General features: G+C 39.5%; 7 protein-coding genes and 1 long non-coding RNA gene across 11 annotated transcripts; 5 read left to right on the top strand and 3 right to left on the bottom strand.

Moving 5' to 3' along the window:
* Positions 1 to 1,343: 1,343 nt before the first annotated feature.
* On the bottom strand, positions 1,344 to 50,107 carry lmtk2 (lemur tyrosine kinase 2). Its single transcript, XM_041817343.1, has 14 exons — positions 49,594 to 50,107; positions 34,581 to 34,714; positions 34,264 to 34,417; positions 34,020 to 34,096; positions 31,450 to 31,568; positions 31,016 to 31,103; positions 20,130 to 20,260; positions 14,379 to 14,463; positions 12,393 to 12,514; positions 11,550 to 11,699; positions 7,726 to 10,780; positions 5,677 to 5,809; positions 5,355 to 5,600; positions 1,344 to 5,266 (listed from the first exon to the last, which is right to left on the bottom strand). Exons 1-14 carry the CDS (start codon positions 49,694 to 49,696, stop codon positions 5,238 to 5,240), a joined length of 4,626 nt encoding a protein of 1,541 aa, XP_041673277.1. The 5' UTR covers positions 49,697 to 50,107; the 3' UTR covers positions 1,344 to 5,237.
* Positions 50,108 to 52,261: 2,154 nt separating this feature from the next.
* Positions 52,262 to 59,522, top strand: pvalb5 (parvalbumin 5). Of its 2 annotated transcripts, XM_041816800.1 has the most exons (5): positions 52,262 to 52,360; positions 52,880 to 52,957; positions 58,769 to 58,901; positions 59,148 to 59,257; positions 59,447 to 59,522. In XM_041816800.1, exons 2-5 carry the CDS (start codon positions 52,897 to 52,899, stop codon positions 59,467 to 59,469), a joined length of 327 nt encoding a protein of 108 aa, XP_041672734.1. In that variant the 5' UTR covers positions 52,262 to 52,360; positions 52,880 to 52,896; the 3' UTR covers positions 59,470 to 59,522. The 2 variants fall into 2 exon arrangements, with proteins under 2 accessions (XP_041672734.1, XP_041672733.1); XM_041816799.1 differs by lacking the exons at positions 52,262 to 52,360; positions 52,880 to 52,957 and having other exon boundaries at positions 57,883 to 58,901.
* On the bottom strand, positions 59,271 to 102,674 carry LOC121529109. Of its 2 annotated transcripts, XR_005993557.1 has the most exons (7): positions 102,401 to 102,674; positions 102,195 to 102,302; positions 100,220 to 100,275; positions 85,850 to 85,976; positions 83,275 to 83,353; positions 61,526 to 61,582; positions 59,271 to 59,460 (listed from the first exon to the last, which is right to left on the bottom strand). It is a non-coding gene; the product is annotated as an uncharacterized LOC121529109 (long non-coding RNA). The 2 variants fall into 2 exon arrangements; XR_005993558.1 differs by lacking the exons at positions 59,271 to 59,460; positions 61,526 to 61,582; positions 83,275 to 83,353 and adding an exon at positions 85,222 to 85,344.
* LOC121529107 (parvalbumin beta) lies at positions 66,899 to 71,163 on the top strand. The gene is made up of 5 exons (XM_041816802.1): positions 66,899 to 66,931; positions 67,691 to 67,759; positions 68,276 to 68,408; positions 70,741 to 70,850; positions 70,942 to 71,163. The coding sequence occupies exons 2-5, from the start codon at positions 67,699 to 67,701 to the stop codon at positions 70,965 to 70,967; spliced, it is 330 nt and encodes a 109-aa protein (XP_041672736.1). The 5' UTR covers positions 66,899 to 66,931; positions 67,691 to 67,698; the 3' UTR covers positions 70,968 to 71,163.
* On the top strand, positions 72,612 to 76,251 carry LOC121529105 (parvalbumin beta-2-like). The gene is made up of 5 exons (XM_041816801.1): positions 72,612 to 72,705; positions 73,892 to 73,958; positions 74,054 to 74,186; positions 75,767 to 75,876; positions 75,962 to 76,251. Exons 2-5 carry the CDS (start codon positions 73,898 to 73,900, stop codon positions 75,985 to 75,987), a joined length of 330 nt encoding a protein of 109 aa, XP_041672735.1. The 5' UTR covers positions 72,612 to 72,705; positions 73,892 to 73,897; the 3' UTR covers positions 75,988 to 76,251.
* Positions 83,746 to 86,848, top strand: pvalb8 (parvalbumin 8). Its single transcript, XM_041816803.1, has 5 exons — positions 83,746 to 83,821; positions 84,649 to 84,716; positions 85,125 to 85,257; positions 85,857 to 85,966; positions 86,823 to 86,848. Exons 2-5 carry the CDS (start codon positions 84,656 to 84,658, stop codon positions 86,846 to 86,848), a joined length of 330 nt encoding a protein of 109 aa, XP_041672737.1. The 5' UTR covers positions 83,746 to 83,821; positions 84,649 to 84,655.
* An 859-nt stretch (positions 102,675 to 103,533) lies between the features above and the next one.
* aimp2 (aminoacyl tRNA synthetase complex interacting multifunctional protein 2) lies at positions 103,534 to 107,673 on the top strand. 2 transcript variants are annotated; one of them, XM_041816896.1, is made up of 4 exons: positions 103,534 to 103,806; positions 105,880 to 106,098; positions 106,389 to 106,623; positions 106,827 to 107,673. In XM_041816896.1, exons 1-4 carry the CDS (start codon positions 103,678 to 103,680, stop codon positions 107,213 to 107,215), a joined length of 972 nt encoding a protein of 323 aa, XP_041672830.1. In that variant the 5' UTR covers positions 103,534 to 103,677; the 3' UTR covers positions 107,216 to 107,673. The 2 variants fall into 2 exon arrangements, with proteins under 2 accessions (XP_041672830.1, XP_041672831.1); XM_041816897.1 differs by having other exon boundaries at positions 103,534 to 103,692.
* A 2,420-nt stretch (positions 107,674 to 110,093) lies between these two features.
* Positions 110,094 to 117,897, bottom strand: zgc:161969 (uncharacterized protein LOC569044 homolog). The gene is made up of 2 exons (XM_041816867.1): positions 117,606 to 117,897; positions 110,094 to 114,759 (listed from the first exon to the last, which is right to left on the bottom strand). The coding sequence occupies exons 1-2, from the start codon at positions 117,795 to 117,797 to the stop codon at positions 113,047 to 113,049; spliced, it is 1,905 nt and encodes a 634-aa protein (XP_041672801.1). The 5' UTR covers positions 117,798 to 117,897; the 3' UTR covers positions 110,094 to 113,046.
* Between the last annotated feature and the right edge of the window lie 5,088 nt (positions 117,898 to 122,985).

A 122,985-nucleotide genomic window follows, 5' to 3' on the forward strand; every position in this document is an offset into this window, starting at 1 on the left:
TTAGAGGAGTGCTTAAAGGCCACATATTTAACCCTTTTAAGACAACTTTTTATTGGTCTCAGAGGTCCCCAAGACATGTCCATGAAGTTTGTTGCTGTAAAAACACTCCAGTATAGGATTTTTATGTCTAAAAAACCCCTCTGTCTCAGCCCTTCTCAGAACAAGCTGTTTCTGTGTCTGTAGCTTTAAATGTTACTTAGCTGTCTGACTCCGCCCCTCTTAGGAAATGGATTTGGCTCAATGGATGTGGCTCTCCTGATCCTCCTCTCAGCTGCCAGCTGTGAAGAGGACCAGGGGAGGAGGGTGGAACTTTCTTCCAAGCGGGGAAGGCCAACCGAATCTGGAGGCGGGGCTAACTCCCCACATGACATCATGAGGGGAAAATCTGAGAATGGTATGTTTCAGCACACATTTTCTTGAAGGTGGAGAAAGAGAGGGGGGAGGGTATGAATTTTTCTGATTCTTGGGGGGATTGTGGACAGGCCAGGGGCACATATTTTTGTTAGAAAAGCTTTTTTTTTTTTTTTTTTAAATCAGCTCATGCAGTTGCACCTACATTTGTGAAATTTGGCAACCATGTGTTTCATACCAGGCCCTACAAAAAAGCCTCTTGGACCCATTTTATAAAACTTACAGGAAGTCCAAAATTTTGTTATAAAATAAAATGCGGAACCAGTTCAGCATGCACCCATACAGAGAGGCTCGTCTTCGATGCACTGGTCTTGGGATTAATTCCTGGTCTCGGTGCTGGTTGATGCGTCTTCCCTCACTCTCTCTCCCCATATTTCCTGTCTCTCCTCAGCTATTCTTTTTAAATAAAGGCAAAAGTCCCCCAAAAATCTAAAAGAGGGTAAAATTAAGCATTTTTAGTTCTCTTTCTTTGGGACTGACTCCTCCTACTAAGCGAATCCAAACTACTTCAAATTGTATGCAAAGCTAGAAAAGACCTTATATAAACACATTTATTCAGTTCTTGTACAGAACTCAAAGGGCGTGGCTGTGACGGTTAGCCACATTTTGACTTCTCGCCATTAAACAGGAAGTGTGCTATAAGTCAAGCATACAGCTTCCAAACTACTCAGGATTGATTTCAAATCACTTCTGATTATTTTTGATTTCAGCCCTGGATATTCATGGAAAGTAATGAGTAATGTAGCAGGCTTCTTATTTTGAATGAAATGTTTACGTCCTATTACAAGTTGAAAATTTAACATTCAAATACAGAAACTTACAGCTCCTTTTACATGCAAACTGGTTCCAATTATTTGCAGAGACTCACAAATTTCTAATCAGTCTTGGCACTGACTGCAAACCCCTTCTACACGCAGCACCCAGAGTCCTCAGAAGTTCATTTGCATTTATTTTCATATTAAACAGTGTAATTATAAACATTTCATTCAATTACACTAAGCATGATAAATATGACGTAAAAATATTTTTAAAATCTACAAGTTTGTTTAAGGACAGAATGAATTCACATCTCCTTTTGTCTTAATTTAACTGCTTTTCGCCCATGACGCTGTGATATGTTCCTCTGATCAACAATTCAGCTTAAGTTACAAAATGAAACCTCATACCTAGTTACATCATTTCCCAATTTACAGACAGAGAAAAAATTAACATTTACATACATCAGTACAGTTCAACATTAAGTTACATTTGTCAAATGTGCAAGATTAAGCAAAAATGTATACTGTAGTCAAATAAAACAAGATCTCCTTAAATAAACGTTCAAGTTTGACTGAAGCACAGGCTGCTGGTTTCAAACAGAGGTTAACATTGTCTAAGATACTGTACAGTGCTGTTTGTGTGGGGAGGGGGAGATGCATGATGGCTCAGTCCCAATACAACCTCACCCTGATCACTCAGCCCTAGCCCTATGTTTAGGGGTGGGATGTCCCAGTTCTTGTTGGAGGTTTAGAGTGAAGTGCTGGAGCTTTATGGCCCTTTAAACACTCCAATATGGGAAATCTACTGGCAAGATGGCTGTCAAAGTAAAAATTTTGTCAAATCATTGCATCAATTTACCTTAACGTTGTTGTAGAGGAAGATTGCATCTCAAAAACGAGGAGTCTGGGTAGAAGTTATAAGTGGGACTGAGCCTTTATCTACTACAGGTGAAGGATAGTTTGTTCATCAGCTTTTTAAAGTAAAGAATCATACAGTAACTGTATACTCTACAGTTTAAATGACTGTGTTTTTATAGCTGTACATGAACCCTTGTGTCTGAAGCACGTTCTGCTCCATTTCTGTTTACATTTGCTACAAAAACTGATGATACACACACGCACATCCCCGACACACCCTGTACAGCCACAGAGACGATGTTCAGCCCATAAATGAAAATATACAACGATGAAATGCTGGAAACTGCAACCAGACGAGGAGGAGAATGTCGTGTGAACAGGTTAAGTTTGACACAAGTAAAAAAACAAAACAAAAAAAACAAAGAAAAAGGCAGACAACTCTGTTCATGACGATACGTAAGCCCATTTCTGCCAGGGAAAACACATGTATGAAAGCTAAACAATAATAGAAAACGATTAAGTCTTATTATGAGAAATAAAGCCTGGGCTGCCAGAGGATTAAAATCAGATGTTTTTTCTCTCTCATATAGGTCCTAGATATATGAAACTATTGTTGTATGGCTGTAAGGTACATTACTGGTCCCCACATGCTGATTTGAGGACGTCTTTTAGGCCGGTGCTCCACTTTTATTTCAATTCTGTCTGATGAAGCATGCATAACACTTAAGACAATAAAACTGAGCAATCAAGGTGTTTTTCAAGGTGAAATAAGACATTCAAAAGCAAAATAGTGCCCTTTGTTCCATCACTCTATCAGCAGGAAGATTGCTCAACTGTAGTAAAAACTAAAGTTAGTTACTAAAGGTAATGTAAGACTTCAACACAGCTGTGGTTAGCACACTGGTAGTATGTTAGATATTATTTTAAAATCATGAAATAAAGTCATAATTTAAGGGGGGGGGGTCCAAACAAAAAGCTGAAATATAAAAGTATTTATTGTGCACTACTATTTCAATTTTATGACTCATAATCATAATTTTCTAATGTCAGGGTTGCTTTTACTTCTTGAATTTTTATTTCATTATGATGAAGTTTTGCCTAATTGTGACTTTTTTACTCATGATCAGGACGTCAGTCTCACAATTATGACATTGTTCTGTATTTTTTTTTTTCTTTTGACTCAGTATTTTGGCTTTTTTTCCTCATAATAACTTTAGTCTAGAAAGTGTGACTATTTCTTATATTAATAATTTTTTGTCTATCAATCATAACTAAAATGCCATTATTGTGACTTTTTCCCTCATAATTATGAAATTTTGTCTCATAATTATGACTTCAATCTAAAAGTTGTGACTTTTTTTCCTGATATTCAGGACTTTATTCTCAAAATGCCATATTGTCTGATAATTTTGATTTGTCTCATTATTTTGACCTTTTTTCTCATAATGATAACTTCAGTCTCCAAATTCAGACTATTTTCTCATTATGATTTCTTGCGTAAAAATCATAACTAAAGATTCATTATTGTGACTATTTTCCTTAAAATAATGACCTTTTCTCACATTATTATGTACTAAAACATTTTTCTTTAAAATTTTTGTACCCAAGTCTCATAATTGCCACTTTAGTCTTATAATTGAGTTTTAACTCATAATTTTGAAATATCTCAAAAATGTTATCTCATAATAACGACTTTTGCTGCATTTATTTGTATGTTGTGTTCTCTCTTAGTTTTGACTTTTTATCAGAACTTTGGCTTCTATCTCATACTACTGAATACTATTTTCCCCCTTATTTCTGACTTTTTGTTTTTATAACTTTAGGTTTTAGCTGACAGGTGTGACTTTTTATACCGTTATTATGCCTTGAGAATAATTTCACATTAATGCTTAGCTTTCATATCTTTTTCACAGGCAGTAATGGGCTTCCACATGACACTGATAAAAGCAGCAGTGTTTTTGTTCTAGTAGTGTGTATTTATTTACTGTGAAGCTTTAAGTCCCTGCACATTACTGAAGAAACGCTCGCCTTCCTATGACGCAAATTTCATCTAATTACTGAAATCCATTGCACATTTGTTTACAAACAGCTTATGACATTTCTTCATTCTGACATTTAAAAATAAAATCTCCCAACTCTTATTTTACACAATCGGACAAAACGTGTGATTTGTAAATTTGTAGTGATAATAAACAGAGTGCAGCTGTTTTTACAGCATCACAGGCACTGTGATTAAACCCAGTGACTAAACCTTAAGAGCAACTTCTTCCAGATTTTTAAGCATTAAGTGAAGCATTAAACCTCTTATTTTTCATTGGATCACCTCTGTAAGGATCAATAAACAATCCTTCTCTTGTAGTGTTCTTACTGAGACGTCTCAAAAATATGAAACTACGTCCTGTAGCTGTTCCCTTGATTCATAAATAAAAGGAACATACAGTGTGGCACCTCTATAGATGAGGGTTTTTTAGTTGTCCAATTATCCTCAGTGTGGATTTCTTCTCCTTATTAACAACCCTTGTTGTTCAAAAGTTGCTACAGAAGGAAACAAACATTTCTCTCCGATTAGGAGAGAGTCACTAACACCCAACAAGAAAAAGAAAATACTCTTCCAAAAAAAGGCAACCACTGAAATAATCGCACAACATGAAGGAGGAAAATGAATGATGGTAGTGAAGAAGTGTGGATCTTCAGTTTTACGTCTGTTGTAATCAAAGAGCTTATTCCTATTGGCTGTAGTGAGCCAGCCCAGTGTGATAATTCAGATCTTAGACAGTCATGTCTTTTTTTTTTTTTTTGGTGATGCAAAAGTCCTGGAAAAGGAGTGCACTTGGACACACGATGAAAAGAAGCAGCCAAACACCTGGAATGCGCTTGATGAGTCTTTAAAGCAAACATTTAGAAACGTTTTTTTTTTTTCCCCCGTCCATGTGGAATTGCACTGAACTGAGATCACGCACACTGATGTAGCAGAAGAGGTGAAGTGGTCAGACCCCGGGGCTCAGCCTGGTCTGTCTTATTTTGTCAGTTTGCAGCCATTTTTCTCATGGCTAAATCCATGAAGGTAAAGAACTGATCTGCCTGAGAGAAGCATCCGCGGTTCGCCCCACAAACCACGTCATTTGTCTTTATTCAGCTGTTTCCCAAAAAGTGCGAGTAAAAGTTCATTTTTTCATAGTGGGATGGAAAACAGTCGTTTTATTTAGCACACTAGTCCTTTTCTCCGTCTTCGCTGCTTCCTGAAGGGGTAAAAGAAGAGGAAGAGAGGTTAAACATGCAACAATTAAAATGTAGGATTTAGAAATGCAAACAGTGATTTGTTTGTACCTCCTTGTTCGATGTCAGAGTCGGTGAGATGCGTGAGTGAGAAGCTGGCGATGCTAGCTGGTGAGATGGAGAAGCGGGAGTAGTTTGACGAGCTGGTCCAGCTGGGCTCCAGGACTGTGGTGGGTGGAGAGGTGAAGCGTGAAGCCGCAGATGAGTTCATGGTCTTTGACGCGGGGTCTTTGTCTGACTTGGGCAGGAAGGCGGGTGAAGGAGAGGAGAAGTCGTCATCCCACTCGAAACCGCCACCTGCAGAGATTCAGTGAGTGAGTCTGATGTGTCATAGCAAAGAAAATGTTGAGCTGTGGTTTTTGTTCGGGTTTACCTTCTTCATCTGTGGAGCTCTCAGAGTTGGTAAAGCGGTTCAAGTAGCTGGAGGTGGACACAGGGCTGCTGAGCTCTGGAGTCTGACTGTTTGAGCCTGAGGAGTGGTCTCCCAGTTCTTTAGTGGGAGTCTCCTACATGGAAAAGTTGGATTTTAAACAGAATGCATAAAAAAAAATCTCTCTCACGCTTTAACTACAGCACACAAGAATGCAATTCTGCCAGAAAGATAATTAATAATTAGTGCAAACTCAATTAGGGATGTTCCAATACCATTTTTCCTTCTCAATATGATTCTGATACTAAGGTGTTGGGTATCGGCCAACACTGAGCACTGATCCGAGACCAGTGTGAACTTTCTGATTGACTGTGAAGACTAGCAAATCATTTTAGACCTATACTTGACTCAGAAGATGGTTTAACAAATAGAATCATAATTTACAGCATCTCTGTGACCCTGAAGTTATTTTCCTGCTGATGAATGAGTGTTGCTGCTAAGTATTAAAATAATAGTACAGTACAGTATACAGGGGTCTGCATCACTGGCTCTCTCTCTCTCTCCTTTATGCTCTATTTGGGCAGCATGATGTGATAACGGAACAGCCTGCTATTGGCTGACAGACACTAACAGAGGGTGACAATATGGCGGTTAGCATCCGAGCTAGCGGTAATAAATTATTGTAATTTGATTGAAAGGGATAAAAAAGACGTTCATTATAAAGTTTACTGTTGTGGATTTAATCATTAAAGTCATCAAAGGTCACATGAGTTTGAGGCTTGCTGAAAATGCAGCCGCACGGAATTCAAAGGCATCACTAGCGTCAATGGGGAGGCACAACAGGTAGCTTCAAGAGGAAAAAAAAGTAAGAGGCAAGGATTTATGGTTCAAAAGTGATCTAACTTTTGGTAAACCACATCACTTGTACGACAGCGCCGGTCGGGAAGGCAATTTAACGATCATATTCAGAGAAAAAACGTCATGCAGCCCCCAATTTTTGCTGCTGCCGTGGGCCGTTTGGTTCTTCATCGCTGCACTAAAAAGGGTACCCCGTTTCTGGCAGCAAAGAAGAATTGATTTCAGGTTTATAACACAAACATTTAGCATGGCTAAGCTAAGCAAAATATAAAGCTAAACGAAACGGTATCGGATTGGTGCATAAACCTGTGTACGTGTCAATACCAATACGGACATATTTCCAATACTGGTATCAGAATCGGAACAACCCTAAACTCAATAAATCCTCCATGCATTCTGCAATTTTTCCATTAAAGGAATAATGCAGACAGGAGCATTTGTTCTAACAGATGGCTGCAGTTCAAGTGCCATTTTTTCTGCTTCTTTGATATCAAGCCTAAAACTTCCCAACTCACCAACAGAATTACTCTTCATTTAAGCTAAACCACTGCACATGAAATGCTGTTAAATGCATGTTTTAATCATGGCTGGATAAGACAAACTATGAGTGAGCAGTGATATTCAGTGCAAGAGGATTACTCATATAAAGGGGTTAAAATCTCTTTTGTCTGGTGCCAGCTGTTAGGTTTAGGGGTCTGCATGACTTCCCATTAGTCTTAATGCAAAATGCATCATTAATGTCTACACAGGCATTTCTAGAAAACAAGCATTCTAATTGTTTTAAATGAGTGCTTTTGGGGTGATCTTGTTAATTCTCTTATTGCACGGCATTGCAGTGATGTCCCTTGGCATTTGCAGGGATGTTTGCTTGATATCAGTACATTTTGACTGACATCTTTCTATTTTTTAAGGATGCCTTAAGAAGAAACGGGTTAAAAACCCCTGTTCCTTGTAGATTTGAAGGCTGAAATAAATCATACATGCTTTGTTGTGCCTCTTGTTTACGAGAGCCTCTTAGGGCAAGGTAAATACAAGCACCTATTGAAGTTGCAAGTACTTCTGCAATATTCATGAGCAGAAATATCATAAAATAGCTTATAACTTTCCCATCTTACATTAAGGAATTTCACATTGCAACAAACCCAAAATAAAGCTAAACACAATGGAGGGTCAGCAAATTAAACAATTCTTTACCTGGTCAAACAAGTAGACAGTGACATCATCAAAGAAAGAGACTGCTCTCCTGGAGTTATCGGAGTTGAATCTTGCAGGAAACGGGGGCGATGAAGCGTCGATGTTCAGCGTGGTCGGCTTCAACAAGCTCTTCAGATTCTTTGTGCTGCTGTCGTCTGAGACGATGACCGGCACCGTATGAACTATGTCATCCTCGCTGTCTGAGCTGGAGCTGTGGAGCGGATACGCACGCATGTCATCATCAGAGTCATCACTGTTCTCGTCCTCTTCGTCTGCATCCACGCCGTCCTCATGCCCATCCGAAATCAAGCCATCCCGCCTGCCCAGGTAACGGCCCTCCATGTCTGGCTCTTTTATTTTGTGACCATCGCTTGCGTAGGTCCTGGTTAGTTTGGCATGGACTGCATTCAATGGGGTGGCAGAAGGAAGTGGAGACAAGTTTTCTTCCAATGGATCTTGCTCTTCAGGGGAGTCTATGTACTTAAACTCGTCTAGCTGAAGTGCGCCTTCAAAATGATTGCTGATCGACTCTGCTGTGTCATTCTCATTTTTCTCTACATCGACATCTGCATCTGGAGTAATGCCCCCAACATTAGAGTCAGATGTTTGTCCATTAGACAGCGCTCCAGCAGATTCAGGAGTTTCTTTCTGAGAAAGTAAAGACTCTTCATCTTTCTCTGTGCTAACTTCTGGTGCCGGAGCCTTGCTGACCGGGTCTGTGGAGTTCCTCGGCCACGACGCCTCAACAGAACCTCCTGCATTAGTTTCTTCTGACTTCTTCTCAGGCTCTGATTCATTGTCTGAGAAGTAGGCAGAGTCCCTGTAATTACTACCAATGAGAGGTTCCTCAGCGGGAGCTTCATGTGCTGCTTCCTGGTCTTCACTGTGATCCTCGCTCTGAGTCTCCAGCACACCCTCGACTTCTGAGATGATGATCTCAGGTGGAACCAGATTAGCCGCTGATGCCAACTCTTCTGTCTCCTCCTCTTCTTTGGCAGCACTCAAGCCGTTTTTCACAGGAGATTGTTCTTTGACATTCGGCTGAGAGTTCCACTCTGGAGACTCCAGGTTCTCCGTCTCATACCCACTGTCTGATATTTTGTACGGAGGCTGGAGTTTGTGCTGGGATATTTGAGCTGACAGATCTTCTGCTTGTTCGGCTAACCTGTGGATATCAAGAGAGTCTAAAGAGTCCGGGGTCTCTGCTGAGTTTTCTATAGTGGGTAGAGTGACGGACATGCTGTCCTCTAGTAAACTGTCCTGGCTGATCTGGTCCAAAGATGGTCCAGAGACCAACAGAGAGGACCTGACAAGAGGACGGTCATTAGTGTCCATAAAGGATTCCTCATGGTCAGAGAGAGTGGTTTCCAGTTCGATATCTGCATCCTCTATTAGTTCACTCAGCAGGTCATTACTCGTGAGGTCTTCATTGTGCCCGTTCTCTGTGGACAAATCCTGGACTTGCAAAGTTTCTGGCATTTCAGTTTCTGAGGGCTGAAGATCATCTCTTGAGGTTCCAATGTCATCTTCAAGGCTGGGGATTTTGGCATCTGTGCACAATGAGTCTGTAGTGGCACTTTGAGAGAGTGCGGGTGTGTGGAAATCAGTCTGACTGATGGTAACCTCAAACTTCTCTGAGGTAGAATCAAAACCAGAGTCTAGACCTCTGTCTGAGGACTGCAGGAGACCAAGGTCTTCAGTGGAAGAACTACTTCTAACTGGCAGCTGGATGCTTGTGTTATCCTCTGTGACCACTGTAATGGAAGGCACCAGTGTTTGAATTCCTACCGGAGACGGATATGACTCGTCCAAGCTGGGACTTGGAGAGTCTAATAGTTCCTGTCGCGAGGATGTGCTACTTGTTGCAGGTTTTAAATAAGTGTCTGGGATGGTTAAGCTGCCTAAACTCTCGAGGTTATCCCAAGAGCGCATTTTGAATGTTTCTTCTGGTTCATGGGCGATGCCGGGTAAAAGAAAGTTCTCCTGTGGACTTGAGAAACTAGATCCCTCTTTCATCAGGTTCTGTTCTTTGAGAAACAAAAAGTTTTCAGTCAGTTTTTCAGCATTCAGAAGCCTCTCCATGTCTGTGTTTTTCTCTCCCTCGGCTTCCACAGAATCCACAGGTTGAGCGGCTTCTGAACTACCCCCTAAAAAAGAATCCCCGTAGCTTTTTTCAGTGTCCACCACCTGGACTTCTAAAGATGCAGCTTCGTGGAAAGGGTTCCCATTCCGCTCTGGAAGCTCCATAAAACCCTGACCCCAGGAAGGAGAGTCATCCTGCTTGGACCCACCTTCAGTGAAAATGTTTGTGTGGTATGGACTGTCATTTTCCAGAGATGACCAGATGTGACTGTCTGGTAAGTAGGAGTCCTTTGAGTCGATACTCTGATGGAAAAAATCAGCATCAGTGCTCGACTCATCCAGACGGACGTCTTGGAGAACAACAAAGTCTTGTCGTCCTGAGCTAAAGTCCAAGTCCTGCCCTCTGTTGCCCTCGCCCCCAACAGTGCTCTCCCCTTGTTCTTCTAGCTGGATATAATATTCATTTCCATTTGAGGGCTTTTGAGCATCAAACACAGGCACAATCCCATGAATTCCTGATGGAGTATTCCCGCCCTCTGTGCGCTCTGCTCTGGCTCCAGGATCAGGGAAATGTGCCTGGATGTCTTCACTGGAAACAGGGAAGAACATGCTGTGGTAGTTCAGCGTTGTGTCCATGCCTGAGCGTCCATGGTTGCCTTCATAGTGGTCGTGTTTGGCTGCCTCCCAAACGTACTCAAAGCTGAGACCTTTGCTCGTTTCTGTGACGGTGAGGACTTCATCAGTCTCCTGTCGCAGGGCGTCGTCGGCAAACTGCTCCAAGATAGGGAAAGACGAGTGGCTGACGGTGGTCTGGCGTGCGGTGGGGTTCGGCTTGAGAGCATCCCAGCGCTGTTCGAAGTCTTCTTCTATGTCCTTCTGGCCTTGCATGCGAAGGTAGGTGAGCAGGCGGTGGACTTCCTCTGCTGTGGCTCGTTTGTCTGGAGACAGCCAGCAGAACTGCAGGACCTCATACCTGCAGATATTTCAAGACAAGATATGTTATTAAAAACTTTGATCACTTGGAACCTGATTGAAGCAACAGCATCAACATTTATTTTAGAAAATGATCTCTGTGCTCTTTGTTTTTTTCATAAATGTAAAGCCAAAACAGTCATATCTCCTGCGGACTGGGTGCAGTTTAGGTCATATCAAAGCCATCTGATGCATCGCCATCGATATTTTAACTCCGATGTATTTGCTAATGTACTGTGTTTTAGGTATCTCTGTTATTTCTTAATCTTTCCCTGTTTTTTTACAACCATATCTTTAAAAGCCTGAAAATTAGCACTTTGCTATAAACACTTAAAGCAGTGCTTCTGGGACCTGTGTATGACCAAATATCACAGCATCAATGTTACTGTTTGTCCATATCAAATAAATGTTAAATAAAATAAAAAATAAATACAAAAGAGCAGCATTCCCACATGAATTAACAAATTAGAGGAGGAAAGGGGAGGGAAAATTTAACATAAACTAACAATACAGTCATTTAACTTCCCATTAACATGCTTTAAAGTGATACAAGAGTCTGTCCTGTTGTGGACTGTACCAACTTCAGGGATAAGGAGCTTGGCATCAACACTACAGCTCCACCAGCCAGCTCCACGCTGTGCCTGTCTTGGCTCCCAGTTATGTCACTAGGGCAATATTATTACTAATATTCTGGCTTCACTTTATACAACGGAAGAAGACAGAGCTACTTACACTGTCAGTGGTTCTAATAAACTTGTTGGAAGACTCACCATCTGTCGGAGTAAGGAAGCTCCAACTGAGGCTTAAAGAGTTTCACTTGTTGATCCTTGATGACATGATTGAGGACCTCCCGGTCGGACAGATGTGGGTACGGCTGAGCAGCATTCTCAAAGAGCTCCCACAAAGTGACGCCCAAGGCCCTGGTGTCAATCAAAGAAAAAAAAGAGCTGTTGGAATTTACAGCCGGACAAAAGATACCTGACACATTACCAGTTTAGAAAATGGCCTTAAACCTTCACCAGAGATCATAAAACTTGATCAGGTGAGCTGTTATGAATAACCTAAGACATGACAACTGAAAATTCATAATACAAAGACTAAACTGGCGTACCTTAATATAGGATAAACATGATATATATCATGGTATGCATCATGAACATGGGCATATTTTGACTTTAAAAGGGTCCAGCTTGTGTAATTACAACGGCCTTATATAATCTCTGTGATTTATGTCCAGAAAGCATTTGACCAATGAGTCACCACTTAAAGGAATTTATAGTGCAGGGATGCTTAGTTGGTGCAGTGTCCATTTTGTTTACTCTCTTCTGGAAATAATCCAGTTTTTGGTGATTTACAAGTGCTGGATTTAGCAGGAAGGCCCGATTTCTCAGTAATGAGTCAGAGGTTTACTGCAGACAATTACTAACCATATTTTACTTGGTTTAATCAGAAGTACACATAAAAAAGGGTCTCTCTCTCTTTGGCTCAGAAGTATCTTATGTAGATTATATTTGGACTCTATTCCACTCCACTCTCAGGCACTATGATTTACGTGTTTTCTAAGCTGTCCTCTGGTGTCCTCTAGTGTACTGAGGTTGTAAACTGGTGCCTACCACACATTGCTGGGCTTGGTCGACTCCATAGTTATCACACCCCCATGCCGCTCTCCCACCAGCTCTGGAGCCAACCAGCGAAGGGGTGCAAAGATGTCTTCCTCTGTGATGATGTAATCCTCCTAAAATAATAGAAACCACAAAATCAGTCACACATGGTGATCAAACCTTTTACAAACCACAGCTTTCTAGGAAACACTTGCAAACACAAACTTATTGCAATAATAATGAGTGTAATAAAGTTGTTAATCAGGTTTCACTTAGGCGGTGCTCTCCTCCTCAGCTTCTCTCTTTCTTTACAGAAATAGATTCCCCGTCTGACCTTATCTTATGAGGATTAAATTCAGACAGCCAAACTGACAGGTCAGCAGTATTTGGAGAATGCAGCAGACAGAACTGCCTCGGGACATATGCAGCGTGTCGGGTAACAAAAAAAGGACGATCTGAATTGTTTGGTGAAATATAGACGCAATCAAACTCAAACACCTGCACAGCCTGTGACGCTAAAGGAGTTTATGTCCTGCCAGTTCATTTGGGGCTTTGTGTCAAAGATAGATGTTGACCTCAGATAGGTAACTTAAGTTCAGCATTGCACAATAAGGATCGTTAACCAGCTTCAGAGGGAATCACTTTCTGGATGTAGCAAAATTACCAGCTTTTTCAGACATTTAATGCCTTTGCTTGTAGAGGAGGATGGTGGATAGTAGAAATGGATGGTAGAAAGATAAACCATATCCAGGGGTTTTAAAAAATAACCAAAGCAATGATTTTTAACCATCCTGAAGACAGTCCTGTGTGATGAGCAAACATTTATAATAAGTTCCTTAAAAATACATGTCCTTTTCCCCCAGCAGTACCACTGCCTGTGTGTGAAGACTCTTTAAAAGTGATGACAGAACTCCTGCTAATGATGTCGAGCCAATTTGGCAAATGACAAACGTGTGTATATACCAGCGCGGGCCATGGCATGCCATGGCGCTGGCACACTGCTGGTGCAGCGCTCTGGCCCTCTCTAAAGCCAAACTCTTAAACGTGCACTGCAAGTTGTGCAACATGAGTTTAAAAACACTTTGATTCTTCTTTCTGGGTGGAGTTCGGTGATGACAAAACATTACATTTGAAAACCCTCTAAAACCTGCTGGATCGCCAATGATCCCAAGCAATAATATATGCATTGTTTACAGCATCTCAGGAACCATAAGACGGATTTCTATGGAGTAAATTGTGATCTGAAGGTTAATTTTTTTTTTAACAGACTACAGCCAGCCCCTGGCATTTATACTCCTTCCACAACATTTTTAATCCAGACGCAAAGCGCAATGTTTATTCAAAGCTTTGATACTACAAATTCACATTGCTAAATGTTTAATAACATCACTATTTATAACATTTTTCATGGTGAAAAACTTAGTAGTGATGCTATAAGTCCTCCATTTGACACCGGTAGTAATTGGACAACAACTTCCTGTATAACAATCGTGATGCTCCAATTTCTTCTTCTATCGCTTTCTTCGTGATCAATCAGGGCCAGCCGAAGATAAACAAGAGACAAAACGGTGATCTGCCAGTTTGAAAGGTATTTTACACACTGGAATACCATGTTTGCGAAATGTGAACTCAACACATTATTATCAATTTTTACAGAAATAAATGATATTGATAGATTCTGTTGTGTTTGTTAGTGAGTTGTTATCTCTTCTCCTGATGAACAAGGCATGTAGAGCCTAACTGCAGATGTGAAAAGGCTTGGTCATTGCTTATTTGTTTGTGATTTGTATTAAGTTCTGGAGATTCCATTTCCATTTTGTTCTTTTACTCTGTCTTTCTGGTCATATAACTCTTGAGACATTGATCTGGCATTGTTTTGGCATACATACTCTAGTCTAGGTTGTCCTAGACTTGTTAGTTTGTGAAATTAACAACAGTACATTGTTTTAATGGAAATGTATAGAAAAGAAAGCATCTTAAACTGAGGGTTGTGCTTACTTTATATCTGTAGGGTCCAATGCCATAGTCCCCCACTTTGACAGTCAGATCTGCAGTCAGGTAGCAGTTCCTCAGAGCCAAATCACTGCAAAAGTAAAGAGAGAGAGGTCAGCATAAAGCACACAGACAGATTCATAATAAAGCTAATCAAAAAGTTAGAAAGCAGAATTTTGGTCATCACTGGATTGAAAATGTCCACTTTATTAATTAATTACATGAAGATAAGGCTGGAGTGACCATAAAACCATTGTCACCATTATATAAGCAACAATCCCCCTTCTACTCTTGGAGTTAAAGGCTGAGATGGCCCCGTAAGAATAAAGGGCAAGGAAGTTGGGCAATGATCTTGAATGACTTTGGCAACTATAAGAAATTCTCCCTCTGTCATTTGCCTCTGGTCTTCACAACAAGCCTCATACAGGGGCTATTCCTGACTCGTGCATACAGCAGCAGGATAACGTTTCAGGAGGGAGACACAGGCTCTGCACAGTTACCAGAAGGGGGCATTAGAAGCTGTCCCTGCACATACAGCAGACATATGGTAGATCATTCTCTGAGAACGGAGCAGCAAGCTTTGGTTTCCCGTTAGCCCTGCGGCATTCCCTCTGCATAAGTTCCAAGTCCCCTTTACCCGCCTAACGACAAACTCTGCTGACACCAGTGTTCCTGTGTGTACACGGCCCGGCTACTGTCAGAGCCGCTGAAACCTCTGGAAGATGAATGGTGATTTATTTTAGACTCTCCTGTCCGCGCGTTTGGCTCCAGGCCTAACATACAGTAACACAGCAGTAATGAAATGGGTCCAATATCTTCACCCTACAAGGCTAATATGGGCACAGCAATGATCACTCCTACAACATGAGACGTCTGAGGGCTTAGATGTAATATCTGCTGGCACCTTGTTGATCTTATCAGTGATAGTGGCTACTGTTTCAGCTGCTGGCCAAGTTTTCTTCTACCTGTGTTCACTTTGGCAGCTATTTTAGATTTAGTCTTCATGTGACATTTGAGCACATCATGATGTCGTTACATCTACCTTTACATAGAAGTCATTTTACTGAGCTAACACTGATCACATCACAATGAAACAGTGCTGTATGTTAGTTCATTTAGTTATCTAATTAGCCAGCATCTTGCTGATTTTTACACTTATTTTACTGTTTTCACTAATGGGACTTGATGCAAAGTTAAAATGCTCTTACTACCGCTGGTTTACATAGATGAGAATGGAAGTAACAGTCAATTTGTAAGTCTGCATGTAGTTCATGGCAGTAACCGGAGTTGGCCAAGCTTGTTCCAAACTTAAACACTTTAAAGTTCTGCATTATGGTGTAATTTGATGTACAGTGCTGATGTGGTTGTTTGCAGGAGATGAGGCTGCAAATTTGATTGAAATCTAATTGCAATCACGATTTTGGCTTTCCTACAAGAGATGGAGGTGTTCATTTTTATTGATAATGACGCCTTTATCCAATCTGGAGTGATCCGAGTCCTTATCGATACCACTATTGATACTTTTCCATTGTTTGCATTATAGCTTAACGTCTGTCAGCTTCTTTAGTCAACTTATGAGCTTTGCTTCTGCTGATTTCACCACAGATTTTGACAACTTATTTATGTTTTTAATAAACAAAGTTTTGGAGCTCTTTGCAGAGCTGATCTTAAAAGACGAAAAGGAACTTGTCCTGCAGCAGCTGCAGCCAACGTTATGAGTGTATGCTACTTAGGGTCGTTCCGATTCTGATACCAGTGTCTGAAATACATCCGATACTGCTTAAAATACTACTCGTACTGCAAGCACACGAATTTTGCACCGATCCCAAACCGTTTGGTTTAGCTTTATATTTTGCTTCGTTTAGTTAGCGCTACAAACCCGAAATCGTTCTTCTTCAATGCCGGCAAGCACGTCATGCACGGGCTACCATTTTCAGAGCAGCTTAGAAGAACCAGAGGACACACTGCGGCAGAAGAGGTTAGTGGCTGCTTGACAGTTTTTCCTCTAAGTGTGATCGACAAAACACCTTCCAGACCGGCGCTGTCATACACAACAAAAAGTGACACAGTCTATCAAAAGTTAAATAACCTTTGAACCATACATCGCTGCCTCTTACTTGTTTTTCCTCCTGAAACCAGCTGTTGTGTCTTCCCATTGACACTACTGATGCCTTTAAATCCTTTGCAGCAGCATTTTCAGCAAGCCTGGAACTCATGTGACTTTTGGGGACTTTAATGATTAAATCCACATCAGTAAACCCAATACTGAACGTCTTTTTATCCACTTTAATCAAATTACGATCATTTATTAAAGCTATCCTGAATGCTAACTGCCATATTTGTTTGGGTCTGTCAGCCACACATTAATTGCATACTTCAATGTTCACACTCTGGTTGAGCTGCTGCATCTCCCTGCAGCCAGAGTGATGTAAAAGAAGTCCACCACTGCTCTTTAATAGCAAGCAGCATTTCTGTTTTAACTGTTCTCTTATTTCTCTTTCAATACGTAGCATATTCTATTTTTCTATGGTTAAGTTAGTGTCTTACTTTTTAATCTACCGGAAGTTCTGTATTTTCTTCCAAAATAAAAGCAGGTCTTTATCTAAACAGGAAGTCAATTAACGTAAGTTTAAATCCCAAATTAATCAAAATCAGTCGTAACTGAAAAACTGTGGAATTGTAAAATGAAGCAAAGAGGAGATTAATCATAACTGAAGAAATTCTGAGGATAATCAGAACTGAAATTTTCAATCACTGACAGCCCTACTTCTTACTTATTGCTTAAGTTTGGCCACTTCATAGGGGCCGATATGGGCCAAAAATGCCTGGTAAGATTTTAAGTCCCAGCCCAGACTTGGTACCATAGAAGTAGAAGAATATCTGTTTTTAAAAAAACGACACAAAAATGCCTAAAAATTATGAATGTATTTATTGAATAATAATATGAGATTACTAACTGTGATCTTAATGAACGATGTAATAAAAAAAGGCCAGAATTGTGCAGCCCCAGCTGGGAATGTTTAGCAACATACCTCAGTCATTTCTTGTTATGAAAACTCAATTTGCATTTTGCCGTATTTTTTCTTTTTTATCAAAAAATACCCATGCTAAGCTCGATATCATGTCATCTTCTTGTCTTTGCTGAAGGGAGCCTTTTTCGTCATGTTTTCCTTTAACTGTTATATATACTGTTCTATCAAAATAAAGTCAATATTTCTCAAAGCAACAGTAAATTTCCTTGCTGTCATTTTTCTTTACAGTCAGGAATTTCAATAACTTCCTTCCTACTCTATTTGGCAGCATTTTTTTTTTTATCCTCCCTTAAAACTTAATCTTAAAGTCAAGTCAGCAGTTTCAGTGCTAAAGCAAACATCCCACAGTGACTTATAAATATAGTTAAAATGAAGTTAAGGGCTAAGAGGCTTACAGAGAGGCTTGTAAGCTTAAGTTTTATCCTTAAAGGAAACCACAAAAAAGTAACTGATTATTCTCTTTGTATTTTATTACTAGAACCAAATTCAAGACCCAAAATCAGCTTAAGAGAAAGAAAGAGGCTTCCTTCTTCAGTTTCACATCACTCGCACTGTCTGAGGTTTCAGCCTTGGATATCAGCCCACGCAGCACTGGCCCTCAGGGTTTTGTGTCTCCTCGGCAGCGCACCATAACCGACCAATCAAACATCTCTTGTTCGCTTCAGGCGGCATCCTGCTACACTCACAACCATGTAGTTTGTGTCATCATTTACACATTTTTGTGGCCTTAAACTCACTGAAATATTTATAAGACTTGAAAGTTAATTAGTCCACACGGAGGAAAGCTTGTAGAACTGCCATTAAGTTGTAACAAGGATTAAAACACGACTCCCAATATTGGGCTATCCTTTTACACTCAAAGAGCAGAATCATCATATCCCTCTGGCAGCGGACAGCTGACACTGTGGCAATGCATGCAAGCTGTGTAATTGGAACCCTCTGAGCTTATTCTGAGCATGCAAAATAGAGCTGATGAGCGGAGCATCGTATGTTACCCCCAAGCCACACGTTCCCGACACCCCCTGTACCCTGCAGGCTGCTCACAGCCAGACATCCAGAGCTCCCCAGGGGTAAAAATGAAAATGAAATGCAGCCTCTCTGCTGTACAAACCTTTTTTGGAGAACACTGGCACTCCTGAGACTGGTTGGACAGTGAGCACTAAAGTTAAACTAACTGTTGACCTTACTCTTTACATCCATAGTTAATGAGGCTTGTGACCGCATATTTAACATGCCACATTACGTGCACATTAAGAACTGACAACACATCAGTTGAGGCATGAAAACTGGTGTAAAATTCTTTGATACAAACATAAAGTACAGCAATTTTGTTTTATGCATTAAATGAGGAATGCAGTATTTAAGTTCTGGAACTCGTCCTACAAGTCAATGAAAATACGGCCAAATTTAGCACAGATGTTAAGTCACATAGAAGGGCAATATGCAAAAATTAAAAGAGCGAATCTACTTCCTGCTAAAGTACACGACATTTTCTGTCAAGAAAGCAAGATACATGCTAAGGGTAAATGTACAGAGTGACCCAAAATAGTCGAACATTCAACGATTTGTTTTAAAGCACCACATTTGGCTGCCAATCTCACAGTTGGAACACCTGCTTAAGAAAGGATCATTCCATTCCAGCTATATGGGGGGCTCAGAGTCTAATTTTACAGATTTGATAATCTTCTCCAAATAACTCATTACTCATAGCCTATTTTGGAATATATTCCAAATTATCTAAACTTAATAATGCAATGCTTAAAAAAATTGCACCTTAATTAACCTCTTTGGCATCATAGCACATAAAACAAGCTTAAACTAAACTATTAAACTCATTATGTCTCCCTGCAGTTACTATTTTGTTATTTGTAAGCCAGCATTGATGTTCAAAATAGCAAACTGGCCAATACTAATGTATATCTATTGCTTTTTGGGTGCAATTTTCCCAAAAGTCAGAACATTTTCGGTCAAAAAACAGGTCAAAGTTTGTATTCCTTCACCCCCTTCTCTAATTCAAGTGTTATGTGTGACAGATAGCTGCTTTAAATTGATGCAGCACAACAGATAAACATCCACTGCTGACATCAGTTCATGATGCAATATTTGTAAATGGACCAGTGTGTTAAAAAGGAGATGTCTGCTGATACATTAAACCCATCATCAGTGCATCCTCATGCATAAGTGTGTTGGTCTATTTCTTTGCATAATCCAAAATTCTGCTGCATGTTTAATTTTACTTTGCATTGCTGATGCTCTGCACTTTGCAGCAAAGAAAAGTCAGTTTCATATCAAAATGAAGAGTTTATTCCACATTTCCTCTGATGTATAGCATGAAGAGAATGCTATAAAGTCTATTTATCTAAATGTTAATTTTGCAATAATAGTATTTGTGACTGATTGATGTCTGACTGGCAGTGGCCTCATTTCAGCTTTTTTTGTTTGTCTTGCTCAATAAATTAATCATGGTTTTGTACCAAGCATAACATGACCAATCACATTTTGTATATGCAAATCCTTAGTCAGGGACACCCCTAGAAAAATGCAAAGCATCTGTTAGAGGAAGTCGTAAATTAGATTTGTGGTCAGTGTCTGTTATTGAATTGCAAGTCAGAGAGCAAGAGATTTATCCTACACCTTTTTAGTTTGACAGATTATTCATTAAAAGTTATTTCAGTGGGTCTTGAACCTATATGTTTGCATTACGGCAGCAAGTTAAATATGCTACCTGTGCAGAAAGTTGTGTTTGTGAAGGTGAGTGACACCAGCAGCGATCTCACAGGCCATCCTCTGCAGCTGCAGCAGCTCAGCATTTCTGAACACCCAATCCTGCTGGGACAGGTAACCCCGCAAATCCCCCTGCAAACACACAAGCACACAAAGATTAGATTATAAAGCATTAAGAACCAATAAATGCAGGAAAAGATTGTGTTAGAATTTAACAAGTAGTAAAATGCATTGTGCAGAGACAACCACATGGGGGCAGCAGACTCTCCTGTTCCTGTCTCCTCAGCACTCTTCACTGCTGATGTGGGAGAGCACCAAATAAGGGTAACGCTGTTTGGTGGAGCTCAATGCTGTGTCACAGAGATTTATAAATAAAAGAGTCCAGCTCAGGTCAGTGAAATTAACTGTGTCTGCATCCGGCTGAGTCTTGGAGCTCAATGAGAGAAGAGGGAAGAAGAGAGCAAGGTCCAGAGGAGAGGAAAAGGGCATGTTAATTTAACCTATCAGAGCCCTACAAAATAACTCACATGACATGGCTATCATGCTAGAATGGCGCTCATTCTATCAGCAGTGTCGATGATATCAGACTTAAAGATGTCTCTGTGTTTAGACTGAATAGCGAGGAGTTCATGGGGTCAATAACGAGGATCTCAGCTGTGTGGAGAGTTTCTGTGGACACCTGCAGTGACACTGACCTGTCACTAAATAAACAGAGGTAAAGAGGATGATGAGACATTTTATTGTAATTAAAGTTTGTCTGATTTCCACACAAGATGTGCAACAAAATCACTGAGCAGTCTGATTCAGGGGTGGGCAATACTTTGAGTTTTCAAGCTATATCAACATGCTTTCAAACAAGTAAGAGGGTAAGACAATTTCATTTGAATAAATATAGTTTATGTTGCATTAAAATACCTTTACACCTTTCTCCTGACTTCTCCTGGCCATATCTGAGTAGAATGCTGATTGAAATTATTCAAAAAAAAACAAAAAACAAAAACATAAATACCAGGGCTCAGCTAAGAGATTGTTTACTGTAAGAACCACCAGCTTATTGACTAGAGATGGGCAATGAGCATCTAAAAAGTCATTTGAAACAACATGCTTTCCATCATATATACTGGTGCTTGGTTGTAATGAACCAATACCACCAGACGAAGGCCATAGCACTTCTGAAAACAGTCTGCTCACTCATTAAATGCTTAGTGAACTCAATGACAATACAATAACAAAACATGAAGAGTAGAGATGTGATGCTCAGCTTTGCAAATCTTCAGTGCTTGATGAATTTTGCATTATGAGAGAGAAAAGCGGTTAAAAGTAGACTTCCTGGTTTGTGCTAAAAGCAGTTCTGATAAGTAACCTGCAGTGTTGATCAGGAGGTCCTCTTTGTACTCTTTGTATGGAGTGCTGATTTAACTAACGAATTCCCTAGATTACAAAGAAGAAGGCCGCAGAGCTGCTTAGCACCTCTGGTCTCTACTCAACCTAGTGAGAATTACAGGTTTGGGGGCTGCAGTTCAACATTATGGGGGTGTGCTGGGATGATCAGAGTACACAGCAGCTAGCAGAGAACAATCATGCGCCATGACAAGTTAGAAGTACAAAACATGAATGAGAGTAGCATTTTGCCCTTATGTAGCAGTCTTAAATGTTCAATCTAGTGTTTCCACAGCAGCGATAAATATATTATATCTATCAAGGCAGCTCTTTATCCTTGCCATATACACCAGGGTGTAAACATGCATCACTGTCCACATGACAGCCCATCTTACACAGGTAGGAGGTGGCACAAGGAAGGAGTAAGGCTGCGCCTTTTTACAGGTAAAACCTATGGAGAGGTATCTTCATGTCTTTGCTTTAGTAGTTGTGATGCCAACATCCTGAAGGTTCTCTCACAAAACTTGCTTTGCTTCACTAGTAGTGCAAAACAACTAGGGATGTACAAGATTTGTAGGGTAAACAGACGCCTGCCACTAAGAGCTACTGTAGCTGTTGCTGCCAACTGCTATAGCATCTTGTAAGAACAGCAAAGTTTAGCACTATTTTGATCTAGAAAATGCAGATGAAGTTTTCCACAGGCTGAATCAGGTTATACTTATATATAGCCAAAGCATTAAGTGACGATACTCTCAGGAATGTGGACGTCCTTGCACGATCGTAAGCTTGCACTGCTAGCACTGCTAACTTTAGCCACATTCTGCTAACAAACTTGACATCTGCATGTACATCCCCATTATTGAAAGATAATCCGTTTTAACTGGCTAGGCTAAATGGGGAACTATTGTTTTGTTTCCATCATTTAAGGAGCATTTTTTCATTTGTGCAAAAAAAAAAAAACGGGTAGTTTTTTTTCGATGTAATTTCTAGTTTACATGGTGATATTGTGAAGCTACTGTTAATAATAGTGCCTTGTGACATTTGGCATGTGGATTTGACTCGTTTTCCTGTTTTGTGTTTTTTGTTGCTTCTCGACAGAAAAAACCAACATATGCATGAGGCAATGTCATGCAGCTAAAAAGATTGAGATAAGATGTTTTGGGTCCATATTGCCAGGGCTTGTTTGATGCAAACTACTACAATATGCAAAAAAAAAAAAAAAAAGCTGTAAGGGGGTCTTCTGTGATGCTGTTCAGCATTCACCACAGTGCTGCCGTGAAGGGGATCCCTGATTAGCCAGCAGAACGAGAGACTCCCCCTGGGGAATGAGCTATTAAGAACATACAGTACACAGAGCAGACTCTCATAATATATGAGCCGCTTTTGTTGAAAATGTCAACTCTAATGCGGTTACTGAGCATGCAAGTCTCTGTGTACGTCTGTGTGTTTACAAAGGGTTTATTTTCCCCAAGCTATCGCACTACAAGCAGCTTAGATCTGATGTCTTACGTAAGCAACTTGGTTTGCTTCAACTGTGTTCACCCCGGCACATGAACACAAAAAAGGGCTGCACAGAAACAGACACAGCTCTGAGAATCTGCCTTCAGAGAAGAGCTATATTCAATGTATGGTAAGTGACACCCCCTCTGCCTGTCTTTATCTGTGAAGGCTCCGCAGCAGGTGATTAGGTCTGGGTTTCTGAGGGAGGAGGGGGGACCCAGGGCTGTTAATGAAACAACATTAACTGCGAACAGCCAAAACAATTAGGCTGTGTATGTAACCCACGAATAAACAAGACTGTAGTGAGTTCCCAGTGAACTGATCCATGTCTGGACAGGCCATCAAATGATCGAGTCAAATAAAATTTCCAGACGTTTGAAGGGCTTGTCGTTCCGGTTACTACAAGTGGGTGATATCAGGGTTATTCTTAGCTTATTTCGTGTAAGCCTAACAGAGCAAGGCAGCCAAATGCAGAGTAAAGCACTTTGCAAAGTTGTAATTCTTGAAAGCAAAATCATTTTTCAGAGCCAACACAGCAATGAGTGTAATTAAAAGCCTTCATTAATTCAACTCTAGCTTGAAATGGCTTTCAGAAGTCAAAACTAAAAACTGACCCACAAGTAGGGCTGGGCGATATGGATTAAAGATCATATCTTTATATTTTTTAGCTAAAGGGTGATAATAACCCTGTGTCCCATAGATGGCTAATTCTTTGGTGGTATTTACAGCCACCCAAGTATATTTGCAGGGCTTTTTTTTAATTTGTATGAAATTGGCAACTGTGCGAATGACAGCCTCTTGCACATCCCTCCTTTGGATGCACTGATTGAGGCATTGTTAACAAATAATTTTTGTGTTCTTCTGCTGTTTCTCACTGTTATTATCCATTCAAGGATGATGGTTGTAAAAATGTACCACATCAACAATAAGCCTTCAGACACAGAGTCAAATGCTAGGATTATGGAATATTGAGTGTAATAAAAAAAGTGAGCGATACTAGTGGTGGGGAGTAAACTGGTATCCCCACCACTGCTACAATTTCTGCCACAGAATGGATTTCTGCAACTCTGATATAAAAAAATTAATGTGTTTTGTTGTATTGCACACATGAGGCATAACCTACGACATCCTTAGTGTCAGAGAGTGATATGTGATAGACAACAGCTCAGTCTGAGTCTAGACATCATCATATTTCACTCTCATACAAAACAGCAGCCAGGTATCAAGTCAGACATCATCCAGTAATGGAGTAAAATGTTTCCTCTTCTAGCTACAACTCTGTAATAACAGCAACATACAACGAGTGTACTCTTGTTGCAGAGCGTCTGTTCGCCTTTCCAGGCGTTAGCATGCTTATGTGCAGCAGTGGATTGACTCGATTTGTCTTGAGCCCAGTGGCACAGGTAAATGGTACAGTAGCAGCTTGAACAACTGTTTAAAGGTGTGTTTTAACTCGTGACTCACTTGTTTGAAATTCATGATGATTCAAAGGAGCATGATGTGGTGTTGAACGAGGTCAGAGAAACACCTATAAAAACTGCAGCTCTGCACACTCGTCTGTACCTCTGCTTAGTAAATCAATGATAAACATGTTATTTCTTAACAGGTTCCTCACAATAAATGTCAATTTATTTGTTTGTAGCTTGACACACCTAAGCAGGGGAGAAACCTGTGTTATAAATTTTAGGCCAAATCGACCTGTCCTAGTACTGCTGTACAAACAAATCTTTAGAAACAATAAAATTAGATGTACAGAATGAGGCTGGGGCAGGATGACCATCCCTTTTGCCCAAGTTTCATTCCATAGGAAACACTACAAAAACAGAAGTCCTAGAAATGAAACTCTGAGCAAATTTTGATTTTACATAATCAAAAATTGTAGAGAAACTCCATCCATTATCTAAAGTGCTAATCTCAGTTGGGGTCGTGGGAGGCTGGAGCCTATCCCAGCTGACATTGGGTGTAAGACGGTTTACACCCTGTCAATCACACACCTAAGGCAAAATTTAGAGTCACCAGCTAACCTACCAAGCATGTTTTTGGTGGTGGGAGGAAGCCTGAGTACCTTGAGAAAACCCATGCATGCATGAGGAGAACATGCAAACCACGTACAGAAAGGCCCTGACCAGGAAGTGAATCAGGAACCCTCTTGCTGTGAGGCAACAGCGCTCACCCCTGTACCGCCGTGCTGCCCTAGCCTATAAAAACACTGGCAACATTACCAAATGTAGACATAGCCAAATTTTAGTTACTCTTAAATCCCAGGTGAATCAAAATGATAAAATATCTATTATCTTTTGATGATTAGTGGTATAAAAGAGTAAATAATCTTAATGGACCTCTGTCATATTTTAACCAAAACAGATACAGCACTATTAATTGCAACATTTCAAAAGCTGTTAAACTGGTGAGGACTTAGGCTCCTTTCCAGTTCTATATATGTTTCCAACTGTTGTCAGTTGGCATTCATTAACAATTTTTGAGAACTAAAATCAATTTTTGACCCAATATTGGGTGTTTAGGACTTCTATTCTTCAATGCCCCATAAATATGTTAAATTAATTAAATAAATCCCCATTTAGACTAAATGGTAGAAATTGATTATCTTGTGTTTAAGGCCTGGCAAATATTTTCTTTAATTTACCACAGCACTCACCAATGGCCAGATGAAGTCAGAAAAAAAATTTGAATGCAACATAATCTATATTGTTATTAATGATATTGTCATCCTAACTACCTTGTTTAACACTTTAATACATCTTAAAACTCCATATATCTCCCACCTTTATCCACAAGGCGCATCATTGCACTTAGTGTGAGTCTGGAAAAAGTGTAGTCAGTAACAAACTGTACAACTTAATAAATGCCATGACAATAACATAAAGAGCACTTCCATATTGGTGCGAGGATTGTCGCTTTAACAACCGTAATAAATGCAAGAGATCAACAACTTTGAAGAGCTAAACGTCAGCTGGCTAACATCCGAGACCTCAAAGCAGAGAGGGGTCTGCCTAGCGTCCTGGCCGGGCACCAGGCAGGGGATCCGTGCATTAGAGGCTGTCACTCACACTCTGGTATGTGACATTCTGTAGCCACTGCACCAGTTGCTTGATGTATTTTGATGTCTAAAATGCTTTGAGTCAGGGTTACCCGGCACGGGTGATATGGGGCGGAAAAACCAGCATCAATCACCACGCTGTCAAAGGTACCGTCACAGTATATTGGCTTTTTGGGATCCATCTTGTCCACTGTGCAGCTGCAGTGTCAAATTTCATGTTTCAACATCGAAGAGCTGATTGACATGGCCTGAAGTAACAAAGAGGCCACAGACACGCTATCTTCTACTTTAAATCTGACATGAGAGCAGGCTCTGTCCTTTTTTTAACATGGCGTGAGTATCATTTTAAAGTCTTGTGTGCAGGAAGATAAAATCAATTCTTACTGCTTCTTACAAAATTGTCTGAGACAAAGTCTCAGTTGGCTGAGGAACTAGAAAGTCTTCATCCAGTGAGGGATAATGAGCACAGACATCACTCAGTTGTGTTTCCCTCACGCATTATCGCCTTCAGCACGCAGGACAATCTTCCCTAATGACCGAGCACACGTGCAATAAGTCATTCACCTTGACTCATTTCCATCTCCTGTCAGAGATGATACTAGAGCTGGCTGGGGAAGACCACAATGCCAGGACAGCAGCCAGGCCTGGGCAGCTGACAATACCCAAGCCAAACAAAGTTATGCAATCCGTGGAAGGGGAGCCAAACTGGACCCTGCTAAAGACGTTACTGGGTCGAGCAAAAGAGAGGCAAATTAAGGACGGAGATGCTCAGAATCTGTGCCAGTTCAACAGCAGAAATACCTTCTTTCCGTCAGGCAAATTAAGTGTGCTTTTAATAGGTTGTGCCAAGAATCATCAAAAACTTTGAAAAAATACATGTTTCATAAGACAGGTGCATTGGAGAGGACTGAGTCTCTAAAAAAAAAAAAAATACGCAGGCACACCCTTGCCAAATTTCACAAATACAGTGGCAACGGGCCTGTCTTCTTGCAACTTTAGACTTTAAAAATAGGATGACTTACCTAATAATGGGTGCTTAGGACTTATACTTTAGTTGGCACGGTTGCAACAGTTATTAGTGTTGTTTGACTTTACTAGTATCATATAAAAGTTTGAATTTTTGGTCTCACAACAACCTTATGATGCATAGCAAAAGATGCTGATGTGAACCCTTTTAATAACCTGTTTTACCCTCTGAAGCAGCTGCAAAACTTTATGGCTCAGGCTGTGTTTACAGAAGGACATCCTGGCAACGAGCAGGAAGTGGGCTAATCTCTACTGCCCGTGTGCACTCAGACACACCTGGAACTTTAACACGGAGACACATGATCATTTATCGCCGTCGAAGTAGGACATCTGATCGATGGCATCCTCACGTAGGGATGAAAGATAAGGATTGTAAACTTGGTGATGGTTAACACTCTCTGAAAAAAAGTATTTGAATCATCCCGTGGTTCGCTGCAGCTTTGGCTTGTGGCCTGTCGATTCTATTCATAAAGCTCTGATAATTCATTCTTTTTTTATTTAAAAATGGCACCAGTCAGCCCACGTAAGTCTCATTTTTATCTACAAGATCCATATTAGTCAGAGCTGTCTACAAGCATTTGCTGTCAGTCGAAGATTGTAACATCTTTATACAACTAACATTGAGTGTTTCATTCACATTTCTAACATTATTCAACAGGATGAATCATTTCAGTCAGCTGGTGAGCTCAAGTTTGACAGTCTTTGTGGACGTGTGCAAAGAAAACAGCACTGATTTTTAGGCAGAAATGTCATATTTGTTTTAGGAATGCAGCAATACAGTTTTTACTTTAGCAGGGCAAATTTTACAAAAGTAGAGAGGGGTTAAAGAGGAAACTCATGCATTTAATGTACAGCATGTATGTTGTGTAAGTTTATGAGTGCATCACAAGCTATGTTAAACAAATGATTAACAAGTAGAGTGTGAGAAAGGACTTTATCTTCCATTTTTAGAGCACTGATCAACAGAGTCTGTATGAATTAGTCTACACCAAGCTGTAGAATAATGATACAGCATTGAATTGATGGTTTTCTGTAATCTTCTTAGGAAAATGCTTATTGCAGCTTACATTTCAAATTAATTTCACACCCCAATGATACACTTCCTCCAAGTCATGAACTATAAGCAATTTGAAAGTGGTTCAGTTGGTTTCATTCAGACGAGAGGTCTCCGGGTCGTAGCCATACACTTATGCGTGAGCATCATTTATCGTACTGGTGCGTCTCTTTCTGCACACTGCTGCAAAGATCAAACAGCAGAGAGCAGGAGACAGAGCAGTACCAACGATTTCAATTCAACAGTCTTCTAAAGCGTGACTATTTTGATACAAATTTCTACTCACCAAACAGGAAAATCTACCCACATTTGGTGATAAGCTGGTGTTAATTTCAGACCCTCGTTTTAGTGTTCGTTTCTTTCTCCCAAAGCGCTGACTCACAGGCACAAAGACAACAAATTTAAGGAATCTGGTATTATAAGGAAGGTAGTTTAATGCAAAATCCAGCCATTCACATGTACATATCTAACTGTGGATGCAGCAGTGAGTGATGTATTGGCAATTTGCTGCATTCCTAGTTTTCACTGCTTCTTGTTCAGGTGGTATACTTCTTTTGGAAAGCAGTTGATGTTCAGGAATTAATCATCTTATCCTTGTGTGGGATCAGCAGTAAACAAATTTTAACCTCAAAACTAGACGATTATCTACAAACAAGCAGAGACTGGATCTGCAGTAGAGGTGTAGCAGTAACTGAAGGGTCAAGGTTCAGGGGTCATGGTACGGTGCATGTTGTCATGAAACAGATATGCTCAAACAGGAAAAAAAATGTGACAGTAGCTATTTTTACATGGACCATTTGTAATTGTAAAAAATGCCTGATCTGAAAAATTATAAAAATACTTCAAACAAACACTTCTTTCAGAATAAAATTTGTAGATTCCACTCATTTGGAAAGAAATCTCATTCTGATTGGGAGGGTTTATGCTGACCATTGTTCGTCTTTCCCTGTTTAGGCTGATTTTGGGGCACTAAATTCTTGTTAATGTGATATAAGGGTCTTCCTCCTGCACCCTCCCCTGACTGCTGCAGTATCTACTGCTGAGCTTGCAGAAGGAGAACCAAAAACAGTACAACTGTTTGCAGCACATGATAAAGGTCCATTTTTAAATAAAAGGAAAGAAAAATATAGATAATATAAGATACGGAAAAGAGAGTGTAGAACAATCCAATATTTTCTGGTGGAAGGAGAAAAAAAATTAGTGATCTGACTGTGTACAGTGACGGCATCAGAAGCAAAGAAGATCCACGGCAAATTTTCATTAGATTTGTTTGGATTAAATGAATGACGCATGAGCACAGACAACTGAACTGGACTGCATCTTTTAGCAACTACTTTTAAATCTCCAATCAGAATAAATTAAACTGGGTTGTAAAAAACTGCTCATGTAACAGCAGCTAGTATGTATCCACCAATCTAGGTAGCAGTAAGCAGGTGCTTCTCAGTGTTTGCTGACTGCTGTTTATCAACCAAGAAGAGGAAGAAACCAGCACAACAAAACGCAAAGAAGAAAAGTCAGCTCCTGTAGCAAGAACAGTGAACTAGCAAGACCTGCTGGCTTCTTCTCCCTCTCCTCAACTCCACGTTGTTTCAAAAGAGCCTCTGGTTGTGAAAGCAGAGCAAAGACTGGAGCTAATACATTTAAAGGCTATGCATGGATATGCATATGTAGAGAACACAATATATAAGAATGCATTCAAGTGCTCTGCTCAGGCTTTTTTGCAACATCCCATCCTATGGGATTTCATGAGCTTCACTGTAGTCCTTCACTGACGTACGAGTTGTGATTTTGCTTCACGAACAGAACCGTGACCTCTGTGAACCGCTGCACCCCTAGTCTGCAGACTAACATACTGTGATGATTGAAGGAAAGTGTCAGAATTCTACTGACTTTTAACATGACACTGATTTTGTCATTTGATTTTGTTCTTACATTTATGAAACAAGGACAAACTTAGAAAGTCTTTATAATGTATTTTTTCCAGAAGTTAAATAAATGGACACCTGACATGTCCAACATGTCAGGTGTACCTTCCAACATCAACATCTCTCCGAGTGTTAGTATTTATTTTATGTCGGATGTCCTTATGGGATCAATCAAGCAACATGTAAACAAGGTCTTGTATATTTTTAGGCCAACATTTTGATCGTCCTGCAGTCGTCATTGGGCAACCCACAGAGTTCTTTAGGAACAACTTGGTTCACTTCAGACCTAGCCCAACTGTCCTTCGTACACAAGGTGCAACCCATAAAAATGCACAAACACAGCAACTGGTGGAGCTGACACCAGAGGAGCGTAAATGGAGCCTGTTGCTTTACTGGGTGAGGTGGGAATGTGAGAAGTCCCAGGCTTAGACAAGCTATGCGCCTTCGGCAGGGGGGAAAGGGGAGCAGAGGAGGGAGGGAAAAAGGGGGGGGGGCAGCAGTCAGTGCCCAGCCCACCCAGGATAGACAGAAAACAGTGAATAAATCAGCTGCTGTGATGAAGTCTGAGTCACTTCAATATGTGAAGATGAAGAGGAGGGCTAATTTGGGATAGTAGGCTCCCAGTCCAGATGGTCAATAGGGCAGGTCAGCTATGCACGCCGACTGGACTGTATTTAAGAGGGTCTTGAATGGGTGAGCTTAACAGACTGACACGAGCTAATTCTCAGATTTCTCAATTAATGAAGCCTTCAGAGTGGAGGAGTGCTGAAATGGACAGCAGTAATTAAACTAACTCTTCACCTCTTGATACGAGTTCACAAGAGCTGCATTTACAATGAAGGACAAATTCAGCATAGATTTATTTAGTTTCCAGTTTCTTTCTTCAATAATGTGACCAGGTTTCTAAGCATTAAAAACATGACAAATGAACCCACTACACTCACCATTTCACAGTACTCAAAGACAAGTAAGAAGGGAATGGCCTCAACACACTGTCCCAGGCACTGCAGGATGTTTGGGTGCTGCAGAACTCTGTATAAACAAAACAACATCAATAAGTAATTCATCATTCAGCTTATAGCAACTTAAAAATAATCACTAGTGAGATTCTGGAGGAGATAAAGCCTCGTGCAATGTTTCTTAGGAAAGATAGAGGGTGCTGCTGATATTACAGTGATGTCATTCAGCTATTTTTGTCCACCTGAACTGTATGTGTAAGCATCTCAATCTCACTCTGCAAAATGAAATTGCAACACATCTACTCACACTCGTAAATCAATCAAATAGAAAGCCTATGCTGTGTACTGTGTATTAGCTGTTTTAAAACACTTGAATCAGAATTACAGCCCCCTGTCAGGATGGTTTAGGTGTTGTTTACCTGTACGGGTCTCCCTGCTGCAGGAAATCATTCTGCTCCTTGGCACTTGCATTAGCTTTTAACTCCTTCACCACCACTCTGGCTCCACCTGGATCAGTGTAGATTTCACTCAGGATGACCTGTATATACATGACAATGTTTAAAAGTCAGAAAAATACAGAGAAAAGGGCCTTACAGCATCAACAGAGGATGGACGAGAGGGGAGCAGCCTCTGTCAGCTCTGTCTAGTTAAGGGCTGCAAAACATGTTTAACAAACAAACAATGCTGAAAATTTCTGTTTTGATTTTTCTTGGGAGAAGAGTGTAAGGCTACGTTCACACTGCAGGCCTAAAAGCTCAATTCTGATCTGTCTCAGATCTGATTTTTGGTTCTCTCTTCATACTGCAGTCAACTTCCTAAAGATTAGACATGTATCTGATTTAGAAGCACATACAAGTGTTCAATGTGACTTGCACTGTTCACACTGTTAGAAAAAAAAAGTCACTTTAAACTGTAGTGTGAATGCAGCTCAGGCTAACGTAGCCTGAACATAGCTCAGGCTACATTCAGGCTACGTTCAGGCTATGTTCAGGCTATGTTCACATTCATCGTTCATCTCATTTTTTTCTGACAGTGTGAACAGCGCAAGTAACATTGAATCTGACCATTTTAAATCAGATTCAGGACACTATTGTAAGTGGTTCCAAATCAGATGCTTATCTGATCTTTTCAAAGTTCATTGCAGTGTGAACAGGCAAACAAACAAATTTGATCTCAGAAAGATAAGAATTGAGCATGAAGGCCTGCAGTGTGAACGTGGCCTAAGAGATAGAGATCAAAACCCGGTTCCATAAGAACCCAGTTTAACATCTCAAAGTCAATGTTTGAGCTTACTGATAATTGATATTATTTAGTCCTAATATTTAATCCCAAGTCCAGTCAAACACTCCACACACTGTAGAAAGTCTTGTTACTTTAAAAGAACTAACCAAATATTGAAATCTACATGGAATGGCAAGATGAAAGCTAGTTGGCTACTTAAAAGAGGTGACATAAAGTTGTACATTGATGTGTTCAAGACCCGGCTCTGTAAAAGGATTATTATTCAAAAGCCACGTTTCTATCAGGTGGTCCTGTCTGCGTATAGTTTGGTACGGTTCGGTACGCTAAAACCCTAAAATACACCCGTATCCTCACTTGGTGGGTCGGCTGTAAAGGCTTTGCATGTAACTCAAGGTTATTATAGTTTTGGACTTTTCATTAGTTTTTATTTTTGTTTTATTTTCACGTTCTGTGTTCGATTTCAGTTTAGTTTTTATTAGTTTTGACTGCTGGTTTGTTAGTTTAGTTTAGTTTTTATTTTGCAAAAATGTTTCGTTTTAGTTCAGTTTTTATTGGTTTTAGTGTTAGTTTTTTATGGATACATGTCGGGGCAGGGGGGCATCATACATTTTTAGAAACATATTAGAACAGGCTACTCTTCACTTATCATTTATTTATTTAATGATGATTTTTGAATAAAACTCCAGACATAAAACTACCACTATGTGAAGTCTTAACCAATCAGATCAGGCAATTTTACACTCCCCAGACTTGGGTGTAGGTGCCAGTCAGTATGATTGCGTCAAAGACTAAAACAAATGACAATTTGTTTCCATTTTATTTTGGTTAGTTTTGTAAGCACACTATACAGTTTTAGTTAGGTTCCTTTTTTTTGGCAAAGCTTAGTTTTTATTTAGTTTCTGTTTACTAAAGTGATTCTTTTAGTTTTAGTTATTTAGTTAGTTTAACTTAACTATAACAACTGTGATGTGACCACATGCAGCGCATGGATGAGTGACAGAAATCAATAGGGAATATGAGGTAAACAGCATTTATTTCCGTGTAAAAGTGCTGTTTTTTAAAAACTACATCTTAACTATGTTAGCTGCAGTCAGTACAGATCCTCAGCTGAAGCGTTTGAGTCATAACGGTACATTGATATGTGAATTTATCTAGTATATAACAAACAGAAATGAAAATGTTCACGCAAGAGGACAGTTTATATACAGAGGCGATTTATATTCCAGATTTTATGGGAGATTATATGTCATCACGATGTGTGCAAATCCAGTTCTGTTATTTATGCAAGCAATTAAGCAACTTTTTTATAATAACCAAAAACAGATTCTCCAGAAACTCCATCCATACATTTTCTATACTGCTTATCCTGTTGGGGAACAGGGGGGCCTATCCCAGCTGTCACCCTGGACTGGTCATCAGTCAACCACAGGGCTGACATATAGAGACAGACAACCAGGCACACTCACACTTGTGGACAATTTAGATTCACCAATTAACCTAACAAGCATGTTTTTGGTGGTGGGAGGAAGCAAGAGTACCCATGCATGCACGGGAAGAACAGGCAAACTTCGCACAGAAAGGCCCTAACCCGGAAGCGAACCAGGGACCTTCTTACTGTGAGGCAACAGCGCTAACCCCTGCATCGCCATGCAGCCCCTCTCAGAAACTCAATTACCAAAAAAGAAATTACCAATAAAATTTATAATCCCCTTCCCTAAATACTGCAATAAAAGAACACTGATCTTACCTGGCCAAACCAACCGTTGCCGATCTCTTGGATGTAACTGAGACTGTGTCGTGCTACCTGGAGGCCGGCAGGTCCCTCTGTGAAACAAACCAGCAAACATAAATAAGGTGCTCTTGTTGCTCAAAAGTGTTACGCTTCTAAAGATTTACTTCATTATTTATTTGATAAATATCCATGTATTTTTCCTGTCAAAGCCTTTATGCGACATGCTTTGACGCTGTATGAATCTGTGCTTGTGTCTGACCTGGGATTCGGGCAGGAGGTTGGAGGTGTGGGGGTCCAGGGAGGGGCACAGGGGACACAGCGAGGGTATAAACCTCAGCTGGGGACTGCATAGACGGCGTGTCCTCCGCCGGTGGAGTGAAATCAACCTCATCATCAAAGTGGTCCTCAAACTCCTGTATCATAAAAAAGGGTGAAAACAAGCTTAACATGAGTCTGACAATGTTAAATAGTTCACATATTATACAACAGAGACTGTCCTTTACTATTCCCTGCTTTGTATTCATCAGATGTTTCCCACATGGGGCATGTCAGCTTCCTGCCTGCCAGCACTCTCACCTTGAAGTTGATCTCCCTTTCTTTGCAGCAGGTCACACAGTTCACCAGCAGCACCACCAAGGCCACAAGCGCCGTCAGTGACACTACGAGGGACAGGTAAAGTGATGTAGACAGTGTGTCCGCTGTGCTTCCACCTTAAAAACAGACAAAAACAAAGATTAAAATATGCTGAATCATTTACATTCCTAGCTGTGTGTCAGAATTCATCTAACAGAGAGTAACAGGAGGAAGCAGACTGTGTTGTTGCAGGTATAAACATGACTGTGTTTGAGTGTAATACAGCACATCAGGGCTGCACTGTTTCTTCTTCTAAATCCACCCACAACAAAGGTACATTTAAGCTTCACGTACAAAAATAAACTGCACGGTGCTTTTAAACTGAGGCTAAACTGCAGTGATAGAAATGCCAGCTCATACATCATGCAGCAAGTTACACAACAATTCTTATTGTAAGAAGAGTCAGGCTAGTGCTGCACTAAAGCTGAAAATTTATTGTGATTTCAATTGTAGAATTTTCAAAAAAACCACAACACGACAGTATGAATTTGTCTCAATAAATGCACAAAGATCCTTACATAAGCAAGCAATGCTGTCTCACTCAAAATGTGCACATTTGATCTTTGTGTTCATGCTTTCACAAGTTTTTGACTCAGTCAGATGAAAATCAAACTAGCTATCAGCTAGCTTCAGACTAATTTATACCAATCAACTGGCAAACAAAGCTTGTACTGCACATATCAAGCAGACTGAAAGACAGACCTAAGGCCAAAACTAATATGAAAAACTACATGGTTCAAATATTAATTGCATATCTCTGTGCACACAAACTCACTGCATCTATCTGGAAATCTTTCTGTGTTTTTTGATAACCAAAGATACAACAGAAAAATAATTTCAACATTTGTTCTGGTTTTGTTCAGCCCCCAGTGAAACCATGACTTTAAGGGTTCCTGCTTTCTGCAAACTTGACGTGACAATGCTTGTAACTCCTCATACCACACACACAACCTCCATCTCTAATCAGCCATTCAGACAGACAGCTGTGGGGGTTTCCACTGGCTGCTGAGCAGCTGATGGTGCAGCAGTGGTGACAGCAGGTGTGGGTCAGAGCTGGTGAAGATGCTGCTGGCCCAGCACTTTGAGTGTGAGGGCTGACGGCAGCCTTACAACCCACCCACTGCACCACTCAGCTGCTGCTCTCTCTCAACTGATGCTGACCAACATTTACACAGCAGCTTTGTTTTTTAGGGCAACTGATTTCTGAATAAGTGCAAAAATCAGCGTTGTTCTCTAGACTGCAGATCAACTGAACGAGCTGTAACACTGTATTTCTAAAATAAATAAAAACAAGGTAATATTGCAAAACATACACTTAGCTAGACAGTGTAATAATTAATTGCCAAATTGTATTAAATGTCTTGGACTACAAAGAGAGATGGAGACCAAACTCTGGATCCACAAGCTGGTCAAGCAAATTCCAAAACCAATAACATTTGAGCCTCTTGCTCTGCTTTTGTGATACACGAGTCCTGTATTATCTTGAGTTTAAGAGGCATCACTGCAATCTAACTTTTGTTGAATAGACATGTAAAGTTGGCATACTGGATATCTGCATAAAACCAATATCCTGCATCCCTATCTACAACCAAATGTGCTTTAAAAGCAGCCTTTAAAGCAGTGTTATTCAACCCGGCTCAACCAAAGAGCTTAATTGTTGAAAAATACCATTGCAAGAGCCACAATCAAAGTGTTGAAAAAATGGGTTAAACTGGCAATAAAAATAAGTTAAAGCTGGTAAAAAAAAGAAAGGTAAAAAAGCTGCAGAATGTGGCTGAGAATGGGTGACCGGGGTAAAAAATGGCAAAAACTGGATGAGAAGTAACAAAAATGGAGAGAAAAGTGGTAAAAATGGGTGAGAAGTGACAAAAAATGGTCAAAAATGGTCATAAAATGGCCAATAAGGTGGCAAAAAAAATTGTGAAAAGTGTTTAAAATGGGCAAAAAGCAGCAAAAAGGTGGGGAAAATGGGCAAAAACAGGAAAAAGGTGACATTTAATGGCAAGAGGCAGCTTAAATGGGAAAAATGCAAATTGCAAAAAGCAGGATTAAAAAGGCAAAACATGGTGAAAAATGGCAGAAATGGGTTAAAGTGGCTAAAATTGGCAGAAAGTGGCAAAAAGAAGAGGCAAAAATGGGCTAAAGGCAGCAAAAAATTATTAAAAGTGACAAAAACTGCAAATAAGGGCAATGGAGACATAGACAAAAAATAAAGGTTGACAATTAAGTTGAACAATTAAAGCCTACTGTATAATTGTGGGAAACAAACTGATTAATGCTACTTGCAATGGATAATTTCTGAGATCAAAGTTTTCCTTTTTAAAGGTTTCCTGGGGAATATTTCAAATTAAGACATAAAAGATCCAAAAATCATCACAGAAGAGCCACACGTTAAGTATCACTGCTTTAAAGCTCGGCTCATTACCCAGATAAAACACATGTTGTCAGAGGAGGCTGTATGCAGGACTTAGTCTTTAAAAAGGAGCCTGTTGTGTTAACTGCATTACTGACATAGGCTCGTCTTTTGTTGGCAGTTATTATGAGCCTGTCACCTTGTGACAACCCTACCACATCTGAAATGTCACTGCTCATCTGACAGGTATGAGTGCTTGAGAGTCATAATCTTTGCTGTGTGAGTGAACAGTCAAAAGCTGTTTAAGTCAAATCGCCTCGGTGTGATGCTTTTGTGTGTTAATGTAAACGTCATTACTAATTTGTCAGTAAGACGTGGTTGTGCTTGTCATCTAGGAGCTCACAGCACGTGTGCAGCTTGTTCCTTTGTAATTTTATCTTGTCATATCAGCCTGTAAAAAATGTAAACAAAGTCTCAACACACTACATCACACATTCTCCTGGCATTTGCTGAATAACTGAGCGTGAACTGAAAGAACAGAGAGAAATTTTGTGAGCCCCGCCCCTCTGCTTCATCACCCCCCTGTGTTTATTCTGTCTCCCACTGGTCGGAGCTTGTCAGGTACATCCTGTCTGCTGGAGGGAGATTCAACACCTACCGGGTCTCCTTCTGCTGAGCTACAAAGTCCCAACAGATGAAAGTGTCTTTTGAACACATCCAGACTTCAAACTGACTTCTACTTGCCGCATGTTTTCACACCACCACGAGAGAGAAAATTAGAAAATTCAGTATGACTGCAGCACAAACAGACTGAGCCTTTAGGAATGAGAAAGAAATCAGACAAGCCCAATACGTCAACACTAAGCTGTAATAACCACTGCTTTGCCTGACGGATAGACCCTGATGAACCAATCCAAAACCAAAGACGCCCCAGTAGACTGGGAATCAATATCTGCTGATTTTCTTTAAAAAACATGATAAGCTGTTCTGAATTAATGTTTTTTTTTGTCAATCACCTTAACAGATCACCCATGGTACATACTCTGAGTCTGCAGCTGAGAACAGCCCCGTGTTTACGGTGTAGTAACATTTTGGCTTATCGATACTGCTATCATGTCTGCAGGCTCTGGACTGTAACGTCATTTTATCATGTCAACGGTGCAAAGATATCAGCTCCTGCAAGGGGAACATATGCTCAAAGCATATCGGTACTGTGCATCAAATTAAACCAACATGCAGTACCGCTGATTGTTGGCTTGGGGGAAAGAAACACCTCTGGATGTGCTGGGGGAAGCAAACGTTGGCTTTAGCTGCAGCAGAATTTGCAACACTGTCATCATCGATTTAAATGCATGTATTATTTCTTAATGCAAACACAAGGCATTACTGATGCTGCTTTTAGCTTGGCAGACAACTGCTCAGTCTGAGTCCAGTCATCAGCGTGCTTTGCTCTGACACTAAAGAGTAACTGAAAGTCACAAATGTGTTATTCTAACAACCACAGACTTTAATTGTGAACATCCTGCAAAGTAACCAGGTAGAACAGGCGTTCTTTCCTCTCCAAGTTTGATGTCTGTGATAACCACAGCTGAGTGAGCGTACTCTTTTTGCATCTCTGTCTGCATGTCTGGGGCTTTACCACAAGCAATGTTGATTTTGTGGACTTAAAATGTCATCATTATAGAGATGAGACTAAGACTAGCTAAACATAGATCTCTGACGACTCAAACTATAATGAAAGTAAGTTTAGTTTTTATCGCAGAGACTAAAACTAGACTAAAATGTAATTGAGTTTTGTCAGACCATCATAATCCATGATATGTCTCCTCTGTGGGTAAACCAGTCAAACACAGAGCTAGCTTTTCTGCCCTTCAGCTGTAGGAACCAGGAATTCCAAGTTTGGCAGAGTGCATAGAGCACACTAGTATGATTTTGCACCAGATTTAGGTAGAGAATTAATGTTTTGATAATAAGTAAGGACTGAAATATAATCACCGTCTATGAACAAAAAAGGACTAAAATGTTTGAGGTTCTGTCAGCCAAAAAAGACTTAAACCATAGAGGGGAAATGACTAAAATGTGACTGAAACTGAAAAAAAAAAAATTTCAATCTTAAGACTAAGATGTAATCTGAAAATAGCTGCCAAAATTCCCCCTGAACGCAACCTGTGAGCTGCAATAGATCGACTCAGTTTGACTTAAGCCGGTCGCTGCAGTGATTCGTTTCATAACAGCATAAACAGCTGTTTAACGGTGTGTTTTCATTGATGACTCACTTTTTTAAGTCTATGATGATTCAAAGAAGCAGGCTGTGGCGTTCAGTTAAGTTAGTGAAGCAGCTGTGATCTCTATAGCTGCTTATACTCACTGGTACCACTGCTAAAGCTAAGTTAAATTAATGATAAACTTGATATTACTGCCAAGTTCTTCACAATAAGAGTCTGCAGTTGCTAACACTTTTATGGTGAATGCCCAAATCAGGAAATATGGTAGCCTATATAGTAAAAGTCTGACACACCTCTGCAGAAGAGAAATAAAACTCAAACTAGAGGTGTTGTTACACAAAATGAACACAGAGAGATTTATAAAAACATTTTCCTGCGATCTTATGCTCAGGCATGAATTCAGTATGCCATCAGGCTTGTTTAAAGGGAACTAAATATGTTACAATGTTATTTAGCAGACACTTTTATCCAAAGCAACATACATTCAAGGGCAAGAGCAACACAAGCAAAGATCTAGACAAGAAGAAACAATATGCATTTAAATGTTCAATGTTGTGATACTGGAATATAATACTAAAAAGGAAAGAAAAATACGGTGATATCACTTTGAGATCATATCACCCAGACCTTATAGATAGATATGTTAGGATTCATTCAAGTCAGCTCTGTAAATTTATTATTAGGTGAATGTAAATAAAAACAATGTGTTTAAATTTAACAAGAAAGATTCAGTTTATGACGAGAAATTTCCTTAATTAAAGCTGTGAAGATGAGGATGTTGGTTATTTAGCAATATAAAATTGAGATAGAAGATGGAATCATGAGCTTTATAACTTTTAACTGGGGATGCACAATTTTTAATTTTTATTCATAATGCAGATATGTTGATATTCACAAAATAATTTTATCCGATATCAACACTAACATTTAAATGTAGTTCAGACCTAAAACTTCTGTTCTTCAGACACACAGTTTAAAGTCTGAGGATGTGCAAATAAACAAATGTTGGTCTTTAAAACAGGCTTTAAACTTTAAGGAATGATGAAGAATAAAGACAGAGACTCGAGCTGAAGTAGGTCTGCTGGTCCAGCCTAAAACTCCACTAACTTTTTATGTTAGATTGTAAGTATGGCCATATTTACAGCTGATATAGGGAGATTTTTTTATCACCAAAATGTAGGTTTTAAATATAGGCAGAAATGTTCATATCTGCTGATACCAATAATACACTCTAAGCTCATTTCTGCTGATACTGATATACCAAAAACATTGTGCATCTCCTTTTTAAACTCAAGCTCTTCTGAGCTTATACCACTTCTGATAAAGATGATTTGTTTTTTTGTATTTCCAACAAACAATGGAAAAGGATTGATGGTGGTATTGATAAAGACTCGAGTCAATAAGGAGTATCAATACAGGTATTAATATCAATGAAAATTAACGATCTTCATCCCTAATATCACACAAAAACCTGATTGATGTATCCTCACTATAAAGCAAAGCTTGTTTGCTTGGTCAGTCCTGTCCTGCAACATCATAACTGTTTGATTTTCAATCACCTCCTTATCTCTTCAGTGTGGTTTGGTTATCAAAAAAAACAGCAAACACCAGTTAATCTGCCTTTACATTCACTGTGTACAGATTTTACAAAAACAGAACTGTTAAGTAATGAATTCTCTACATGCAGCAGGGCAGGAACAACTGTTATGCTCTGCTGAAACAGCTTTTTATGCAAATCTATTTTTTGAAGCATGCAAATGTCAAAAGAAAGAAGAAAGTCAGCTGGGTGTCAGCAGCTGTTAAATGCCAACAGAAAAAGAAAAAACTCATAAAGCTATTTTTCTGAAATGTACTTTGAATTTCTGGCTGGACAGGTCTTGGATTTGTGTTGTTTTTAACATGAAAGCAGTGTCTTTATATTTATTCAAATAGGCATGGCTTAAACCAACAGCCACACCATGATTGTTCAGGTTGACAGAGAGGTAACTTTAACCCACCCAAGCATCAATACAAGGCTGTGCAGAAACTGTGCTACCTAATTTGGCATTAAGTCCTGCCTTCCTGCAGTTCATCAATAAAATATTGACTTGAAATAAGCCTGATGTAAGAACTTGTCTGACATCATGCTGAGCAGTGGTCTTACTAGTCAGATTTGCTTGCATGGAGCAGTTATGAATCTGTGAAGCCCAGCCTGTCAGAGTGAGGATAAAATGAGCAGCATCACTTATCTCCCAGGGGAGTATTAGATAGTCTCGGCTATGATTGAGATTCATTTCAAGTCTACTACACTACACCAAGCTATCTTCTACAAAAATAGACATGCTTGCAAAAGCAGTCTCTTTAAAATGTTAAAAATAATATTCTTCTATGCATTCCCATTTTTTACAGGAACCTGAGTGCCTAAAGGTTTTTAAGAGACCACTAAGCCTTTGGTAAAAGTAAGAAAAGATGTACAGGATTACTTCCACAGACCTCTCCTTTGTGCTAAAGATTGCAACAGAGAGACAGTGTCTTTGGTGAAATATTGATGAGAAAAGGAATTAAAGATTAAACAGGTCTACAGTCAGGACACAGACTCAGTAGATGGAGCTCTAAATGCGGATGGTTACTTACAGATGTTAAATTGAAGCATTTCCTACCTCACAAATCAGCAGCATCAAGGGAGAGGTGGTAAACCTTACTCAGTCTTATGTGGGCTACTGAAGGTTACCCATAGGTCTTTGCGGTAGAGTTGTAAGAAAGAGCAGTGAAGCAGCCTGGTCTACTAAACTGAATCAGCTTAACATAGTTGAAAAAAAGCCAGACTACGCGATACCTTTAATCATTTAAGCTCATTGTAGACTGACTATACAATTAACACTTGACACAGTCCCCACATGAGTGAAACTACGGTGCATTCACGGCTAATCTGCTGAGAGTATTTTAGGGCAAATAGCGCTTACCGTAGGAAAACAACAACAAAAACATTCCAGCGTCCCAGAAACACCACTGGTTAGGCTTACTCTGCTGAAGCATATTTATCAGAACCACAGGAAGGAACTTAGTTTCTCAGGCATAGAAGATACTCAGGTGGGCCACCAAGGTACATTTACAACCATATAAGTATGTTTGACCTCTGCATATAAACATCATCCATGCACAAGAGAGAGTTGTCCACTAATGTGTCCCGCAAGTGAATGAGCTGTTCAGGGAGTGACGTCTCAAGTTTAAATTTAAGCTTCTTATATCCTTATTTAGACATTTTTCCAAAGCTGACTGCTGCTGATATTATCCTGTACTCCTGCACTCTAGGACAATGGTTGCTACCTCCCTGCCAAAAAAACGCTTCACAGACGCAGCCCACCTGCTACAAGTGATGTTATTTGGTATTTTCATACCACATACTGCTTAAAACACTGTCAAAAATAAACCTACAAAGGAGGGTGGGGTGGGATGAACACATCTTCAACTCTCCTATTCAAGTCATTTAGTGGGAAACACTGGCTTAAGTAGCTACATACTTCAAAAATAGTCAACTTTATTCCTTTTTAGACTTTTCGCTATTCTGATCTGATTTAACTTGAGCAACAGGATTCCTTTACGGAGCCTTGCTGGTGCAAAGTGGAGAAATTAAGGCTAAAATACAATACATTTTTGGCAGGACTGCATGAATATAAATGATTACAAAACTAAGGGGGAGCTAATTTTAAACCAAAACTCAAAAGAGCTATTCAAGTCAGTATTTTTTTGCTTTCTTACTTTTTTAATCTGTCTGCACCTCCTCTTCTTTCTCTCTCCTTTCCCCTCTCAATAGCTATGGCAGGTGGCTGTTCTACCTGAGTCTGGTTCTGCCCAATAAAAGGAGGTTTTTTCCTCTTTTTTTTTCTTCCTTAACAGAGCGTATGGTCTAGACCTGCCCCCTTTGTAAAGTATCTTGGCATCACTTTGGTTATGCTTGGCGCTTGAGCCATTGAAAAAACATAATCAAAATGATCTTCACCAGCACTGAGATCAGGATAGGCAAACTGATTGACTTCACGATTGTATAAAACCTGCATCACATGCATTAATCAAACTTAAACACTCTTAGCACTTTGGGAAATAAATGCTATAAATCAAAACAGTTAGTGAAAAAACATAAATGCAAAAAAATACACTTTATAATCACAATAAATAAACAAATGAATGCTTTCTTGGCAAAATATTACTACAGATATTTGCCACATGACATAACTTGTGGATAAAGTGCTTGTAACATGGCATGTGACACAGTAGTTATTTAACAAGTTATCCTGTGATCACTGTAAGCCAAAATTGTGATAAAAATTGAGTTTTGATTAATTGCTCAGCACTAATCTCTATATCAATAAAGATTGACTGAGATCCTCAGAATCAGTCCATGACTGGTGTAATGATCCACGGAGAATTTCCAGATGGCTTAAGGCCGGCTCAGACTACATGATTTTTCTGGTCGTTCACAATGGCACCATTCCAGACTATGCGACCAAAATCTTGTCTTGTCTTGGCCGACACACTACAAGAGTGATCCTGACCGCTCACCGTATGCTGACGTCACCACTGTCTCCGCAACTGAGTGTGAGTTCACAGGTTGTTGGGGGGCAGGTCAAAGAGTGTCAGTCACTCTACAACAGTAACGCTCTATGTGATTGTTGTGGTCTTTTGCTTGTAAAAAGGACAATAAAAAACAATTATGGATTGGATTATGGATAATAAATACGGATATATCAAGAGGAGGACAATATGGACTGTCCCTCCTTCAGATGGGACAAGGTATGCATGTGATAACATAAATAAAACAAAATAAAATTTACACATTAGTTGTAGGGAATAAAAGGGATTAAAAAGTGGTAAATCTAGTAAATGATGATGTAAAGATAAGGAGCAAATCCTCTCCTGTTGTCAGACGTCAGGATTCATGTCGTTAACGTCAGGTCAGGGTGTCAAACTAGACGACAACGTACGAAAAATTCTGACATGCTAGACTTGTTGAATCGTGGTCGTGGGGCGTCTTGGACGCGCCATTAATTATGTCAGACTATAAGGCCATTTTTTGTTCCTGACGCTCCAAATCGGGCCAGAGTTTTGACGATGAGCTGTGACGTTGCAGTCAGGCTAAAATCTGGCTGTATTCATGTAGTCTGAGCCGGCCTTTAGGCTGTCTACTCACTAGATGATTTTAGGCCTGAAGATGGGACTGATTAAAACCCTCCATCAATCAGGTAAAGGGACTTGGCCAGATTTGACCCTTGTCCCAATAATCCTAAAGTGCGTGGTGCCTATACCGTTATTTTATGGCTCTCCATCAAGTCAGAGCATCCCCAATCTGAAACATAAATGTCACACGTATCATTCATGTTTAATATTTCTGATTCGAGATCAGGCTGCCTCAAATGGAACACCTCTGATCACCAATAAGAGCGAGTAGACCAGAAAGCATCTCCATCTGGAGACTCAGATGCTGCTATGCTGAACCTATTTTGTCTTTTCAGCAACACATTTCCATTTTTTGTTTTGTTTTGCAACAAAACAGAACACACACAGGGACAGCCAGCTGATAATCCATCATACTGGGTGTTTTTTTATTAACTCGTGTTTAATCACACATAGCTCTGTGGGATCCTGTGTTTGTGGAATCATCACTGTGAAATCATTACTAGAAAAGACAGGTGAGAGGTCTTGTGGTCTGGCTGAATTACCACAGATTCTGAGGATAATAATGTTATGAAATGGTTGTAATTGTCCGTATGTCTGCAGTCTTCCCCATTTTTGAAATGGATTAAGATTTGAAATTCATCCAGTGAGTAGCCAGCACAGCTCGAATTAAGCCTCATTACAACCCTACATAAAAAACACTTGGCTGTATTGGGGGCAGCAGTTTTGATCCAAACACCGCCTGTCTAGTTCAGCAGAGCAACAGGGTTCCAGGCTGAGCAGGACACCCAGAGACTGCAGCAGAAGTCGTGTAGTAAAAACACAGGAGCTAGGTCACGGCAGCTCTACATGGGATCAGTTCTCCTCATTTAGGCTTTAACTGAGTCATGGGTTCATATTATGACTTGGCAGGCCCAATCCAAATGACTCAACTGGTTTTTGGGACCAATACGGCAGGGAGCTGCCAGGTCTTATTTCGGTTCCACTGCATATTTTAGCAGGCATTCACGCAGAGGGGGAGCTGACCCATTTCTGCAGACTTTACCCACCGGCGTGCACAACAGTGGATGTCTGTACTTTCAGCTGCAAACAGGATGAAGGATGGCATTGTCTGGCAGACACGTTTGGGTTCAACTTAGACTCTTCTGTCCACTAAGATTGAAGCCTCATCAGTCAAATAAGGAGGTCTGTGATCTGAAGCAGATGACACTTGTGCAGACATCTGATCTGTCATTTTTCTGACACAATAAAAAATAATGTCTGGTCCAAAGATGTGCAGTGGAGGAAGCATCCTGACTGGAGTGAGGAGGCTCTGGATGGAGGGACATAAAGCATGGCTGGTTTGTACAGAAGAATCCCCTGCAGCCTGAAGTGGTTGTCACTGAATCACTGAGCATTGTGGTGAAAGGTCAAGGCCAATGTCCACCTTGATTTACAGGCTAGACATGCCACCGTCACCAGGCTGTTACTAAAGTTAAAATGTCCCTTTAGGTTTCATGTGTAAACAGAGCACACCACACTTGAGGGCTTAGCAAATGACTTTCCAGGTAAAACTTAAATGCCTGATTCAACCCAAATAAATCGTCAAAATGTAAAATATCTTTTCCTACCCAACTTTACCACATCTGTAAGCACTGGTTGATAAAACTGTATGCAGGGCAAAGAGCTGCCGTGTCATAAAAGCGTAAAAAGAAAATATTGCAACATAATTTTCCTGCATGATATTTAATGACCAAGCAAACGATGCAGTTGCTAATCATTGACTTGTGCTGATAAGCTTGGAATGTGTTACAGTTACACATTAGCCAGCATTACTATTGCATATGCATCTGCTCTTTGCTTAAAGGGAAAAGGGAATAATATCAAGAGAGGCTGAACACACTGGACAAACACTATAAGGCCAATACTATCTAGAATATAATCTACGATGTAAATCTGATGCCTTGGAGAGTACGCACCCACCCATATCAAAATAAAAAAAATTAGCTTGTTTCTCTGGAAACTAAGTCTTATTCTGTGCTCTAAAGAAGTAGATGATCTTCTTTCATCATTAATCCATTTTTTTAGAGAAACCCAAAAGAACTGGTTTATCTCTTGCAGCACACCAATGATTGTAAGGATGCACATGATGCATTGGTTTAACATTGGAATGGGCTAGTATTGGCCCTTTTGACAAATATCATCCACCTGTGAATAATAAGGGCGTGATCGCAGATGTTTATCTGTTATGTTGTGTCAATTCATGGTTGACATTTAGGAAACCTAGCTGTTGATTTAGAAAAGAGATTTATTATTGGGCAGAAGATGTGACCTGCTGGTTAAACTTCAATCTTTTTTCATAATGAAACATGGGAAAAATGGCAAAGTGGGTAGATTTCACCAAAAGAAGTAATGAACACCAGCAGCAGCATCAGCCATTGGCTTCATACTTATTCCAATCATCCTTATCAGCATCAGGCAGCAGCCCTAATTTTTTATAATCAATGCATCTTTAAATTACAAGGTATGCAAGGTCACAGTGTCAGGGGTGGCCCCAGGGTTGCAATAGAGTGTCAGCATACCTGGTTTTTAATAAGTCAGGTATCTAATCAATGCTCGGTGTCAAAGTGTACGCAGGTATCTGAGTGAGTGCCTACAAGATAATTATGGTATTTAATAAGTTTTAAGGGATTGATATAAATATCTTAAAAGCATCTAATTTACAAAGTTGTGAAACAAGTAAAACACAACCACTTGAACGTGAACATCTATAAATGCCTTAGTTTCGGCATAATGTATCTGAAATGGTCAAACAATAACCTGAACTGCAAAGAGTTTATCTTTTTGCTTCACTCACATTTATAAATCAATATCAGGTTATTACCAAGTACCTTGACACATACAAGAAATTTGACTTGATATTTTGGTGCATAAGCACTGCAAAACAATGAGCACTAATACACACACACTACATTAGTATACACTTAATTGTAGGTCTGCTTCGTATTGTTTTTTCCAATATGCCAACATTTCCAGACTTTTTTTAGAAAATGATACTAATATACACCTTTTTTCTTGTAAAACACACCAACTGTGTCCAGTGCAAAGAGAGGCTGAGTCAAATAGAGCTAAGAGAGGAGCAAGGAAGCAGACAGTCTGGTAGTGTTTTTATGTTTGGGGCTTCTTTCAAAATGATCAGGGCTTACTGTAGGCCTCCTCGAGTGTGTGGCACCCTAGACAACCACCTGTGCCTGATGATAATATTTTATATTTTACCAATATTTAAGGTGCAGATAAGTTTAATGCTGCTGATATGCATGGGCAATATATATCTCGGCCGTAAATATCAAATGAAATTTTCGGATTTGCTGATATTGATATCAACTTTTTAAGCTTATATCTGCTGACAATCACGCTACAAAAAGGTGCACACAGTACATATCATATTATTGTCCAAACTTTTATTGTCCCCTTTTTGAAAATCTGCCTTGGCCTCCATTGCTGCACATATTTATGTGCCTCCACAAATTAACAAATTTAAGCACTATCAGTAGAGAGAGAGGGAGTGATTTTCTGGATAGCAGCACTGTAGTGGTTTGTCATGCTGACATCAACAACATCTCAGCCTTGTAGAGTGATACCGTTTTATACAAGAACTATAGAAGCAGGAAGAAGTGGTAATTAGGGATGCACTGATAGCACATTTTTCCAGACTTAGTATGTGTAGAAGTACTTATATTTGGGTGCTCATCAATACAGAGTACAAATGAGTACTCAATTACACCATAAATGTTCATAATTTCTTTTGAAAGTTTGTTCTATTTTCATCAGATGTTCTTCATCCATCCTCTTAACAATTTGCCAGCACACAGTGTTCATTCTCCTATACTTCTGTCATCCTCATTTTGTTAAAATAAGGGGTAGTCTGATTATTGGTCTTGTTGACTATTAATGGTGATTACCATTATTGGCATTTATTTTACAGGTAACTGGTCAAGATCAATTAATTCAAAGACATGCTACTTTGGCTCCATTGCAAGGCGCATCTTTCCCTCTGGCTTTGTTTTCACTGTCTACAGTCTTACCTAACGTAGACACTTTTCGTCACTACCAGCTGATCTGCTCTGAGGCCTGGGTGGCACTGACACGGTGAATGCATGGCATCACTTCCTGTTTTCCTCCCACTACAGTGTTTCTCTGTGCTGTTTCCCATGTTGACAGAGCTAGTGCTAAATTTTTTACTGTCCTTAATTTTTGAACATGCAGTTTTACCTTTGTCACATTAGATATATTTTATTTATCATGACAAATGCATTTCAGTTATCTGTCAAATGCATTACCAATAATCGATATCGGGCCTGAAAAACCAATATCAACCTAACATTAATTAAAATAATGAACTGCAGACATGGCTCCAGCTTTGCCTGCATACTAACACAATGAGAGGCTAACATCATGCTTTAACTGATACTGAATGCAGTATCTGCAATGTTTTATGAGTGCACGTATGCATACCTAGGCTTGGTATTGGTACCAATACCCAATACTGGTATCAGTATTTTACTAATGTTGATGACATCTGTCACAAACCAGTGATGCAGGAGAGGCGCCAGGACAAAACATCCAACATGTAACTGAAGGTGCACTCTAAAACAATAAAAAAACAAGTAGTTTCCATGCTGGTAGGCCTCTATTCAACCCATTGTTCCATAAACCTTGTTAAATGTCAATGACCTGGCCAACCCACTGACACCTTTGTACCTGCAGTTAAAATGGGCTGTTGTATATTAACAGAATCATACCACTGCTACCAGGACACTCATTTAATGTGTGTTAACATTTAATTACAATTAAAACAGACTTGGTCAATGAGTGTTTTCTAAGTTAAAGTAGAGGGAATATTTGATTTAAACTGTTTGCGTCTATCTAGATGAATCGTGTTATTAGTGAAGATAAAACGAGCATTATCATAAGATTCACTGGGTAGTCAGACATTGTCAGGGGTGTGAAACAAATAACCATCTGAAACACGTAGGGATAATTTGATAACCGTCTTCACCGGTTAGCAGGAAATGAATCCAGGTTGTTGTTGTGTTGTTAGCTTTTAGCTTCCGATTAGCAACACCTACACCAGCGAATATTAGCTACCTGGAACATCTGCTGGCTAAGCAGCTGGACACAAGACCGTGGTAATTACAGAAAAAAATACATCCTCGGCTGTTCATCAGTTTGCAGCCAGGTGTCTTACCTGATTTGTGGGGATAGAGAAGAGGGGCACCTTCACACAGACAGAACACCGAGAGAAGAATCCCACCGGCCAGCAACAAAACATCTCCACGGCGGCTCTTCATCCTCCTAGCTTAGCTAACAAAATGTTAGCTGCGTGGAATCGTCTTCCTAAACAATACCTTGTTTATATAAAACTAAACTGATTATTTTAACCATTGATATTGAGTATATAGTCAGCGTAGACTCCCGAGAAGCATATTATCTGTCTGTTTAGCGTTAGCGTCTTACTGTTAGCCAGCTAGCTCGCATTCAAGTTAGCTTGTCCATGCTAACAGTTTCAGCTGACGACAGCAAACACCGCCACGAAAAATAACATACCGCCGTCCATTGAGACAAAACCAGCTATCACCTTTCACGACCTATCATACTGACTGTATTCACATCTAAGCTATTTCAATAAAATCAGCTAAATAATAACAATCAATAACCCTGACTACCACGAAACACCTCTCCTCCAAAGCGCCATGTTCCTGTAAAACGTCACATCACGGAATGAGGCGTAAAAAAAGGGCATGATTGACAGGTACTCAAGCCAACCACAGCTGAGAATGCCCGCATCTTAAGTAAATTCAGCCAATCAGTGTCGAGCTTTATTATCAGTCCAGTGAATCCAGTCCTCTGTCTCAAAGATGAGGATTTTTACATGCTTTCGCTTGCCAGACATGTGAGGAACTGTCAAGGCGGAACGACCTGTATATAAATGTTTATTTCAGGGCTTATAGCCAACCTTGGACTACAGAGGGGGGATGTAAAACTGTAACTGTGTCTCTTATACACCTACAATGAATACTTGAACATATCTTATAAATACTTGAACATATCCTAATGAATTTAGAGGAGTTATTTTATTCCCAATGCAATATTAATTTCAAACAAGGCTGAATATAAACGTTAGTTTTTAACGTGCCTTGCATTCGTGTGTAAGAAGTCTTGATATGATTTTATATTAGTATAATGGATGTGAATGTAAATTATGTTGTTTGAATTCTTAACTAATGGTGATTTTCTGTCACTATGTAATTGTCAATAAAAGGTTTTCCCAAATGTTAAATCCTTATATGTGTACATCATCACATTATCCCATAATATGTTGCCTTAATTTATGTTATGACCAGAGGACATTAAAGTTTATGAAAATGATTAATCTTTATCACAATTTCTCACTGTTTAAAAAATAAACAACAATTTTTTGTGTGCTGGTGCCCCCTTGACACGTTAGGTACCTTTTTATATTGTTCTCACCCCTGCTCCTCAAACTTCCTGAGCCCACCAACAGACATATGTCAGTTGAAGTTATTTTTTTTCCTCATTCCTCAAACTTTAAAGTGTTCTCTAAGGCAGTGGTTCTGAACCTTTTCAGCCCACATCCCCAAAAATAAAGGTTCCAGAGACCAGGGACCCTCACAGTACCTGAAGGTGGTTAAACACGGCCATGCACATTCAAGAATAGTCATGTGCAGTCAAGGTTGCCCATAAGGGGGGATAAAGGGGAGCTAAAGTGGGAGTCCACTGGGGTCAGCAAAAATTAGTGGCAATAATTGTTTTAGAAGTGGCAAAAACAGGCAGAAAAAAGTGGTGGAAAGCGTTTAAAATTCACAAAAAGGGGTTTTAAGTGGCAAAAAAGTGTTAAAATTGGCAAAATTGGTGGGAAAAATTGATGAAAATGGGTTGAAATTTGGTAAAATCAGTGTAAAGAGGCAAAAGTGTAATTAAAAAAAAATAGTAGTTTTTTAAAGATATCTGGAGACCCCCTCTCAGTATTTCATGACCCCCAAGGGGGCCCCGACCCTCACATTGAGAACCACTGCTCTCAGAAACAAAGTTTAAGGTCTGAACTAGAGCTAATTTTTTTTTACGCATGAGAAGAATTTATTTTTGTGTGACTTGAAGTGCTTTGTCAGGACTGTCTCAGTGACCGATCCTGCTGTTAAAGGTTTAGTTTAATCAGAAGAACTAATTCAAGCTCCATAAATTATTATTAAATGCTCTACATGGGTCACTGTTAGCTGGGTTTTACAGCTACAGATGTTTTTAACTCTTAAAAAGGCTCATAAAGCTTGGTTTAATGTTAAACATACACTTAACATAGTGTAGATAATGTTGATGACATCCAAAGAATTGTCTTTCATTACTGAAGGTCCACATTTTCATAAAATACATCTATTATTTATTGTAGAATAAAATGTATTTTTTTATGTATGTCTATTTATAAAGCAAGTGGACTTTTAAAATAAGAGTAAGGGGGTAATAATTCTGCAAAAGAGAGCCTTGATGTTTTTAGAATGAAAAAGCTCCGAGTCAGAAATATTGGTAAATCAGATATCATCATAAATCCAGAGCCATGCATCCTCAAAAGCACTAGTTGTTGATAAAGAAGTAGTAAAAGCAGAGGGTCAAATATGTGTAAAACTGCATTAGAAAAGAAATACTCTGTATGTTTTTTGTTTATTTAATTCAAGTATGTTTTTTTAGTTTCCTTGGTCTTCAAAGAAATATGAGTGAGAAGATTATCTGCTCTGATTAACTGATGAAGGGGGAGGAGGAGGCTCTCTGTGGCGTGGGGGAAATCTCCTGGGTTTGAGGACAGATACGTCAGGTTGCTTCTTGCACTCTGGATCACGAAGCTGCAAGAGAGAGCGTCACCGGCTTTTAAGCACTGGACGATAAAGTGAGGCAGAGATCTGCACATCATTGACTCTGGGAGTGCAAAGCTCACTCGAAGCACGGTAGGTACCAGGCTTTTTGCAAATTCATGTGCACTGCAGTGTTTGTGTCATGACAATTGGCTGCTGTGTGGATGTGGATGTGTTTGTGTCAGTAAGTGAAGTATTTTTGCTTTAAAGAGAGGCAGGCAAATCCATTCCTATTTGTGTTTTTGAAGTTAATAGAACTTTATCTGTGATGAAAAACATTTATTTCTGTTATTAAAAAAGCTTAAAACATCATGCAGATATTATATTACATAAATCAGTTTGCATGAAGATGCAAATATTTCTCTTTGAAATATTTCTCTTGTTAATATAGTTGTATCTCACAGATTAAACAGTACAGCCCTACTGATAAACAGATAACTCTCTACCCCTCATTTATTAAAGTGCAGATATACCTGCAGAAAGGTACGATCAAGCTTCATTTCTGACTGTTTGTATCCAGCACAGACTATTACCTGGCAGCAGGAAACACCTGCACGTGTCATTTAATGTCACTTTGCATTTCGTGCGTGCGTGTGTGCTTGCATCCCTCAGGCAGCTACAAAAGGACCATGGCATTTGCAGGGATGCTGAGCGACGAGGACATCAGGGCTGCGGTCCAGGCTTGTCAAAGTGAGTCACACGTACTTGCATGTAGAGAGACACACTTAACAAGCACATATCGTTTCCACAAACTGGAGAGTAGGGCTGGGCAGTAAGGACCAATAAAAACAGACTTTCTTTAACTAAATGGCTGTAGAGCTTCATATTTGCTCTCTGGAAAGAAGTAGCATTTAAAACTTTGGTATTACTCTAGATAAGTCAAATGATATTAAAACTTATTTGGTAAAACGGCAACACTAAAGAGGTCCTAGACACCTGATTATTTGGAAGATTTCTGTTTTTAATGATCAAGAATTGTCAACAAACTCTTACAAAACCCTCTAAATTGCACAAATGCATTGGCAAACCTTGAAAAAGTGTCTAGAACTAGCAAGAGGTAAAGATTCCTTGCAAGTTCTACCCACTTTTCCAAATGTTGCCAACTTACTTGTCCAATTTAGACTGTGTTCTCACTCTTTAGTTTGAAAATATGACTGAAGATCATCACGTTTCTGTACATTCTGACAGTTCTAGATACTCAGGATTGGGTATTTTATCGTTATTAGTAATAAAACTCCTGCACACTTCTAATGGAAAAATGCATACCAAAATGTTGCCACGGTCTTAGCAAGAGTTTTCCCTGAATTTTTTTATGGATGGAATCACTCATTGCATTGGCTTGACTTATGAAATGGGTTTGGTTTCTCAATTTTGGGCAATTTATTGTTTATAATAACCAAAAATGGCATAAAAATTTGGAAAGTGGCAGGAGCAGACAAGGAGTAAAGGTTTCTCGCCAGTTCTACCCAATTTCCCTAATGGTGCAAACCTAGTTTTGCAATTTAGAAACTGCTCAAGCTCAGTAAACATATAACCTTGATCTAAAATGCTCTGTAGATTCTGGTAGCATTAAAACAGTGGAGGTTTGATCATTGTGGACCACATGATATTTAAGGGTAAAGACCACCTTACTAAACAGAAATGTTGCCAATAGTTTTGACCTTAAGATAATCTATTTGAAATGTTCAGACTAAAAGAGGAGCTCTTTATTAAACTAATAATAAAGAGCATCTAATAAAGGTATAATTTCGTGAAATTTATCATTTTCTATGATCAAAAATTGCAATAAAACTCCTGCACAGCAACAGTAAAATATGAACCAAAACATCACAGCTGTATTTGAGCTATTTAGCAAAAATAAATTCTGTGATGTTTTCAAACAGATTGATTCTTTGCCAATGTACCTGTCTTGCGAAACCGATGCAGTTTACTGATATTGCCAGTTTATTGCCAATAATTATAAAAATTGAAGGCAAAGACTCTAAATTGTCCAAACTTGAAGACATTGTTTAGAAAAGTAGGTAGAACTGGTGAGGATCAAATTTTCCTTGCCAGTTCCACCAATATTTCAAAATGTTGCTAACAGTTCTTTGAAATTTAGACAGATGTCTGGCTCTTTTAGTTTCTGTTCATTTTTGCTCCCACCAATCATTAAAATAATGGAGATTTTATCATCATTATAAAAAAACATAGTATTCGAAAGTTTAGCAGATAAAGGGTGGTGTTGGCAATCATTTTGATCAAATGCTTGTCTAAATGGGAACAAAAAAAAAATGTGCTGGACACCCATATTGGTAATTTTTTTTATTTAATAATACAAGAATATGTGGCAGACTCCTGTAAGCAGTCTGAATTGCACAAATTTGTTGGCAGAATTTGGAAAAGTGGCTGGAACTGGTGTGAAGGGAGATTCCTGCAAGTTCTACATGCTTTTCAAAATGTTGCCAACTTATTTGTACAATTTTAGACAGTAAATAAAACTACTGCACATTTCTTATGGTAAAATACATACCAGAACAAAGCGGCAGTATCTGAATAATTCAGCGAGTTTTACTACAATTATTGTGATGCATCCCTTATGAATGCATCTGTCTTATGAAACAGATGTAGTTTATACTAGGTAGTTTAGAATTATCAAAAAGTGGAGGCAAGCTCCTGCAAACAGTCTAAGTTGCAAAAAATTGTTGGCAGTATTTGGAAAATGGGTGGAACTGGAGAGGTTTTTCTTGCGTTTCCAAATGTTTCCAACAAATATGTGCAATTAAGACAGCTCTCTCTCTCTCTCTGTCTGACAGTGATCTTTAAGTTTACGTACTTTCTGATACCACCAGTCATAAAAATAACTGACATTTGTTCATTTAAATCAAATTAAAAATTTTAAAATATGACAGCCTGAATTTAAGCACTATAGAGATTGATTCTGACAAGATTATCAAATTGAAACTTCAAGTCAATGCATTTCTTTAGCTTTTCCTTTGCCAGTGCATTTGTGCAATTTACATAAAGCTCCTGCCTTTTTGGTTCAAAATATCACCTTTCAGTTTTTGTACTTATTGATACCAATAATCATGAAAAGCAATGGGGATTGGATCATCATTCTAAAACACATGGTATTCAAAGAGTGTGAAAACTTTGGAGCACCTCAATAAAGGAAAATGTTGGTAATGATTCTGACCACAAGATAATCTATTAGAAATGTTATTAGAACTGTCATGATATTTTTATTGATTAAGGAACACTAATGTTTTTATATTGAAAGATAATTGATCTGCGTGATACCACTTTAACAAAGAAGAAAGTCCTGGACACTTACGCTGGGAATTTTATTGATTTTGATCATCAAAAATTGCAGATAATCCCTGACAGTCTATACACTTAAATGTGTTATAAATTGATAAAATCTCCACTGTTTTGATTATGAGTGAAAAAAGTACAGAAACTTGATGATTTTCAGTCACATTTTAAATAAAACAGAGAAAACAATTTCTAAATTGCACAAATGTTTTGGCAAAATTCGCAAAAATGGGTAGACCTGGCTAGAAACCTTTGCTTCTTTCCTATTCCATCCACTTTTCAAAATGTTACAAACATATTTCGGAAATTAAACTGTTCCCTGTAGATTTTAATGCAATAAATGCCCAAATGTGTATGTCCAGGACTTTCCTTTTTGTTGCCGTAGTATCATACAGGTATCAGTATCTTTTAATCTTAACTAAACGCTCCTAAATTTAATAAATATACTGACAGTTACCCATTTAGTCCTAAAGCATTAGGCCTGCTAGCTACTTTATTTCCAAATCAATTCAAACTATTTGGAAATAAATGATATTGCCAGGCCCAATATGAAAATAAACAGTGATATATTTTAAAACCATGATATTTTGCCCAGCCCTACCTGGGAGTCAGCACTTTTACATCCATATTACAGCATACTTAAGAGTGACAAACCCACCCCCACCCCCACGGGGGATACCTGTATGGCGTGTTGTTCACAGTGGGGACACGGAGCCTGCAGGTAACCAGGCAGCCATGTGGCAGGAGAGCTGTTACCACCCAGATACGGACGTGTTTATGCTGAGCCTTCACGCAGAAAAGCCCAAATCACACGAGCTCTCACATCCCAGAGCACTTAATCATTTATCTCGAACAATTATGTCTGCATGAGCAGGCAAACTCTGCTGCAGCGCTCCGATGGAAACCAAATGTCACTGCTTATATGCCCTTTGTTCAATACCCAACCCCCTCTTTAACTTCAAATAACTTTCAAACTTTGACATTTGTACTCTTGCACTTTTTGCAGATAAAGAAGGCAGCACTTTTATGTTTTTTGAGAAGTGGTGAAGCAAGGGAGGTGATCACCTTAAGGTTTGGGATGCATTTTTAAAAGATCCACCGCTCTTCAGATGTACTCATTTTTTCATCAGGGTGTAAATCTTTAAATTCATACTGTAACTCAAGGAGATGTTCATTAAATAATGGACATGCAGGTTACTCTTAAGGATCCCAGAACTGAAGGGGTAGAACTTTAATGTTGATATGTTGCTTTGTAACAGAAACTGCATACATTCCTGTCTTTCCTAGGCCTACACTGAGAGCCTGATTCAGGGAGAGTAGCAGCAAAAACCCAAGAGCAGAGCAGGCATCAATGATGACAAAATTACACTGATTAAGTTACAAGCAGAATGACGGAGGAGCTGGGGTGGAGGAAGGTTGCAAAAGCAGCTTAAAGCTAAATGTGGCACTCTGTAAGCTGCTGTATAAACTCTTGTGTTGTTGGCACAAGTCAACAAGTTCGTCCTCCATTTCTGACGTCCAACTAACTTTATACTTCACTTTAACTATCAATACCATGGCTGTGTTTGTTGTGCTTCCTCCTTGGGTCAGCTTGCTTCCTGATTGGCCATGTAACAATCCTGCTCATTCCTGCACAGCTATCTGAGCTGTTTGTATTTATGGGTTTAAGTCAGAGCAGCTCAGACTGTCTTTCTTGCAGATCATAGAGGGAAAAATTGGTCTTAACACACCTCAAATAACAGAAAGTCTTGCAAGACAATCTTTACAATCATCTGATAATCAAGCCTTTGCTGACTTTGGTTGGAAGGGTGACATTTCACCCAAAATATGCATGATTATCTTGTAAGGTGTGCCAGGCTTAAGCCAACCTAAGTGTTGATCCTGAGTCATAGGTGGTGCAAAAATACCATCAAGGTGTTTCCCAAAATTGGGTGGACAGGTTCACACCCAAAATTGAAATGCATGCATGCTCTTGGGATAAATTATAATCAAAATTTGAAGTGTTGCATTGATTGAGAGGCCCCTGGCTGCAGACATCGGACATCCAATGCATGCATAGTTGACTTCCAGTGGTGCAGGTGCCATCAGAATCTGCATTATGGACATCCACTGCTCTCAGCTATGGCTTCTGGAACAGGAACAGTAGCGAAGGAAGAAGGGCACTGATGCTAATTGAGAGCAAGAAGGAGGCCTTGCAGCCTCAGTTGTCTTATAACTCAAATAAAAGTTAAAATATAAGCATTCAAATAACTGATCAAAAGATGATCAAAAAGTAGCTTGAATTTCGCTGTTTTATAAGATGTTATAACCACTATTTCTCACTTTCAAATATCCAAATTGATCAGAAATGTTACATTCCATACTTCAAACTCAAAGATCTATGAACTCTTAAAAAACAATGCAAAAGAAAGCAGCTTTCCCCTCTGAATTCTCTCAATTTACTCTTCAAAAGCTGAGACCTGAAAGTGCATAAGTTCATGGAGGCTCAAGCGTGCATGCATCTACAGATGTCTTACATCTGCAGCCAGGTTGAATGTGAATGTGTGCATAGCTTCAAACTTGTCCCCATAACTCAGAATGCCTTGGATTAATCCTGATGAAACTCACTGCAGACATCCTAAGCTGTCTTTCAATCATGCCCGACAAATTTCATTCAAGTCTACTGAAGTTGTTGTGAATTTCTGCAGGTTTTGTGATGATATGAATGCTTGTTTGCTCTCAGTCGTCTTTAAACTGAATTAAACCCACTGAAAAGGTTTTTTTCCCCCAACTTTCTGAATTTTGAAATACTCTTGTCGCTGTTTACAACTTAGAGAGCCAGGACCCACAAAATGCTGCTGGCGGCTACATTCTTAGATCAGATTTTTCCACCTTGAAAGGCTTGAAAAAATGAAAGGCTTTTAACATTTAGTATGCATTAGAGCCATGGGCGATACTCAGTGTGCTTTGACTGTTTCAATAGCATAATGACATCCCCTTTAATGGCAAAAGACAGTGATGCGCTACAGGGTGTGTATTGGTAAATGTCACCGGTTGAAGAATGAAAGTCATCTGAGCGAATGAGTAAATGCGACAGCTCTTTTCAGCCCCTCGCCACTCTCGCTTTCTTGTCATTCTGGGATCGACCTCTCACTTCTGCATCTGTCCTCTCTGTCTCTTGGCCTCTTCATCTCTCTCTCTTTCTTTTCTGTGTCTCTGCACATGTAGCTCCAGGCACATTCGACCACAAGTCTTTCTTTGCACAAGTGGGGCTGACCGGCTCGTCTGAGGCTGATGGGAGAAAAGTGTTCACAGTTCTGGACCAGGACAGGAGCGGATACATCGAGGAGGAGGAGTTAAAGTAAGGATATTTACAAATGTGTTTGTGCATGAGTCTCACTTCTGTGTTAAGGTCCTCAGGCTAAGGTCATGGTATGAATGGAGCAGCATTTCCGCTGTGAATGAATTCAGTAAGACACGATGGGGGGTCTGGTGAGTGAGTGATGGAGAAAGGCCCTACAGGGGGAGAAAAATGCCATCAGAAAAGATAAAGTCCACGCTGACATAAGCCTGAACTTATCGCTGATATTTTTTATGCACTCATCAGGCTGTTCCTGCAGAATTTCTCCCCGGGGGCGAGGGAGCTGACTGTGACTGAGACCAAGGCTCTGATGGCTGCAGGAGATAAGGATGGTGATGGAAAGATCGGGATTGAAGGTGGGTGATGGTGAAACATCTGTAAGAGCTGCCTGCCGATAAGATTAGGAGCTGTTTAAACTCAGGAGCTGTCCATTACCTGGTGCTGAAACGGCCCTCTATAAAAACACATGCTCTAAAACCAGCCAATAAATGAATCCAACATCCCCTCTGTAATCCTGCATCCTCTGTGTTCTCTCTCTTCTGCAGAATTCTGTGACATCCTGAAATAAAGAGAAGAAACATGTCTGACCACGGCTCTCTTTCTCCCTATTCTAAATAACGGATCTCTTTTGGGGGATCCAGACTTTCCAGATTGTTTAATGCAAAGACCAGAAACCTCAGATATTCTGTACCTGCCTGCTGCTCTCCCTGTTGATGTGACACAATAATATGTACGATGTTTGGTGGACCGATGGCCGATTATGAATATTAGTAGTGAGTTTAATTAATCAGGAACCTGGAATGAATTAAAAAATGAGTGAAGATGTGATTTCTCTCTGTGAATGTCTGTCTTTTTCTTCTATGACAGATGGATACCCTCACTATATTTAATCTTAACTACTGTAGAAACACTAATCAAATCACTACACCCTTGCACATTATTTATCCTGACAACATTTGGAGAATTGTTAGACCTGACTGAGATTAATCACAAGAGTCTTGTCAATAAATTCCTGCAGAAAAACATGCAGAGTAAGAAAGATTTTCTGAAAGGACTGACAATAAGGTGGTTTACCATTACAGTAGACCAACCGCCTGGGGGTTATGTGCCTCCACATGGTAGCCTAGACAGTGCCTATAAGTAAAAGTATTCACCCCCTTAGATTTTTTTGCATATAATGATTTTAAAAATCAATCATGGTCAATGTAATTTGGCTTTTATTGACCAAAAAAAAGACAAAAAAATCTTAAATGTTAAAGTGAAAAGAGATTTCTACAAAGCAATAAAAATTTGTAATGTAAAATAAATGGCTGCATGAATATTCATCCCCTTTAAAGTGACTGACCTAATTCAACAGAGGTCCAGCCAATTGGAGCTAGTAGTCTCACATTTAGTGAAATGGGGATCGCCTGAGTGCAGTGAATGTGTCTCAAGTGACTGTGGTATAAAAACACCTGTGTCTGGCAGGTTCAGTCACTGGTTAATAAATTTCATGGCTGCCATTACACCATGAAGACAAAAAAACACTCCAAGCAACTCAGAGAAAAAGTTATTGAAAAGTATAAGTCAGGGGATGGATACAAAAAACATCCAAGGTCCTCATTATCCCCCAGAGTTCAGTTAAATCCATCACCAAGAAATGGAAGGAATATGGTACATGTGTAAATCTGCCTAGATCAGACCGTTCTCACAAACTGAGCAACCATGCAAGAAGACTCTGCAGACAGCAACTGGCTGGGTTCTTCTCCAGTCAAAGCTTTATGGGAGCGGGGCAAAGAGAAAGCCACTGTTGAAGAAACTCAGATTCAATCTGGACTAGAATTCACCTAAAGGCATGTGGGAGACTCCATGAAAAAAGTTCTTTGGTCTGATGAGACCAAAATTGAGTGTTTTTTTGCCATCAGACAAGACGTCAAACACACCATCCCCACTGTGAAGCATGGTGGTGGCAGGCTGGCAGCATCATGTGGTGGGGATGCTTCTCAGCAGCCAGTGGAGGGTAAAATGAACGTGGCAAAATATAGGAAAATCTTATTACAATCTTATTCATTCTGCAAGAGAAATACGGCTTAGAAGAAGATTAATTCTCCAGCAGGACAATGACCTGAATGACAGAAATGGTTTAAAGATGAAAAGGTGAATGTTCTGGAGTGGCCGAGTCAAAGCTCAGACTTCAATCCAAGAGAGAATTTGTGTCTGACTCGATAAGGGCTGTTCACACCTGATCCCAGCAACCTGACAGAGCTTGAGCAGTTAGCAAAGAAGAATGGAGTGAAATTGTAGTGTCCAGATGTGCCAGCCTGACTGAGACCTGTCCACACAGACTCAGAGCTGTGATTGCAGACAAAGGTGCATCTACGAAATACTGACTTGAAGGGGGTGAATATTTATGCAGTCACTTATTTCACATGACATATTTTGATTATATTGGCATTACTTTGTAGAAATCTGTCCTTATTTCAACATTAAAGAAGATTATTTTGACAAAAAAAGCCAAAATATATTGACCATGATTGATTTATAAAATCAATAAAAGGGGAAAACATCCAAGGGGATGAATACTGTCATAGGTACTGTATCCAACTCCACTGGGTAGCTAAAATGCAAATACAAAAGGCACCTACTTTACATGGTGAGGCTCCAGGTCACACAGAGTTGTAGAGGTTGTATTTTAAGTGCAACTGTACAGAGAAAAAGGTTTGGATTTAGAGTTTCAATATTATGATTATACTTCTACTATAGATCTCTATAAAAATGGATGAGGAATTCTGAACAATTCAACCATTTATTTCACAAAGATGCACAACAGAGGATGCCAGTGAAAGTCAAAGTTAAATCAAGGAGCTTTTGGATCTTAGTTACACTTTGTCCACCGTCCCAGGTTTTGTCCACTGAGAGGGCACTGAAGTGGACACTAACACAACATGTAAACTAGAGGAAAACCCTGGAGGGGTTATCTATTACTGACATTTCATGCTCTGGTGATGAGCAATGCTGTTTTAAAGGAATGAGTCCAACTCAGTGGGTAGATCAGCACAGAAGAAAAGGGGCTGCCAGTCATGTGAACTATCTTTTGAGTCGTTATTCTGGTTTATCAGACGAGAAAATAAATGTACCACAGGATCATCATTATATCATACATACAGGTCAATAGGGATGAGGACATAATCTAGTCCTCAGAGTTTGTCTAAGGTTAGCTAGGTCCCCTCATTAGCTCTGAAGTCCCTCCTATTCAGGACAGCATACCTGCTAAAGGGAATCAATAAGTCATGAAGACCAGCTGCACCCATTTCAGTGAAGAGTAAACTTAACTTGACTCCTGGCCTTTAAACTGTAAAACATGGGCTCTTCCTAAAATTCTCTACATTTCGCGTTCTAAATTTCTGCTTAATCATGCAAAGGAAAGAGAGACAAAATTTATATTTGGCCCAGAAAATAACTGACAAATGTCTTTTTTTCTTCTAATTGGTTAATTTGACCAAAGTTTGTAAATCTGAGGTGAAAATTTGATGTACAAGCAAAGCTGCCCATAAGAGGGGATAAAGGGGGGAGCTTTCTGGGGCCCGGACAAATCAGGGGGCACATGACAGTCAGGAAAATCATGGTTTGTTGTAAACTTAAGCTGTGATGGCCAGATTTTTTTTTACTAGAATAATAATCAGAATGATATTTTTTCATTTATTTATACTGTAGTATATAGCCTTCTTAAAAATGTAAACCCCTTTTCTTTAAACAGGATTAAAATGAGGGAAAAGTGGCAAAAATGGGCAGAAAAGATGGTAGATGGGATTTTAAAAGAAGCAGAAATTGATTAAAAGTGACAAAATTATATTCAAAGAGGCAAAAATGGGTTATCAGAGGCAAAAACTAGACAGAGAATGGCAAAATGGGTTAAAAGTGCCAAAAAACAGCAGAAAAAATACTGGAAGATGGGTTTTAATGGGCAAAATGGCTGTAGCAGGTAGTGAATTGCAGTTTAAATTGGAAAAAAATGGTGTAAAAAATGGTGCAAAGTGGTTAATGTGTCAGCAGAGCCAACAATACGGGGAGTGACAAACATGGGTTAAATGAGGCAAAAAAAAAAGAAAGGCAGAAAAAGGGGTGGAAATGGTTTGAGAGTGGCAAAGGAATTGCTTGAAAGTGGTGGAAATGAAAAGGAAATGAGATGTGACAACGTGGCAAAAATGGGTTTCAGGAGGCAGAAATAGGATGAAAGTGCCAAAAATGGGTCAAAATTGGCACAAATGTGTTAAAAGTGGCTTCAAAAGGTTCAGAGTGGCAAAATTTGATTTAAATGTGGCAAAATATGGGTGGAAAAATGGATGAAAAAGAGTTAAAATGTGACAAACATTGGATTAAAATGGCAAAAATTAGTAACACGAGGCAAAAAATGGCAAAAATAGATGAAAAATGGCAAATTGTAAGGGCAAAATGAGTTTAGAGCGGCAAAAATGGGTTATCAGAGGCAAAACCCAGGCAGAAAATGGCAAAATCTGTTAAAAGTGTCAAAAACCAGCAGAAAAACAGTGGAAAGGGGTTACAAGTGGCAAAAATGGGCAAAGCAAATAATGAAATGCAGTTTAAATGGGCAAAAATGAGCAAAAAGAGTCGTTAATAGTGGGAAAAATGTGTCAACAGAGGCAACAATAGGCAGAAATTTACAAATGTGGGTTAAAAGTGGCAAAACAGCTTGAAAGTGGTGGAAATGGGAAGAAAATTAGGTGAAATTAGATCAAAATCGTCAAAAATTGGTTTCAAGAGGCATAGATGGCTTTAAAGTTGCACAAATGGGAAGAAAAGGAGGTGAAGGAGTATTTAAAAGTGGCTCAAATGTGTTAAAAATAGCTTAAATGGGTGTAAAGGGGCATAATTTGGTAATACATGAAGAAAATGGGTATAAAAAGGTGATAAAAAGGAGTTAAATGTGGCAAAAATGGTTTGAAATGGCAAAAATTGGCAAAATTGCACAAAATTGAAGAAAAATTGCAAATATTAAGGGCAAAATGTGTTTAGAGCGGCTAAAATAATAGTTTGACACACTTCAAAAAGAAGTAACTGTTAACCAGGACACTGGCACCAACGCTACTGGTCCAACACACATTCATTGATACCATATTAATAAATCACAACCGAGGAGGGGCCCATTCTCAGGGGCCCCGCTAATTCTGTGGGCAGGCCTGTATACATTTATCTAAATAAATAAATAAATAAATAAACACTCCTAGGGGGGTTAAAACACCCAGAGAAGGTGTTTACACTTTACACCTAGGTCATTACGGCGAGAGAAGCGCGCTGCGTTTTGCGCAACGCTCGCGCGTCAGGCAGAGACGAGCTGTCAACATATTGCTAACTTGTTCACGCGGAGAAATATAGTCTGAATGATTTTTGCATTTCCTACTAAGGGCTGGGATGTGATGGCTGGCGCAGGCCTCAAAGTCTGGCCCGTGTTAGGTCGCTGGGTTCTTGTGAAACTCGACACAGCGCGTCGAGTTCACGTCAACCTTATGGAATATAAAGTAACCTATGGTTTAGTTGGGCGGATGAATGTCACAGAGCGGCAGAGGCTGCAAATATCTACCATCTGAGAACATCTCACGGCGTTCTCACTGCATTCCTGTAGGTGCAAAAATGGACTCCATTAATTTCTCCTCCACGCGTAATAACACCGAGACGGCTATTACGCACAGGAAATAACGACCCACTTAAGTTCACTAGAGTCCTCGCGGCCGTGTTGAGGCATAAAGACAATTCTTACGGCTCTATGATGATGCACAGCCTCGTTATGTCGGAGAGAAGCCCTGCGGATTCGCCATGATACCAAGATTCCAGACGCTGATGTGGCGCGTAAAAATCAACAATATCAATGCCACAGCAACAAAAGCAGAAGTCAAAAGCACCAAAAACTGGATTATTTCATGATTTTAAGTTCGTTACTAGAGTTTTGTACGTTATGCTGCCGTTTTCTTGCAATTTCTAATGCAAATACTTCCTTTTTGCACGTGTAATCAATCAAATGTAGAAGTTGGTTCTATGGGATTGTGTCACCTTAAAACTCGTGGTACTGAAACGTAAAGGAGTAAATCGTAACGGAAGGCCTAAAAAGTCCTGCAGTCCTTCTTTATGATCATTAAACTAGTCTAACCGAGATGGTATTGTTCTGAAACATAAAAGTACCAAAGTCTCAGACATTCTGGCGACCATATTGTACATAAAATGGAAACATTGAAGTCAGTTTTACGCACAATTAAAACAGAAGTCACGAGCACCTAAACCTGGTTAATTTCTTGATCTGGATGATCTTTTTTTCAACCTTTTGTGCAATTTGGACTATGTGCTGTGGTTTCCTTGCAGTTTTGATGGATTCTTTCCTCTCTTGCGCATGTTATGGCTCAAATGCACATTTAAGTGCAATGGGGATTTTATAATTGTAGAACACGTGATATCCAAAAGTATTTAAGAACTGCTCATTTTGGCAAACTTACAAACTTCTGTAGGTCTGCTTTAATACTTCAAATGATCAAAGTAGCCTAAAAGATTTTGAATCCGTTTTAAACATGAAAAGAAACAAAGTACCAAACATTTGACAACGTACTTGTGCGTAAAATGGACTAATTAAGTTCTGTTATTTTGATGATGAGTGAATATAAAACTATATCATGCCAAAGCGACAAAAAAGAAGTCATAAGCATCCAAAAAATTGTTAATGTCTCAATTTAGATAATAAATACTGATGTTTTGTTCAATTCAGACTATGTAGAGCAGTTTTCTTTCCATTTTTGGAAGGATCCTTCCCTCTTTTACGCATGTAATGAAACAAATGCGCATTTTGGTACTATGGTTCGGTAAAAAAATCGGGGTTGTATCATTTAAAGACCCAAATTATGGAAGTTTCTATCATTTTGGCAAGCTTATTAACGTCAGTAGGCCTGCTTCATGATACTTTGGATTGATAAAGTAGTCTAACAGGGACTGACTCGTTTAAGGCATGAAGTATGAAGAGATTTGACAACGATACTGTGCGTAAAATGGAACATTGAAGTCCTCTCATTGTTTCACTTTGATGATATGAGTGAAATGAAACGATTGACAAACGATGGACAGTGTTCGGCAGTTTTATTGCAACTTTTGGCTGGAGTATGTCCTCTCTTGCGCATGAACAAATATATATTTGGGAACTACGACGTGCTGTCGTGGACATCGAAAAGTATCGATCATTTGTCATGCTTATGAACTTCTTTAGAACAGCTTTTTGATACTTTTGATCATTAAACAAAGATTGTATTGTCTAAAACATTAAAAATATTTAAGTATCCAACAATTTGAAAACCTTATTGTGCGTAAAATTGAACAATTAAGTGCCTATTGCGGAACACATTGTATGGTTTCTAATTAAAGAATTAGCTTTAAGGTCTGTCTTTACTCCAAACAAAGTGTTTCTCCTGGGGTAATTGAACAGATTTAAATACTATATTTACAACTTTTAAAAGGTTTAATAGGCTATCCGCTTTCTCAGTGATCGACTGCGTGTAAGGCCGTAAATTAAATATTCAGTGAAAGTGAAGAGGAGTTAAATTTAGCCCCCGGAGCTCATTCATGTGGCCTGAGAGTTTCTCACAAACCAAAACAAGGAACATGAACCATGGTGGCGCAACATTTTCACTCTCGCACATTTCCATTCATTTATTCTCTAAAGAAAGTCACTACATCAGAATCCACATCTTAAATGTTGCTCGTAAATCTTTTGAGGTGCAACATGTCCACCAGTGAAGTCAGAGAGCAGCTCTGCTCGGGTTTCCACACGTCTAGCTATAGGCTTCCTGCACACATGGTAGCATCCTCATTTGTTCACCTAAAAATAGGTCGAGACTAGTAGACACATTTTTTCGAAACCCATGCATCTTGGTACCTGATACTGAGACTCAAAGCTCTGTAAATGGTGTTGCTGGAGGATATATAAGTGAGAGGGAAAGCGGCTTGGGGCATTCACTCGAGTCCGCCTTGGTTTTCACTCACCTCAACGCAGCGCAAAGGTGAGTGGGAGAGTGCGTCCATACTGACTTCTGGCACATTGCACTACTATGGGAGGAAAAAAAAAGAAGGGATTCAAACCGTGGACTATAACTAGAAAGAAATGGAACCAACATAGCCGACAAGCACACGGACCACAGGACGACTTAATGAGTGCCACAAGGAGGCAAAGCTTGGTTTCAAAGGATTTCTGGATGCCTGATTTACATGATCCGGATGGTTCAAAGAAAATGTTCACATCACTGCAGCACTTTTGCGTGGCAGTGATTCATGCTACTTCAGTGGGAGCATCATCTCTTTAGTGACAGGGCAGCATTTGGAGTCAGGCCTGCATGCAGACACATGCAGGCACAGAATGGCTCTTAAGGCCTCAAAAGCAGGAGTTAGGAGGCTACCAGGCAGGCCTAAAGCAACTTATTGGCACTATCCAGAGCCTACAGCTTATCAGAGCAGAGAAGGGGCTTTCATTTTTATGTTTAGATGCTTTCCATGTTTGAACCTCCTTTATCCTGTAAAGGAAAGGGAGCTTCGTTTAATCCAAGAAAATTAAAATAAGTATGCATGACTTAAGATGATGTTAGAAAATGTATCACTAAAGAGAAAACCAAACCTTAACTGCATCTTGGTTGCACAGATTTCTACCTCCTATGTGCAACATATCCCTCACTTAAAGAACGGTGTCTATTCAGTTCAGAATTTGCAGATATTCTCTACTTGTGATGTTTTTAAACCCCAACCTGTTTCCTCTCTCTCTCCTGCAGATTAAAAAATGGCCTTCGCTGGTGTCCTCAATGATGCTGAAGTCAAAGCAGCTCTGGATGGCTGCGCAGGTGAGCTCCATTCTCCTCACTGCATTAGAAAATCGATGCACTGCACATTTTTACACTCACATTTCAGTCTGCAGCCTTTCCTGCACATTCAAATTTGGCTGAAACCACTCTTGCACAAGTCAAGGCTGTTTTAAACCACTACAGTTTTATTTTTTTAAGGATTAAAAGTGTAAAAGCTAAAGAAAAATACTGTATTTCATAAGACAGGTGCAAAGGAGAGGAAGGGATTCATCAAAATTTACATTCAAAGTCCTGCGGACTGTCCAAATTGCACAAATATATCAGCAACAACAATTGAAAGCAAGAAGTGATCCAAGAATAACTTCTATATTGATGACAAGTCAACTAGATATCAAACTAGTTTGATTTCTTCATCCCTAAAGCAAATACCCTGACTCTAAACATGCAACATGAGCCCACAGCAGCAGTCATCGTCTCACATCAACACTTATTAGTCTCGTGTTGTGATCACGCAGCCCCCCTCGGGTGCTAATGGTGTCAAAATATGTGTTCCAGCTGCTGACTCCTTCGACTACAAGAAGTTCTTCAAGGCATGCGGTCTGGCCGGCAAGTCCGCAGATGAAGTCAAGAAGGCCTTCGCCATCATCGACCAGGACAACAGCGGCTTCATTGAGGAGGAGGAGCTGAAGTAAGACACTTAGAGAGTGAACACTTAAGTGAAGGAGGCTCAGATCGAAACCAGATAGAAGTATGGAGAGGAAAAAGTAGAGATATCAAACCATAAAGAAGTAACCTTCATTTGTTAACATGAAAATGACATTTTCAGCCTGCACATGTGCACACCCAGGAGGGTTTTTAGTCATTTAAAGGCCTCAGGCAAAGACTAGCAGGGCCTTTCTCCAACTAGCCAAAATAAATCATAGAGTGTGAACAAAATTTCATCTTTTATCAGGTACAAAGACAGAAGACATGAACTATAAACACCCAAAATACATGCATCATAACTCAGACTCACCTCATTAATACTTCAACAAGTCTAAGGCCAAATACAAGAAAAATAAAGAAATATATGTGCACTATTGGTGCAATATCTGTTCTTCTGCCATAAATCCTGTTTTTTTAATGGCATGTAATTATTTAATTGCAATCACACATAATCCACCAATTCATTATTTTAGTGCATCTGTAGAGATTAACTATAATTTTCTAATATAGTGTTATTTTGGGGCTTTTCAGGGGCTTGGACCCTCAAGCCCCCTATTTCTCTGGAGACCCAGACTTTATTTGATGTTATTTCATTCACTTCTGGCCCCTTATCTACATGAAAAATATGCTTTAAAGCACTCTAAGTAATTTTAGAGGCATACCTCATACATGATACATGCCTATATTAACTTTATCTTGAGGCCCCTCAAAAAAAAAAAAAAAAAAAAAAAGGGGGACCCAGGCCTTTGCAAGGTGGTAAAACTTCAATGTGCATACCCAAAAAGAACAATTGTCATCTTTTGGTACTATGCCTGTAGATAAACTATCTGAACCACAACTGTACTTGCCTGAAGAGGATTTTTAGTCTAATCAGAACATTTTCTTAAATCTAGAAGGTTCAAATATTATACTTTAGTGTACAAAACAGCTAAAGAACAAGAATTTGTGATAATTAATGAGTTTTATGCATTTAAATCTCCAAAGAGGGGCTTTTTGAGATGCAAACTATTACTGGGTTCTACAGCTGTCAATCCTTAGTCGTATTCAAACTTTTTGTTTGAGTTTGGTTGGAATCCAGGGCTCAAATGTCACATTTCAGGCACAAAAACAGCTATAAAAAAGAAATAATTTTACAGTTCTTAAAGTTTTTTACATTTAAACTGCAGAAAGAGTGACCATTAGTGGCATTTTTTAGTCTAATTTGAACATTTTGCTTGAGACTGAGTTGAATCTAGGACTAAAACTTCTCACTTAGAGCTCAAAAACAGCTAGAGGAAGAAAATCTATAATGACTCCTGTGGGTTTTGAACATCTCAATCCCCAAAGAGTCACTATTGCTGTGCTCTCCAGCGGGCGGGTTTTTGTCTAATTTAAACATTTTGCATGAGCTTATTTGAATCTATATGGCTCAAACTTCACTCTTAGTTTTAAAAACAGCTAAAGAAAGAAAAGTTGCAATGACTCCTAAAAGTTTTATACATTTAAATCCAAAAAGAGAAGCCTTTTGATGTGCAAACCACCGTCTGGGCGCATTTACAGTCCTAAATGAACATTTAGCTTGGGTTTAGTTGGAATCTAGAACTCAAATTCACACATATTGCACAAAAACAACTAAAGAAAGAAACAATCTAATGATTCCTCAAGGTTGTGTTCATTTAAATCCCCAAAAAGTAAGTATTACTATGCTCTCCACTGGGCATTTTTAGCCTAATATGAACATTTTACTTGATCTTGGCTTGAGTCTAGAGTTGGAACTTCACAATTACTGCACAAAGAAGCTAAAGAAAGACTATTTGCAATTATTCCTGAAGGTTTTATATGTGTAAATCCTCCAAACTGATGCTTTTTGACATGCTGCACTCATCAGAGGGCAGTTTCCAGACTAATATGAACATTTTGCTTGAGTTTGGTTGGAATCTAGGGTTAAGACTTCACACGTATAGATCAAAACAGCTAAAAAAAGACGATGTAATGATTCCTTAGGGTTTTATACGTTTAAATCCCCACATAGAGGCTTCATTTAGATGCTAACCTCTCCAAAATGAGACTTTGCTGTCTAAAATAAACATTTAGTTTGTTTGGAATCTCGGGTTCAAACTTCGCATCTAATGCACAAACAGCTAGAGACAGAAAGTATGCAATAATTCCTGAACATTTAATTCATTTAAATCCTTAAAGAGAGGCTTTTTGACATGCTAAATTATCCTCTGAATGCTTTAAATGCTTCCAATGTTGCATGGGGATTTACAGCATACCACTGAATTAAGTGTGAGATGTTCATAAATTTGCCTCATGCTGCTCTGTCCTCTCGTCAGGCTGTTCCTGCAGAACTTCTCTGCTGGTGCCAGAGCACTCACCGACAAGGAGACCAAGGCTTTCCTCGCCGCTGGTGACAGTGACGGTGATGGCAAGATCGGCGTTGATGGTGAGAAAAAAAATGACTAAAAATCTTTCCTGAAAGCAGGTGCACCCAGCTCTTTGCCCCTTACTAATGGAAGTTTCATCTACTTTCACAGAGTTTGCTGCCCTTGTAAAGGCATAAATTTCCATTGACCAAGATCCACTTCCTTTCATGGAACTGCGACCTCCTTGCAAGATTCAGTATTCATCAGCTGAAAGAATATTTTTTATACCTTATTTATGAGTTGCCTGCGGATTATTTCTCAGCATGGAACACATATTTTATTGCTAATATAAAAGCCATGTGTTATATGTTCTGAAAAATGACTTGTGCAAACTGTAAAACACCATCTGCACTTTTGAGGAAGAGTGAAAAACCAGGAATAAATACTCTTTTGGTGTAAAAATCATCTCCTCAGGTCAGTCATCTTTGCATTCTGGTGTCTTCTGCAACCTCACATGTGAAGGTTTGGGAATCTTTCTGGGGTTTCAATATGCTGGGAAACATTTAATCTGACTTGCTCTGGTATTGTTTTGATAAAACAGCTGGATTTAAGCCAGAGGGAATGGCCCTCAGGCTTTGCTAGCATACTTCCGAGACTCGGGGAAAGGCTTGCAATGGATAGCTGTCACACATAGTGGAAAAAAAGCTGCTCTCAACTGCTGCGTAGTCAATTAGATGATGTGCTGTGGCAACAGGAGGGCTATTAACAGCCTCTGTTGCATCAGCAGGACCTTTGAGCAGCTTCAATCTGCTGCAGAGATGCAGATTTTCAGCTGTCGGAGACAGCTCGAACAAATTCCTTCAGTTTATTCTCGCATTTTTCTTACAGTGATTGGAAATGGTTATATATTTTAGCATACTTCAACAAGCCTCCAGTTACACTAAAGTCAGATTACAAGTCAAGAAGAGGATCCAAAGAATGCTCAAGTCAGCAATATGTAAACCCTCAACGCTATCACATAACTCCCTGAGCTTGTTAACCTCAACCAGCAGAGCAAACACAGGCAGAGAGGCTTCACCATGCAAGATAGTGCTGCCCCCTGCAGGCTTGACTTATTTTAGCACTGCAAGGATTCACTCCAGTGTCCGAATGAATTTTTTTTTACCACTTTAATTTGACTTTTGGTTGGGTTAATTTCAAGATTTGCCTTAAACTTCAGCTTCCTTTATGAAAAAAGTGGGAGGAAGTTTGAAAGTGAAAGTTGTTTTTTTGGGGGGGCAGCACTTTAAGAAACGTTTTTACAAAAATCATTCCGTTCTTCTGACTTATTTGGACATTTTCAAGTGAAATTAAACTAATGGAAATCTGCATAAATGTGCTGCAGGATCCAACAGAGCCTAAATCTGACAAATAAGCCTAATATACTTATAAAATAGATAAAATCATGCTGCTGTGGAGGTGTGCAAATCTCTATAAAAGAACAAAATAATCCTTAAAAACTACATTCCTTTACTTACTTCCTTTAAACTAAATGTTTGAAATCTGGTGCCCAAACCTTCCAAATCAACTCAAAAGAGGAAAAACAACCAATTAGCGCCACTTACGCCTTCCCTAACGCATGCTCCTCCTGAATACGGCAGTGTGGTGCCAGCGGCATTTCCAATTCGTCCTCCTCAGCAATGCACAGGCCTATTCTTAGCATTGGGGCATATTGAAGACTTCTTCAAACGCACCTTTTAAGCGTCTTCGTTTGTGAAACTCAAAATAGCCCAGGGATTTTCGCCACCCCCTTCCCGGCTGGTGTCAGTTATCTTATGCCTCAGATTTCCATAGAGTGAAACTATAAAAGGTCACCGGGAGCACCGGGAAGATCACTGCAGTCGACTCGGAGTCTTGTCTGTATCATCTGTAGCCTACAAAGCAAAGACAGCCCAGGTGAGTCCGTGCGTAAAGGGAGGACTGAGCGGCGCGCACAAAGACGCAGCATCTCCATTACTGGCATCTTTGGGGAGAGTGGTTTTTGATCAGATTTAAGGTGGACTTCGGTTTGATAAGCTTTTATTAGAAGACGTGAAGACTTGGATTACTGCTCTGAGCTCAACTTATAAGTAGGGCTGGGAAATTTATCCAGTTTTAGATATTCTGATAAACTTTCAAACAAGAAAAAGGGTAAGACAATATCGGCATAGCTTCCTTTGATGCTGCGTAATTGCTTTTTAACCATAAGATAGGCAAAGGGATATAACTGTACTCATCTAAGTTTCTTTAAGGACCATTTTGATCAGCTTTTTACAAACTGCTAGTTTATTTTGATGTTATTTATCACACAAAAGTTGACTTTGTGCTGCTGGCTGCTGGTGCAGCATTTGGCTCATGTGGATTTACTTTACTATTAATTGGTTTTGGGAATTTCTTTGCAGAAAAAAATAACAAATATGTCCTGTGGATCATCATTCTTGCTTAAAAATATCCAGATGTCTTTTCATTTATAATGCCCAGCCCTAATTAGGAGAAAAAGCCTAAGGCTGCTTCATTGGATTTAGAGATGCACCATCAAACAAGCCAGTCACTGCTTTATTTTTACTAAATTTGGAATCATTTTCAGAATTTAAAACTGTGTTTCTAAGTGTCTAAGACTGAATCTTTATGCAGAGGATGAATGGCTGCTCTGTTGTTTAAAATATCTAGGCTAAGTGTTTATTTGTAGCAGTCAGTTACTTTTAATGCATGATAAAATGTACATGTAAAGGTCTGTGAAGTTGGCTGACATCAGTGGTTGTCTATCCATATTTTAAAAGCAAGTACAGATGCACTGATACCAGCTTTTTTCCCCAATATCTGGATCCTAATGGATGCATACAGTTTAAAATGATTGTCAGATTTGCTTGTTTTGCATCAGATGTTCCTCCCCCCTACTGTCTCTGATTTGGCAGTGCTTAGTCTGCAGTCTGCTCTACTTTACTCATGTTAAAATATCACCAAACTGTAGACGTGGCTCCAGCGCTCTGCTCAGATAACAGGCTGAGGTCATGCTTTGAAATGATATCAAGTACAGTATCACTACTGAGGTTTGGTGTCTGCAGCGGTGCATCCCTAGTAACGACAGCTTTTCTTCCTGCAGATCACAATGGCCTTCGCAGGTTTACTGGCTGATGCAGATGTCGCTGCAGCCCTGGCTGGGTGCAAAGGTGACTCTTTAGCTCTCATTCCTCTGTGTGGCTGCTTCATTTATTTATTTTTACTACATATGCGTTTTTTTTGTGTGTATTTACATCCATTTCAGACGCTGGCACTTTCAAACACGCTGACTTCTTCAAGGCATGCGGTCTGGCCGGAAAGTCCGGCGATGATGTCAAGAGGGCTTTTGAAATCATTGACCAGGACAAGAGCGGGTTCATTGAGGAGGAGGAGCTGAAGTAAGAGCACTGAGCTCTTAGTGATTTCCCAAAACCTGGGAATCAAAGCCATAGGTGTTAATGTGATCTGTCCTGAATTTTCACTGGTCGTGCAGGAGGTGTCAAGACTTTTCAGCAGGGGTACTGACCTAAAGAGGGCTTGACATAAAGCTTTTCACAGAGTAACAGTATTTATTTACCCTTCCTATCTTTGTTTATTACTTTAACTACTAATGATAAAATTAAAGACAACCCTAACCCTTAACCCTTAAATTCCTGTCTTATGCCCATTGTAGCTTAGCTGCCGTAGCTTTGCAGCAGCTTAAAGCTGCTCACTTTAACCCCTTCCTGCTCTCACAATAATGCACTGTAAGGACAACACTACTCCTCTGAATGTCTCATTCACTCTAAAAACTGAGGCGGCTCAGTGGACAAGTCAAAAATATAAGAAATGTCCCTTTTTTATGCTCCCTTTACATGTTTCCATTTACACTTTTTGATCCAAAGTAAGTTTCCTTTTGCCATGTTGAGTTAATGTAAGTTATGATCTACCCAAGGTTGCTATTTTCTTTCAAAATAAAAGCAAAAATTCTACCCAAACAGGAACTAAAGCCCCATTAGCTTCAAACAGTACAGATTACAAAGTAAAAGCATAAGAAATATGTTTTTTTTCCAAGGTATTCTCTTTGCCTTTTTGTCTTTTTACACCACTAGAAGTTGCTTGTTTCCTTTCAAAATAAAAGTATATCTTTATCCAAACAAGTAATAAAGCACCACTGGATTCAAACTGTAGAAATTACAAAGTACAAGCATAAGAATAAAGATTTTTGAGATAATCTTGTCGCTTCACAACTTTGCAACCAAAAGTTGCATATTGCCTTTCAAAATAAAAGTAAAATTTCATCCAGACAGGAACTAAAGCAGCATTAACTTCAAACACAAAATACAAAGTAAAAGCAAAAGAAGTATTTGTTTCTACTGTAGATATTCTCTTCGCTTATTTGTCAACAGAACTACCTGAAGTTGCTTTTTCCTTTCAAAATAAAAGTAAAACTTTATCTGTACAGAAAGTAAAGCAACATTAGCTTAATACACCACAAATTACAAAGTAAAAGCATAAGAAAAAAAGTTTTTTTTAGATAATTTCTTTGCTTTTTTGTCAACTGACCAACAGAAGTTGCTTGTTTTATTCCAAAATATAGTACTATTTTGTCCAAACAGGAAGTAGATCACCATTTGCTTCAAACAGAATATAACAAAGTAAAAGCATAAGAAATAATGTTTTTTTAGTAAATCTCTTTGCCCATAGACCAGTTTAATGTAAACTCCTGAAAAGTGTAAATGCTGTCACTTTAATTATTGGATTATTGGACATCATTGAGTCATTTTGAACATGCACTCCTGCATATCTCTCAATAACAGTGTTAGACACCGTTATACATCAGACATTTAGGTTATGGAAACGAGGAAAGACTGTGAATTTAGTTATTACGGTGCAGTTCATTTATTTCTTTTATTCCACCTAAAATGAATTTATATTCTAGTGTCAGTCAATGGGAGCTGCTGTCTGTGATCTAACCCCCTCTTCTGTCCAATCACAGGCTGTTCCTGCAGAACTTCAAGTCAGATGCACGTGCACTGACCGACGATGAGACCAAGACTTTCATGAAGGCAGGTGACACCGACGGTGATGGCAAGATTGGCGTTGATGGTGAGTCAGTAGTCATGATCCCCCCTCTCTCTGATGTAGTGGTTACTCTATCCTCTAACTGTCTCCCTCTCATGTCTCCCTGCAGAGTTCGCAAACGTGGTTAAGGCATAAGATGTCACCTGACCAACCAGCTCTGATGGAACAACAAAGCCCACATCGACCTCCCCCCTTTTCATCTGAATATAGGCTAAATAATTTTTATACATTTGCTTAAGAGACGTTTCCTCCTATGCAACTCACTGTCCAAAATGATGATTGTGAATGTCGCGCGGTTGTGTTCATGTCTTAAATATGAATTTTGCTTACTGTAAAATCTATGATGCACTTTCCAGGAACGAACGGTAAAAAAAGAATAAATATTCTTTTGCTACGGTCTTATGGGACTTTATTTCCTGTTTCGGTGCCTTTGAATTCATGAGCATCTCATTCTTTATTCATCTCAATTCATTGATCTTACTTTCATCCTAAACTAGGGGTGTCATGGTGTCAAAAATATAAAAATCAACATGACCATATATGGGCATTTACTGCATTTATATGCATTTAATATGAGCCACATGTGAATGTAAGCTGCATGCCAAAAAATACAAAATAAAAAAAAGACCGTATTTTGAATGTAAATGTGATGCAAGGCTTTAATATATATCCAATGAAGATCCTGCAGAGGACCCCTGACATGACAACAAGGTGCAACCTCAACAAAAAGGCCCCAAAAGTCTTTCTACATAGATTTCTAAGGGGTAAAAGAGCAGGCAATGAATAAAAACATATGGTTTGTTGAAGAAGAATGGAAAATGCAACTATTTAGATGTGGTGAGTTTGGGCTATGATGCCCTTCTATGACGTGATGAGCAGGTACTTTGGGTATTTATCTTTCAGAATAGTGAATGTCTTCCATTTTTCTGGTTTTGTACTCAAAAAGAGGCAATGCAAAACATTTTGCCTACTAGCTATGATAAAATAAGGAGGGGCCTCATACTGGTCTCTGCCTGCGACTTATGAATTACTAAACCCACCCCTGGATATGACAGAGTATTAGAATGAAAATCAATCAATATGGATACTATTTTATGATACTATAAAAACAAAAACCACAGGCTTCAAATATCAGATCATCTCTTGTTTTTGATAAGTCACAGGCCTTTGTGGATTTTAGACCGTGTGTGGTGCTGATGGATTAATTCACCTTGAAGGCACAGGGAACTGTGCAATCAGGCAATTACCAAGTGCCTACATCACAGAACCTTAAGCTATAGATGGAATTAGAATGCTTTAAATGTGAGGTATATGCCAAAATTATTCAAGCATGCAAAAAAAGGCACCTAAAGTGCATAGAAGAGCTTCAAGATAGAATCTGATTGGCTGAACAGTTTCCCATGAAGGACTCCTACCTGTCTGCTCCCATGGAGAGGGCATCAACAGACATATTTACCTTAATTTATTCCATATTTATGTATTTCTAATGCTATTTTATATTTAGAATTTCTGTACAGAGTTATCCTTTCCTTCAGTCTGTGTTTTTGAATGTTTATTGTGTATGGAAACTTCTATCCGGCTGCCACTAGATGGCGGTACATTCATGAGTAGTTGAAGTGGAGACAGACTTCAGTTCATGATCTTGTTATGAAAATGTGGACTGTTTTAGAGCCTGAAGAGCCTGTCTGAGTGGTAGAGGGCCGTTAGTCTTCAGCTGGACAGGAAAAGTTGTTACAGACAGAGCTGCATGTGGGAAAATATAAGTTGGATTTATATTAAAGATCAGAAATAGACTCGCTGGCTAAGTCCAGGTTTAAAGAAGAGACGTGCAATTAAAAACAAGAATAGGTAAGACAGAAGTTACACAATTAAAACATTACACTACAATTTAGAAAGATTAAAATCTAAAACTCTCAGAAAACACCAACTAGACATGATTAGAAAATTTGATTTCCATGACAAAAACACCTGATGTTCAGGTCTGCTGGATGTACATGGAGTATATAGCTTAAAATAATCTGACAGGACAGAGCGGGGCCCGTTTGACTGCAGGGGTCCACCGCCTTGCAGGAATTGCAAAGACTGACTTTATTGCCAAGGGGGGAAAAGTTTGTGTAAAAGAGAGCAGGCGTGTCTTTAGAAAATATCTGAGTTAAAGCAGACAAACTTCAAATTGGCAAAAACGTATAATTCCCAACATCACTATCATTAGCAAGACACATAAAACCTCATATGAACCCTTTTTTGAGGTTTAACACAAACTAAACATGGCTTCAGCTAGCCAGAAACCAAGTGGACAACTTTTGACAAACCGTCATTGCCAGTGCCCTCCAAGTGGACAACATTCTAAGAGTGCCATTGCTGATGCCTTTGAAAATTGCAAAAAAATGCAAACATTTTACAGAAATGCAATTTTCAGTGCCCCCCAGATGGAAAAAAAAATTGAAAAGGGCCATATTTGTTGACCTCAAACTAAACAAAATTGGACAAAGTGCCATTTTTGATGAATTCAGACTGGGCAAAATTTGAAAAGGGCCATTGTCAGTGCCCTCAAATTGGGCAAAATTTGACAAAATGCTATTATTAGTATCCTCAAATTGGACAAAGTGCCCTTTTAAATGCACTGAAATCGGACAAAATCGGACAAAGTGCCCTTTTTGATTGACTCAAATTAAGCAAAATTTGAAAATGGCCATCGTCGGTACCCTCAAATTGGACAAAATACAGCAAAGTGCCCTTTTTGATTCCTTCTAGGTGCACAAAATTTCAACACAAAAGTGTCGTCTTTGGTGTCCTGTAAGTGGACAAAATTTGTTTGTGGAGAAAATGCAATTTAGTGCCATTAGTCCCTTGACATTAGGACAACTTTATTACAACTCTTTGCTGTGGTGCCCGACACGATACAGCAGGTCCCCTTTTTATAATCCCGCCCCTGGCCTTAAAGCTCCCTGAGTCCTCCACTGTCTCAGTCTTAATTTAGGAGAATAAGTTGTAAAATTGCATCACTGACATATAAAGATGAACATGTGTTGCTGTGCTGGTAGAGAAATTGAGAGCCTATGTGAACATGTCTCATTTACAAGAGAAGAAACAACTAAAAGAAAGACTGAAATGGGGGCTGGTCCTCCCCTCAGTCTATATGTCCTGCAGGCTCATAAAGAACGGCACCAATGAATAAATGATCGCACAGTAACAGTATAGTCTGTCAGGTATCAGCATGGCTCATGACATCATGCTCCACCATGTGGGTTTTAAAAAATCGCTGCCCTCGATCCGGTGTCCTCCCCAGCTCCTTTTTTACGCACACTTTGGAGGAGATGATTGAGTTTCTCTTCACTTCAAGCTCGTGGCAGAACTTTATCTGACGGCGCTCGCTGAGAGGCCCCATTAACAAGTTGGCACCGGGTTCCGAATTAGGAAAGGTTGACAGTGACAAACCACCGGAGATACAAGCTTTTACTCAATAATGAAAGACGCCACGGAGCAGCCAGAGAATTAAACTAAAGGCTGCCGGGCGTTCATGAAGCTCGTCTGTTCCTCTTAATTAACAAAATGAAAGTTTTTAACGATATCACAGACAAAAATCCACATGGAGTTTAATAAAAAGTGCTCTGACTTATTATCAGAGGTGGAAAAATAAAACATGTTCCTCACTTACTTTAAAGTACAGTGGGAAAACCCTGGTCTGTCCTCAGGTCTACGGTGGCCCTATAGGCCCCTTGTGTATATATTTCATAACTGCTAAAAACATTTTAACAAATCCAAAAGGCATCCCACAAAAGTATTTTTCTGGAAAGCAAAAGCATATAAAAAACATAAAACACAAAATATTTTTATTTACTGAAGAAAATAAAGTTTTTATAGAAGGTAAAATAATTTGCAGAAGGTCCATTATTATTATTAGTACTAGTAGTATATTTTTTTAGATTTCTAATTTCATTTTAAAATATTTTTTTTCCATGAACAGAACAATATTTTTCACTGATGCTAAAATATTTGTTCAAAGGGTAAATATTTAAATCATAATTATGAATAATTATGAATTATTTCTATTATCTTCAGCTGTAAATATTTTTGCATAAGGTAATTTTTTATGATAAAAAAAATTATTTAAAATTTAAGTGTTTTTTTCTTTGCTTATGTATATGCATTGTATTATGTAAAAAGTTTGTGGCATGGGGTAAAAAAATGTTTTCAATCTTAAATTTTTGCACATTTGACCTTTAGGGCCACCGTACAAGTTGTAAGATTTTAAATATTTTCAACCATTTAAATGCTCTGATTGCAAATGTTCCAGTTTGGACTGCAGATGGAATAAAACTATAGCTGCCAAATGATTAAAAAATGTAATTATGGGGCTCAGATGGCCTGGTGGTTCAGGTGGGCCCCAATGTATGTGGGCGGCCCGGGTTCAAGTCCGGCCTGTGCAAATTTATCACAACTAAAAAAGATTTTTCTTACAATTTTATTGAAAAAATGAGCTCCAAGGCACAGGAAAATCTCCTTCTTCATCGTGAAAACCCAGCAAAGCTCAAGTTTCATCAGTATTCTTACTGGTCACTCATGCATCCAACAACAGCAGGATAACTGTGTGAAAATGTGGGGTTTTCTTAAGTGTACAGAGAGTATCGATTGGCCTTTAAATAATGTTTAAGAGGATCTTTTAGCACCAGGACAACATCACCTGCAGCTCACGCTGGCCAGCTGACACGAGGAATGCCTGACTCCTGATGCGAGAAGGCTGACTGTCCATGGGGGTGGGGTGGGGGATGCTGTGCTGCTGCCTTTGGTTGCACCCAAGGATATCCCCGAGTGTCAGGTTGCAGATATTTTGGAGACACTTTGGGAGGTGACACCGATCGGTGGAGGTTGCATGCATGATGTAAAAGGCCAGTGGTGACCTGCATGTACCTGCATGACAGACTGTGAGGCCGTTTATTTGACCTGTGCACCTTTTGTTGCAGGTAAACTATTTTGCATGTCATGATGCACCTCTAACCTTTCTATAATTACTACTTCTTCCAAAGTAAATCAATTGGCTCCTTTTCCCACATCTTAAATGAGATTTATCACCTAAAATCCCCTTTTTCTTCTGGATTTTTATGCCTTTTTTTTGGTGGTGGTGGTGGTGGTGGTGGGGGGGCGGTACTTTCAGCATTGTGATGGTAGTTGTCCTTTAGAATTTTCACCTATGATAAGGTGGTGGTAAAAACTGCCACAAAAGCAAACAACACCATCAGAAAAATGCTGATCATTTCTTCATTTGTTTTTCAATGCTTGCCATATCTTCCTCCCTACATAAAAGTAGGGGCAAGGCAACAAAAGGCTGGAAAAGTAAGTGTCCCACATGAAGAAAATTGACCAGAGGAGCATTTTGCGACAATTAAGGATAACTGGCTACAGACCAGTAATGCACCTGGGTATAAAAGGAGTTTAGAGAGGCTGAATAACTCAGAAGTAAAGATGGACAGTGGTTCACCAATCTGTGAAAAACTGCGTCTAAAAGTTGTAGAACAATTTCAGAAAAACATTTCTCAATGTAAAGTTGTGAAGACTTTGAATCTCCCACCATCTACAGAACAAAACATCATCAGAGAATCTGAAGAAATCGTTTGTTTGTCTTCTCAGGGCCAAAGCTCATTTAAAGTGGAATGAGGCAAAGTGGAAAACTGTTCTGTGGTCAGATGAATCATCCATCCATTTTCAATTGAGGGTCACAGGGACGCTGGACCCTATCCCAGCTGTCATTAGGTGAGAGGTGGGGTATACCCTGGACTGGGGTATAAACAGGCACGCACACATTCACACCTATGGCCAATTTAGTGTCACCAATTAACTTAATGAGCATGTCTTTGGTGGTGGGAGTACCCGGAGAGAACGGATACTCGCACAGGGAGAACATGAAAACTCTGCACAGAAAGGCCCTGACCAAGGATGGAACCAGGAACCTTCTTGTGGAACAACTGGGTTGCATTAGTGTCTAAGGCGTGGGCAGCTCACACATGTAGAAAGGCACTATCAATGCTCAAAAGTAGATAGAGGTTTTAGGATAACATATGCTCCTATCCAATGTTTCTTTCAGGGAAGGCCATGCATATTTAAGCACGACAATGTTACTTTTCACCAATAGAAAACAATCGGCATATCATAAAACATCCGTCACAGAAGACCCAGGACTGTTAAGCAGCTAGAATGCTACATCAGACAAGAATGGGACAACATTCCTCTCCCAAAACGCCAGTAACTGGTCTCCTCACTTCCCAGACTTTTACAGACTGTTGTTAAAAGGGGACGGGATGCCACACAGTGATAAACATGTACCTGTCCCTACTTTTTTGAGATGTGTTGCTGCCATCAAATTCAAAACGAGCTATTTTTTTCATGAAATGGTAAAATATCTCATCTTCAACATCTGAATGTCCTTTTGGTAATAAAATATGGGTTTATACATTGTTTTACAGTGCCCCAATTTTTTTGGAAATGGGGTTGTAAATTCATAATGGACGTCTTAATCCCTAAAAGTAATTTCCATTTATGGCTCATATCTGATGAGGCCCCTGGGAGCATGGGGCCCGGGGCAGTGGCCTAATGTTAAAACCGCTCCTTCGTATGGTGTACGGCACAATTATGAGAGTATAAAACAGCATTGCTTGACACCAGCTTGCACCATGTTCAAAATTATAAGTAAAACCACAAAATTAAAATGTTCTCAAAGATTCTGTCAAAAATACTGTGTTTATATTATTAGAGGGGTGCTAAGATGAAATTAGGGGTACTTCAGCCTCACTAAAAATGTCTAAAATCACCACTTCCCTCATCTAAACTTGCATGACTGAGAGAATAACCTTCTTTTCTGGTATTCTGCTGCAGTGAACACTCTCCCAGGACTCTGCTTAATGACCCCTGCAGTTGTTGGTGTGTAAAACCCGCTTGAGGCCACAGATGCCCTCGAAAAAAGACAACCTGAACTGGTCATTTTGAAACTGGATAAAATGGACAAACTGGCGCCCAAACTGTTAAACTCCATGTCAGATTGAAGCTCAGTAATGTCACCTGTCTGACCTCCGGCTGCCAGACCTCACTCTAAATGATGCACTAAGTACCTGGGACAGTGCACATTATGCACCATCATCACCATCATGGCGGGTGACCTCGTGTCCCTTAATCAGCACAGTTGACAAAGCAATTTAGCCAGACTGTTCCCATGTTACAGAGTGAGAAGGTTCAGGAGCTCCGGCGTCCCTGACATTGACTGATGTGGGTTTAAGGATTACATTACAGATGATTTAGTTGGGAATAATCTCACCCCCATCTGTTGGGAATATGAATGGGATGTTCTATGTCCAGATTTGGACAGGTGAGCGCCAAAAAAGCAGCAAAAAACGCGCATGAAAGGTGACCTTATATTTCCACTGAACTCACCTCTAATGATAGGGGCATATTTGCAGCGGGATGTGGCTCAGATGTGCTCGTTTTGGGACTGCTGCCTGTAAAAGGATATCTGCATGAAAGGATGGGGGAGGAAGAGGAGGAGGAGGAGGGAGAGAAACAGAAACAGCAAGAGAGGGAGAAAAAGGAGAGAGATTGCTGTTACATTACAGCCTCCCTGCATTTACTGTACTGTATAATTCTAGAGGTGAGAGGAAGAGGAGGGGTGAGAGGAGGGAGTGGTGTAAGAGGGGGGGAGAAGAATGCGCTTTTTAACTTAATTTGCTATTTACAAGGGCGTTACAGATGTCCACGGTGCTGTCTCCGTGTCCCCGGGCGTTATAAATAGTAAAGGTTAATTAGTTAGCAGAGAAATTGGATCTGGGGCGGGCAGTTAGAACTTGATCCATAGACAGGTAACTCAAGCAATCCCCATTGTCACTGCAATCAGACCTATATAAATCCGCCTTGACAGACAGCAGTCACCACATAGCCTTACCTTTCTGCTGGATCACCGACCGGGCGAGAACCCCACAACACGGTAAGTTGCTAAGTGGATTCTTGGAGGTTGCATCTGAAGGAAAATGATGCTTTCGTCTTCTATGTTTAGCAGTTTTTGGATTCTCTGAATCCTGTGCGATCTATTTAGAGCACTTTGAATGCTGTCTAGTTGGATTAAGAGTAAAATAACTTCGTGCGTAAAAAGCGAAGACCAGTGCGTAATTTGGCGACAAAAGCCAGCTTGTTATGACGTTCATTTTCCGGGTAAGGAGTGCAAAGTTGCTCTAGATTATTTTCTTGCTTGCTTTTAGAGTTTCCTGGAAAGCTTCACTGTTCAGTTGGAACACTCTGGATGTATTAAAAGTGAAATATCTGCGTGCGTAAAAGGGCAGACGTGCGCAATTCGCCGATAAAAGCCAACTTGTTACAACGCACATTCTCTGCGCCAAGAGAGGCACATACTGAGTTGTTTTAGCTCATTTACAAGCTTACTTTCTTGGATTTTTTTTATTTGAGGATGTATCTGAGCTGCAAATTTTCCTGCACACCTTGACTGTTTATTCAGAACACTTTAAATGCGCCCTAGCTGGATTTAAAGTGAAATAACTGTGTGCGTAAAAGGGCAGACTTGTGCGTATTTTGTCGACAAAAGCCACCTTACATAAAGTCTACTCCTTTAAATACGTAGCATATTTTTAAAGGTATTTACATGCCGACTTTTATCTAAGTTTTGTGAAATTTAATGACTCCTCTGAGCAGTATCCTTACCTTTACACCCTTAGCTCTCCATCAATTGCAAGTAAGAGTTTGCTCACGTTCCTGGATAAATGTGTTAATAATTCACCACGCTTGTCTCCCTACATGCAGGAATAAAATGTCCCTCTCATCTATCCTTTCCGCTGAGGCCATCGACAGTGCTATCAAGGACTGCCAAGGTATCGTCTTCCATCAATATCATTACTTCTCTTATTCTATACAGTACATCTTCTGGAGCCTGTGTGTGCATGATAGTCTACAGGAAGACACTGGACGTTGAAATTAAAGATACGTGGAGTCATATGGTGATACTAGAGACACAGCTGAGGCTTTGTTAGGGGATTTCAGGATCAGATGTGGTGGATGTAGACTTCTTACTGGAGGCTAAAATAAACTCCATAGGAAGCGTGGAGGTGTAATGTCCACTTACTTAGCCTACTTACTCACATCTCTTCCTGTGAAAACATTTTATCTGACATAAATTGTTTGAGGATCACACAAACTTGACTAGTTAAGTTAAAAACAGAGGTTTTGTCATTTAAATGTCTCTATTTCATGTATTTCCTCACTTTGCTCTGCATTTTCAGTACCAGACTCCTTCTGCCCTAAAAAGTTTTTCCAAATCTGCGGCCTCTCCAAGAAGACACCTCAGGATGTGAAGAAGGTTTTTGGGATCCTGGACAACGATGGCAGCGGGTTTATTGAGGAGGAAGAGCTCAAGTGAGTGATTTTCTTTTTTCTTTAAATGGAGGAGAGATCTGCCCATTTTGGTCCTCTTTCCTTTCAGTTTCTCAAATGTATTTCCGCCTAAGAAGGAGTGCAAGGATGGGGATGTCAAATACACTTAAATCTTTCAGAGCTGACAGAGCATTTAGGACACATTTATGCATCCAACAGATAACGGACCTTTCCATATTAGTCTACTTGGAACAATGAAGATATAAAATATTTAATAAGTCTAACAGAGGACAAGTAGGCACACTTACCAAATGCCAGAAAAACGTTTGTGCAAACTTCATTTTGCCAAAATCAAGATTTAATCATTGTCACTTGCACAATTCTCTCAGGACATGCTGTCCTTTTTTAATAACCCTGCACCAATGTAGCTTCTAAATGTGGATATTTAAGTGTGACAGACCTTTGAATAAGCTAAAATGGCATGTTATCCATGCACATTTTAAAAAGTCCTTTTGCATCTTTTGTATGAAGAACACATTGATGTTTAGGCCTGAAATCTGCCTTTATGTTATTGCTATAAATCCACTTTGCCATTGAGAAAAACTTCCAACTCCCTGCTTTTCTCTCTCTGTACCTGGCAGGTTTTTCCTCCAGAGGTTTTCTCCTGGTGCTCGCGTTCTGACAGACAAGGAGACCAAAGGTTTCCTGTGTGCCGCTGATGACGACAGTGATGGGCGGATTGGAGCAGACGGTGAGAAAATCTGCACCATAGGGGGAAAAATAATATTAAATAATTCTCAAAATACTGGGGCATTTTTATGGGTTACTAAGTTACAGAAAGAGAGAAAATTATCATTTCTTAGTAAAATAATTTATGAAAATTCTTTGCAGACTTTTTGGACTATATATAAAATTTTATATTTGGTGTTTAATTTAACTATATAGATTATTTGTAATACAAAATGCTAATAACTGCAGGGCACTACAGTAGCAAAGCTAGGCAAGTTAATGTATATTGCACCATTCATAAACAAAGCAATTTAAAGTGTGTTATAAAGCTTAAAACCCAACATGTATGTGCACAAGAGGCATTAGAATACAACAAAAATACAATAGAAGCTATAAAAGATAAAAAGAAAATGACATGAAGTCAAAATAAAATCTTAAAGATGCTAAACATCCTCAAATTAGTTTACTCTACTTTGTGCACCTTTAAGTGTTCAAGTGCTCTAAAAAGTCTTACCTCCCTGATGGATTCAGAGTCCTTTGCTTCTTGCATAATTGAAATCAATTCTGTTCAATAGTCTACACCAGAATGTCTCCTCAAGGATTTAGGCTCACAGTTTGCCCTGTCTGTGTTAGACACAGCCTTCAGCTGGCCTAGAAGCCATGCTGGAAAAGTCAGCTGCTCAGAGACATGAAAAGTTGCTGCACATGCTTTTGGACTTAGCTTGCACTATGTCACTATAAACCAATCTTAAATCTGGTATTCAGTGTAACTGGACTGATAATCAGGATATAACACACTGAAATGTAATATGAAATATCATTTTTCTCTCTAATGAGGAGAATAATCCCATCAATCTGGTGTTTTGTTCTCTTTGCAGAGTTCCAGGCCATGGTCTTCTCCTAAACAACTTGACTCTGTCATCTCAATCCAACCCCCTCCTCCCTTACTCCATTGCTTCAAGGGCTCTGTTAGACTTCACTTTTCATCTGGTTAGATAAAATATTTTATTTGCAAGACTCACTTTGGTCCACAGACATTCACATCTCACTATGTTTGTAGTTATTTTTTCTTTTTCATACGTTTTTGACTGATGGTACGGCTGAATTTCCCAAATAAATGTACAATAAATTTACCAAATTACTGAGAAATAAAAGAATAAAATCCAGTTTCTTTGGTTCTTTTGGTTATTTATATTTGCAAGTGTATATCTTTGCATGTTTACGTATGATTTCTAAATAATTTAATGAAAATGCTGAAAGTTCATTCTGCAGAAGATGGTCTGATTAAAAAGGTTAGAGGAGGAAATTCACACATGCACATACTGATGTAGATATAAGCTATGCAAACATTGGTATCCTTTCAAACTTGGATCAAAACTCCTATCTCAGTGTTTTTCGGCTGAATGGCGATACACGTGATTTTTATATACAGTCATAAAAATTGATTGCCACAATACGAGAATTATAAAAGTTTATATGACTAGAAAAATATCAAGCAACACTGAAACTTGTTTGATATCGAGGCAACTAAAACAGAAGTCCTACACACACAATTTTGCTGTTTGAAACTTCCTGTTTCTAATGATCGTCAATTGCAGACAAACTCCCACCAGTTGTCTGACTTGAACAGAAAGATTGACAACATTTCTGTACATTCAGATTTTCAGAATTTACTACACAGTTAAAGACGATGAGTTTCATAATGACCAAATATCCATTATTTTAATCATTAGTGGTATCAAAGTACAGAAACCCAATTTTCTTTGGTCTTATTAGAACTAAGAGGGAGAAGTCATCGTCTAAATGGCACAAAAAAAAGTTGAAACATTTGGAAAAGTGGATGTAAGTGAAAAAGAGCAAAGGTGTGCCCATTTTAAACATTTCAAATCGTTTTGGAAGCTCACTGTTTGGCCTTTCTGAGATGCCATAGGACTAATTAGATGACACACCTGTGAGGGGAGGCTCACACCTATAGTAACCTCAATGATGTCCTGCCTCTTAGGCCCCGTCCACACAGAGACGAATTCAGGAGGATACGCAAAAGATTTTTGTCAAACCGGCGTTTCATCCACATGGAAACGGCATTTTGGGGGATTGTAAACGATACTTTTTGAAAACGCGTCCCAGAGTACACAAATCCGTAAACGACTACTGTTTCATCTCCGTCTGGACGGCCAACCGCATCTTTCTTGAAACGATTACATCACACATAGCGTAGCTCTCTTAAGATGCCCGTGTGGGTCCGGCCAAAACAACAATGGTGGTTACAGGGTTGTGTTCATGCTGCAGAAGCTACTGAGCTTATTATGGCTTTAACAGCAAAATCTGATGCTCTTTTACCACCACAGCGAAACGCATACACCAGATGTTCTTAAATCCAATGCCGAGAACAACCAGAAGGGTAACTAGAAGAAAGTTTCTGTCAGTTTTCTGTGATCTTCTCTCTTTTGGTGCATTTCCATGGCAGCAATACAGTGCCACGTACAGGCTTGGCATATGCACTACAGCGTTTTCAGTTGTTTTCAGTGGTTCTGTGCTTACGCAGATATTTACTGAAACGATCCTGTCTTTATGGAAAACTTCTTCAATACGAAACGGCAATATATCATTTTTGTCTCCGTGTGGACGGGGCCTTAATACCCGGTTAGCTGGGGAATGGGGGGCCAGTTAGAGAACATGAGGTAAGAATTGAGTAAACACTACTACTATGCAAAGGCTAATGGGGATCTTACTTAACTAAACTAAACTAAACTAAATGGGTGGTAGAGCTGCATGTCTTTTCCAAAATGATAAGCACTGTTATTCTGATCAATATTGAGATTACAGTAATAAAGCAGGATTATAATGTGTATTTTATTCTAGCATGTACAGGGCATTCAGAAAGTATTCAGACCCTTTACTTTTTCAGTTTTATTATGTTGCAGCTCCATGCTACAGTTGAAAAAATAGATTTTTATTCTCATAAATCTACACTCAGTACCACTTGCACATAATTTAAATTGGACATTATTTGGAAAGCACACACCTCTCTGTAGAAGGCCTCACAGCTGACAATGCCTATCAGAGCAGAAACCATGCCATGAGGTCAAAGGAACTGCCTGCAAAGCTCAGAGACAGGATTGCTGACAGGCACAGATCTGAGGAAGGCTACAAAAACATTTCTGCTGCACTGAAGGTTCCTTAGAGCACAGTGGCCTCCAGAATCTTCAAATGGAAGAAGTTTGGCACAACCAGGACTCTTCCAAGAGCTGGTTGTCCCGCCTAGTTTGCAAAAAACTCCAGGTGAATCCAAGTGGGCAGTTGTGTTTTAGACAGAGGATTGGTGGAGGTCTGCAGTGATTGTTGCTAAACTCTACAACGGTGGTAGCCATCGCCATCTTCTTCCAGTACAACAGAACCCCAACCATAGCTACCATGTTGTTCTGCTCAAATGATGCTGATTAGTCAGAACCATTTTCAGGTCTGGCACTAGATTGGAGTTTTGCAAGATGGATTTCCCTGACAACAGACATGGGGGCTGACAAATCTGTCTGTTTTGCAAGGTTTTAAAATCTGTAATAAAAGTAAGCTTTACTGTCGCTCAGGCCATTCCTAACCCACTCTAGCATGACTAACCCTGACCAGAAGTGGTATTTGATATTATTTAGAAAGTTTTTGCGTGTTTTTCCATCCTGACTGTCAAAGTTGGGACTGCAGTTTGAAATCAGGGCCATGTGGTAACCTAAAACAGAAGTAAATGTTGCACAAAGCCAGGTGTGTCTTTGAAAATACGGATTCTGTGTAAGGTGTACAGTATGTACAGTCCAGGTGTGTGTGCCTGTGAGAGCCTCTGAGCCAGCGCAGTGAAAAAGCAGAGGAGGAGGTGACCTTGATGACCACCTGAGTGTCAGTGCGGCTGGATCGAGTGACACCTGACCTCAGCTTTGTAAATAAACCCAGCTCAACACACACAGAGTCAGATCCACACCCATCCAGGAACACTAGCCCAGAGCATTTGCAAAAATCAAATATGAGATGAGGCGGACGGCCCTCCACGCAAACCTACAGGATTCTGCATATCAAACTCACGGACAGACGGGCGTGTTATCAATGAACGCCCTGGTGTGAGTGTGCATGGCAGTGTGTGTTTATGTGTGTGTAATGGAGATGCTAACTCAGCAGAACGTTATAGCCGAGAACGCCAGCACCACTGCTGGAGCATTGGCCTTGGTCAGACGATCATTTCAACATTTATTTAATTATTTTGTAATGATACTGAACATTTGAGTGAAAATTCATTCTTTTGTTCAAGGAGAACTTGGAGTATCTGGTAAACATGGGTAAGTAGAACAGATACGCACTGGATAGGTGGATGTTTTTACCTTTGGCAATAAAATGTGGTGCATTAAGATTGTCAAATGTTTGATACTACATTAATACTGTCGATATTTATATCCAATCCACTGTCCATAATGATCATATATTCTGTTTTGTTATATAATAAATATTCAGTAATGCAAAGTAAACAAAGACATCTCTCAACCTAACAACTGTAGTTATTCAAGTTTCTCGACAAAACCTAAATTTCCTGTCCTTATCATGATGGGGCAATGCTTTCTGGGAGATCCGCCATGTTGGTAGTGACCAGGGATGCGCATGGTTAAACGGTTAAACTTGTTTATAAAATTAACCATTAGATATACAAGTCAGTCAGACTAATTACCAATGTGTTTCTTTATAAACCAGAGCTTCAATCCTGGTCTGTAATGCTCTTTTAAACTGTGATGGACCTCCTGCCACTAGAGGCTGCTGTAGCCTGTCCGAGCTTTGCCCCGGCACTTCACCGGATGTACATAAATATTAGAAGCTTAGCAGTCAGTGTGTAGTAGGCAGTTAGCAGTTAGCATGTAGTGAGACAGTAAGCGTGAAGTAGGACAGTTAGTAGTTAGCATGTAACCAGAGATCCGGACACACCTATAGGGGATCAGACAAAGATCTCAGGCAGGGCTCAAAGCTTCATCTGCTGTCAAAATTATATTGACACATATCGCTGACATCAGGTCAAAACCTCATTTCCAAAATGCCAAACACCAATTTTCAGGGAGTTTAAAGAACTACATTTTTAAAAATAATCTAACACTTAAGGGTCAGAGATGTTTTTTTTTTTGACACTGCTTATTGGTTTAAATGGCCTCCACAGTCACTGGATCTCAATCCAACAGAGCACCTTTGGGATGTGGTGGACCAGGAGTTTCACATCATGGATGTGCTGCTGACTGAAGCAACAGCATCATGTCAATATTGACTGACATCTCTGAGGAATTTTTCCAACACCTTGTTGAAACTATGTCATGAAGGCAAAAGGGGGTCCAACCTGATACTAGCAAGGTGTACCTAATAAAGCGGCAGTGCATTTAGTGTATTCACTGTCAAGGTGTCTTAATGGCTGGTTTTATACTGAGATTTTTCTTGTATGTGTTTGTTAATTGAGGACAAATTACCACTATACTTCTTGTATTTCTAAGCCAGCTCAGGAAAGTTTGCACAGGATATATTCCTGAAAATCATTTCACTAAGCTGGCCACTTCTGAGAAAATAAACACTGACCCCTCTGACGTCTCTGCCTCCTCCCTGCAGCAGACTTTAAATAGCACACAGCTTTCTCACTCTCTGCATTTAGAGGATTCTCTGGATTTAAATTAACAACTACCTCACTGTTTTCCCGAGCATGAGAGGCGCCAAAATGCAGAGTTCCTCCAGCAGTTCCAGCTCAGCGTCATCTCAGTTACCTGTTCATTACAGAGAGAACCTGATTATTACAGCAGACACCTGCTGCTCACGGCTATGAGACGAACCCTGCTATTAGCCTGAGGTCTCGGTCACTAGAGGAGCGAGTGAAGTCCGAGCTGCTGCTGGATTCAGATGATGTGCTGTGGTAATGATAGAGGGTTTAACAGTGTTTACAGGCCTTCATCGATCAGTACCTTAAAAAAGAAATAAACGCATCTCCTTACTTAACCTTTACCTAATTTTTATGATATATGTTTATTGTTACTTTGCTTTGCACTAATGTCATGTGTTGTACCATGTCTTTCACTAGATCTCAGACTTCCTACCTGCTCTACATTTTACTTCATTGATGATTTTTGAGGATTAATTAACATTTAGTTAGACATAGCATGTTTTCTTTTGATTTTTAGGAGATTTTTCCAACTTAAATTTTTTGTCTTTAAATCTTATGTTTCTATTATTCTTGTCTTATAGTGTTTACTTTCCGTCTCATTGTCATGGCACCCTATTCTTGTTATTATATTCATTTCTTTCTGTCTCAGGGCTGCCAAGCTAAGCATCAATGATATGTGATTTAAAGGAGCCAGTTAAGGTTGTTTGTGCATCTGATTAGAATTCATCCTGGTCACCTCCTTTTGGAGGTCCTTCCAGGCATGTCATACAGGGAGGAGGCCCAAGAGATCACTCCCTCTTCCTAGGAACACCAAGGGACCCTCCAAGAGGATCCATCCATGAATGGATGGATGGATGGATGGATGAATGGATGGATGGATGGATGGATGGATGGATGGATGGATGGATAGATGGATGGATGGATGGATGGATAGATGGATGGATGGATAGATGGATGGATGGATGGATGGATAGATGGATGGATGGATAGATGGATGGATGGATGGATGGATGGATGGACGGCCAGATGGATGGATGGATGGATGGATGGATGAATAGATGGATGGATAGATGGATAGATGTATGAAAGACAGAACTAATGGATGGATGGCCAGATGGCTGGATGGATGGATGGTTGGATGGCTGAATGGATGGATGGATGGATGGATGGATGGATGGATGGATGGATGGATTGATGAATGACCAGATGGATGGCTGAATGGATGGATGGATAAATGGATAAAAGACAGAACTGATGGATGGATGGATGGATGGATGGATGGATGGATGGATGGATGGATGGATGGCCAGATGGATGGATGGATGGATAGATGTATGAAAGACAGAACTGATGGATGGATGGATGGATGGATGGATAGATGTATGAAAGACAGAACTGATGGATGGATGGATGGATGGATGGATAGATGTATGAAAGACAGAACTGATGGATGGATGGATGGATGGATGGATAGATGTATGAAAGACAGAACTGATGGATGGATGGATGGATGGATGGATGGACTGATACAGACTGATACAGCACTAATTAGATCCCACCAGATATTCAGATATCTAAATCTACTGTTACTACTCTCTGATCCTTCAGATGTGGGGTGATGGAGCAGAAGGGGATGAGGGGGCTGGTAGAGGGGGGAGTTACACATCCGAAAACGGGACAAGGTTGGGGAAGCCAGTTGGTAACACAAGCTAGAGGACACACAAAGAAGCTGTGACCCCTGTGGGTCAGGAGAGGCAAGCAGTAAACAGGAAGGAAATGTGAGCTAACAGGTCGACACTGACTGCTGGATGTGCTGCTGCCGGACAGCAGAACACGATCATGTGACCGGCAGATTACCTGGACAGAGGGCCAGAGAGGGAGGGAGACAGAGTTACTGGGAGGACTCAGCTATGAAAGACTGGGAGAAGTATGACAGACAACAGCAATATATATTATATATGTACAACTATTTCATTTTAATTTAGCTGCTAGGAGGCCTGCAGGATATGAGAAAATCTGCAGTGTGCGATAACGTTCCTCAATATTAAACAGAGGTGGGATATGAAGAGTGCATATTATTTTTTGTAAGTCTGCTTTTCAGCATTTAAACAAATCAACTGTTTTATAATCAAGGTTTCTCTCATGAATGCAGAATAATGACAGAAACTGGCATGTTGTTTTTGTACATTTTTCCTTGCCAACTAGGAAATAGACATCAGCCAATCAGTGCTTCTGAAAGCCTTTCCTGTACCTAAGAAAATACGAGCTCCCAGACCCAAACAAAAGACATTTTTGAACTATTTAATGTGTTTTACGATTTAAGTAAATATGTGCAAATCTAATTTTGATAGCCTCAGTTCAGACAAAGCCTCAGGCCCCTCTGTGAGATCTCTGCCTCCTAAGAATGTCTGATCTTTATATCCTTAGTTACGTTGCACAGGAGGGGGTAGGAATTTGTTGGAAAAGGATACAAAGTACATAAAAAGCAACACAAGGGTTACAGATATCCATTTATCACAAAAATACTAAACTGTATTTTTAGAACAATGTTAAAAGTACATTTTTATACGGCAGTGAGTGCATAGGGTCTCACTGGTAAGAAAGAAAAAAAAAGGTTTAATTCTATTTTTTCAAATTATGTTTGGCAACAAGAATGGAATTTTTCAGTTGGGATCAGCAGGGCCCAATTGTTTATCCTTATTTCCTTTTGCATTTATCTATTATAACATTCATAAGCAACATAATTTAACCAACTTTAAAAAAATCAGGGCTTTTAAGAAAACATTCGAGCCTCACTCCACCTATGATTCCATCTATTATTCAAATAATTGAGATTGTATTGTTTGAATCATGCAGTACTGGAAAATCCCCAGGTGCTTCTAATTGACAATCTTACTATATCGCTCAATCTGATTGGTCACAACATTTGTTTGGCTGCATGGTAAAAATGACTCAGGTCTTTATTCTCTTGTAATAATTACCCATAAAGTAAGCTGAGCCATCTGCTCTGAGCTAAAGCATAACAGTAAAATAAAAAGTTTAAACAACAATACCAGAACCTCAAACTTTGAAGGTCACATATTATGCAGAATAATGTCCACAATCCCCCCAAGAATAAGAAACAGCTCATTCTGAGCAGGGCTGGAACAGAGGGGGTTTTAGATGTGCAAAAATACTGGAGTGTTTTTTCAGCAACCAACTTCACAGGCATGTTTTGGGGACCTCTGAGAACAATATAAACTTGTCTTAAAGAGGTAAAATATAGGACCTTTAATCAATGATCATAGTCAGTATCAAACGGTATCAATGCTTGCATTGTTTTGAAGTCATAACAACATAATTCCTTGGCACCCAAAATTGTGTGCTTTCTAGTTTTCAGTTCTCCGAAATTGCAAGCACTGTCTAAGTTGCACAGTTACATCGGCATCAGTGTGGAGATATTGCCAATGAATTGAAACCTGCAGTTTTGATGGATCCATTCCTCTCTTATGCACCTATCCTATGAAACCGATTAGATTTTTTTAAATTAAATTTTCAATATGGTTGTTTATCGATATACAGAGTCTGATTTTCCATCAAGACCAGTCTAGACCAGCACTGATCTGCTATTCTTGGACCTCATTATTGTGATAATAAGGAGAGGCACTTGCTAAAACAACAAACAGCTACACCTGCAAAAACTCGGACATCAGTCCGTCTTATTTTTAATCAGAAATACCTCTGAACACTTACTTTAGGCCTCACTCACCTGACAAATCTAGATAAGCATCACATTGTCAGATATTTAAAATAATTCCAGACTTGTCAGTGGCTTTTAAATACATACGAGAATATATTTTTTACAAGAAGTTAGTTGAACAAATTTGTTAAGATTTGAGATTTTTGTATGTTGTGCTTTGAAAGAGTTGCAGACTACTTGTTTTTATCTGTCAAATTTATTCAAAAGAAAACTAAAATTAAAGAGAGAATGCTCTTTAACTGTTCAACCTTGTCAGGGTATTTTAAAATTGATTTTGATGGTCTTGGTCTTGACTTGGTCTCGACCCCCAAAAGTCTTGGTCTTGTCTTGTGCTCAGTGCACTCTGGTTTTGGGCAAGTCTTGGTCTCGAATAGTGTGGTCTTGAGTATAACACGACTAAACTTACAAATGATTGATTAAATCAGCTTTTTTTGCTGTTTTTAATGTGTACATGTATTTTTTTTGTGTGTGTTACTGTCTTATTGACTGCCCGAATGTTTTAATTTTGCTTTATTTATCAGAGGAGCCTAGGGCAAAATTTCTGCCTCTGGTGACAATAAAGATTTCCTCCATTCTATTATCAAGTATTATTGCACCGTATCAAAGAGTAAGATCCCCTAGTTTAAACTAAAACTTAAATTTCTGCTACACTGAAGGGAAACGACTTCACTGATATGTTTTTTTCTGTAGTGTTAGTATGGAACAGTAATATGGTTAATTGTGTACAATCAAAATAAAATATCAGAGACAATAAAACAGTGGCTATGCAATGTTAAAAATGAGAAAGAAAGAGCCTTTGGACATAATCATTATTACTCAGAATATCACTCTACTGTTTGTAACCAAGAAGATTATTTTAAGTTTAAATTTAATAAAGAAATGTAAAAAAAAACCCATCAAATAAAACATTAAAAAGCTTGACTTCCGTATGAGGTAATGTTGGCAGCAGTAGTGGTGACAGTAGTAGTAGTATTTGTCTCTTTAAAATTTAAGGATGCAGCGTCACGTAACAAACAAAGCTTTAAACTAAATAATGTCTTAATCAAACTTTACTTTTCCGCTAACATTTATCCTGTTGCATCTCTGCTGGACAGTCGCTTTAGGATGAACACGTCAACCTCGCCTGCTTGTCTGCTTGGCACTTCAATAATTGATGCCCTCGCTTCACTGTCACCAAAAACTCATATCAAGAAAGGAGTGTCAGGCTCACCTTACTGATTAAGTCTGTGTGAAACTTTAATGTGCACCCCATCTTTAACTGATAAACTGAGGGGCTCCAGCTCGCCAGGTAACAGGAAGTTCAACCACCGGACGCCCGCTGTGCATTCAGAGTCTTGTAGAGCAAACAGTGATGATATTTTGGGTAATTCCTGCTGATTTGGAGCTTAAAGGCATCAGGGATGTTGCTACCTGATAGTCTGAACGGGGAGGAACGTCGTAAAAGATTTAACTGGCGTGTTAGGATGACTGAATGGGCTTTGTGAGCTCTGCGCAGGAACTCTATCCATAATGCAAGGGATGACAGCACTGCCTCTGTTCCCTAACAAGCATTAGTCCTGAGCCTCTACTTATGATGTCTGCGTGCAGCTTCCCTTCATTAATGAATGATAGGAAAGCTGGTATCAATGGCCCTGTATACACTAGACATTCATGGAAGGCAATTTCTAGAAATCTACTTCTATTATAGCTTCAGGCTTTTGTTTACATATCTGATTATTGAGTCATTTTCTAAGCGATTAACTAATTCAAGTTTGCAATTTGAACTAAGCCACACCCTGCTTAAAGCCCTGAGCAGCTGCTACATGTGCTGACTCAACGTCAGACGCAGTAATGGCTGTCGTGGAACAGTAGACGGGTACTTTGCAGACTTTTCTAAATGAGAAGGCACAATCAGATAAGGTGGCGAGTGTCATCCAGGACAAAACTCGTCAGTCTCAATAATCTAAGCCAAACTCTCATGTTTGAAGGGACAGCTAATGAAGTGGAGTTTGGCCAGTAAGCACCTTACAACATGTTAAAATGAGGACGCTGCATATGTAGAGTCAGCTGGAAAGAACTTTTAGAAGTTAAGACCAAACTCACGATGCATTCAGTAACTCAGATGGCATTACTTGGACGTGCCTGCTTCTGTGAGTGCTGCTAATGGTATTAGCCTGTGGACATTTTCATCAGCAAAGTAAAACTACTCTCTTTGGGACACTGGCAGTCGTGTAGCATGCCTAATGTACAGGTACAGAGGCTATTTTCCATGAAGTTGGCAGCCTGGATTTGACTCTAATCCTTGGCCCTTTTTGCTAAATTTCATTGCCTACTCGCTCATCCACTGTCTTTTCAATAAAGATAGATAGATAGATAGATAGATAGATAGATAGATAGATAGATAGATAGATAGATAGATAGATAGATAGCCATTTATTGTCATTGCATTGTAAAAATGCAATGAAATTACATTTGGCGGTCTCCTCTGTAGCAGCAAACACAGTCGTCCAAGCAGTGGTTAGAAATCTGCAGCCTCACGTCAGGCACCTTGGAGAAAGAAGCTTGGTATGACAGGTTTGTGCCAGGTCCCTCTTACCCCCAGTGGGGAATGACATGAGGTGAGAGAACCACAGGCTGGACTTGAACCCCGGCCACTCATGTACATGGGACACAACCCAACCCTAAGGCCATCTGCACCCCGAACTGTTATTTTAAACATCAGCATCGGCCCTAATTTTCACAATAGGTGCATCTCCGATAGAAGCCCCCCAAAAATCTTTATAAAAACTCTCTTTACAGCTTTTTTACTTTAATTTGCTTTTCAGTGTCTCGTTATGTTCCTTCACATTAGAGTCAAGCTTAACAGGAGCAGGACAGCCCGGTGGTTATGTCACATGTAACCCTCCAGGAGATGTCCGTCGGTCAGTTGGCCCACGGTGACATGTTAAGACCACACCTACATGACCCGTGTCCGCCCACATCCTGCAGCTTGACAGACTTCATGTCCCTTGTTCCTACATGATTTAAACAACCACTGTGAACTGTCAGGTTTCAGCTCTCTCCACAGTCTCAGTTTCTCGCTCTAGTCTTCGTTTGGTCATCAGATCTGGCTGTTATCTCAGCCAGGCTGCCAGGTTGCCCCCCCCCCACACACACACACACACACAGTACACTCGTCCTTCCTTCCTCTCTGCCAGACTTCAGCAAACGGTGAATAATTCAGGGCTAACAAGCTGTCCGAACAGCAAACCCAATCGTGGATTTTCATTAAAGCTCTGCCTCTGCGGCTCCTGTGGCTGAAGAGGAGAGGATGTGGCTCAAGTGTGAAACAGGATTAAGCCGAGTCCTCTGACAGAGAGGAAGGCGACCGCACGTCAAAGGAGAGCCCGCTGTCACACTAAGTCAATGCCTCTTCAAGAGCTTCCTGGTTAAGGATTGTGTTGCTGGTTTACTTCAGCCAAAGATCACTTCTGTGATTGTTTACACCGGCCTGATGGAGGGAACTGATTTAATGGATGCAACAGGTTGACCGCAGAGGAGAAGGAGCCAGAGCTGAGAGGCTGTAAGGCTTTTGTGATTTATTTGGTCACCAATGGCAACAAAACTTTGACGTCCCTTTATGTTTTTCCTGAGACACAAAGATGAATAGAGGACTAGACCAGAGCAGATAAGCTGGACTTCCAACTTCACCTCATCCAAAACATAACCAGTATAATCAGAGATGCAGGCATGGCCATGCAAGTATGCACAATCATTAAACAAAAGATGCATTCATTATAGAGTCAGAAATATTCAAAAATGAATATCAATATTCAAATATATTCAAATAAAACATATTCAAATATGAAGTTTTTGCAAACTCCAAGCAGGCTTTCATTTGTTTTGCACTGAGATACATCTGTCTAGCCACTCTGCCATAAAGCCCAAGCTGGTGGAGGGCTGCAGACAGTGATGGTTTCCGTCTGGAACATTGTCCCATCTCCACACAGGATCTCTGGAGTTCAGTCAGAGAGACCTTCAGGTTCTTTGCCACCTCTCTCCAGAGTCCTGGTTGTGCCAAACATCTCCCACTTAAGAATTCTGGGGGCCACGGTGCTTTTGGGAACCTTCAGTGCCCTGCACAGTCCTGTCCTAACTCTGCAGGCAGTTCCTTTGACCTCATGGCTTGGTTTTTGTGCTGATATCATTGTCAGCAGTGAAACCCTTTATAGAAAGGTGTGTGCCCATCCAAATCATCTCCATCCATTCATCCATCCATTTTCTATACCGCTTATCCTGTTTGGGGGTGCTGGGGGGCTGGAGTCTACCCCAGCTGTCATTGGGCGAGAGGCGGCGTACACCCTGGACTGGTCGCCAAATCCTGCCCAATCAGTTTAATTTACCACAGATGGACTTCAGTCAAGGTGTAGAAATATCTCAGCAAAGATCCAGAGGAATGAAAGATCAATTTTGAATATTTTTTCAAATAGTCTTTATACCTATGTCAATATGATATTTTAGCTTCTTTTATATTTATATGAATTTGCAAAAATGTCTAAAATTCTGTTTCCATTGTGTTATGATGAGGTATTGAGTATAGATCAATGAGAATAAAAAGGAACTTTTCTACTGTAACATCAGGCTGCAACATTACAAAATTGAAAAAAGTGAAGGGGTTCTGAACCCTGGAGTTGTAGCCAGATTGTGCAATAATGTCATGATATTCTTTTTATACCTTATATTTTACCTTGTTTTAAATTTTTTCTCATTATTTATGACTGGCATTTATTTGTATTTTTTAAATGAGAATCTTGTGCAATATGCATGTGTGCAATATGAGTGGGTTTTGCAGTTGCATCTTGTGCAACTCTGTGCAAACAAAGTCACAGTGTCGATTGTTCTAATCTATTACTTACATGTTATTAGCTGGCAGCCTGATGAGTGCAGCACTTGGAGTCCAGGACAAATTTCCCTAAGGGGACAATAAAGTGTATGGTATGGTATACTTTCTGAAGTCTAAAGGCAATGTTTTTTGGTACGAACATCAGACATGTAGCAATTCAAGATACTAGGTCAATTTTAAAAAATGGAGGTTGTCACACTGAAATTTGCTGTCTTCATATGATTGCTGTGATCCTTGATTAATTATAATAATTTAATAGGGCAGTTGTTCCCAACCTTTTCCTTAGAGCCACCCTCTCTACTCATATTTAAGAAAAGCTAAGCCCACCAGGACCCACTTGGAAAAAGTACACATCAGTTTTAATTGTTTTCATTGGCAAAATCCAGAAAGAACAGGCCTACAGACACGTGTTCTTGATTAGAGATCTATGTCTGAACTATCCGTTATTACAAAGGTGTTTAAAGGTCACTCTAGAAAAGCAAATAATAGAGAATCTGTTAATTTTCAAGATCTATATTCTATATTATTCTATATATCTATATTATTCTATATATCTATATTCTTTAAAAATATATTCTTTATCATGCAATAAAATACTGGGTATTGACTTGTTCACAGCACACCATGGAGAGCCATGGAGTCCTGCTTGACTCACTGTAATTATTTATTGAAGCCTTTGGTGAAAAGATAAACCCTCTCTAAATCATGCATGACAGAAAACTGCTGCAGCAGCTCCCTCTATGGGACAAAATTTGCAAAGGCGTTGACTCCTCTATTTTTAGCCATGGCACAACAGGTGTGCAGCCACTTCAGGTGAAACAGACATCACAGGGTTCATCTTTGATCACAGAACTCTAATCTTATATCAAACACAGACAGTAAACTGTTTATGCACATGATGAACGACCTCCTTTATATCAACATGCAGGCTAAAAATGAATTCTTATTCTCTGTTTTAGCTTTGCTTTGGGATTTTAAGATGTTAAATGAGTTAGAGAAAGCCATATTCATCTGTAGGTGTACACTGTAAAAGTGCTAATTTTTTAGGTTAATATAAAGACTGAACATAAATAAAACAGAGAACAACAATTCTTTTGGGTGTTAAACACCAACGGGCTTGTTGTGCCAACACAAAAAAAAAAAAAACGTTCCCTCTTAATAAAAAAAAGTTTTCCCAAAAAATACAAACGTTTTGCCAAGTGTTAGAGGCAAATATCAAGTTTTCTTAACTGATTATGTCAAGTTCTCCTGATACTTAACACCAGCTGTAAACCACACAGATTATTTGTCTGGAAACATTGATTTTAAATTAATATTTTGCCTTGAATGTTCAGCTTTATACTGACCACACAAGCCCATAAGAGTAAAAAAAAACAAAAAAAAGAATGCAACATGATTAGTCATTATTTTATATTGAGTATACGCAGCTTTGACAGTGTAATGTGTTTCTGACTGTGGTCAATGCAGACAAATACTGTAAAAGTCATGCCTTTAAAATATCCCAATAACTTTTTATCTTTGTGTTTGGTTAAAAGAGTTAATGCCCAGCCCCAATGTAATTGTATTATGAAATTTTAATATCAGAACACAAAATGGGTCAAAAATAAGTTTTAAAAAATAGTGCAAAAGAGGTTTGAAAAAAAATCTGTTGTTATAATCATTATTATTACTTTTTCTTTTCTTTCTTTCTTTTTCTTTTTTTTTTTTTCTTTTTTTTTTTGCTATTTATGCATTTCTTCTCCTAGTTAAATAAAATAAAAACTAAAAACAATTTGAATAAATCATGACAAAAATGGCCAAGGCGAAAAACAAAAGTGTGTATAGCAAATAATTAGACGCAAATGTAACAAAACAAACAAACAAAAAAAACCATAAGCAATGCTGCGAACACCCGCTTTCCCACTTCTTCAGTTCATACATTAAACTAAATCTATAATTTCATCTTCAGCTGTTAATGATTGCTGTAGTTGAGTTACTGTTAGGCTCACCTGTGTGAATTACTTCTTTGACCTCTCACCTCCTGCGTTGCATTTGCAGAGAGAAATGACACTGTGGCGTCCTCTAGTGTGATTTTGGTGAACCATTCAGTGAGAACTCTGGTGGAATAGAAGCTAATGTTAATGTCAAAGCTGGAAAAACAAATAAAAGACCAACAATACCTCCACTAGCTAATAAAAAGGCCTAAACTACCTACCTTGGCTGGAGTTAGGTTCTTCTCTTGCACTCATGGACTCCCAAAATTAGAAAGATGCTCTTCTGATCTCAGTGCGTGTAAGCCTGAACCTTTCAGTCGTGATTTTGTGGAAAATTAAAATTATAATGTTGTAACTAATAACTGAAACTAATATAGTTTACTCAGTAAGAGAAGCAGGACGAGATTAACAGTGAATATGCACTCGCTAAAGCCATTTTCCTCATAACGTCTGAGCGATACCCATGCACAGAAAGTTTTTCTATGAACACCTGCACTTCCGTCCGCCATTTTTTTAACATAAATTACGTCACGGACGATTACCACAATTTTCTTAAACTTTCCAATTTTTTTTTAAATAACTAAAATCTCCTTATGAAATTACTGTGACAATAATTTCTTTTAAAGTGTATTAAAATGCAAGGATGCATATTCAAAGCAGTGCGGAAAAAATTATTGTTGACAAAAAAGAAAGACGAAATTATAAATACAATCTGAATAGTTAGAGCTATGGCTTTTGTATTTATATTTCCTCTACAATGATCTTTGCATTTCAAAAATTGGTTTTGGGCTTTACGCAAGATAGATTGGTGTCGATAAGGTACTCTTTTACTGTTGAATACCCGGATTTTTACTAGAACAAACTTTCAAAATCTATGGTATCCTTGCAGATATTTTCTGCAGCTAAACTTCAGTGTTTATTTAGGGCACTAGAGCATTTTCTTACTTACCCTTCTTTCTGTCAATATGTAGTTTATATGAGAGGATTTTAAGAGCCTAAATTTCAGGAATGGTTTAATTCTTATAAAACGAAAATAAAAATTATTTTTAAAAATCTTAGCATATTATATTCAGTTTTATACAAGAAGACATAAAGGGTTGTTTTTCCTGGTGTGACAATTTGATCGTAAGAGCCAATTAATTCCCTTATCAACACAAATAACTTAGTTTTATTGTTTGTAAATTTACGTTTGTTCAGGCGAAACTTCAAGGCAGCCAAATAAAATATCAAGTGAAGAAAATTCAAACTTCTAGCTATAATTTAGTCTACATCTGTTCACAAATTATTCGAGAATTCATTGGCTCCATTGAGAAAATTTGTAGATAACATTTAACTTCCGGTGACGTCGCCGCGGCCTCTTTCCGGTGTGTCCCGGAGCGTTGGTAGCGCTGCTGCTGCTGCCTGTCAACATCTCACTACCCAGGAAAACACCTGTGTCCCGGATTTTTGTTTTTTTAATCGTTTATTTCTGACAGTACAGCACTTACAGTCCTCCGCCATGCCCATGTACCAGGTAAAGCCCATCTGTGGGAGTGACATAAAGATTGATTTGCCAACGTGCATGTACAAGTTACCAAATATCCACGCGCAGCAAGGGAACAGCTGCACTTCTGAGCACGCGCTTCAGGTAACTGTTGACTAATTTCATTTAGATAAGATTCATTTTTCTAACGGTCAGCATGTGTTTTTATTCCTTGTTTATATTAACAACTCGTTCAGTTTGTTACATTCATATACGGTAATCTCGCGCATCGTTTTAGCATTAGCTGAAACAAGCCAAGCTAGCTGGTGTACTGGTGTAGCGAGTGACCGTGCTAACTGGTGACTTTGAGTCAAATGCGTCTGTCGTTGTCGTAGTTACGACAGATGTTGAAAACGTAAGACCTCCTGGGTTTATCGTGAAAGACACATTCGATAAAATTAAAATAAGGAAATTAATCAAAAAGACATCCATTAATACACTTTTCGTCTTCAGCATTGGTTTGTAACGATGAGAACTGCAGATGCAGCCGGCAGAGAGTCACCAGATAACACGGTCGCTTTATAAACCATAACTGTAGCTAACTTAGCTTGTCTGTCCAATGAATAGTTTCACTCTGGCTGATGCAACAATCATTACACGACTTAACAAAAATTCCAAGGCTTCAAATCTAGGGCATTATTCGAGTAGTACTTATCTGATGTTGTTGCAAAAATGAACTATTTTAAACATGTAGTCATTAGGACATAACTACATAGGAGATCCTTACTGCACCTCCTATATGGCGGCACTGGCTAAACAGCCTTTTCTCAAGTACTCCACTCACATGCTTTTCTAAAGATATTTTTCTGAAACCATAGTGATGATTTGTGTAATTGCCGTCCAAACTTTTGATCCACTTCATCTATAAGTGTTTTTCATATTCTGCTAGGGCTGGGGGATACATCAAGTGTTTTTTTTTTTTTTTTAAGATGTAAAGGTATTTTCAGAAGAGATAAAGGGCTATACAGTAATGTTCATATGCATTTAGTAGATGTTGTGGCTGAAAAACACTAGCAGTAATATGCTTACTGTCCACATGAGTATGTATTTGATATTTTTAGATTGAATTCGCAGTTAAATTGCTGCTTTTTTTTTTTTTAAGAATAAGAATTCTTTTTGTTTGGTTTGATCCACAGATGGGTCATTTTTCATTTGCACTCTCACATTGTGCAGCTGACAATTATTTCTTTGAGGAAAAAAATGTCAAGATATATATTTTACATTAATATTCAGTAAAAAAAAATTAGAGATAGGACTTTAGCTCCATTTCATCCACCCTTACTAAATCAATGAACTGATTCAGTCTTAATTGCAGTATCCAAAAGTATCATAGTGTAAGAAAACTTATGATATTTAGTCGGATTTTAAACAAAACTCCTGCAAAAGTTTCACAAATTGATTGGCAGTGTTGTTAATTGGCTGTTTGCCAAACAGCCAATTAGTCACTTAGATGCAGCCAGCTACTGTTTTTCAATTGTTTACTTAAAGAAATAGCTTGGATAACATTTTGCAGCTTCATTTTCCTTGCACATTTTAGATTTATTTGACAGTTTATTCATTTAAAATGAAATAGTTTTATATTAAAATTCTTCTTTGCAACACAAACATGAATATTAATATGACCAAACTGGCTGTTAAGTCCGGTTTGTGTGATAGGTTTTAACATCTAGATGTCTTCCAAAATCTTCCAGCAATGGCAGCTTCATACTGAAAGTGGCTAAATTTGTTGATTATAGCTTAATAACTCTGTCTTCCTTTTATATAATGTAATTGAATTTTCATCACAACTTGCCTAAGTATTCATCAGATTGCTGCAAACAAAAAGTTGGAAGCTCAAATTTTCCTGGGAAGGACCCCAAAACACTTTGTTCCAGTGGAACAGTGGGGCAAGGTTTCAGACCCCCTAGCTTGCTACTTTCTCCCACAGGCTGAAGACTACATATTTTTGTGGAAAGCCAGGTTATTCAACTTGCAAATAGTATTGAATACATTATTTTTTCTATTTATTTAGTTGGTAGATTTAAGCAGTTTTTATACACTTAAAAAAATTCAGAGGCTAAATGCAACTGGACGTGTTAAAATACTGGATATAAACAGCTGCAGGATTATGCTAAAATTGAACTGTAACTCCATTTGGGATTGCAGCCTAATTAAGCTGTTCTGTCTTTCTCTCCTCAGAATGGCGAGGTGGACCCAGCGGTTAGGGCTCTGGAGGTCCGGCAGGATGAAATCATGAGAAAACTGTATGAGCTGAAGGCAGCTGTGGAGGGCCTGGCAAAGACGGTAACCACTCCTGATGCAGACCTGGACCTGACAGTCAGCAGTAGCCTTTCGTCACAGAGCCCCATCTCCACAACCTTTAAAGGCGTCACGGACCTGGACACAGTACTGGGCAAGGTAAAAAAAAAAAAACCAAACCACACACTGACAGTACTCTTCAGTGTTTCAGTCCAAAGGGTTAACCTGATCACACCCATCCTAGAGCGCCTGTCATTACAAGCTCGAGATACTACTCCAACATGAACAACCTGCTTGTAAAGGAATTTGTTTTTAAAATATGTGGGTGTGGACAGATCAGAGCCTATTTCTGCAGACTATATTTGCCCTGTTGCAGCAGATAAACATTGTAATAGTTTGTTTATTTTGGATGCTGCCCTTCTTCACCTCTTTAATCTTCATGTCCCCAGGACCTCGGTGCTCTGCGTGACATTGTCATCAACGCCAACCCTGCACAGCCCCCCCTCACCCTGCTGGTGCTCCACAGCCTGCTGTGTCAACGCTACCGGGTGCTCTCCACCATCCACGTCCACTCCTCGGTTAGCAATGTGCCGCCACAGCTCCTGTCCTGCCTCGGTCCACGCCATGCAGACAGCTACGCCCGCCAGTTGTTTCAGTTGGGATTCACTCTCATATGGAAAGAGGGTAAGGCAAAGTCAGAGAGGCAGGAGCTGTAAAGTTTGGACTGTCTTGCCCATACTATGGAGTTCAGTGTGAATGTTTTCTTTATATTTATGAGGTTAATCACCCTCAGTTACTACATCATATCTTGTTATTTAATGTGGCATAGATGTTGTCAGTGCATGTGCCTTTGTTTCCCATCAGTTTACCATGTGTTTATTTTACAGTCCCCAAACTGCAGATGAAGTTCAGTGTCCAGAACATGTGTCCCATCGAGGGCGAGGCCAATGTAGCGCGCTTCCTCTTCAAGCTGCTCACTCCATACCCCAGTGACCCGGCTCTCGCCACGCTGGTTGATAACTGGGTGGACACCGCTTTCTTCCAGCTGGCGGAAGGCAGCTCCAAAGAGCGAGCCGCCGTCCTCCGGTCCCTCAACTCCGCCCTGGGGCGTAACCCCTGGCTCACCGGGTCTGAGTTCTCCCTGGCAGACATCGCCTGCTACTGCTGCGTGCTCCAGAGTGGCTCTGCCTCCTCTGCTCCTGCTAACGTGCAGCGTTGGATCAAGTCCTGTGAGAACCTGGGACACTTCAGTCCTGCCACACAGCTCCTGAAGTGACCCAGGCCGAACCAGACAAAGTGAGAGAAGGGCATTAGAATATTAAACTATGCTAGCCATGTCTTGAACAGCTTCTAATGCTTCCTTCCTTCCTGTAGTATGCTGTCGACCTGACAGAGACTCAACAGGAGCAGACAGCTGATGGTTAAAGATGTCTCTGCCATGCTGCTTTTATATAACAAAGAAATACTAATAATATGTTTATTTTGAAAGGGAGGAAGCATGAGAAGACTGTCGAGACGAGGGCTCGATGGGTTAAATCAGAGGTATTGACAGAAGTTATCTAACAAACACTGTTCACCTTCCACCCACTTTGTGCCTAACATGATCCTGTTCTAAATGTGTGTGTGTGAGTAAATGTGTGGTAAAGGGTATTACTGGGTGTTTTCAGAGGTAATACTTTGTACCATTTCTTTTTCTGAACTCATTAAAACTAAAAATTTGGATCAAACTTTGAATTCAGGACTGATGTTTCTTAAAATAAGCCTCCTCGTCTAGTGGGGCATCAACTGAAGTGCACATCAGCATCCAGTAGATGGCAGGACTTTTCTCCTGTTTGTATATAAAGTCATTCAGTTCTGTCATTCAGGCCTGATCCTCCCCTAACCCATAGCGCTGAACCATCACAGACTGTAATGGCATCAGGTGTGCAGTGAGACTGAATCCTAGGGTCTGCTCGGAAAGTCCTTTTTCATCAGGAAGGCTCCTAATTACTTCCTTAATTATCTCCTTTAGCATACAAAACACTGGACCAACCTTTACCAAAGCAGAAAAGACCACCCACAATTGAAAGAGCAATATGTTCTTTTCACGTGCACAATATTCAGGAGTTTGCATTAATTAGTGATAATTAAAAACAAGAAAGTACCCAAATATTGGGTGTGTAGCAGTTCTAATTTGTTGCCATTGTACTGAAACATGTATCAACATTGTTTAAATTTTACTGGATTCATACTGAAGGTCAAAATTCTTGCTTTTTAAGACCATGTTTTTGGCTATCTTGCCTTTGATAGGACAGCTGAAGAGACAGCAAATCTAGGGGGAAATGGAGAGGAATGACATGCATCAAACAGTACCAGGAGTGGGAATAGATCCCTTAACCAGTGCAACAAGGGCTGCAGCCTCTTTATACTAGGGTTCCTGCAAATCCTTAAGAGTCTTAAACAGTCTTCAATTGTGCATTTAAAACTTAAAGCCATAAAAAGTTTTACAAAAGAGAGGTCTTAAATTTTAGAATTCACTCTAAGACATGCCCTTATTTTCAAGCCAACCTTTTAAGATTTTAATATTGCTCCTCCACAGATTGTGCCATAAATGTTCTCCATATTTCAGTGTGGATTTTCTAAATCTCTGGGAGGAGGACCTCAGAGCCCTCTCTCATTGTGATTTAATAATCTCTATACTTTTGTGAAACACTAGTCCAGTTCTCTAACATCTGGGCTAACAGGTTGCAAACTAAAAGATCCATGCAGCCCACCTGTATTTTAGCAGGTCTTCTCTGACAAAATGATTATTCTGCTTTAATAATTAAGCTGGCAGCCAAAAGCAAAGGCTGTATTCCTCAACATACTTGTCAGGGAATTGATTTCCAGTCTCGATGCATGTTTGATGCATGTCTTTCCCCGTTCTCTCCCCAAATTTCCTGGCTCTTTTCAGCTTTGTTTAAAAAACAAAAAAAGAAATTCGCTTGAAAATGTCAAGATTTTCCATTGAACTTAAGGGCAAAATATCAAAATCTTTACACTTTTTTTAGAAAGTTTCACTGAAATTTTGGGGGATTATTCAAGGACATGTTTTTAAACAGTTTTTGTAATATCTTGGAAATTTTAGGGGATTTTGGGGTGATTTCTTAAGTTTTGGAAATCTTTAATCAATATAAAGGAAATTTTCCAAGATCTTCAGAACTTTTGGTGAAAATTAAGCTCATACTTGGCAGGTTCTTGTGGTCAATCATTAGAGATAAGACAATTTTAAATGAAACCACTTGTTCAAAGATGAGGCGTAGGTTTATATTTATTCCAAACAAGTGGGAAAAAATAAAAAGTGTATTCCAAACAAAAGCTCGGGTCTCAGGAGGTTACGCTAATATTGGCTCATGCCTATATCATGCTGACAATATGGTGCATCCTTAGTATCTTCAAAAATCTGATGGGAAACAAGCATCAGCAAGACAACCTTGCTCAAAAGCTGCTTATTTTGGGATGGTTTAGGCATGGCGTCCTATTTGGTCCTTGACGACCCTGCTGTAGCCAGACGAGTGATTTCTGCAGAAATCTTCAAACACTTCTCTGCTTCTTTCTTTCTGACTCGGTCAAAGTTGGTTTTCTCTGCCTCGTCTCTGGCTGCTTCAGAAAGTCAAAGAAAAACAGAGCGCTTGAATACATACATACAGAATCACACATGTGATGATGTGAAAGAAGAAAAAGCAAATCCCAGGGCTGTTCCTGCTCTCCCAGGATTTGGTTTTGCATCTTCAGAAGTGTCATGTTGTCGACAGCTTGGGTCCGAACAGAGCCTGTGTGAGGGTGTTTGTGTGCTCTGACAGCCTCCTGTTGGTCTCCAGGCAGCTGCCTGACAAGACTGACATGTGGACACATGGCAGGGAAAACACTCGGGACTCTGCAGGACCAGAGATTCTTGCCTTTTGTGTGCTCAGTCCTCCACGCTAAAACAAAAGCTTCTTTGAAACGTAATCGTATGTCACAGCTGCATGCAAATGAAGCAACAATCCCATCCCATCACTAATCTTATTAGTTTGTGTTTTCAGTTCATAAAAAAAGCAAAGACAGACTGAAATAAGGCTCTTTCCATGTCTCTTTATATGTGATATAAAACATACAGACAGGAGATGCATTCTCATTTAACAGCTGTAGAAAAAACAAACAAGCTTAACAGAAACCAATCACTCAAGTTAACCCTGTAGCTACTTTAAATCACATCAGCACAGATAGATGGGTGATTACTCAGTTCAGTCCTTGAATGCCATTGTGCATGATTGTCAGTCTTTTTTGATTGGCCTTTCAGCAGTGAGCATAAGTTAGGGTTGGCTGGTATATTGATATTTCTTCAGAGTTTTAGACTTTTTCTATATATAGTTAATGTTGGTATTGGCAAAGAAAACGGATACAAGGCCAAAAGGTCAATCTGTTTGACATCAGTCATTATTTTATTTGATTTAGAAGCATTTATATCACAAGTTTAAATTAATTTTAATGTATGCCTTTTTGATACCACAGCAACAAAAACATGACTCTTTGACACCCAGTATTAGGAAATTTACTGTTTTTAATTGTCAAAAATTGCAGTAAACTCTTTCACACTGCCTAAAACTGTACAAATATGTTGCTAACATATAGACAAGTGAGGAACTGACATAAAGTGAAGGTTCCTCCACAGTTCTACCCACTTTTAAAAATGTTGCTAATGTATTTGTGTAAGTTTTTGTATTTTAAAACAACACATTATTAACAAGATGATTATATCATTTAGAAACACATTGTATTGAAGAGTGTTGGGGTCAGATGGTGGAACTGGCAAGGTTGCACCCACTTCTCCAATTTTTGCCAACACACTTGTGCATTTTGACCTCATTTACACAGAAACAATCCACAGAACGCTGAATCATTTCTCATTTTCACTTTCAGTGAAGCTCAGTCTTCACACTACATTTTTTTCATAGCAATTGCTATGCACATAGATTTTATAGAAGCAGCTGGGCATCAGTTTAGCTCACTAGGTAAAGCAGTCATCCATTTACAGAGATATTGACATATTGGTTGCTGGATCAGCTCCTGATCCTGATGCAATTTTGTGCATGTCTTTCCCGATTCCCTCTCCACATGTTAACCTGTCTCTCTTCAAAGATCCTATCAAAACAAAGGCAAAAGCCCCATAATTTTTTTTTTTAAATGAGGCATAGATGTCAGGTAATAAGTCAGGGATGTAACTTTTCAATGACACTTCACACATAAGCTTCTTCAGAGTGGTAAGTTGTAAGCAGACAAAACAGCTAACACACAAATGTTAGTGTGCATAGAACTCTACCTACTTGCACTTGACTGTTGACCAGAATCATAATGACCATGTGCAAAAAGCCTGCCAGCACTGGAACTATATTGCACATGTGCAAGGAGCCTACCAGCACAGAAACCTATAAGGCACATGTGCAATAAGCCTGCTTGCACTGGAACCATAATGCACATCTGCAAAAAGCTTCTTTACACTTGGACCAAATTTCACATGTGCAAAAAGCCTGCCTGCATTGGAACAATAATGCACATGTGAAACAAGTATGCCTGGACTGAAAGCATAATGTGCATCTACAGAAGCCTGCCTACACTGGAATCTTGATGAGCATATGCAAAAAGTCTTCCTGCTTGGGACTATATAGCACATGTGCAATAAGCCTACTTGCAATGGAATCATGAAGCAAATGTGCAAAACGCCTTCCAGCACTGGAACCATTTCACATGTGCAAAAAGCCTACCAGCACTGAAACCATAATGTGCATCTGCAGATGGCTGCCTGCACTGGAATCTCAATGAGCATATGGAAAAAGCCTTCCTGCTTGGAACCATATTGCACATGTGCAATAAGCCTGCCTGCACTAAAACCATAATGTGCATGTGCAAAAAGACTTTTAGGAGGAAGTGGACACCTTACTTCCACTGACCTGGAAACAAAAATTCCACTTTGTTCAGGCACCAAACACACAGATGATGTGTAAGCAAACAGTCAAAATGCAACAAAAAGTTGCTTTTGAATGGAACTGTTGAAATGTCCATGTTGCCATAGATAGAGCTCACTCTCTCTTGCTCTAAAATACAACCAAAGATCATTTAGTTTATGATCTTTTTAGTACCAGTGTTCACTGAAATAATGACTTTATCACTTTGAAACACATGGTATTTCAGAGTGGCTGAGTGTAACACGGTGAAGCTTGCTAGGGTGCACCCACTTTGCAAATGTTGCCAACATATTTGTTCAATTTAGGCCACATCTACACAGAAACAATCCACTGAACAGGGAACTATACTCTTAAATGTATGGTGTTTTAATTGTAAACAAAAACATTTAGACAACTGTTTCTCTACAAGTCCTACAGTTTTGGCAACATGCAGAAGTTTGTCTAGAATTTGTATGCCTCTGTGCTGGGGATATCCAAGACTGGAGGCATTATTTTTTCTTATGAATGCAATAACCCCAAAACATTTGAAGGAATTTTCCTCAAACGTTGCACAAATGTTGACTCTGACCCAAGAATGCAATGATGAAGATTTTGAAGGTAAAGTTTATGGTCAATGGACCTCATCTTCATCCGTTGCTTAAGGACCTCTAGGTTTTGCACTTCCACAGTGACAACTACAACCTCTCTTCTTCACCCACCACTATACTTTCACTGTCTGCCAACTGTATATCCATTGCAGAGGCATAAAACCACCAGACAGTTGTTCTAGATGAGTTGAAACAAAAAGTTGCCCAATGTTGGGTGTCCAAGACACGTATTTTTGCTCCTGTGGTATCAAACAAATATAGTAGAGTCAAATCAAAATGAACAATTCTGGTATTGTGACAGCCTTTAATTATTTCTCTACGGAAAAAAAATCAAGTATTGGCATTTAAGCCTGAAATGATCCAGATATGATTTTTGGTCCACACAGTCCAGCCCTCATGTGTTTTCTCTCAGAACAGATAGGGAGCATTGTAAAAAAAGACAAGACACAAGTGAACTTAAATGTCTGAAATCATATATTCCTCAGGGTTTTCTGTTGTGATTTTAGGACAATGTGGTTTGATTCTGCATCAGACAGAGAGATACAGTCATAGACTTTTTACTGAGTGGCCAAAGTGCACAGGCTGTTGTTGTATCTTAAAAGCTGAATGCGTTCGAAGTAGTCGTCAGTCAGAAAGTTTCTTTGCGAGGTGACCAGATTTCCTTTCTGACTGAAGAGACGCTGCACGGGGGCGCTGGAGGGGAGGGTGGTGTTATATTTGAAGAAAAGCTGCTTCACTCTTGGGAAGTCCTGAAGGCACTCAAGACTCTTCCCTTTTCCTTCAATGTACTTCTGAACCTCCTCCATCACGCCCCGCTGCTGGATCTGAATGGAAGGCTTCACAGGCCCATAGCTGAAGAAGTCATCCTCTGATTGGATGGTTGATGAGTTCCTGCTGGTGTTTGCCACAGTTATGATGGAGGGATCCATCTGGGAGGCTTCTGTAGCCAGCAGGGTGCACATCTCATCCCTCTCTGACGCAGCCATCCACCACAAGCGAAACTGAGGTGTTGTTGCTGTCGCAATCTTTGCCTCCGTGCTGGCAAACAGGTCCTGAAACCGCACATCAATAGCCATAACAATGGCGTTGATGACATCAGTGAAGTAATCTGCTGCATCTTTCTGCTCGTTTAACTTATTCTTCAGACTGAGAATGGTCGGGATGACCAAACCGAGGTAACACTTCTGCTCTGCTTGGAAAAGTTCAAGTGCAAAAGCAAGCGGATGGAAGACAGTCACATACTCCTTCAGGAAGGCCGCCTCCTCCGGCTGTAAGCGTGGGACCTCCAGGCGGGCGCACAGCTCCGTCAGCTCTCTCTCACTGAGAGAGATGATCTTTTGCATGGCATTGTACTCCACATTCCAGCGCATGACAGCTGGAACAACAAGAGCCATCTTTCCTATCTCCTCTGCTACATCCATGCCCACCTGGAGATGGTGACATTTGCTCCATATGGCGTACACCTTGGCCATGGCACTGTAATGCAGCTGACACATTGGCCCCTGTGACACCGCCTGCCAGAAGTCCTCAGTCACAATCTGCTCCAGGGTGTGTGAAGCACAGCGCTGGACTGTGGGCAGAAACAGCAGCAAGTCCTGCTCCGGCTCGCCCTCCAGGATACCGCTGACGTTCTCATAGAAGCCAATGTCGTCGTCATTTTCCTGGATGTCCACTGCAAACTCCCTGAACACGCTCATAAAGGGGCTGCCGTTATCAGTGACTGTGGTCTGAACTTTGCTTTCGATATTATACGCTACATGTATGTCATGTATCCGCCCAGCGATGCTGTCATGGGAGACTCTTCCCTGCAGCCGTGAAAACCCCAGAGCTGCAGATTTCCTCTCCAGAGACGCCGGATCGATCCAGTGACAAGTCATCCCAAAGAAGCTGCTGTTGTTGGCTGTCCAGACGTCAGCCGTGGTGCAAACGTACTGGATGTTGCTGAGTTTGACCATCAGCTCCTCTCGCATCCTGGAGAAGTTCTGGTCCACCATTCTGAACAAAGTCACCCTACTCATGCAAGTCAGCCCCTCAGTTAAACCTGCGATCAGCTTCTTGAAGCCCGGCTGCTCCAGCAAGTAAAACGACTGACAGTCCTCCACGATGAAGTTAAAAATCAAATCATCTGTCTTTGCTTGGGTCATGCATTTGGAGATGATTTCCTGTTTGAGTTTTTTGAGCTGCAGGTGTCTGCTTTCTTCTCCATTCTGCTCCTCTTTCTTTCGCCCTCTCTTGGCATCAGGCCGGGCCTCACAGCCCAGGTGTGTTCTCTGAAACACAAAATAGCAAAAGGATTTGTTTTTAGTAGATGAAGATGTTTATAAGGGTTGAGCAATATATCCACTTTTAAGACATATTGATCATTTTACATCATGACATTTCAAGGCTGCAGTCAGAAGTGATAAATATGCAGGGCTTAGCCCAAACTAAGGAAAGTCCAGGGGCATTCTTGTCAGGGAGTTTTTTTATTGCACTGATTTCAAGCTATTTAAAAGAAAGGTATTAATTCAAAATGCCAACAAATTTATATATTAATTAGGCAAAAATAATGCAGTTCTGCCTTTAAAAAACACTCTAGAGCAACATCATTTTAATATCTGTTCTCAGAGTATCCTTTTTATTCTAAGATCATAATTAGTGGTGTAACTCGATTTAAAAAAATTAATCGAGTTAATCACACCACTTTTCTGTGATTAATCATCAGGTGTTGTTGCGTTTTTGCCAACATTAGCAAAGATGTGCTTTGCCCGAAGGTGAAACTTAAGACTCGTTGTGCTTCACTGTAAAGACAGTTCATCACTGCAGTATGTACCCACAATTTTGGTTTTATCTTAACTAACATTCACCGGCTTTTAAAAAGAAAATTGCCGTTAAGCAGACCTGGGTCTGTCTCCTCACTCATCACTGCTGGCTGTGTCTGACCCTCTCACCTCTTCACCCCCAGGCATGTAAACATCTGCGCTGGAGGACTACGGGAGCAAGTTGTGGTCAAACTTAGTCATATGACTGAACTGCGTTAATGTTTTAATGTGTTAAGGTTTCAAAATTAATCACAAGCGTTAACACGTTAATGTTAACAGCCCTAATCTTAACACAACATGTTAAAGATCAATCAGCTTCGATTCACCTCTTAAAAAGGGCAGAAATGGCATGATTTTTATCTTTTAAAGTTACATATCATGTGTAGGGTGGGAAATTAGTGTAAATGTTTACAACTGGAACTAATGGGTTAAAAAAGACATGAAAATTAAAACGTGGAGTTCCAGGTGTAGATTTATTTATGACAATGCAGAAAACATTAATATTCAGACTGATGTTAGAGGCATTTCTATATCTTGTAGTGTATTTATAAGCTCCTAAAAGGAAAAGTCAGATTTTTACAGTTCAGCTAAAATGATCACATTCTATGTTGTGATCAGTAGAGTAAATTATTTTGTAATTATCTATGCCTAAATCTTTTTGCATCCAGCTGGCTTGTAACATAATTTTTACCAACTAAAACGATTTGGGGCTTTTGAAAAGAGGTGGAGCTGAACCTCTGTTAGCCACCACTGCTCTGCCATGGTTTTTGTTGTGCTAATGTAACATTATAATTAAGATGAGGGTCTGAACATAATGTGGGATCTATGATAGCTATTACCTTTCTATTTCAATATTATCTATCATCATCTGTACCATATAATCATAATTCTGGTTTCCAAGTATTAAATATTTAGTTTAAGAATTAGTTTGTTAATACTGAACCATTATTTCAAACACACAATTCTGTTCCCACTGTATCCAGATGTAGATCGAGGTTTTCATTTGAGCAGAACAAATGAAATCAAAGGAATTTGATGTATCAAAGTTATTATTAACTTATAATCTAAACTATTAAGGACCATGCACTGATCCTTGTGGGACCCCACATTTGACTAACGACAAGTCAGCCTTGTTTTTGTTCTGCACATATTGATGTCCGTTTTCAAGGTAGCTTCAGAGCTATTTTTGTGCAATTCCTCTTAATCTATTTCTTCTAAATTTTGTCAGTAATTGTTCAAAAAGTCAACACTGTGCAATAGCAGTTGCACAAATATGTTGCTTATATTTGGACACCTCTACTCTGCAACATTTTCACCAATAATTCCAGATGTTGCCATTTTATATACAATTTTGACAGTGCTTTCTGTTTTTTTTTTGGGACCCCACATAGGACCCCTCATGGGACCCCACATGGGACGGGACCCATGACAAGTCATACCTGTTATTGTTTATTATCTATAGATATTTATTTTCAGAGTAGTTGCTGAGTCATTTGTGTGCTATTCCTATTCTCCCATATCATTCAAGTTTGGTCAGTCATAGTCAAAACTCTGTAACTGCTTTTGCACAAATTTGTTTGCAACATTTGAAACCCTGCACTCAGCACCAGTTCCACTCATGTTTCCACTTATCACATTTGTGCAAGTTTTACAATGTTTTCTACCTTTGGTTAAAAATGACTTAAGATCATTACGTTCCTGTACTTTCTGATGCCACTGATGACTCATATCATGAAGATTTGGTCATTTGAAGCACATTAGAACATAGAAAACAATTACAACCTGCATATGCAATAATGTTGCCAATGTTTTTGTACAATTTAGGCTGTATTTAGGAGTCTGACTGCAACTTTAGCTAATAAAATATGAGAAATTCCCAATTATTGGGGTCCAAGACTTGTATTCTTGTTGCCTTTATATCAAAAATGTTTCTATGTGTTTGGCGTTTTACTAGAACTATATAAAAGTTTATATTTTTGAAATAATGACAATGATTTGATATTTCTTTGCAGAAAAAAAGCAAAACCATATGGTGAAATGTTAAGTCAATGTCTCTCAGCCCAAGCATGCACCATTCACACCTAAACAAGAACTTTTCAAACTTTAACTGAATAGAAAAACTTAAAATAAGACTTTAAAGCTGTTTTTCCAGCTCGGTTATGGATTTAAAAGCCTGCAGCTCCTCGTCCTCTCTGCATGCAGCTCCAGTGTAACGTTATTCCTCCGCAGAGTATCTACTCATTCATGGACTCTTTTAAACATTAACCTGGAACATAGAAGGAGGCATTACAGGGACAGTGCTGTGTGTAACTTACGTCTAAATGCTTCTTTAGGTTTGATGTGGATGTTTTCGACGTGGACAGCAGGTTTACCCTCGGCAGACATAGATTACACTGGACGATGATATTTTTTCCTTGATCTGCCTTGTACGTGAAATGGTGGCGATAACGCCAAGTGTGCATGGCCGATTTGCTCTCACCGAAGCTCTCCTGCGCTTCGACTTCCATCTCGGACGCTATTTCTACTGAAACCGCCGTCCTGAAAGATGATAAAAGTACCGTAATCCGAATTAGTAATCGTGATTACACGTAAAGTAACGATGGCGGAGGGTATATCCTCAGGAAAAGGGGCAGGCCTTTGTTCAGATGTTGCTCTGAAAACAAACAAGGTACAGACACTGTGGTCACACGTTGGCTTCACACATGCGCGTTTACAGTCAGCTGGAGCTACACAACATGCAGAGTGGAGCATTGCGCATGCGCTGTAAATTCACAGGCTGCCTTGCAGTCACATCACTGTCCACTGCTTGTGAGTTTTACTCACATTCATGGCAGTACTTTTACCAGTATTTCCCTTTTTTTCTACTCTGTTGAGGCGAGTTGGCGCCACCTACTGGGCTACTGACGTCAAAGGTCACAAGCTTTTAATTTATAGTCTGCCATTTGTCAGCAGGAGCAAACACAAAGGTTGTTTATGGAGATTAAAAAAAGAAGCATCTTCATCTAATTATATTATTATGCCTAGAGAGAGGCAGTAGATGTGATTATGGTTTGTTTGGTGTTTTATAGCATATTATTTATTTATTTGAACAGAGCTTCGCATGAAAAGATAATAGCTCAAATGCAGTGAAAAGCCAGTTTTTAAAGGTCAGGAATTCTAAAATACAGTTCAGGGACAGTTAGTTTATCTTTTCAACATCATACAGCTCAAAAAACAGAGTTGTAGACACTTTAAGGCAGGGGTGTCAAACTCAAGGCCTGGGGACCAAATTCGGCCCGTTGCACAGTTACACCTGGCCCACAAGATCATATTTTAGTTATAACTGGCCTGCCTGTATGAGGTCTGCAGAATTTCTCTATTATAAAAATGTAAACTTTAACTTGACTTTAACTTAAATTATCCTTGTTAAATCATAAAAATGTCAAAAAGTAAAGAGTAAAAACATCTAGATATAAAAGTCAGGAATGTGGTAAAAAAAAATTTATTTGTGTTTTCATTTCATATTTTTAATTTTGCAGTGCATGATTACAGCTTAAACTTGTGATTTTGCCTTTATTTCAGATTTTGATCTTTTCAATCAATAATTTAGATTTTTCATCTCATATTTTGACCTTTAAGACTCATAATTTAAAAATGTAAGTTATATTTTGACCTTATAAAATCATGATTTAGAATTTTATCTCATCTTTTGACCTTTTCAAATCCCATCATTTACACTTAGACTCACAATTTAAAATTTAAACTCATATTTCGACCTGTTAAAATCAGGATTTAGAATTTTACCTCAGATTTTGAGCTTTAAAACTCATGATTTGGAATTTTATCTCAGATTTTGAAATTTTTAAAATCATGAAATTGAATTTTCTCTCAGATTTTTAGCTTAAAACTCATGATTTCGACTTTCTATCTCATATATCTGCCTTTTATAACATTATTTTGACTTTAAAATTTGTGTTTTGACCTTTTGAACTGTTAAGTTTGACTTTTAATCCCAGATTAAGAACCTTTAAACTTATCATTTGGACTTAAAAAAAAATCAAAGTAATTTATCTTGAGTGCTGATTTTTTTTTTTTTTTTTTAAATAAGGTTGACAAATGATGATTAAATGTTGACCCTGTTAGGCTCACAGGTTAGACCTAAACTCAGGATCCAGCCCCTGCTGAGACTGTCTGACACTGCTGCTTTAAGGTAAAGATGGTGGAGTAAAGCTGACATTTAGTAGAGCCAGGATCCAAATACAGCGGAAAACATGAACTCAAGAATGAGGAATCCCGCGTAAAGTAATGGATTTAACATTATTTAGAGCTGATTTTGGCATAAAATAGCTTTTCCAGCAACTTACTGAACGTAGAAGCAAATCAGGTGTAACAGAAGATACTTTTCCTCAAAGTGCCAAAGCAGGCTAGAAAAATGATGTTCAGCTGTTTGGGTTAAATATTAGGGTCTGACTTTTGGCTAACCCAGCATAAAAATGAAAGCAAAAGGAAAATCTTATTTGGAACAGATTTAGAAATTTGCATTAAGTCTAACAACAGAGGCTCAGCCTTAGAGATGAAAGTAGAGCCGCTGCTCCGTCGCACCAAAAGGAGCCAGCTGAGGTGATTCAGGCATCTTATCAGGATGCCTCCGGGGTGCTTCCCTTTGGAGGTTTTCCAGGCACATCCAACTGGGAGGAGACCTTGGGGAAGACCCAGAATTTGCTGGAGGGATTATATACCCTGTCTGGTCTGTGTACACCTCAGGATCCCCCAGAAGGAGTTGGAAAATGTCACTGGGGAGAGGGATGTCTGGGCTGACTCACTCAGCCTGCTACCACTGTGACCCAGCCTCAGATAAGGGAAAGAAGATGGATGGATATTTCACTTTACTTCTTTGGATTAAAACTTATATTTGGTTTTTATTTTAGAATCTTGCCTTTCAGTTGAGCCCAGAAATAGACTGATTGCTGTCAAGGTGACTGAACTAAACCCTTTGGCTTAGTATTACCTTTATTTTTACTAGTTCAGTGTTAACTGGAGGTTAGGTTAGGTTATAAAGTAAAGGGATGATTCCTTACACTTGTTTATGCATGTTTAAAGCCTGATCTGTTTCTACACCTGCGACTATGCTAAATCTTTAATCCTGTTGTATCAGTGCCTTTGGGGCATAAGTAATTCAAGGTACACTATATTGCCAAAAGTATTTGCTCACCTGTCTTGACTCGCATATGAACTTAAGTGACATCTCATTCTTAATCCATAGGGTTTAATATGACGTCGTTCCACCCTTTGGAGCTATAACAGCTTTAACTCTTCTGGGAAGGCTTTCCACAAGGTTTAGGAGTGTGTTCATGAGAATTTTTCACCATTCTTCCAGAAGCACATTTGCGAGGTCACACACTGATGTTGGACGAGAAGGCCTGGCTCTCAGTCTCTGCTCTATTTCATCCCAAAGGTGTTCTATCAGGTTGAGGTCAGGACTCTGTGCAGGCCAGTCAAGTTCATTCACACCGAACTCTCTCCTCCATGTCTTTATGGACCTTGCTTTATGCACTGGTGCACAGTCATGTTGGAGAAGGAAGGGGCCATCCCCAAACTGTTCCCACAAAGTTGAATTGTCCAAAATCTCTTGGTATGCTGAAGCATTCAGAGTTCCTTTCACTGGAACTAAGAGGCCAAGCCCAGCTCCTGAAAAACAAACCCACACCATAATCCCCCCTCCACCAAACTTTACACTTTGCACAATGCAGTCAGACAAGTAGCGTTCTCCTGGCAACCGCCAAACCCAGACTTATCCTCTGTGCACTATGCACCTCAGCATCCGCTGACCCCACTCCGTCATTTTACGTGGCCTACCACTTCATGGGTGAGTTGCTGTTGTTCCCAGTTGCTTCCACTTTGTTATAATACCACTGACAGTTGACTGGAATATTTAGAACCGAGGAAATTTTACAACTGAACTTGTTGAACCGGTGGCATCCTATCACAATACCACGCTGGATTTCACTGAGCTCCTGAGAGCGACCCATTCTTTCACAAATGTTTTAAGCAACAGTCTGCATGCCTAGGTGCTTGATTTTATACACCTGAGGCCAGGGAAGTGATTGGAACACCTGATTTCAATTATTTGGACAGGTGAGTGAAGGGCTCACACTCTGTGCTGTGTGCTGCAGCAGAGCACAGAAAGCATGTTGATCCTCCTAGGACTCCTATTTATCTTGTGAAATGAGAAAAAAGCAGGACCTTATTTGTTAGAGATGCTTCAGCTTTCTTACAGAAGGTGGCACATTAGCAAAAACATTTTATAAACATTTAAATACACATTTATGTACACATATGTAGAGGGCCAGACCCCAATCATGTGAGATTTGATGCAAATCAGAAGTTGCAGTGACTTCCTGTGAAATGGCGAGATAACAAATTGCTCACCAGTAAAGAAATGGCCCAGTTGTGTCACTTCCTGTTGCCAGTATCATCAAAATAATTAAATTAACCTTTGGGCAGACTTTGATCCTACATATGAAATTTGAAGGCAGTCAGGTGTTTGGTATGAATGTGGCACATACTTCCTGTCAAACTGGTAAACCATGAAATTGCTCGCCATAACCAGTGAGACATCCTTCAATGAAATGCATCTGTGTTGTGGCCAATTATTAAGACTAATCTTTCAAATCAGAGCTGACAGTTGTTTATATTTCTTGCAGGTGATGGAGTGCATCCTTCGAAATGACTCCTTGTACCTTCATGTCTAATGTGAAGCTAAGAGGAAGAAATGGGGCCGTGCTGCACGGACGGTTTTTGAGACAGGAGGAGTTGCCTTTGTAACTCCACTTGCTGACTGAAACTTGCCGTCATCAGTAAGGTAACTCTGTATCAGGGCATGGTTGCGTTCACATCTCCTGTGTACCACACTGACCAAGTGGAACCAGTATTAGCCTTTATAATCATAGTTTGTTTCTTATCTGTCCCTCTCTTGCACACTTAACTGACTTATCTGCTGTCAGTGTCCGGGCCTTTGCAGAATCTTCAGCGCTTTACTAATCTGGGCTCTGCAAGTCTTAAACCACCACCACTAGTGTCTGGACTCCATGGGGGGATTTATCCTGCTGCTGAGGACAGAAATCAATCAGTCAATCTCCCCACTGAGTCAGACAACTGATGATTTTGGGATTGAGAATGTGTCCTTTTCACACCCCTGTGAAGTGCTGCAAGGGCTCTTTGAAAGATGGGTCCATTGTTTTAATGGCTCTTTGACAAATTCCTTCAAATCTTCCACTACTCAGGCTTCAAAACTGCCATGTAGGCCAAATCTTTGTTTCCCACTTGACTGGTCCAACAAAGAAATGCCAATCTGAGGTTCTGTTTCCATTCCAAGCCATTTAATTACTGTGCCTCTATAGTAAATTCACATGAAACATTGCTGCATGTTGAGCAGCTTTTTCCAAATATGTGATATCTGTGACTCTGCTTTGACTAAAAATACTGGTCTAGGATGAAATGAAGGATCAAAATTGTTATTTTGCTGTCCAAATTTCCAATGAGACCAGAGCGTTCAGTACTAAAAGGAAATTTTTGCTCTAATTTTTGTCAAGCCTGATAAAACTGGCAAGTCAAAGCCGCTCATGACTACATGTTCCCCCAGTTAAAATTCTTCCATCTGTCTCCAGGATTAATTTAACACTGTAAATCTGGATTTCAATTGGGAATATAATCTAG

The sequence above is a fragment of the Cheilinus undulatus genome, linkage group 21 (assembly GCF_018320785.1).
Source record: "Cheilinus undulatus linkage group 21, ASM1832078v1, whole genome shotgun sequence".
NCBI classification, from domain to species: domain Eukaryota; kingdom Metazoa; phylum Chordata; class Actinopteri; order Labriformes; family Labridae; genus Cheilinus; species Cheilinus undulatus.

Excerpts from the sequence above, each read along its gene's own strand:
- lmtk2 (XM_041817343.1), bottom strand. The coding sequence starts at position 49,696 with ATGAAGAGCCGCCGTGGAGATGTTTTGTTGCTGGCCGGTGGGATTCTT. Across the intron at positions 31,104-31,449 it reads CAGCAGGGAGACCCGTACAG|AGTTCTGCAGCACCCAAACA; the intron begins GTAAACAACACC and ends TTGTTTATACAG. Across the intron at positions 20,261-31,015 it reads TCTTTGAGTACTGTGAAATG|GGGGATTTGCGGGGTTACCT; the intron begins GTGAGTGTAGTG and ends GTGTGTTTGCAG.
- pvalb5 (XM_041816799.1), top strand. The coding sequence starts at position 58,621 with ATGAGTAAATGCGACAGCTCTTTTCAGCCCCTCGCCACTCTCGCTTTC. Across the intron at positions 58,902-59,147 it reads ATCGAGGAGGAGGAGTTAAA|GCTGTTCCTGCAGAATTTCT; the intron begins GTAAGGATATTT and ends TGCACTCATCAG. Across the intron at positions 59,258-59,446 it reads TGGAAAGATCGGGATTGAAG|AATTCTGTGACATCCTGAAA; the intron begins GTGGGTGATGGT and ends TCTCTTCTGCAG.
- LOC121529107 (XM_041816802.1), top strand. The coding sequence starts at position 67,699 with ATGGCCTTCGCTGGTGTCCTCAATGATGCTGAAGTCAAAGCAGCTCTG. Across the intron at positions 67,760-68,275 it reads AGCTCTGGATGGCTGCGCAG|CTGCTGACTCCTTCGACTAC; the intron begins GTGAGCTCCATT and ends TATGTGTTCCAG. Across the intron at positions 70,851-70,941 it reads TGGCAAGATCGGCGTTGATG|AGTTTGCTGCCCTTGTAAAG; the intron begins GTGAGAAAAAAA and ends CTACTTTCACAG.
- LOC121529105 (XM_041816801.1), top strand. The coding sequence starts at position 73,898 with ATGGCCTTCGCAGGTTTACTGGCTGATGCAGATGTCGCTGCAGCCCTG. Across the intron at positions 73,959-74,053 it reads AGCCCTGGCTGGGTGCAAAG|ACGCTGGCACTTTCAAACAC; the intron begins GTGACTCTTTAG and ends CATCCATTTCAG. Across the intron at positions 74,187-75,766 it reads ATTGAGGAGGAGGAGCTGAA|GCTGTTCCTGCAGAACTTCA; the intron begins GTAAGAGCACTG and ends GTCCAATCACAG.
- pvalb8 (XM_041816803.1), top strand. The coding sequence starts at position 84,656 with ATGTCCCTCTCATCTATCCTTTCCGCTGAGGCCATCGACAGTGCTATC. Across the intron at positions 84,717-85,124 it reads TGCTATCAAGGACTGCCAAG|TACCAGACTCCTTCTGCCCT; the intron begins GTATCGTCTTCC and ends CTGCATTTTCAG. Across the intron at positions 85,967-86,822 it reads TGGGCGGATTGGAGCAGACG|AGTTCCAGGCCATGGTCTTC; the intron begins GTGAGAAAATCT and ends TTCTCTTTGCAG.
- aimp2 (XM_041816896.1), top strand. The coding sequence starts at position 103,678 with ATGCCCATGTACCAGGTAAAGCCCATCTGTGGGAGTGACATAAAGATT. Across the intron at positions 106,099-106,388 it reads TGGACACAGTACTGGGCAAG|GACCTCGGTGCTCTGCGTGA; the intron begins GTAAAAAAAAAA and ends TCATGTCCCCAG. Across the intron at positions 106,624-106,826 it reads CACTCTCATATGGAAAGAGG|TCCCCAAACTGCAGATGAAG; the intron begins GTAAGGCAAAGT and ends TTTATTTTACAG.
- zgc:161969 (XM_041816867.1), bottom strand. The coding sequence starts at position 117,797 with ATGGAAGTCGAAGCGCAGGAGAGCTTCGGTGAGAGCAAATCGGCCATG. Across the intron at positions 114,760-117,605 it reads ACCTAAAGAAGCATTTAGAC|AGAACACACCTGGGCTGTGA; the intron begins GTAAGTTACACA and ends TTTGTGTTTCAG.